Raw genomic sequence first — 126,809 nt, 5'->3', positions numbered from 1 at the left:
CCTTACTTGGAGTTACTCGATTCTGGGACAAGCAACGTAAGTCTGCACCATGGGCTGCGGTTGAGAGTGCCTGCCATCCTGTAAGGCATCGCTGCTGTCCTCCCAGTGTGCTAAACGAAGCAGTTCAGATAGACACAAACCCTGAAGCAAGCGTATTGACAAACAAAACCTTCACAGGCAGGCAGCCAGGAACTGAGGACCAGTTAAGACTTTTTCTTTCTGTCTTTTTTTTTTTCCTTTGTTTTTATTAATGTAATGTAAGGCAATTTGATCCCAGTTAGAACACAGCAAAATTAGGAGAAACCAAATACATCAGTGAATTTAAAATAGAAATACATTACATTTGATTTTCTTTTTTAATCAGGATGAAACATTTTATACACAAACAAACAGTGAGTAATACTGTAAGTATTACCAGTGAGTAAACCAGTAATAATACTGCCTCACATCTTAACTGCCACGGTCAATGTACAGGTGAGAAATCAGAGTATAACAATTACATTTTTTTCTTGATTTCAGCTGTATCTTAAATGTTGCTTAAAAATCTGTTGTAATGGACTGTTAAGTTTTTAGGAACAAAAATTTCTTTCTTTTCCTTTTGTAACTGTCAAGACTTTGTTGGTCCATTTTAGAACTTCATTTGGCACACAGTTGGCAGGAAAAAAATATGTCACTAATAGCAGTATGTTTCCCATTATCACTGTGGGGTGTTCTGTAGGAATTATTCTTGTTAGAATTCAGGGCTTGTCACAGTAGTTGTAATTAAGCAGATTACATGTTTAGCAAAATAACATAGCATTGTGTTTTACAAAAAGAAAGAAGTCCAGTTGCAACCAGACCTTAAACCTCACTAAACCAGAGCAAGCCCAAAGAGTTCTCCTGTTCTGAGTAACACTGTAGCGGACAAGCATCATTGTGAGCTGGTGGCCATGGCTGAAACACCACATTTTGGTGCTGGTGGAATCTGAAGGCCGCTGAAGCTTTGGAAAACTATGCCGAGAGAGAGAGGTATGATTGAAACAGGGGAGGACTGATACTGAGGTGAAATACTACCCTGCCGTCTACACATTATTGATTTCAGTCCACAACTCAATTAGCAAAAAACTCTGTATTCTAAAGGTTAACAGTGATGGACAAAACCAGAATTGCACTAACTTACAGGGCAGAAACCGTGTTGCTTAGAGGACCAGCTGGTTTTAGGTCCCCAAGCCTGAAAAGTTTTACCAAAGAATGACTTAGATTGATTCAAAAGTAACGGGGTGATTGATTGATTGATTGATTTCTTTATCAGTGGAAACCTCACCAGGTTATATATATCTATCTGGCAAGAGACAATAGAGGGTAACAAATGTGAATTTGAGAGCTCCCCAGATTTCATCATTACGTGATGTGCAAGTGCATAGCATGTAAGTCATAACAGAGGAAGAATCCAGCATTGACACCTTTCTATTTCCACCAAAGTCTTATTTTTTTGGAGTAGACTTAAGGGCAGATCTCACCCGGTTCCAGGGAGAGTAAGGGGATGGCCAGCTCCATGGTGGTTCTGCTTGCAGTACAGCCCGGAGACTGCTCCACATGTCCTGCTCTGCCCACCAGCTGTACGATGTACAGCAGTGGGTTTCCTAAGCATCCCTTTTCACTTCTCAGTCCGCAAGGTCTCCATCCAGGAAACGTGTCAGAAAGGACAAAACCTTGTGCATCAAGGCCTCCTAGTCTCAAAAGGAAGGGAGAGGGTTTGTACCGCTGTAGTCCTTGGCAATGCCAAGCTGCATAGGAGCCTAAGGATGAATTGAAAACTTCTTGTCCCCGCAGAGAACTGAGACCACCCCTCTTCAGACTGAGCGTGTGCAGTAGCTGGTTCTTGTCAGTTTTCTAAGCATTCAAAGGGGGAAAGGAGCTAGCATGAAAAAAAAGAAATGTTCAGCAATATAAGCCTACGGTTTCCGTTTTTTAGGAAACTCCACAGAGGTACCTGGAGGCGAATGGTGTTCTTAGTGTTAGCTCCCTGCTTCAGACAATGCCAGTGCTGTAAATTTATGTGGTAGTCAAAATTGGGGCAGTAAGGAAAGGTCTGACTGGAACTTTGCTGATGGGGCAGCTTGAATGAATGGTAGCTGCTGGGCGTCCAGCTTCCTTGCATTCCCCTGCAATGCCGGAGCATCTGCAAGACGCACATGCCCCCTGCAGAGATGGAGAGGTTTGCAGGACCTCCTGGGAGCCACTTGGCACTTCTGAGGAGCAAGCACAGCACTCTCCAGCTGTGTTGTAGCCCCCTGAGATAGATCTGGAGCCCTTGGCCAATTGTTACATTACTATGTATGCTTAAAGGCTTGGATCTATTCCATCTTGTACAGAAAAATGCCTTTTCTTTTTCAGGTGACAGTAGGTCCAAGGCCTTTGAATGTTTAATTTTCCACTAATGTGTGTTGTTAATTATGTGGATTACTTGAGCTAAAATCATGAGGTCCTAGCTTTTTGCCTCAGGGACTGGGTCCTGAGTAGTTTTCCCTAGAATTGGTGTTGATGGGGGATTACACAGTGGCTGACTATTACAGGGAAGATGCTTTAGTCTCCTTTATAAAGGAGAAAAATGAAGACAAAATTATAGCTTTGCAATGAATTTCATTTTCTTAGCCTTAACCATCCCTCATCATTTTGAACTGGTGCCCTAAACATGCACAAACATTCCATAAATAAGCAAAAATATTTATATATATTTATATGTACAAAATGTCTGAATTTTGGCTCTCAAAGCCAACGAGCAAAAGCCACCAAAGCATAGTCCATATCCACAGATGACTCTTCAACCTCATCTTTTCCATTTATTGACTAGGAGTGGATAGGGTTGGGGAAAGTTAAGATTTCTCCTTGTTGAAAAAGCATCTTGCACTTTCTTTATGTTACTGCAAACGAGGCAAAGTAATTAAGGAAGAAACTGAATCATTTTTAAAAGGCAAAACTTTGTTAACTGCAGCTCAGCTTCTGTAGCGTTTCCTTTACTGCAAACTGGCTTACTCAGATTTGGTTCCCCACCTGCTTGTAACATTAAAGCTTCTCCCTATTTAAAGGAACAAAAAGGGGTTAGTCTCAAAGTAGTGCAGGGATGCTAGCTATAGTGTGTGCATCTGTGTTAATTGTGCAATGGCTTGTAAAATGGTAGCAAGTTTGGGTTGTTGTGGTTTTTGGTTTTGGTTTGTTGGGTTTTTTTTTTTGTAGCCTTGAGACAATCTGGGTAAGAGATCTTAAAGCTCAGCAGTAGTTAAAATGCAGTGGAAAGGCCAACCAGGCCTCTCAATCTTTTCCAGGGGAAAAAAAAAAAAAGTTTGAAGCTAGAGCAGACAAGGGAGCAGGAAGGCTCATTTATCTCCTGCTGAATTGAATTTTCATTCATATATACTTCTGAAAACTGAAAATGACTTACTTATGGTATGCAAACTTTTGTTTCAAAGAACTGAGACCATCAGCAAGACACACTGACCGCCTTCTATGCACAGTACTTCTTTCAAGAAATGTCTGTCCTGCCACGATCCATTCTTGGAAAACATCTCTTTTCCCAGTGTGTAGTGTAACACTCACTAGAGCTTAGAAGCCACTGTGAAATGGTTTCCACTGCTGTTGTCTCAGCTGAAAAAAATGTTTCAAGGGCTTGCAGAAACTCTGCCACTTTTTACTTCAGCCCATTTGTGCACTTGACACTAGGGCACAATTTAAGGAAAGCTCATCTCTCTTTTCCATTCCTATTCTCTAGCCCCAGCCCTCCTGCATTTACAAGTTAGTCCAAGAATCCCAATTTGTAGATGTTTCAGTGTCCCGAATGGGAACAACTTTGTTTTCTTCAGACACTTCCTAGAGAAAAGTGAATTTAGCTGTTTCCAGACTGACATTAAGGACAGCATTCCCATTCTTTACCTTCAGCTACACTTATGTGGCTTTTTTTTTTGGCTGAAGAGGTTTTTTATTTCTAACATGTATTTAGTAGTCTGTCTTGAGCTGGTGAGTAGTGAAAGAAGCCTCCAGTATTTCAGTCTTACATGTCTTAGTCCCCTAGTCCTGGAGCTGATTTAGAGATGCGTGGGGGATTATGCTGCACTGATAATTCTGCACATCTGTGCTACTTTCCATGCAAAGATTGCAAAGTGCTTTAACAACCTCAGCACTCATGAGACATCATTAGCTCCTCAACCAGGAGCTTCCCCTTCCCTAATCAGACACGGAGGCAAAGCACAGGTATAAGGGGGTGATGAAACTGTAAAGTGGAGTTTGCATTCCTGCTGATTAAGTCCATGTTCTGCCTTTTCAGTGACTTGGTTCTGGTTCAAATGCACTTTTCCAAACTAGAAATGAAAGCATGCTGAACATCGTCCCACCTTGAAGTAAGGGCTGCGGGACTTTGTCAGCACAGATTCCTTACTCCATAGAGGCCGGTATGAGTCAAAACCAAGTTGCGCTGAAGGTAAGAGAAAACTGGATAAAACATAGCAGCCCAGCCTGCCTAGAGGAGATAAACAGAGAATCTGAAGCTCTGCTATAGTCCAGTAATCAATGTGAAATTCAGAAAAATAATTACTAAGACTGACTTGAGAGAAGTCACTGAGGCTTAGATGGAATATGAAGTCTTCCATCCATCTCTGCTGTGGAGTTTGCCATGGCACTTTCTTGTTGCTAGGGCTGATGTAAGAAAGATTAGTTGTTTGTAAAACAAGAGCTCATCTCGATCTGGTTGAGAAAAACATTCAAGTGTTAAAGGGCTGTTAGCAATGTTTCACAAAGGCAAGGAACTCTAAGCTCAAAACATGGATATATTTGGCCTGTCATTAACTAGGATATTTTGCACAGGCAAATCACGTCATCATCTGCTCAAATGCAAGCCTATCACCAGTGCTACTTGGTATATAGTCCTCCTTGTAACAGTTCTTCCCAAACCTACCTTTGTTTCCAGAAGCATTATGAACTGGAAAAGCCCCTGTATCATCGTCTCGCTGTTGGGGAGCAGTTGAGCATATCTGTGCTTTGTACAACAAGGGTCTCTTCCTCTTCTTTTCAGACAGCTCTGTGTCTTCAGAAGTCTAGCCCTGGAGAAATTTCCTGCCCGACGCTTTCCTTTGCTTCCCTGATTCCATGGATTTAGAGCACATCCAAATCATCCTGCAGGTTCTTGGTCAGTCTGGAAGAGGTGACAACACAGAGTTGGCCTTTCAGTTTACTTTTATAGTATTACTTTGCTGATTCTTTCTGCTATTCTGCAAATCTCAGATGAAACAGGGTATTGTTTCTGAAGCCTATACTAATTGCAATCACTGTGAAGGTGTTGCCTGCTTTGCCCCCTTAGTGCTGCCCCGTGAGGTTCATATGGACCTAAAACAGGTATATCGGCATCACCACACCCACTGCTCCCATTGGAATGGCTGTAATATTCCTCAGCTCTGGATTGCTGTCAAAGAGGGGCCTTTGACATGGTCTGGGGGGTTTTTTGGTGTTTTGGTTTTTTTAAAACCCTTTAACTCTGATGGGTCTGGTGAACAGCTGTTAGGTATCACAAAAAGGCCTTAAGTGGTAAATCCCTTTTGTATCACTCTTCTGAAGTCATAACTGCTTGTATTAGGCGTCGGGGTGGTCCACACGATGTGTAGTGCAAAAATCTTATCCATGAAAACATCGCTCTGCAAAAGCGCTCATTTGATGCAACTGCAACAAGCCTTGAACGCGTGGGGGACCTGGATGAAGAACCTAGTGGGAAGGGGCCTGCGGGGCCACGATCCGCAGGATAAACAAAGCGGGGAGAGATGAGTGCAATTGGGAATCCAAGCTCCTTGGACAAGCAGACTTCCCAGTCAAGCTGGTCTCATACCTGGCCATGACAGGGACTCTGGAGGGCACCAAATTAAGTTTTGCTAGGGAAGGGAAGATGCCAGGCCCGTACAGTTTGCTCCCAGCCCTGGCAACTCTGTTTCTAAAATGAAGACGCTGTCAAATGCTTTCACGCTTCAAGTATTTACAGCATGCTCTGGATTTCAAACAGAGGAGTTTGTCCTGTTTTCGCTAGTTATCAAAAGCCTAGAAACTGAAAAGCAAAGCCCAGGACACTAGGTTCATCTGTCCAGAGCCCCAACCCACGTGGTGTCAAAGTAACTTTGTGGTCTTGTTCTGCAATTAACCTGTGTCAAGGTGTGTGCAAAAGGTGACTGCTGAACAATTCGCACCTCTCTGTGAAACGGAGTTACTCATTTGATGGAAAACAAATTGCAGGTCTCTTGGACTTCTGCAACCTGGATTTTTCTTCTAGTTATAAGCCAAATCTTTGCCTGGCATTTCAGTACTGAAATTAAAAATAACTTGACCCCATGATCCAGGGTGAGATTAGAGATAGCAAAACTCAGATTTATGCCAGAGATTAATCTGAACCTATACAGGTGAGGCTAATCAGCACAGGCTGATACAAGGAGAAGTTTAAGGGGAACAGCGGGTTTGAGGAGGCAGAGGAAAATTCAGAGGCTGGGCATGCAGAGGGAGAGGAGCCAGGTGATCCCTTCTAACTCTTTCCAGCATGTGTACCCCCCTCCCTGCTGCCTTTGAGTGAAAAAGAAAAGGCTGATGTTTAACACAACCAGTCTGCACAGCTGCTTTAGCAACATCAACCCTGCTTTAGCTGCATCGCTGGCCTCACTCCATGCCTTTCTGTATGCTATACATGTTCAGTAGTCATCGACCTCGGAGTTAAAGCACTGCTGCATGTCAGCACAGCATGGAAGCGCCAGGCTGAGGAAGTGCCACTGTAGAAACAGGAGCAATGGGGATTCTGGAAAAGAAATTCTCCCCCTCTACGTTTTGTTTTCATTTATTTTCAGTATGTGCAACTTACTTACTCACATTCCATCAAATGCAGTGAGGGTACCGAACGCAAAGACGGGCCTTAGCTGGCCGCGTGCTTTCAAGAGGACTCCACCGGGCTGTGCTCACAACATCAGCAACTGCAGTTCTGTTGCAAAAAGTTCCACATTCTTTATAATTCTAAAGGTTTATGTTGAAAATGTAAATTCCAGAGGTAAAGCATACGCTGCAATTGCTTTTTTTTTCTTTTTTTTAAAAACTTCTCAGAGCAATTTTGTAACAGCCAAGTCTTTCAGGAAATGCAGGTGTGTGACCTCTTCCCAGTAAGAGATTCACAACTGTGTTTCTGCATGGGACAGGGAACTACTTTTTTGACACTGGTTTTGTTCTACACAAAGGCACGCTTGCAATAAATTTTTACAAGTTTTGTACACCATGAGCTGAATTCTGAGTTCCAAAAATGTGAAGTGTGGCAACAATAACAAAATGGATTTATAGTATCACTCTGATATCTTGTCATGTGATTTTATTTCTTCAACAAAGTTTGTTTACAATCAACAACTTTGAAATACAGTCAGATATATTACTGGGTGCTTTTCTGTCTCGTTCTTTTCTGGAATACGTTTGGTAATCCTCTGGGTGTGTAGGTGACAGGACACGGAGAAAATACTGCTCGATAAATTACAGGTTCTCACTCTAAGACCATTAGAGGCCTGAGATCTTTATCCAGCCATTGAGTACAAAGGCATTTTCTTTAGAAAGAACTGAGTTTAAAAAGCTCAGGAGAGGGGACTGCTGCCCGCCCACGCCCTCCCGATATCCCCCAGCGATGCTTCCCGGCCGCCCCCGGGCAGGGAGGGGCGGACACAAGGACGTGGCGGCCGTCCCAGCTCTCGGATCTCTCTGCTGAACCGTACCAGCCCTTTGTTGGTACCGCTCTGACTCCTCCTTGCAAGGCTTGTCTGTACCACCGCTGGCACCCACCGAAACCATGGCCTGCACGCCAAGTATGTGGCATTTGCAGGCAAAACACACATCACGTGCGGATGACCTCTGTTCACAGCTCCAAGTCTACAAGTTACTACAACCTAGTTTAAACCTTTATCCACAAAGGGAGCAGGAACCTTGCAGGAGAACACGTAAGTGGGTTACAGTAGGTCTTTGCCAGCCACCACAATAAAGATTTCCCCCAGGCCTGGGGCCTGCGTTCCTCGCAGAGCCCCGCGCCAGGGACCGGGCTGCAGAGCATCCCCCAGGGGTGTGCTGGTGTGGCTCAACACTGACCTCTTGCTGTGATGTGCCAGGTGTCTGCCGTGTCTTAACTTGCTCGGGGTATTTCCTCATAGTAACTTCTGTTTTCCACAGGAAGAAATGTAGTTTGCATCTAAGTTGTCCAAAGAAAAATCTGTATTTTGAGGGAATGCTTTATTAAACATTAGCAGAAGCGACCAGCAGCAAGCCCCTTGGCCTTAGCTATTTAATAATGGACCCACTCTCTAGTAGGTGAGTATTTTTCTGAAGTTGCTCAGCTATCAAAAAAGGGGAGGGGAAGAGATCCAGGCATGTTCAACACCTCTGAGATCTCAGAAATCTTGTCAACGTATAGGTAGCTGAATTGACAACCCTTAATGTGCTGGTCTGAAAGACATTTTAGTGTGATCTAAAAGACCGTCTGGACCCTTCACACAATCAGCTCCTCCAAGAAACAGGTTCCTTTTCTCCTATGCCTTGTATTCTTTACGACACAACGGTCACTGCTGAGTAGCTGGGGAGGAACCCACAGGTTTCTACCTCGAGACATCACATCCAAGATGCAGAAGCTACCAAACCACAGCCTGCCGCACACAGTGGAGGCTGGCTCATCCCAAACGAGCTCTGGAAACGTGTAGGTGCACCGTCGGGGTGATGGCTTGACACGAGCACACCGCGGCTGGTGGCAGGGCTCCCTGAGACGCGACCAGCCGCGCACAGCGCCCGCACCCGCGGGTGACTCCGGACATCGCTCCGTAGGCACCCAGGGGCGGGAGGGACCCAAGGAGTGGATTACGAGCCCCTGCCGCGGGACCAGCCACGCACCGGTCGAGATGCTCAGCTGTGTCATGAACCAAATGAGAATTTCTCCGCGTCCCCTGTCGCGGTTGGAGAGCCACCCCCAGCAGCTCAGCGCTTTGCTCCCTGGTCCCTGGATGCGCCGCCACCAGAGCTAACGCTGCGTGTAATCAGGCTACATGGTCAGAGCTGCGAGAAGCAACGTGAATCATCTTTAACACATTAATTGAATAAACCAAGGAATTTAATTTGTGAAATTATGAATTCCAGGATCTGATTAATACCGAGGCGCACACACACGCATAACCTCAGCGCTGTCATTTAAAACGGTTCCATCCATTCAGATCAGGGCAGGGCCTGCAGTAACTCAATCTCCCGTGAAATTATTCTCAAGAGAGTTTGCAATTAATAATTCCAGCAACGTAGTCTTCCTTAATTAAGCCCGACTTAACGTTCCATTTTGCAGTGTTCCACTTGCGCCTTCATCCCCCGAGAGGAGCAGAGAGAAAACAGTGCCAAGTCAGAGGCGCTGCAGAGAAGTATACCCCCAGCCACCGCTCAGTCAAAGCACAGGCGCTCTTAAAGCACCTTCATCTGAGACTTGAAAAAGCACTTCGCATGCAGTAATGAGCTGCATCTCATCAGACCCCTGCAAAGCAAAGCCATCTCACCTCTCTTCAGAGACCGTCTCCGTGCTCTGGTTTCCTTAGATTACAGCGCAGGTCGGATGCACAGCCAGCCACAGTTTCGTCTTTGGGAAAGAGAGTTTAAGAAAACAAAAGGCAAAAGGTGATGAGAATTGAGGAGCCAGAGACCTCTCTCCCTCTTCTGCTGCTGCTGCTTCCCCAGGTGAGGGCTTGGACAGGATTCCCCAGGAACGCCTGCTGGATACTGGCATGGGACTTGGGTATTTTACCAGCTTTAGCCTTTCTTTGCGGAATTTGTTTCCTCTTAAAGGTTTTGCCTGGGAACCCGCAATCCTTCCTTCAGCCAAGAAGCCAGACCACCAGCAAAGCAAGTCCTCAGGCTCACAGGGAATGAATCGGTGGCCCACAAACCTGGGAAAGAATAACCCCCCCCCCGAGCAGACGGGCTCGCCCGCCGCAGCGCAGCCCTCGCCCCGCGCTGGCCTGCAGGCAGCTGGTACCAGCTGCCACGTGAACGCGCCGAGGTGCAACAAGCCAAAATATGCTCCTTTTCCTACTTTCATGACTTGGGGCTGGGTTTTAACCTTAAAAGAAGGGTAGATGTTCCTTTTGCCAGATTTGGACTGCCCGAGAACAGCAAGGCAGGATTTAAAATCGGCACTGCCTCATACCCTTTGGGGAAACAAAGCAAAAGCAAACCACTTTCATCTGTTCTGGACAGACACAAAATTTTAAAAAAAGGAGAATCTTGTCAAGCTTCCAGCAGCCAGGTACAATGATGCCAAATAATAACCTACAAAAATGGGAAGTTGTGAGGGAAAGGGGAGGAGGGGAGAGACGTTTCTTTACTTTGCTGTGAATAGGGTTAACATCTGCAGCCAGCCACACCGGAATAAATTCCAATACGCTCTCAGGAACTGGAAGGGTTCATTGCCTACAGTCTAGCTGTATCCCAAAGCCTTTTAACACCAAAACTGTTGGAGATAAAGACAAATACATGAATTGAAGTACATATATATCTCGAACATTTGAACTGAAAAAGCTGGTCTCCAAACATAAGCAACTGTATCTCTACCCAGCCACAGAAGAAAGTCCCCATCCAACATTCGCGACGATAAATGTGATTCTGTACCCGTCAGCTTTCCTCCAGTTTGTACACACTGTTCCTCTTCTCACTGTCTCTCCAATTCATCTTTTTTCAGTCCCCTCCATTACTGTGCCCAACGACCCACTACCACCTGGTACAGAGCTACTTCTGAGACTGGGTGGAAGAGGCAGCCCAACAACTAGCTTAGCGTAACATTTTCGTGTTCCAATAATCACCTTTTTTTATTCCTACCCCATGATTAATATAGAGCAGATGATAGAGCACTGCTCTGCTCAGAAAAGCAATTTCAAAAGTGCCACTGCAGAGCTCCACAGTTTCTGTCTTCTCAGACACCAGATAATATGTCGAGTATTTACTAAATTGAGCAGGGATGATCACCCACAGTCTGCAGCCAGACTGAGCAATCAGTGCTATTAAATACTGAAAGTCGGGTTTAACAAACTTATCAAAATGAGACATACTAGCAGTTTTAATCAAGAAAATTTGTTACTGCAGCCAGGAGCTTGGTGCGTGTGACCCTGGACTAGAGAAGCTCTGATGTATCTGAAAGGTACTTCAGCTGGACCCAGACGAGCTGCTAAACATCTGTATTCCTTACAGGGGTCTTGGCCGATGCAGTAAACAGACATTAGATAGCTTAAACAAACCATCCATATTCAGCAGCATCGCCTCTCTTACCTGGGGTGACAGCAGCCAATTTCAAGGCATTGTGCACTACGGTGATTTTAGAAGCTGTTTTCACATTGCATAAAATATACCTGCCTTCCCCCTGGCCTGGGGCAGGTTTGCACACGCCAAGCGCAGACACTCGAGCGGGCTCAGTGGGTGCCAGCAACAACTTTCTGTTGCTTGTGCAATAAGCGAAAGAGGTTCCTGAACTTTTGTTCCCACAGGCTACCGTCAACAACCTGTTTCTCCTGACTTGTCTAGCAACATCACCACCAAGTTTCAATGGAAACATCTCTAGAGGCAGGGTGGTTCAGCAAACCAACTGTAAACCGTGCATCACAAGCAGCTTGCAAGGCACTGGGATGACCATTGCTCTGATTACGTCCCAGCAGAGCAGCCTGCAGGCGCGATGACCAAGCACCCCCTGAGCAAGGAAGACCAGGAGCCTGGCAAAACTGGGCTGCAAGGGAGCTTCCCTGCTACGGCCCGAACTTCGGCGGTGCTGGAAATCCTGTCCTGCGCAGATCTTCATAGGTGGGGACCCAACCTCCTGCCTGCGCACAGGGTTATGTGGCACCAGATATGCCAGACCAGCCAGACTCTCCTCTCCTCTCCATGCGCTTGCCCAACTTGTTGTCTCCTTGGTTTTATGGCTGCTGGTCCTAACCGGCTCTGCTTTCATGCTGCAAATAACCAAATCGCTTTGACACTACCCAAAAGGGAGAAAACTAGAACAGAAAGAGAGAAAGAATTTCCTCTTACTGTTTCTTTTCGAACAACAAGGAGTTATTTATAACATCGTTGGGTTCATTGTTGCGAGACAGCAGTGCCCTTTCCCAGCTGAGAGAGCCTCCAGCAATGACAGCCTCGCAGCAGCCTGCAGGATTTTATCGCCTGAGGTAGCTTAACCCAGTTTCTCACATGGTTAGTGAAAATCAGCAGTGGATGAGATTTGCTGTTGCTGCTGTTCTTCAGGGCTGAAGCACCCAGGAACGCATGAGCAGCTCTGTCTCCTTAAGACAGATTTACTTAAAAACGGGTGGTTGCAAAGTCATCTTCCCTCATCGAAAACAAAGAATAACATCTTACCTGGAGTCTAGGGGATTTACAGTCTGGCCCAGAAGTTGCCCTTCCCTCCTGCCGGCGCCTCACAGGCTGCGTGACCGAGGCACTCAGCGGAGGGCACACCGCTCCCTAGGCAGGCGACCTAAATCCTGCTTCGCCCATCGATGCTGCAGGGCACTGAAGGGGTTTGTGTGCTGCCTTTCCTCCCCTCCCACCAGTTAGATGATGCTCTGGGATGCTTTCACCCCAGCAGACACCACGGGACAACCCAGGGGCATCCACTCAGTTTGCAGCAACGCAACCGCTCCACAGTCGCCAGGGCTGAGGAGGAGTCACCCCCCAAGAGGGACAGCCTTCAGGGGCACCAGGAACGGGGCCGGCGTCACGCACGCCAGGCCCATATCCCCACGGGCGCGGGTCGGCACAGCACGGCCGGCAGGCCCAGCTCGGCCCTTCCCGGCTCCCCCAGCGGTGCTCTGCCGGCGCTTGCTTCTGCGCAGCGAGAGCCTCTCTGGCCAAAGAGCGCACGAGCGTCCCAAACAAGTAGCAAGAGCAGCAGCAGATTTGTAGGCGTCTCAGAGCCGCTCAAAGCAGCGGGGAGAAGATGGTGCAGGAGTTTTTTAGGAAAGGATGTTAAAGGGTCACTGTTGTGGAACATTTTGGACCTTTGGCACCTTCACACAGGCCTTGAGTTTCACGGGATGATCCCTGGACGGACGCAAACCTCCCAAGTTGAGCTCTGGCCAAAAAGCTTCGCTGTAACTTCACAGCAGCAGTTGGAAAAAGGTGCAGGACTTGTGTTTGGCATGGCTGCCAAAAGTTAATTAAAACAACAGAAACAAACTAAAGAGAGGGCTGTGCATATGACAGGGTTCATCAGTTGAATCAGGTAGAGCTTGTGCTTATTACATGCGGCAGACCAAACTCCCCGCAGCAAGCTTGCTCTACCTTTCCACCTCCTCAGGGCTAATTTAAGAGATGTTCTTTGCAGCCCATAATAATCGTGAGAAAAAAAAAAATCAAATTCTGTTCTGCCAAAAGGAGGACACTGGGACAAGGGAACCGGCAGGAAACTTGTCTTGCTGCCGTCTCTGGCTTTCCTAAGGAAACGTGTGGCCCAGGGCACCCAGTCAAAGGGAAGGGAGCTGCCAGCGGGACGCGTGGCTCCAGCCCTCCCCGCGAGGGAAGCCGGGCGAGAGGGCTGGTCTGCCGGGAAAGGGAAGGCCACTTCCCACGGATAAAAAAGCAGTGGGCTGGTATGTATAGGTGAACACAGAAATAACCGTACTGTGCAGAGACCCAGAGAGAGGAGCATTTTCTCTGTGGATACCTTACGCTCAGCCAGCCTCTTTTGTACATACAACCCCCCCAAATCTTTCCTGCGAGGGGCAAGAGTGGTGACCTCCCCTGCCCTGAAAGGCAGCCCCTGACACAACACAAGCATCAGCTCACTCACAGAGCTCTTCGCACGTTACAGCCCCAGCCCAACAAAACGCTTAACGCGCATTTGTGGCTACTCTTGCTCCAGCCTTTGCAGATGCAGGGAGCGAGGCCAGCATCAATGCCACCTCCAACGCAAATATTCAGGCAAAGCCAGAACAGAGTGAGCAGGCTAAAAGGTCGTGCTCAACTCACATGGATTTGGGCCCACCCTTCGTGTCCCCCATGAAATGACCTTTCATCTGGCCAGGTCTACATAAGGTATTTCTTTTCCTCTCAATGTTAAAGTGAATGCTTTTGGGTTGGTTTTTTTTTTTTCATCTTTCCAGAAAGTCACTCCATGGTCCTTGCTTCAAGGGCATTGCTCACTCCCGCCAGACTCAGTTCTGCTCCACACAGGCTGGGCATGTCTTCGGCTTCATTGCCAGAAATTGTTTTCATCCGTACGAAATGTATCACAAAAGCACGGTACTGGCACTAACAAAAACGGCGGGGCTGGTTCCCACCAGCCCCACAGTGCAGGAGTTCCCAGGCTGCAACAGCCGCTGCCCCTTTTGGTCATCATTTCTCTGGCAAGGGAGCCCAGGGTGCCCCTTCTTGAACCAGGACCCCCCTCGTGCCAGGTGAGGACGTTGAGAAGCTCATACAAGCCTTTCTCCAAGCACTGCTAATACAGGTCTAAATTCAGATGCGGCACAAAGATGATCGCTTTCAGGCTAATGGAAAGTTCCATGGCACGTTTTCAGAAGTCCATAAAAACCTGTTTTCTTCAGAAGTCCGTGTGAGCTCTCAAAGACTGTCCTTAGGGCCTGCACAACGAAGAGACACCAGAACGTCAAAGATGCCGTCTTCTACCTGAGAGGCTGCTGAGAATGCTGATTCTTATGGGCTTGTACCGTAGCAGTTTTGGATAGGAAGGACATTCTTAAAACGGCCTGTGGAATTTGATCCCTGAAGGCACTGGATTTCTGCTATTCACAATAAAACACAAAATTAATCTCCTGACCTTTTTTAGGCTCATTTTTTCATGTTTCATCTTTCTAGGTAAAAGTCTGAAATTTAAAAACTTTCTGCAGCCATTTACCAATAGAGTATCATAACCAACCAAAAACCTTTTCACATTTTATGCAAGAGGTTAAGGAGACCACTTCGTAAGTAAGCTGTAGCAAAGAAAGGTAATTTGAAAGGAGAGCTGGAGATGGGATTCTCCCCAAAGCATCACGTCCCTTCCAAGTAGGAAAGCCCCCATCAAACATTAGCTTGATGTTGAACCGAGACCTTGATGCAACTTAAGAATGTTCTTTCTCTCTCTCGCTCTTCCTCCTCTCTTGCCGCTACCAGTGCCGCTGGCTTAAGACTCAGCTATCGGCAATAAGACAGTTTTGGTATAAATAATTATTGTTATTATTAAAGGCGTCTCAACTAGGAAGCAAAACAGAACAACCCTCGGCTCAGGCTCTCTTGTGAAAACAAGAAGTTTGATTTTATGGTCTAGTTAAGCCAAGCTCGAATGGCTTTGAGCTACTGAAAGTAACAACACTCTTTCCGTGGGTTTGTTTTTTTTTTTGCCAGCCTTCCTTGTAGCCCCCACCGGCTCACCATGAGGCATTCCTAACGCTCCTTTTCACTGCTGCTAGCTCACAGATCAGCGCGGGGCAGTGACCAAACCGCACCCGAAGTCTCACAGCGATGAGCAGGGAGGAGCAACAGCTGAAGCAGACGCTGGGCCCCGCTGCTCCAGGATGGGCGAGCTGCTTTTGTGCGTCCCGGGTGCTGGAGGAGGGAGAGGGGGGCAGGAGCTCAACATCTTCCCCCCTCGCCTGCTTCTGGCTATGAAACCCTGCCATTTTGTGGCAACTCCAGCTCTCCAGACCCTTCAAGAGGCCAACTCTACTCTTAAAGATAGACAGAAAAAAAGAAAGTGAATCTTGTCCTGCTGCTTTATTGACTTAATTGTCTTACAGCATGGGCACCAACGCGAGAAGGGAGGAGAGGCAGGGGCAGCACCCCTCTCTCCCGCAGCAGCAGCAGCGAGGCTGGCCCAGCCGAGCACGGAGCGGCCGCCTAGGAATCCACCTCACGCCCGCTTGAAAGACGACTTGCTGGGCAGGAAGAAAGGCGCAGGAAAGTGAAGAGAAAAGCATTTTGCAGAAGTGGTGCTCGCCACGCAGCCAGAGCACAACAGACTCTCGGTGGTCATTTTCTAACCCTCTATTTGCCACAATACCCAGATTACCAAAGGGGAGATTTAATTAATACAGGTATGACAGAAAACAGAGTTATTTGCTACTTCCAGATCCTTTTTAATAAAAAACAAAACCAAAACAAAAAAAAAACCCCACACAACAAAAATCCTTGGATTAAAAGCATCTGCTGGGTAGAAACAGGGACTTGAAATCAAACAGGTCCCTCTTTCTGCATACAGAGCAACAACACACTGCTCTGCTGCAAGAAATCAAATCAAATCAAACGGGCATTTTGCACCCATTCAGACAACCTCTTGGAGGGCTGTACAGAGAGAACATCTGTGGACTGACTTTATTCCCAATTTTTAAGCTTGATTACTAGCAGATCTTAAAATAGCTACTGGATGTTAAACTGTAAATAAAATGTGCAGTCTAACAAAAGATGCAACCCTGACATTTGTGCTCATTCTGTAATCATGGCTTATTATCCCAGACTATTTTTTTCAGTGGTTTCTATTCATTTGAAATCATTCTGTACAGGAACAAGCCTCTTGCTAGAGCGTTCTATAACAAGTTATTGCTATGAAAGCATCTGTATTTCAGGCTGGATGAGGACTCAGGTGATGCATGCATGCAACTCAGGACCACATAAGTTTTATCTACATTTAATATCCATCTAAGGCAAAGTAGATGTCGGTATTCGTATATAAAAATATAACATTTTCAAATAACTAAGGTTATGGCAGGAACACCCCAGGCAGGAGTGGGACAATGCTCTATAGGACCCACCTTAAACAAGACAACAGCCTGTACCTCAAGCAGATTACAGCGTTTTAATCTCTCCCAATATTCAGCTTCCTTTCCAAATGCATCCAGGCATCTTCTTGAAAATTCAGGATTTAAAATACGTTTTTGTTAATCCACAAAGATTAAACATCCTCTTATAAAAGGGGTATATCTGGTTTTCTGCACAGTGACAGGCAAGCAGAGTAAACCCATGCATAGAAACCGGCTAAAAAGCATGACCTGAAATTCCAGGAGATGAATTACACTGAATGGGAAACTTTTTTCATATATATATATATATATATATACACTTGGGTATAAGGCAAAGGAAGCAATGGAGCTCTGGTCAGAAGTAATGCAAAACTTGCTGGAGTGTTCATTCAGTCCAGATACTTACACTAAGAAGCTTACTGAGAGCAGTACGCACAGAAAACGTGTAAGACTGTAGGCAGAGACACACGTTTGCATTTAACATTAGATGAAGGGCTTCTCCTGCTAGAAGCCCATTATGATTATCTTCTAGTATGAGCTGTCAGCTCGCAGGTGTCAAAGGGCATTTCAGACGGAGAATCCTCATTCGAGTTCTCAGATATCATCTTGCATCCAAATGCAAGGTTGTTTCTTTTGTTTACTGCAGCGTGGCAGGGCCTTTTAATTTTTGCCAACCATAAATATTAAAGATCTATTTGCTTGATTTAATTTAGACTTTCTGAAAGGTGCCAGCTAGTCACTGACTTCTGGCACACAGGGGGAGTAAGTCTGCAGCCAAGAACCCTCCTTTCCTACAGCCTGATAGGTAAAAACCTTCCTGTCAGTACAATCAGAAGAGTAGAAGTGTTCAAATCTTTCCTATAAATGCTTCTGCAGGCTCTGCTAGCTGAACGTGTCCTTGGGGCTAACTGTAAAGCTAAGTTTCCCAGGCCAGGAGCAAAGATCCTAGTCCCGTAAGCCAGAGTGGAAAAGAAGGATGTCCCCTGAGAACAGACTTGAGGCGCCTCTGAAGCTGGACAAAACGTCACAGATGAGATGATTATTTTTTCACCTCATTCATTCTCCTGCTTCCCGCTTACCCTCCCAGAGAGCATCGTACCGTCCCCGACCTGCCTGGCTTGCAGCCGGCCTCTGCCAAGGTGATGCTGTAATGGAGCACCACGCTTACTCTGACAGCGGCAGGAGGATCTCACCCTCACAGCTGTCCATCAAATCAGGGTTTGCTCCCTCCCCAGCTGTACCAGTGCAAGTTCTTTTGCAAGCCCTCTAAACAAGACCTGTGAAGTGTTTGCCCCCCAAAATACCTTTCTTTAAAGGGGGAAGTCGTCTTTTTGTTTTGTTTTGTTTTAAATATGGAGTATTTAAGATCTAGCTTCAAGTGCACCACAGACATCAGAATTACCACCCTGCACAAGTGAGAGCAGATGAGGAGGGGCACCCCAACCCACGAGGAGAGCTGCTGCTGCGGCCACGCCGCAGGCGGCCGGCGGCCCTGCCACGCTGGGCACAGCGGCCTCGGGCAGCAGAGTGAGGGACAGCAGAAGTCTCAGGAGATCAGGCCTGGGGGGGCAGGGGGGGCCCTACCTTCAGGTGACTACGGTCAGCCTTAACTTACTCCTCCACGTGAAGCAGCTTCTAAAATAAGACCATTTCCTCAAAGTCATCATATTAATTTAAATACAAATTCTCTTTTCATAAATGCAAATACACACCCACATATACACACTTTTAGAACAGGAACTTCATCAAACAACCAAGTGAGCTGAAGCATTTGAAAACTACGTCCATCTACAAGCTCCAGGCAGACTTCTTAGTTTTACTCAGTTGTATTAACCACCACACCTTTATCTATAAAGCATTCTTCTTTATTTAAGTTAAACAATTTTTCAAGGATGGTTTCCATCTATAAAATGAACAAAGTACAAGCTCTGTACAGCAGACTTTTCAAACCAACTGAAAAAACAGTTTCCAAACTATGTTTTGAAAATCTGCAAAACAAACAGTATCACCATTCTTGCTCTGAAGACGGTAAGAAACGTTCTCAGGAGACTCCATCGCAATTTGCTTCAAGGGCTCTTAATTTATCTTTCGAATGGGTGAATTTCTTCAACATTAAAAACCCCTAAAATCACAGTAAGTAACTTTGGCACGCTGTCATGTAAACATAACAAAAGGATACCATTTCTTGTCTGTTCTCTCAAAGAAAAGCAATGCTGTCTTTAACGTACAGCTCCTATATTAAAACCCCTGTGCACAGCATCCTTGGGGAGTTAGAGAAAAACTCCTACTTTATATGATAGCAGTTGACATTAAAGACTTAAGAGGCGGAATATGGATTTTTTTTTTTTTTTTTTTACTAGCAATTCTGATTCAGAGTTAAAAGGCAGGTCAATATTCAGAGTTGCAACTGCTGATTTCAGTTAGTACTGCCCTTCCTGTGGTCAACGTTGCAAATGGAAATACCTCCATGGTAGAAGCTGAGTGGTTGGGGTTTTTGTTTTTCTTTCAAATTCCATTTTTTTCAAAACTTCAAACAATTGACTTGCTGCTGAGCCCATATTTCAGCATTTATTTTCCAGAATATGAAGAAATCTACTGCTATGTTTATGATCACGTTCTTCAAGTTCTCAACTAGGTTAAAAGGCTACAGGTAGGGAGAGACTAAAAGCTGAAAAATAGTTTATCCACTGTATGGCCTCTAAAACAGTCAAGTTTTGGAGAAAGCAGATTGTGAAGAAGCAAAAGAAAAAAGTATTAATTATTCATAAAAAACGTCAGATGATGGATGGGAGAAACTGGATTTAATGCCCCCATCCAGAAGCTACGCAGGTACTTGCAAGTCCTAACTTCAGACACGCAAGGTATTTAGGGGCACATTGACTGGCGCAGTTAAAGCCATTTTGCCCAGAAGAGTACCACCTCTATACCTAATGTATAGATGCAGCCAAAGGAAACTAAAAAAAAAGGAAAAAAAAAAAAAAAAAATCGGGAACTACTCTACTTCCAGGAACAAAGAAAGAGGGGAACTGTACCAGCATCCTGCAGTATAGCAGATGTTTTTTCATCTCCTTATGATCAACCCTTGTGTTTTTCGAGATCCATCATCTTAGCAAAACCACTGCATGTCTGCAGAATTTTTGTCAATGCTGTCTCACTTATTAGTACTTATTTACCTTTCTTTTTCACTTTAAAAGCTCATTGAAGCATTTGCTTTTAATAAAAAAAGTATATAGTCTATGCAAACATAAGAAAGGACAGGTCAAAGTTTGGGTTAACTTTGACAGTATTATTTTAATATAAAAATTACATCAGCTGGACTGAAGCTGCAAAATGCACGGGTTCTATGGTTAAAAACATATAGGATCTGCTGGTATCCAGGCTGATTCCCAGAGCCAAGCCTGAATCCATTCAAAAGCTCCATTTAAAGAAATAAAACGGAAGAAAATTCCCCAGTAGTAGGTCTATAAATTAAGCAAGTGCAATTCAGAGATATTACATAGCTGCTCATCCTTGCAAATTAAAATTCCGATCTTGTGCTGTCGACAGTGACGTTACTATTCTATCTTATTTCTACAACTCAAAAGGGGAGTTTGAGACAAAGAAATTTTTCTCATTAGGGCCCAGAATGAAACTGTGCTGAACCCACATGGCTGCATGAAAGATCTGCACTGTTTATATAATTTTGTAACAAAGGAAGAAGTATTTTAAAGACAAAGTACGACAGAAATGATCAACACAAATATCAAGTACAAGTTTAACGTTATCCAGAGCACGTGTAATGAATTTCCAAGTTGGAATAAACAATCCGAGCAATCACCTGTGCAGATACATTGGCTTGTTCTGCTATTTTCTTTCTCCTCCTGAGTTTCACGATCTCCAGTGAGGGTGAAGTGTTAAGAAGTAGATCCAGTTTGCAAAGCAAAAGCATCCAGTGTTAGCACGGACATCATACTCAGCAGCACAAAATCCGCACCTTCATAAAGTTTCACTCTCCTAGCATTCCCATCCAATTTCTGGTTATACATACGTCAATCACTTCGTTGATAATTATAGGATGATGAAAACTGATATAAATCATTGGGAGCTGACAATATATATACTTTTATATATTTATATTTAGAGTCCATCATAGAAAAGTTCATATTCAAATTACCAAGTACACACAGGAGGAAAAAAACCTTCAAAATGACACTTCTGTTTCTGGAAACGACAAACCATGATTTCTATGCAAATGGAGATTTCAAATTTTTCCCACCCTCCCCTCCCACACCCTGTTCCCCACAGGTGTTTCTTCAGATCCTTTTTTTTTTATCATACATCAGTTGTTCCTAGAGTTAATTATCTGCTGTGCAAGTACGTAACTGAAGACAGAAAGGAACCGTTGAAGTCTTCGCACCAAGAAGGAATCGTGCTGCAGTCATATTCAGTGACATCTTTGCAGTGCTCCAAGTCCCCTGGATCCCTGGTGTCTGCTTCAGCACTCTCCTACTTTCAGATAAAGGTGGAATACTGAGGTATATAAGTTCCGTGGAAAGTTTTAAGAAATACATGAGTAATTCATTCAAAACTTTGCCCAAGGTCTATGAATCGAAACAGCATTTTGCTTGTAAGTCCTTCTACTGCTGCAGATTAAGTGTGAATTTCCACTGTTGTGACAAAGAAGGACTGCAGATCTCAACGGTGAGGCCGCCATTTTTGGCATTTCGGCTGTCTAGACAGAGGTTGCTGCCAACGTGCCTCAGTTTGGAATTGCTTTCAATTTGTTCCCATTTCTGCAAGAGAAAATACAGTTATTGAGCTGGAAAAGGATGAGTTCTACATCTTGTCCTTTGAAGCCTTCATAAGCTTCCCTGGCTCGTGCTTGGGAAAGCTGTGAAAAGTGCAATAATAGTGCACAGTTTAAACGATCCTTGAATATGAGTATATAAATTATGGCATGCCTTGCCAGAACAACTGTTCATTCAGCTAACACACTGCAATAGATACAGAATACACCAAATCATTTTCCTCTACTTCAGCACTTCTCAAATATGCTGTCACGCCACGTTGCCTGTGTGAAACCTCCAGTCTGAAGAAACAAAAGTCACAAAATCCATCCACATATCGCTACAATTCTGAACACAGAGAAGCAAGAAGCACGATCACTAAAGACAATTTTACATCAATCCAGAAATCTGTCAGACCCCTTTCAATTATACAGAAGACAACGAGTTAATCTGTGCTGTCAGAAGCTCTTTGCCCAAGGTGATGCCAAGGATAGAGTCAATCCCAAATACAGGATGTTAAAAAAAAAGGTTTTTTTCTGTTGTATTTCTAACAAATTGTGCCTTTAAACCTTATCAAGAAAATCTTGCTTCCCTTTTCTGAAAAGCAGTAAGAATATTCTTCCTTCATAAGGAATAGCATTTCAGTTATCTGTCTGCAAATACTGAGATACTGAAGCAAGGAAGCTGGCAGACGATCAGAACTGATGACTTAGCAGAAAGAGATGAATTGTTATACAACTAGATCAAAAAGATGGTGTGACTCTGCAAATGTGATTTTCCTCAGGCATGGGAAACAGATGAAGTTACAATGCTGCATTAATAAAAACACCCTGAAGGAGTCTAGTGCTGTTATAAACAGGTCACAGCTGAAAAGAAGAAAGGAAAGCCAAACCACACTCTTCTGAGACACAGACTACGTAATCTTCAAACTTCAGTGAAGAAGGCCTTTCAAAAATCCATTGTGGAATATATATTCTATTTCAGAAAACAGACATAGCAGTTGAAGACTGCTATCAATGCTATCTGAGTTGAAGACTGCTATCAACATCAATGCTGTTGGGTGAAACCTTTATATAAGGCCAGTGTTGGGATAACACCTCTGTATGTTCACAGAACATTGTCACTGACCTACGAAAAGCAAAGCTCGGTGTACAAGCTTGTTCCTGCTGCTCTGCCCAGATGTCATGCGTCCTAGCTTTACACACACAAACAACAGCGAGACAGAGTGAAGAGCAGAGCGGACGGCAGATACGATTACCACTGCACGTTCTTGCATTCTCACTCACGACCCTTGTTTTCCCACTGTTTGCAGAGCGCATTCGCGACATACTAACCTGCCTGCTGTCGTTTTCCCTACAGCCCTGAAGTTTTATTAGTGAACCAGGTGCTCTGTCCACAACAGTAAGGCACAAATCCATATGTTTCACCGACTTGTCCTTTGTTAAGGCCCATTCCTAGAAAAATGGAAGAAAAAAGGTACAAAATTTTGTATACTAACACATGCACAAGCTACACACGCTATCTCTGCATATATAGCACAGGTTAAATTCCTGTAAATAGCTACGTATGAGCATTCACACAGTTCATTGCTTCCCATACAGCAGGAGAGGAAAAAAGGTCTTTTTCAAACACAGTAATTCCAATTGCTTCCGAATCCGCAGGTCAGCTCAGGGCTGGGCTGGCTGTTTGCTCCCTCTGCTGGCTTTACACAAGTACAACGGGCAGTCACACAGGCTCTCAGGTTTAAAATATTTGTCCAAATATTCGTCCAGTTATATTTTTACCTATCTATATACATATGTTTGTGTGTGTGTACTACACACCCCTCATATCTTCTATGTAAGAGATTTATATAAATGTAAAAAATATATATAATTTACATATAAAAACCCTAAAAGCTTGGGCTGCAGCATCACTGGCCACCATACCCACACACTAAACAAAGCATAGGTACCAGAGAGTAGTTCTTAATGTGATAGAGGCCACCAGAAAGCAACACACAAGTGGGCCAAACTCAAGGGTAGAGGGAGAATGTTACTTCCTATCCAAGGGGTGATGTACAACAGAATTTCTTTTAAATGCATTTAAATATGCAACTTCTTAAATAAAGAGCAAAGAAAAGCTGTTCTGTATGTACTGTTGCCCGGCTTGTTTGATCTCAGCATCCTTCTACGCAGGGCCTGATCTTGCGCTGATGTTCAGATTCTCTCCATGCCTTTCTCCCCAAAGTTTGGTCTCCAGGATCCAGACTGGTCTTCATTTGTCTAATTATCCTTTGAGGAAGGAAGCTGATCTATCAACTAAAGCCACGCTAATTATCCAAATCATGCTCGTCACTACTTAAAAAGGCACAATTAGCAAAGGCACAATTAGCTTTTCTCCAGCAAGTAAAGAGGATTCAGAGTTGTGTAATACAAAACCCTAGATACACAGGGCCAAGCCTGGCTACATTTAAATGTTATTTTGCAAGCAATGAGTGTTTCAGAAAGAAATTAAATTACTAATCCCATCCCATTTTTTTACTTATTTTCTGATACCATAACTGAATTTTTGGCTTGCATAATCACTTTTAAACTAAGCAGATTTAACAATGATTAAATTCCTTTGAGAACAGATGCTCAGGAAATGATCAGAACCTCTATCCCACACAATTACAAGTAATCGCCATCGTACAGGTAACAAGCCATTAGATGGGTACCATATTATGCAAGTACTAGAATAATAACAACTATGCAAAACAAAGCAAAGGCAGGAAAACTCTGTGTATCCCTTTACTTGTTTCCCAAACCCATAAGCTGAAAAATTTTCCTTTCACTCGCAATATGTAAAATATTTTCCACTATGTTGATCTCAGATGACAGCAAAATTACTTGCCTTCTCAGTTCTGTCCAGTTTGTAAGAGGTGAAAAAGAATCATTAATGACGACTTCTAACAGCTTAAGGAATTAAGTTATTTTCAGAGCTTATCAGGAATCGCAAGTGCCCCTGAAGAAGATGGCCCCCTTATAAGATTTATACTGAACAGTCAGTTGACAATACTACCAGGGAAGTGGTAAAACTTGTGTTTGAGAACCTTGCAGTCAGAGAAAGTTAAAGCCTTGAAAATATGGCTTTATACATCTTCACCCTTCCATCAGAAGGCTGGAAGAGCCCCAGGCACAACAGCAATCACACAAGAAATTAACACATTTAAAAGCCAAAGAGTACTGCTTCACAAAAGGTCCAAGCTCTGCTGCTGGAGATATCTACGTGATGGCCCTTCACGGTACGAAACAGAGAGTATAGATGCTTTCCTCCAGTGACCAGGAACTATGACTAGCTATAATGGAGATAAGATTAAGCAAGTTCCACTACACCAGAAGGGAAGAAAAATTGCAAGCAGTGTACGCGCTCAGGGCACAGGCTGCAAATAGGACAGCTCTGTGTAACAATTTGAAAATCAGGACATCTGAAAAAACCTGTGTCATAACTCAGAAATATAAAGTCAGTAGAACACCACTAACCTGAAACCTTCCCCTTGCACCTAAGTGCATTTGGCTTTACCTTTAGGCCCCTTATCATAACCCTATATACTCATACGTAATTGTCAAATACGCCACAGTTTCTTCAGCTCTTTAGAGATGCACATCTACCTTTTTAATCACAGAATTCCACCAACCTGGGGGAAGGTGGGGTGGGGGAGTGGAAATCCCATTTTGACTTAAATTTTGCATTTTAAGTTGTGTTGAGCATAAGCTGGGTACAAATTATAGGAGAAGGTCTCCACAGCCACTCCACAGTCTGAATGCCACCCCCCCCCCAAACCCTCTTGATAAGAATAGGTACAAAACACATAGTACAGATTTAAAGACTCTGGTTTGTTCCCTATCCCTATTCTCCCATGCTGAGCTCACTCTGTTCATTTCCTCCAGTCCAATATGAGTTCTGCTTGGACATAAAACCTGGCTTTGACCCATCCTGCCTCTTAATCTGTCCAAACATCCTCTCACAGGGACCTGTTCAGAGCAAGTGTATATTAGTTTGTCAAGGTCAGCTTCACAGAAGAAACTACACAGAAAAGAGGGTCAGATTTGGGGGGGGCAGATTGAAAGAGGAAGCTAACTTTATGTAGCTATAGAGAACACACAATATCACCAGAAACATCCAAGATTTCTGCACCAAGGCAATTCTGACACGTCCACCCGTTCTCCTAAAAAACACTGTGGCATTCTGAAAGATGAGTGTACTTTCATAAAGGTAACAGAAAAAGCCTCCCCAGATATATTCTCTTTAATGATAGGGGAGAGAGGCGTATCTCGGATGTACGATGGCAATGTGTTCAAATCAACATGATACATCTTCCAGGAAATAACTTCTTTATTTTAGGCTTCATCTGATTTTAGGGTTTTCCTCTTCTAATTTAAATCAGAGAGAGCAAAATTCTGATACTCATTCAACACTGGATTTGTAACTGGTCAGCCTCCTATTTTAACAGATGTACTTGAAGTATTAATCTTACATTTGATTTATAGTCAGGTTGATTCTGAAAAGAATTTAGTGACAAAGCAGCACACAAAACAGTGAGCACGTATGCATATATTTTGTGAACGATAACCAAGTCACAACTGCATAAACAGATTCTTTGAAGCAACTAATGCTCTCATTTACAGATTTGACACATTTGCAATTAGTTTAAAATTAGGATTGGAAAGGATGTATTGAAACACTCCCTTTACTGTGAGTGAATAGGATATGACATTTAGGCACCTCTGTTTTCTACAAGAGCCAAACAGGGATTTAAGACAGATTTTTTTATACCCTGCTACTGCAAATCAGAAATGACTAATAGGGCATCACAGTAAAGCATTCTTCTATTTTGCTGACCTTAGGCCATATGCTTAATACAACCCAAATCTCTTCTTAAGTAAAAATCCCCCCCAAAAAATCTAACACACCAATTCATTGAAAAAAAGCTTTCTATACAAGTATAACACACTCCCGGGAAGGAAGTTACTGGCCTCTAGTGTAAAAGCAAATATTAACAGAGACAAAGGAAGGCGATGATCTGATGCACACTGAATGAATCTCTGGGCTCAGATTCTAATCCTGAAAACGCAAAATTATATTTGAGGGAGAAGTTATTTAGCCAAGCTGTTGTAACAACTAATCTAGTGATTTGGGTTCATCTTCCTGTCACCAGTACACAGTACCTGCTTGAGTTAAAAATTTTTTTTTTTTTTTTTAGTATCACATACTGTAGAAAAAAGTTAATGGCATACAGACCTGGTTTCCCCCGGCATTATGACATTCATAAACTCCAACAACACCATCTGCAAAATGGCCCAAAGTGTCAAGGCAGTTGGTACCCTGCTGCAAAGCCCCAAAAGCTATATCTTGATGATCAGGTACCCTAAAATAAAACCAGAAATATCTGCTTAATTAAGGTGGGGTTTTGTTTGTTTGTGTTTGTTGTCAGTTTTGTTTTGGTTTTTTTTTTTAAAGTCCTTGTCTTTACTTGGAGTATTTTTAAGATGACAGATTAAAGATGAGTGATGACTACTATCTGGAAATCTCAATCAACTTCTGAAGAAGGAAGGCAATTATCTGATCATGAACTGATAAAACACAAGTAAACTTGCAAGCTTAGGACAGAATACAACAATACTTGTACCAGAGAATGACGATGAACATACAAACTCAGCACAAAAAGCAAATTAAAGATGACTTAACATCATCATTTAAGGTTGCTCAAGCTTAATGCTATCAGTTAAGGTCATCAAGCCCTCTTGTTTTTTACAGCCAAGTCAGCTTGTGACAGAAATATGACATTCTACATTTTTCCCAGACTGTTTTTACTGAAGTGTTAGAAAAGGGGTTAGAAATTAAAAAAAAAAAAAAAAAAAATCAATGTTTTGCTGCTATCTATTTTCTAATGGTTGCACATAAAGTGCACTCCTATAGTATGGAAATACCAAGGCAAACCCATTTAACAAAGTACAGTTGTGGGGTAGAGACAATGAGTTCATGTCAAACAGTAAAGCAAGGGCACATTAGCTCCTTTTACAACTTCAGACTATAATGTGAGTATAATAATTCAAGCCAGCAGAATGAGCATATGAGAGATGACACAGAGTAAGACAACATTACACTTAAGCAATGCTTATTGTAGCACATTTTCCAGGAGAGCTTGCAAGATGTATTTTTTCTGACAAATTAAACAAAAATAAATATCCTCCGGCACTTTTAAGAGAAAATAAAGAATAACAAACTTCCTCAGCATCATCCTGGTTTATGAGACTCTTTAGTATGTGTGGTTCTGTACATGTTTCACTAGGGCTGTAATGGTGCTTTTGCATTCCAAGCCTGTATGCCCCTAGCAGTTACCTGACTCTACTGACATGAAGTGCCCTCAGGAAAAAACCAAGTATTCTTATAAGCCATACACAGTATCTTACCATTACACTACCAATATTAGGTTGACAGCAGACAAACTAGTTTGTAGACTTGGATCTGACAGACATACTTATTAACAGGTTATTGAACAAAAACCTTTTTATCCTTTCAAAAAGCGTTTCTCTTTGAGGATTTTTCATTAGTTCGGATGCATTCATGTTGCAGAAACTGTTAGCAATGTTACCCCTCTTTTCCCTCTTACCACCCTCCCCCAAAAAGTTAGAGACAATGCAGTGACAGAACAAGACACAGAAAGAGCACAAGACTCAGCTTCTTAGGGTCTTAAGCATCTACCCTTGCCTGCCAAATATACAAGGCTCTCTTGTCAGCTGGCTCCCATTACTTGTACTGTACAGAGATGCAGTCTCCTCACTCAGCTAGGCATGTGCTTAGGCAAAGGCCAAAGCTTTAATGGGATGACAACAGGGTACAGAACAGTGCACTTTGGAGCAAATGGCTTGTGTAGTAGACTAACTTCAGGCTCAGATAAGTTGAGTTCTTTGGACTTTGTTCTCTAAAATACCTGCTACTGCAGCTGTAGTTGAGGTAGGTGGAAAAAGAAAAAGCAGCTTCCTAGGGAAAAATGGCTGTTTAGGAACAGAACTAATAAAACACAAAAGCAAATAAGCCCACATGAGACATTGCCTTCACAAATAAATTAAAAAACATCCTTTACATTCAAGAAAGGAGAAAAAGAAACTGATGATTTCTGGGGAGAACAAAAAAAGAAAAAGAAAACCCCAACTCCTCCATACTATCTCTGATTCAGCCAAAACTCACCGTAACTCAGGATAAACATTTTCAAGATACCACTTGAAGGGTTTGCAGCTAAGTCTCTTTCTGAGTTCCATTCGGCTTTGAATACTAGAGGGGGAAAAAAAGGAGCAGTTTTCAAAGTCAGGCTGCTGTCTTCATATATGTTAAGGAATACACAGAAAACTCAAGAATAGTAGAACTGTAGAACTGTATCTTAAAGACGTAACACGAGAGCTAGCACTGCTTTTACCTCAGAAGGTGCTGTCTCGAAGAATAAGTGAATAGGGCAAAGAAGCACTTGTGACTTACTTGCCATAAGGTACATTCCTGGCTGAAGGCACTGCTGCGTAATAGAAATTTTTATACTCATCCATCCAGACTTCCGCTGCCCTGCGTGTATTTCTAGGGACAATCATATGAAACACATAGGTTATATTTTCTCTACCTGCAATTAAACCATGTAATTTATCCTTGGGTTTATTTTAATCCTTCCTAGTATCACATAGTCAGCTGCCTCAAGCCAGCAGAAGATTCCCTATTAAAGATCCAAGTAATAGAAAACCATGAGAGAGTAACGTAATTGAAATCGATGCATTAAAAATGAAGTTTGTGTCTTTTCCACACTCATTGCTACTTCAGGTTTTCAGCCAGAATTTAATACAAATCTTGGAGTTCCTTCTGCAGACTTCATGGGAGTTGTTAGGTGGTTTTTGGTTTTGGTTTTTTTTTTGTGTGTGTGGTTTTTTTTGTTTGTTTGTTTGTTTTTTACAAAAAGTAACTTGACAGAAGCCAAATTCAGTGAGTGTTCACCTGGATAAGCAAGCTAGTTGGAAACATAAAAATCTCAACAATTGGTAATATTTAATAATGTCTTTTGCCTTCCTGAAAACAGACATGCTAACTTAGGCAAGACACATTTTCAGTCTTCACCCTATTCCTACCAACAGAGCACTCAAAGTTCCAAAAAGACATAAGCTGTCATTACATTTAAGGCTATGAACCAACTAAGTCTGCTATAGCTGAGGTAACAAAGGAGAACGAGTAATTAGAAAATATTTTTAATGCTTTAAAATTCAAGAGACATTAATTATTGAAATAAATGTGAAAAACACTAACCCAAATTCTTTACTTCTAATCAAACACATCTCTAAAATTCCTGTATTTACGTAACTGGTGTCTTTAAATCTCCTTTTGGACTGCAAGAGGGTACTGTCTTTTTCCATCCCCTGGCTTCCATGTAAAACTCATTTACTTCTATTGTTTGTAATTTTATGCTTAGAAAATTAAGTCTTATTTCACTTGCAACTGCCATGCTCTGAAGCTTATTTTACATTTGGCAGCAAGTTCATCTAAAGCAACTGGAGTAAACTCAGTCAGCCAGTAACTGCTTTAATATGATTTTTCCAATTCAAAAGACAAAAAATAGTCAGGATAGTGAGTTCTTCTTGCAGGTCCCTGAGAAGGAAGGACGTGAGGAAGAAAAAAAAGTCACAAGACAGACCTCAGTCATTTTTTGCTTGAGGACTGATTTTTCCTTGCAAAGATTCCTGTAAACTTCTTGTAAGCAAAACCCCATTCACTCCAGATTAGAGAGCTATTTCAGCTTATCCTCACCTGCAGTCTCTAAGGCCTGTGTGAGTGTCAGCCAGCCACTCAGCACCTGCCCCTGCTGCTTGCTCAGCGATCAGCTTGGCTGCCCGCAGGCCAGATTTTGGTGGTGGGAGAAGAATTTGGTTTGCCGGGGTTTAGTTACTCCAAAGGCACTTTCAAGGCCAGAACGCATGCCTGCATCACACTTCCCCGTGCTCAGGGATGAACAGTTCAGGCTTAGCGCGACACAAATACGGAAACGGTGTAGATGCTGAGAATTGCCTCAGCTAACAAGACCCCCAAAGAAGGCAGGGTACTGAGAAACACAGCGTCGGGTGCACCCCGCACTTAACGCGGAGCCACAGTTAATGAAACCTAGCCCTGAGTGATCAGAGGCAGCCTTCCATGGAGCAGACGGGCGTCTGCAAGGTTTATTAGCTCATCTGAAGCGGTGTATTAAGGCAGCACATACTGGTCTGACTAATCCTACCAGACGCAAGCTGTATCGGCCCACACCACACAGCCAGGATGTGGTCTCCCCTCTCATGAAATAGGATGCCCAGTCTCTCATCCAGAATCCCCAATTTGTTTTGGCTGCCAAAAGGCAGCGCATACTGACGAGTCAGCTAAAACCAGGACTTTTACCCAGAGCACTCCAGAACAAATGGCATGCAGTCAAGGGACAGATGATGGTATAAGCTAACAAGTCCCAGCTGCAACACCAGCACAGATTCCATGTACCAAGTTTCTTGGCGCCATGGTCCTACACATAATACCTGTATTACAAAGGTATCCCGTTACCTTAGGTTTCTCATTCTCTCATTGCTGAAATTGATTTTAAGGCATTGTTATAGCAGTTTGACACACAAGAAAGCTGACTGAGGAGGAAACCTTCAAATGTATAGCAGCTTGTCAACCCTGCTTTTAAAGTGATATGTAACTTTTCTAGGTCAATTCAAAAATAATTCCAATGAAACAAAGAATTTTAAGGACATTTCAGAACTTGGGACAGCTGGACGGCTAAGGACAAAGGTAACATACCACTTGCAGAGAAAGGTAGATCTGGAAAGGGATGTAAGTACCCAAGATGCTAGTTTGCAGGCTTCATCTGTCCTCACCATTCAACTACACGAGATCTCTTTTCAAAGTTATTTTGAACACAAATGACTGGAAAACACAATATGACTTTAAAAAAAGCCCTGTCATAGTAATTGTCAGGACATTTGAGTGATCGAATCACAATGATGATTTGACTTCACAACAAATTCCAAAAGCTTCAATCCCAGTACAAACACAGAATCTTCAACCCCCGCTAATATGGTGCATTTCTGATGTCTGCTGTATCCTTCCATGCGTACAGCCACACCCTTTTCCTACTTTTTAGTTGAGCTGTGTTTAAGTACCTATTTAACATCACAAGGAGAGCAGCATCTTGGCAACAGCCCACAGATAGAAAAGCTGCAGAGGAGTGGAAAAACTGCACAATTTATATATTTATTTTTATTAACCCTACTCCTTGTTATGACATTGTCATTTTAAAACCTACCATCAAACTAAAGCAGTTGCATCCTAAGCCTACATAATACAGTTTAATTGGTAGATCCTTCTACCCTCCTGATGCACACTATAAATACTGAATAGAGGTGTGATGTATTAAGAGAGGATATTTCATTACTAGCTTTTGTTTTCCCTTAAGTACTATTATTCATTTTTCACTGTAGAATAAAATTAAGATCTCAAAGAACAGAGGACCAGAAAAATCCCTGCTATAACTACTGGAAGAAACAGGACAGCGACTTCATTTTAGCAGACTATTAAATTCATTAGAGTCATCTTGGTGGCATAACCAGCATGGAAGAGAAGAATTAAACCCCTAAGGAGGTTCCTCAATCTAAGGTGAAACACAAGTCGAAATATATCAGCAGCTTAGAACATTCTTACGAATATAAGCCCATCTGTGCTCTGTGTTGCTTCATGTTAAACAGTTTGGGCTCCATATCCCTTCAAGGATAAATAAACAATTTTATTTGCAGCACTTAACTCACAGAACTTTTAGCTGAGACCTGCTTCTTCAGCCCCCCAAGCATCAAGCCCAGTTCTCTAAACCAAAAACCTAGTGATTCTTCAGCTACAACTGATAGAGCCTTGGTCAAAACATCTGCCACACACTCATGCAATACTTTCATCCACATTCCTTAAAAAACACTATGCACCTGAATCAGAATTGCTATTCTCATTCTACAGAGGAGAAACTGAGGAAATAGCTCAGTATTTCAGCTACCACCGTATATTGAATCAACAGCAAAATTAACAGGCATATTAATCTAAGCCTTAATACTGCAGTTTCTTAGGTCTATAGAAAAAACATTTTTAAACATAGCATGGGAAAGGCAAATATGATACAGAATGAAGTTGCCAACAGACTGGCACAAATGCCAGAATCAGTCTACATAATCACTTGTATATCACATACCAATCACGTATTAACAAAAAGCAAGCAAAGCATATTTATAACGTAAGTGTATTCTGGCTCTTAGTGAATGATGAAACTGTTTCTATAAAATGAAGATTTATGAGATAGTTCAGAAAATAAAGCCTTCTTTAAAACCGAATAAACACAAAGTTCTTAAAATTGATAGAATGCCAGGCTAAGCATTTCCTTCTTTTCCAGATTCTCAGGCTGTGTCTACTACAAGTTTTCCTTTTTAAGCTCTCAGGTTCTTCTCTCAATCTGTGTAGTTGCCTCAAAGTCATTAATTTCCTTTTAATTAATATTTTTCCATGCTAGATAATATTGCAAATATTTCTAAAGGAAGGATCCTTAAAATGAAGTTACTGCCACCCGCTGATCATCTGAAGAAATCCAAAACATTGCTATTTAGCTGAAGGCTTGACTTAGCAGTTACCTTGCAAACACGGTACCACTCCCACCAGGAAACGTGTAAGGATGCTGTTTGCGGAATACGTGACCCACTCTGCTGCAAGGGATGATTTCTAGGCTCCCACCGCATTGCCAAACTCGGAATGAGATCTCTGAAATAAAAACATGAAAGACCAACATCACAAAATACTGTAATTTTGTAGTATACTATTTACAGAGAAGGCTTTTATTGACTATTGCTGAGAAGGTCAATAAGATAGTTTTCTGAGAAATGCCAAGATAAACAAAGGCATATCTGAGCATTTAGTATTCTCCAAGCTCAAGAGAAATAATCATATTAACTTGGAAGCAAAACTGTATGTCTTCTCTTATCTGAGGTTACCAGCATTCCCCAAATGCATAAACCATGCTGCAATTTGCCAGAATAAGTTAGGCCTATATGTTCTGTTACTATGCTTTACCTAAAGGGTAAGCAACAGTCAATACACTTAACAGATAAATTAATGATCTAGCTTATAATAAATTTTTTTCAGCTAAAGATGGAGTAACACAATGGATAAAATCAAGTCATGATAAAACAATCAGCAGATTCAAGCTGCTAGCTTACTATAGCAGATAACCAAACGCTCCCAAACACTGGCCAAGGAAGGAGTTATACCAAGTCAATCTTTATTTGAAAGACAGACTGAATAAAGATGCAACTTCTGTAAACTGAAGGTTATGGACAGTACACTTCTAAGCCAATCTAGTGAGCTGACCCAGCTAGTGAGGACAAGAAGGTCTAGAAATATTTATACACCTTTCTCAACCTAGACCTTTGACAGCAGAAGTCACCTAGTGCTGGCAGAGAACTTTTCCTCATTCATTCCAAATAAGTGCAGTAAGAAGGGTGCTTCCAGTAGCACTGTTTCAATTTTGATGATTCCTCGTTTAGTCCAGCAGCTGCTACCAGTTATTGAGTGCTACCCTCAGTTTCAAGCCTCTTCATAATCATTCAGTACCTTTCCACAGATTTAAAAAAAAAGGCAACTCTAATTTAAAGTCAGTCTACCTTTCAACTTACACTAAGTGCCATTCCTTCCCCCAGAAGCCTTCCTCCCACATACACAAAATAAGTCCTAAAAATAGCATTACTTCAAAAATTAAATTTGGAAAAAAAAAAAACAAAACACCACAACCCAAAAAAACCCACAAACCCCAAAGGGTAGAGAGCATGTCATCTTGATGGTCTGTCCAGAGAAAAAGGAAAGAAAAAAAAAAGAAAAAAAGAGGTGCTGTGATTCCAACTGTTGACAGTGCAAGTTAACTGCCTTTTTTCTGAATGGTCTTTGCTTTTACCAGGATCATTTCCTATTTGTTTTACTTCAGTGATAAATTCTGTTGTATCGGGGCCAATTAGGCATATTCATGAATCCTAGACAGTCCACATAGCCCAATCTATAGACAGATCATCCTCCACAAATATTAATGACCATATTGTCTTTGCCAGTAGCTTACAGTCTTTATTTTCCAGTTGAATTAACGTGGGACAATAGGCAAAAGTAATTCTTAAAGCAACTGACATTCTCTCCGTACATTTTTCACAGCACTTACTTCAGTTTTACACCTCTTTTTTTTTTTTATTCAAAGCTCAAGAGAATCACAGTAAATGACTGGTCACTGCTTCTATTAAACAAATTAGTAATAAAAGCACTTCTATGTTTCTACCAGAATAAATTACACATAGACAGAAGGCTTTCCCATATCTAGCTCAAATTATGAAAGCAAAGGAGTAACAGTTTTCTTGTACCACTTTGAAGCACTATTTATGGAGTTTTGCTAGAAAGTTCATACAGTTATTAGCCCAACATGAGGGGATGCTGCACTCAGTGAGAACAGCCTAGTGAAAGAAGACAGGGAGATCTGATCAAAGATAAAGGCTTTTGCATTAGACAAGCAAGTGCAGACTAAATGCTCAAAATCTAATACTAGACTTATTTAAGCATTAGGAAATACACACCTCTGAAATGAGGTAAAGTGAGACTCTGGTTAAAAATAAAGTTCAATGCAGTGGGTGTTTTTTTTTTTCGTTTGTTTGTTTTGTTTGGGTTTTTTTTTGGTTTTTTTGTTTTGGTTTTTTTTTTTTTTTAATTATTCATTTGAGGGTTTAATCCAAAAAGTCAGTCATCTATTGAATGTATGTAGGCACTGAAAAAAGTATTTTTGTTTTAGAAGAAGTAATTTAGAAATATCTTGTGTCAATTTTTCATTATTCATAGCTTCCTCTACTGTGTACACTAATTTGATTAATTCTCCCTCCATAAATTCCCAGAAATGTGAACCTACATGTACACTTTCCAGCACCTTAGATTCTGAAGAATCTCAAAAAAAGTGAAAATGATGAAAAATAGCTCTATGGGAAAGACAGCAAAGGACTAGTAAATAGGGAGACACAAACTAATCCTTATTTGCACCTACATAGCTTCTAAAGCCTGCATGGATTTTTTTAAAGACAAAGGAATGTACAGCAACTAAAACTTAAAAAAAAAAAAACATAAACTCCCTTAAGACATCTTTTTTGCCATACTCAAATAGTGGGAGAAGAAATTTTACTCTTGTAACAATTTCAGTGGACGCAGTTTTTCATTAAAAAGGCATAAACAGCATGTCAAACATTCTTCAATTGCATAAGATTACGTTACACCTCTCAATAACAGATTTGCTCTTTTTATTGTAGTGTGTCATCGATATAAAAGACAAGGAATGTCTTACTCACTCCCTGATTTTAGCAAAATTAGTAAGAAAAGCCTAGGTTGTCAAATTAGACCCAAATCTTCTAATGGTCCATCCAGTTCTCCAGTGTACTCCAATCCTCCTATGCTTATCAAAAAGCATTGTAAAGATTCTGAGAATTAGAGTTTACAAATTCAAGACAAGACTGAACAAACTTTGATCCACATTTTGTAGAGCAAGCACGTGTTATCAGTCATATAAAGCAACAATCTGAAAATGTACCATATCTTCATGATAGGTGCTCTCTCTTAGCTAATGTAGGGAAAATATTGCAGGCCCATCTTGAAATTTGTAAAGTTGAGACTATACTAATATGTGAACAAAATCTCATATAACAGCTGCTCTGTACATGCTCGAAGGAAAAATGCTAAGTTTTATAAAGCATAAATATAATGTATACAATTATTTTGCAAGTCCATCTAGCAGGTTATTTGCATGTAACATCAAGCTGCTGATCCAGAGATATGCTCGAGAGTAGCGGGGCCTGATGAGTGTGCATGTTGAATTTTAAACTGCACATCACAGATTTCCAGTATCTGGTGCATGTATCATTTATTGCCAATTAAACCATAAGCCACGTGATTTTTGCTCATCTTCAGTTAATCTGGCAGCTATGAACAAATCATGAGCTGTCTGCTGTAGTGACTGACTTTGCCTTTTCAGGGAGCAGAGCAAAAGCACCCCAAAGTCTCCATCTCCTCCATCCCACAGAGAAGCAAGAACAGAATGCAGCAGGAGCAACATAAACAGCTTTTTGCATGCAGTCTTCTCACCTTGAGTAAGGAGCTGTTACTTGTGCCCTTTCCTGCTATCAAAGCCTCAATTATCAAAGCATAAAAGCAGCTGCTAAATTTTCAGAAAAAACTCGGTCGCTCAAGTACATGCTTGCAGCTAATCAAATATTTAAGTGCTCTAGTGGCAAGAGAGGTTTTCAGAGTGAATGCGAGTATTGCCGTAGTAAGTTTATCCAATGACTTTCCAGGACATTTAAAAAATGAAAAATTATGATATTCATATTAATACAATGTAGCAATATACAGCCAAAATAGTAAGAAAACGGAAACACAGAAAGTAATTGTTCAAAGCACATAAGACATTTCTTCAAGTATTGCATAGGAAGGTCAGAGACTGGACTGAAAGGATGCCTCTTCCAGCATCTTAAGTTCCTTACAAGAGTGTTAAGCATTTGGTTACCATGTCTCCATACTTAGTGTGCTGTATACAGCAGACATTTCCTTGTAGGCCAAGCATATGCTCAACGCATATGCATATTTCAGTAACTCAAAATACCCATGGGTTTTTACAAGTTCAAGGTATTTTAGGATTTTGCAGCTAGCACGTGCAGTAGAGAAGAAGTTTCTATCCTTAGAACTGGTCCTAACACACACAACATCGCCACAAAGGATGAGGAGAAGGCTGAGGTGCTTAATGCCTTCTTTGCCTCAGTCTTTAATAGTCAGACTGGTCATCCTTGGGGTTTTCAGGCCCCTGAGCTGGGAGATGGAGATAGGATGCAGAATGAAGCCCCAGTTGCCAAAGAGGTAACAGTCACCAACCTGCTCCTCCACCTGGATGCTCACAAGTCTACAGGGCCAGACGGAATCCACCCGAGGATACTGAGGGAGCTGGCAGAGGAGCTTGCCAAGCCACTCTCCATCATTTATCAGCAGTCCTGGTCAACCAGGGAGGTCCCAGACGACTGGAAGTTAGCAAATGTGACACCCCTCTACAAGAAGGGTCGGAAGGAGAATCCGGGGAACTACAGGCCTGTCAGCCTGACCTCGGTGCCAGGGAAGGTCATGAAGCAGATCATCTTGAGTGCCATTACGCGGCACATGTGGGACAACCGGAGGATCAGGCCCAGCCAGCATGGGTTTATGAAAGGGAGGTCCTGCTTCACTAACCTGGTCTCCTTCTGTGACAAGGTGACCTGCTTAGTGGATGAGGGGAAGGCTGTGGATGTTGTCTACTTGGACTTAGTAAGGCCTTTGACACTGTCTCCCACAGCATTCTCCTGGAGAAGCTGGCTGCTCATGGCTTGGATGGGTGCACTCTGTGCTGGGTTAAAAACTGGCTGGACAGCCAAGCCCAGAGAGTGGTGGTGAACGGAGTCAAATCCAGTTGGTGGCCAGTCACAAGTGGTGTTCCCCAGGGCTCAGTGTTGGGGCCGGTCCTGTTCAGTATCTTCACTGATGATCTGGATGAGGGGATCGAGTGCACCCTCAGTAAGTCTGCAGAGGACACCAAGTTGGGTGGAAGTGTCGATCTGCTGGAGGGTAGGAAGGCCCTACAGAGGGACCTGGACAGGCTGGATCGATGGGCCAAGGCGACCTGTATAAGGTTCAACAAGCCTCAGTGCCAGGTCCTGCACTTCAGTCACAACAACCCCATGTAATGCTACAGGCTGGGGGAGGAGTGGTTGGAGAGCTGCCTGGCGGAAAAGGACCTGGGGGTGTTGGTCGACTGCTGGCTGAATATGAGCCAGCAGTGTGCCCAGGTGGCCGAGAGGGCCAATGGCATCCTGGCTTGTATCAGGAATAGTGTGGCCAGCAGGACCAGGGAGGTGATAGTGCCCCTGTACTCGGCCCTGGTGAGGCCGCACCTCGAGTACTGCGTTCAGTTTTGGGCCCCTCACTACAAGAAGGACATCGAGGTGCTGGAGCGTGTCCAAAGAAGGGCAACGAAGCTGGTGAAGGGTCTGGAGCACAAGTCTTATGAGGAGCGGCTGAGGGAGCTGGGGTTGTTTAGCCTGGAGAAGAGGAGGCTGAGGGGAGACCTTATTGCTCTCTACAACTACCTGAAAGGAGGTTGTAGCGAGGTGGGGGTCGGTCTCTCCTCCCTAGTAACAAGCGATGGGACGAGAGGAAACGGCCCCAAGCTGCGCCAGGGGAAGTTTAGGTTGGACATTAGGAAAAACTTCTTCACCGAAAGGGCAGTCAGGCACTGGGACAGGCTGCCCAGGGAAGTGGTTGAGTCTCCGTCCCTGGAGGTATTTAAAAGACGGGTAGACGTGGTGCTTAGGGACATGGTTTAGTGGTGGACTTGGCAGTGCTAGGTTAACGGTTGGACCTTATGATCTTAAGGGTCTTTTCCAACCTTAACGATTCTATGATTCTATGACAGAATGTCTGAGATGCATCTCTACCCTAAAAAACTAAATTGATGACAGAATGGAAATCTTGAGAAGTTGTAGAGTTCTGCTCCTCCCAAATCTTTTTGGTTTACTACAAGTACACAGGTCTTAACTGGATAAAAAACTTTGTACAATATTGTAAAGCAAAGAGAAATTACAGAAAAAATGCCTTCTCAACCACAATTATCTCATAGTACTAAAGTAGGGGTATAAAAATTGAAAAACTCACTAAATTTAGATCCCAGGCAGTATAATATTATTAATGTTAAGAAATGGATTATTCTTCAGTCAGCTAAGTTTTAATTGATTTCTTAAGATGTACGTAAGAACGTTAAACTCGAACTGTCATGTTCTACTTTTCACTATTAAATTTCAGCAACATCTTAAAATATGCCTTAAATTGCCAGCATTTAAACATTATTGTATTTTAATCAATAACTTTAGATGAGGATGTGACTTTCAAACAAGATAGCATTTTTGAAAGTAATTTCCTGTCTACATCCTGTAATTTTTTTATTTTATCAGCCAACTTCTATTACAAAAAAATTTCACTGTTTAGTGACCAAATACTTTTATTCTCTCATATTTAACATATAATTCCTACCTTGTTTTAATTCTTTCAATGAAATAAGCCTTTCGGATTTTGCCAATAATGCATGTGAAGTTTTAACTCTGGTTTTAATCCTTTGCACAAAATCAGGAAAACCGTGACTCCATTGCAGTAAAGGCAATGATGAAACCTGCTTTCTTTCAAGACTGATCTGAAGGTAAGTAATATACATACCTAAGTTTTCTCCACCCCAAACATCCATCATCATGTCATACTTCCCTAGTTCTTCAAAATAGGATTTGTCCATCACAAATAACCCACCAGCTATCATGGGTGTCCTAAATAGACAAGAAAAAAATAAGTTAAATACTTACAGAACCATGAACTTGGAGGTAACTATTATTTTCACCGCAAGGTTAATCCCTCCTTGAAAAAACCTGCAATGCTTTTGAATGCAACTAATTTTGCAACTATCACTTCAAATGTTGTCTGTACACATTTCTATGGCATATATAGTGCTATGACCACCTTCTGAGACAGTTTCCAAATCTCCATTTGGCTCACAACTTCCTTATTTAAAGGGTGGCAATTTGTGCCAGCGATAAAACATTAAAACTGATGCTGTAGTTTTAGCCCTCAAAACATACCAAGTTTAAACAAAGTGACATCTACTTTTTGTTAAGGGTAAATAATCCTCCAGTGTACTTCAAAGTATTTTTAAAATACAATTTATTTCTGAGAATCTCATAATGCGACATAAATATGAGTGAAGTTTCAATATTAATGAAAGCCATAGTAAAGATCCCCTTTCAGACTCAGAGAAGATGATTTCTAATTTTTTGTAGTTGCAAACTACAATCTATTAGAGGGAGAAGTGGTGGTACAGACATACTTTATGGGAGCAACTGGATTTCCTTGCCGTGCTCTTCTTTGCTCTGGTGTCATGTAATCCCACTTGAACACCAGGTTCCAATCAAAGCCTTCGAGAAGAAAATATTAGAGAGTAGGATGTTAGAAAGACTGTGATCATCATTCAACTTGTAGTAACATAATGTTGACTGAAAACACTGGGAACTGTAATTTAAATTAAAAATTTAAACTTGTACAAACTTCTGGGTAGAAAACAAACAAGTAGGAGTCCAGATGAAAGGTAAAGAAGTTAAGAGGACAGTAAAAAAAGTAATCTCAAATACAAAATAACTTTGATTTCTCTTGTTGCCATCTATTACACAAAGTAAGAAACCCAGTCAACAAGTGACAAAGCAAAAGCCTTCTATATGAATCTAACGTCTCATATCCTTACATCAAAGAGAACATCATACGAAGATCTTCCAGCCATTACAAATGCTCCCAACAGTCTTAACCGCACAATTGCCTTTCGACTCTTATCAAACGATCACGTTTACATACAAGTCACAACAGGTTATGTAGCTCCCGCTTACTAACATTCATTTAACTTCCTCCTTTCCTACCGCATGCTTCTAAGTGCATCACTTTTTAAACCCGAGGCAAGTGCTAGAGTGCCAAAATCTTACTTCCCGTATGTATGTATGTATATGTGCGTACACACAGCAACAGCTGGTCTGGTCCCTTCGTGATTTAAGCACAGAAGCACATAAGCATCACTAGAACAGACAAGACCAATAGGTCACCTACAGCAGCTTTCTGCCTGACAACTGTTTGAACTACCACCTTTAGGCAATGATGATACACAGCTGGTGAAAGAAAAACGTCCTACAGGAAACACTTTCGTAACAGTTTTTTGAGCTGCGTTATGCCCATAAGCATGAACATCTATTAAAAAACGACACAAGGTTCATAGCCCTCTCCCAGTACACCTAGCAAATCAGCCTCAAACAGACTGCCTGCTGCCAAACGCATTTAGACCCTATGAGGTCATGTAATGAATGATTTCCAGATTTCTGGTGCACAGATGTCAATAGTTCTCTTTCTCCAGCGTAAAGATAAAGCAATTACTTTGTGGGGAAGTGGGGAAAAAAGCTACAGTAAACAGACAACTATTACAGTCCTACAAACTGTCTGTCTGCATCCATAAGTGTGCACAGTAATGATGGATGTGGAGAGCTGAAAACTAAACAGTTTTCATTTTACCTCACAAGATATTTATCACACACACAATACAGAAATTATCCTGAACAGTCTTTACAGCATGCATGCCAACTCCTTCTCTCCACGCATTTCATTGCATTGCACTGTAAAAATGAAAGACCGTCTAACTACTCCAAAACTCCAAGTAGCAAACCAGTAAAATGACTGCGATCTATAGCACTGCAAAGCCTCCAGCATAAAAAGTAAAATGAGCTCCAATATTTCCACACAGTTAAAAAGTCGCATTTCATCATAGGTACCTAGCAAAATTAGTTGCATCTGGGAGAAATTGAAAAAACCTACTGTTCTCCGGCAGAAGCGGTAGAGATAGAGTTACATATACTCCAGTGAACACAAGGGGTCTCTTTTGGAACACAGCACTCTGTTACAAACTCAGAACAAGTGTATAAATTGTCTACCCATAAAAACTGGTTTTACGTCTCCATTTTCACTGACTCTGGGAAAAATCTGCACTCAATGAGATAATATCAGTAATTCTGTAAAAGGAGTATTTATAAGCACAAGTGCATATCCAGTATGAAATTCTATCCAGTGTAAACTGCATTATAGGCATACTCTAAATTATTAGATCTCAGTTAACTACAGTTTATTCCAGTAATTAAAGTGTTTCTCAGGGTGGCATAAACACTTTGGCAAATCCCCTCTCAAAAAAAAATTTGTAACATGAAGTGCATGGATTTAGGAGTGGCTAGACTTGGGAATTATTTCGGCCCTGTCTGCTTTAAAAAGTTCGTAGCATTTGCTAAGTTGCTTGTCTTGGGTGATTAAGTCCTTTCAAAACAGGCCAGGCACAAATGCTGTCCCAGCTGTCTCAACTCTCCATGCTTCAGCCGCACAGATACTGTATCTACGGTTGAAAGCATAGTTTGGTTTCCATCTTTAGACTTGGCCCCAGTGAAAGTGTCCTGTGATGCCAAATGCTGTAGTGCCTCTAACATGGTAATCTGTCCTCTGGGAAGTGAAAGGAAATACATTATTCATGTTTCAACAGACCCCCAAATAGCTTTAAACACTGATATGTGCAAAATTTCTATTGTTAACGTTAAAAATGACAGCTCCTCACTCCTTAGTCCAGAAGTACAGAAACTCCACGCACTTTAAAGAACCTATTTCTTTTGTGTATAGGGAGAGAAAATAAGCACTAAAAAAAAAAAATGGGAAACAAAGATGAAGAATGAAAAGCAGTAGCAAGTGAAATGATCTCTCAATCTTCTCCCACTTCACTTGGGAAGAATTAAAGAGCATGAACCCTGCAGGAACCAATCGAAGGTTTCAATGAAAGAATTCCTCCTCCTACTGCAGACAACAATAAAAGCCACATAATGGTATAGAGATTTCCATACTCGAGGCACAATGAGTAGATTGGGTAAAAGCCTTCAGGTTTTAATAAAGCTGACACACAGATAATAGCACACAGCTATACATTAGCATACCGTGAATATATGCACTGTAGGTGTTATTTCAGAACACTAATTAAAAGGACATAGAACCTCTCACCTCCAGATCACTCACTGGAAATTGAAGCATATGTGACATTTTGCAAATATTGCTTTTATTTTAGTTTACTGGAACAACACTTGGTGGCCAGTCAGAGACTAGTAACTGACAGAACGGGCTCGAAATTGGTTTTTCCTTCCTCAGTCAAGAAAATCCATTCACAAAATGCTGAAACACTGTGGGAACAGCACTGCGTAATTTCTACATTGTGGCTCATCTTTTATCTTTGTGCAGACAGTTCAGTTTCCAGGGTTGTGGGAACATTTAAAAAAAAAAAAGAAGGGAGGGGGAAAGAGGGAGGGGCAGAGAACAGCTATTTTAAATGCTAGATTCTTGCTTACAGTGAAAAAAGTTTTCAAAACTTGTAATGAGTAAGGAATTTAGTGTGTGGTTGCCCTCCCCACTTTGGAAAATGAGAGGGAAGGATTTTTTTTTTTTTTTTTTCTTGAGGGCTTCACAAGTCTTTTTACTATTTGCTGTCAACAGTTTACACTGGCTAGACATAGTGAACCTGTAGTACTTCTAAACTCAATTCAACAGGAAATTTCGTAACTGTAAAGGTATAAACACTACAAATTTTCAAGGTCACGTTACTCTCTTCACAATCATAGATCATGGCTAACAGAAACATTTATTTTTTAAACACATTCCAAAGCTTTCTGCTTATTCAGAAGAGTTTAATTTTTTAAGCAAACCAGCATCTTGAAAAAAAAAACTCATAGGCACTGCATTGCTGATGGGCTTCTAAGCTAGAGAGCAATTAAAGCCTGTCTTATCTAAAAAGAGAATCATAAGCTCTGGCCATAAGCTGCTTCTGACACATTCATACAATCCTACAAACATTGGAGTGAGTACTGCACATTGCAGCGTAAACTTATAGGAATTAGTATAATAAAGATGAACTGTTTTAGAGCAGTAGACAAGGCCAATTAAAATCCAAGCCTAGAAACAACTGACCTATAGAACTTAAACTAGATGTATGAAAGGGAAGAACAGTATGTTAACTGCCCATTCTACAACTGCAGTGATTATGAGCTTTGATTCTCGATGCTTTTTTTTTTTTTCAATTTGTATTCCAGTACAGGTACATACCGCCTTTTAAATCAGCTGACGCCCCCACGTACTGGAAGTTGTCCATATTAATTACATCAATAATAGGAGACACAACTCTGGTCTTGTCCTAAAATAAATATTAGAAAGTAATATTGAAATAATGAAATCAATATATAAAGATTCAGGCATCATGAGATGTTGAACAGTTCAGCAGGATTTCATTAGCACGTCTCCCCCAGCTTTCCCCTTATTTCAACTTATGGCTCTGAATAGCCAGTGCTGTGAATAGCATTGCTCAGCACTGCTTCAGAAAGCAGAAAACACACTATGTAGCTGGGAATCCTTTTTCTATTCTAGGCTACTTATATTCAAGTAATCCCTCTCTTCTGACTTGCTCTTGAAGAAGGCAGCAAACTTGTAGTTCTAAAGGCAGTCAAGCAAACAGGACTTCCATTCTTACTTTTAGAACGAGCTCAAAGCAAAGAAGCATCCAGGCAATTCATATTTTCCACAGCAAATTTCTAGCCACGCAGTGTACTACAGTCTTATCTTTAAGGAACACTTAGGCCTTCCTGCAATCAGGAAAGTCTTAGGCTAATGCTAACCCATTTCACACTAGAAGAATCACACTTCACAATCAGATACTTAGATAGGAAAGAAAACCTAAAAACACCTCAGACTAATGAATGCTATTAATCTCCAGCAGCCAAGATTCCAGTGCTACAGATACCACGTTCCTCTGTCCGACCATGGGCTCATATACTACTCTGAGTAACGTTAATAACCTTAGCTGATGTGTTTGTCAAAATAGTTTTTAAGAAAAAACAAAAATCTTTCCAACAACTCCACATACATCATCCAATAGGATCACAAGACATCAGTACTCTAAAAAAAGACTCATCTAATATTAGAAACACAGTATCATAGTTAAGCCAGTTTGTCTCCATGAAGTAAGTACTTCTTGGGGAAGGAAAAAACAAAACAAAACAAAAAACACCACCACACACACAAAAAACCCAAACAAAAAACAAACAAAAAAACCAACTCAAGAAACAACCCGGTTACATTTACACACTGAAGCATAACTTCTACAGCAGTTTGATTGAACGCTGTGCTTGAGTTCAAGATAGAACTTTGAGCTCCACAATTTAGCATCGTTCAGAGAGCACAGATAACTTCAGAAGAGTGTATCACCAAATCTGTTTAATATAGAAAGTGTTTTGAATAAACAGGAGATATTTTGGTAACTGTTATAGAGAAATGGTTCTCATGGTTAAAAAGAAAACCAACCTAAACATCTCCATTTTAAGAATTTATTTCATAAGTATGTCTTCAAACAACAATACATATATTCTAAAGAGCAGTTCAGCCATGCATCCCCCCTTGCTAATCAGTATTATACAGAACAGATCAGAACCAAACTAGTATGAAAATAGTTTGAGCTCATAATAAAAGACTTAAAAGCAACTCTAAGTCAAATGCTTTGCTCGGTCCAATAAGGGCATTAAACACCTGTTTTCATTTATTGAATCTTAACTATTCAATCTGTGCTGGTTTTAACAAGCCCAAATTACATAGTTGGCATTTACTAGGTCATTCTGCCTGAGTGAGGAAAAGGTCACTTTAACTTCTGTATCAGCTAAAAGGAGAACCCAAGTTGTGTCTTCAGCTAAAAGCTGAAGGCTCATTACCGATTTCTACATTCCTTTTAAGTATCACTGCAGCTATACCACCTGGGCCAAATATCTGCCTTTATGAGGGATGTAATGTAATACCTAATCAGGTCTGCTACTATTAGTTAGCGTAGTCTAAAGCAAACTAGAAACAGACAAAAAAGACCAACCTGTCCTGTTCCCCCATCAACCACATCTTTAGCTCCTATTTGTGTTAGCTGTAGCCCCAAGTCCATGTTTGTAATAGCAAGCTTAGTTTTGCTAACGGTGTTGTACTTGGGAGGCAATTATGATTTACTGCACCTTAACTGCAAAATACTACTTGTGTTTGTGTGCTCTGCTACACCACTAAAGCACTTCAGGTGCACCCATTACTTTATTTTAGGCATTCTATATACTGTGATAGAATCAGAGAACTCCTTTATTTAAAGGCTGATGAGACAGAAGATGTCACGCCTATCAAGTTCTTCACTATACACTCATCAGCATGAAACGCAAAAATGAAACCACCCTTCCTTTCTTTCTCCTTCTTAGCTGAAACTGAGACAGCTTATAGAATAGAATCATGGAGATTAGAAAAGACCTTTAAAGATCATCAAGTCCAACTGTTAACCTAGCACTGCCAAATCAACCACCAAACCATGTCCCTAAGCACCACGTCTACCCGTCTTTTAAATACCTCCAGGGGTGGTGACTCAACCACTTCCCTGGGCAGCCTGCTCCAATGCTTAACCCCCCTTACAGTGAAGAAATTTTTCCTAATACCCAATCTAACCCTCCCCTGGCCATTTCCTCTTGTCTTATCACTTGTTACTTGGGAAAAGAGACCAACATCTATGCCCATCTCTAAAAACCTTTTCTGACAAAAATTTGCATTTTCTCAAATGGTTCTACTGGGCTCGGTGGAACCTGGTGGTAAAAGTTGCTCAAGCTATCAGGTGTCACATTAGGTAGAGCTTCAGTTTGGCTTCAAATTATCTCCACTCCACCATGCTGAATAAGCAGGCAGCATGTTGTCTGCACGCATTTGGGATTTCCTCAGGCTTTTACTGCTGGTCTGATTAGTTCTATCAATATCAGTGCAACACCACAGTAACACTACTTGCTACACCTAACATATTATTTAAACAACTTGCAGTTGTCTCTCCAACAGACAAATACCCAGGTTGTGACCATTCAGTTCAATGTACAACCCCTACTTTGTTGGTGTGGAAACATGCTGTTCCTTCCATGATTTGAAATTACAGATTTGCTCAGCAGCAAAACAGAATAAGATTTGCATATTCTTAAGGTGATGTTTTGCAGGGCACTACAAAGTTGTTAATGCAGAGACTGCTAAAAAGACCTTGTGGGTCTCCAAAGTACAGGGAGTTCATGCACTTAAAACACTAAAAAGCAGCTGCTCCCTTTAAATTATCCTAGAGCAAGATACTTATTTAGCCGTAGTGTGATTAAAATAGATATGATATGTATTTTAGAAACAAAAACACAAGCAAAAAGGAACTCTTCTTTTTGTAATCTCCTGTTTCATTCTGAAGGATTGACACCATAGCTGATAATGGAACACAAAATTGGAAAGCTATGTGCTTCTTGGTGAGCGTAATGGAAAGAAATAGCCTGTGAATACTGCAAGTCTCTAGTGCCTGGAAATTTGTAGCAGACTATTTCATTTTAATATTTCATAAGGAGGTTATGTATGCTCTAGAGAGTTAGGCGATTATATATTATTCTCATAAACCATTAGAAATTATCCTTAAGATTCTGCACACATTGCCTCCCCCCCTCTAAAAACCTCAAGACACTTCAAAGATTAAGCTTCACAACACTCTTAAGAGGAAATATAAATATTTTCCTTTCAGCATTGTGCCAGTTAAAAGTTGACTCATTCAAGGTCACAAAAATCTGAGACAGATATGAAAAAGGAATCCACGTCTCATTTCTCAATCTTAGTTTTTTCTTCCTTTCAAGATCTTTGTTTAAAAATACCTTCCTAAAAGTGATATAGGATTTACAGATATGCTATGAAAACAGATTAGTTCAGTTCCGCACCAGAATCTTTGAATTTTTATTGTTCCCATATAACTGATGTATTATAAGAATAGAACATCAACGTGATTAGAAACTGGAAGTGGAAAAAGCCAAGTAGACAAATGTTCATGAAATAGACAGTAGTTACCATTGTGTATAGTTATTACTATGTTGACATTTTGGGGGAATCAAAGGGTTAACCTCCACTGTCTCCTCATTTAATCTCCCCTAATGCACACACAAAAAAGAAATCTAGAGGGCGTAAAAGGTAGCCTTAGGGAAACGGGCCAAAAACCATTCTCCAGGAGGGAGCATAGAGGGAGAAGACACACCAGCTCCAGGTTACACAGGCATCTGCTTGTTCTGAACTCTAAAATATTCACCTTGTACGTACGTTGCTTCTGCTTTAAGCCTTTGCTCAAATTGCTGAAGAAAAATCCCTAGCAGTGTCGGACTCTAGGAATGCTAAGCAAGCCTGGTCAGTAGACAAAAATACTCTAACCAGGAAACCATCTCGAAAAATAAAACTGAGATGGTTCAGCCTTCAATTGAAGGGGAGAGCTTGATGCCTTAGGTGCTGCTAACGCAAGCAAGAGGTCAAAAGACACAGCTTTCTAAAGTGGTTACAGCACATCAGATAGAGCATTGTAGAACTGATTCAATTCAGACTGTGTCTTGGAAGCTATAAATTTTTATATTGTAACGCAGACAACTAATCCCCCAAAACTCCAACAGAATTAAATGCCAAGTGGGCAATTCTGGACCAAAAGGAAAAAAGAAAAAGTCCATGCTTTCCACCACATATAGAATAGATGCAGCAGCACATCAGAAAATGCTGTATTAATGCACAGTAGCTCTAACCTGAAAAAAGTTACCTCTGGGGCCAGAGCAGGAATGAGTTCATATCTACTCAGCTTCTTGTCACTAAGACGATCAAGAAAATGCTGCCAGTTAACACCAAGTAACATACCATCCGTACTGTGAGCAAAATCAATCCATTTCAAATAACAAAGAACTACGATATACTATACATAAACACTATCCATGCCTTAATTATTTGAACAAGCAGAAAGCTTAGATGCTACTTTATCAATCCCCATACTTGGTTGGGAATCTTCGCTCATGAAAGTAAACTGGAATTCAACATCAACTATTTATTTAACAGTACGTCAAGCTTTTAAGAATGGAAAACTGTATTCATACAGCTGAAAACTATTCAATGGCACACATGATTAGTGTGTATCACAATGACAATTGTGACGAGTAAGTTTTGAAGGATCTAATAATACATGTGCTGCTAAAAAGTGGCTGCTGCACAAAGCAAAATATGCACCAGTTTCCCCCACCAAGTACACCACGTGTAATGCTGGATATTCACAAAACTGTCAGCAATTTAGTAAGAGGTTTTACATTCTGTTATGATGAAAAGGTTAACACTTTTTCATATCCCCTATCAGTTTCAGAAAGCTAAATGAGTATGCCCTGAAAAAAGTCATAAAGAAAAAGGGTAAATGGCAAAATAGCTGTCTTATTAAAAGCAGGGTCTTGTTGACCAACACTACCATTTTTCTTTTGATTTCTTGAACAGGTAGATGCTTTAAACCATTTAAACAAAAAGGCTTGAAAACAGTTCCCACATCCTAGAATCCATTAGTGCTTTAGCTGCAAGCACTCTCCACTTCCTTCCGAGATATATTTAATGCCTTCAAGTTTATTTTCCCAGTTAATTATTATAGAGAAATTCCCCCAACTCTTCTGAGGCTGCAACACTTTACATGACCACAAAAATAGAAGGAAGTACTATGCTACTCACGCTCAAGGGCTTTGTAAGCTCTAGGTACTTTAATAGTGTCCAGGTTTGAGCTGATTAAAGTTATTTCTATTCCAAAATAGGATTTTAACTGCTGATATGGCTTAGGTAACTTAGAGTATTTCTGGAATACACAGTAAAGCATCATAGAACCAAACAGAATAAGGAAAACCAGTCATCAGTCGATAGCTTCTCCAATGGCATATTGAGTATATGGGTTTTACTCTCTCCCTCGCCCCCCCATCTTTTTGATGGGAAATGCAAAGGGAGGTGTAGGGAGGATAAGCGAAGAACTGGGCATTAACAAAACAGTAGCTTAGTAAAACCGTTTTGACCAGGACCATTATGAAAGAAAGCCTTTCCAGGAAGGGGAGTTTACCAGAAAGGGAATTCAATTAAGAATGAAGGAAAACCCTGTTGTCTTGAGTGTTCCCCAGTGCTTTTTGGGATCACACTTGATTCACTTTCCACTTCAACCGAGTTCCTCCAGAGCAAGTTAACAAGTATAACCAACCCCCAGAGAAAACAGTATACTTTCACTCTCAATCCTCTCAATTGCTTTTCCAGGACACAGACTAAGCATCATTTTCATAGAAACTGAGAGCCCGCAGTCCCTGCTCATTTCCACGAGAATTTTGGTTTCACAGCTCAATGTCTCTCCTATTATCACACTGAATCTTAATGAGGCATAAATACTCAGGTAAACTGAATTAGACTGAGATGATATTGGTTGAGGAGAACTATACTTTGGTCTAAAGATTTTCAGCACTTACTGAGGAGGTCCCTAAAGAACCAAAGCAGCATATATTTGAATTGCTTCTAAAGATAATAATAAATATTCACATTTTATGTTCCTGTGTTCACAGATTAAATGAACAAAAAGTGGGTTTTAATCACAGAACACTCCGATCATCTCCATCTCACTTCAGGAGAAAAAGCTTCCTTAGAAAAATGCATAAAATTAATGTCATATAAACCAGATGGCTTTAAAATTTAAAAGCTACCTCTTCAGGAAATTACTTTAGAAGAACTCTTTACTAACCTCAGCTACTCTTTCCAAAAGCGGTTCCAGCCAGTGTTCATTGCATTCACAGTGACTATCCAGGAAGGTCAGAACTTTTGCTTGTGCTGCATCTGCCCCTCTGACACGGGAGCGCATCAAGCCTGAGAAGTAAAGATTAAAAGTTTAAAGTAAAACAATCAACAGCAGTGAGAAACTATTGCATTCCAAGTTAAGTAATGAATTAAATTACTCTAACTCAGACAGGACAAACACACAAGTTCCATTATCAAAATGAGATGCTAGTTAACAATTCAGTGAAATGACTTCATAACACACAGCCTGTAAGCCTCCAACCTACCGCACCCTGGTCTACAGGTTTCAATCTGATTTAAATACAAGAATTAAAGTACCTTTTCAAAAAAGGTGATACACAAGTACGGCTGGGTCTGCATTACAGTAAATAGTATTTATACCAATAAATGTCACTCAAGATAGGTCCTGAAAACAAACACCTTTCTAACAGTTCTACGATAAAACTGAGGAAAGCACCATCATTAACTTACCTTCCCCACCTTTTTGCTGCCCTCCATCTTAGTTCTCACTGGTCCATCCATTCTTTTATCAACTTCTTCCAGAAATACCCATGCTTCATTAATTCATGTCTGAGAGCTTTCCTTCCACCCCTTTCAACTGTCTTTCCCCTGCATTTCTTGCAATTCCCTTGTTTTGTAGTTTGATTGTTTTGGTTTGGTTTTGGTGGTTTGTGGGGTTGTTTTTGTTTTGTTTTTGTTTTGTTTTTGGTTTTGTTTTCTTTTTGTTTTTGTTTTTGTTTTAATTAAATCTTATCTTGAAAAGATTTCTTTAGTAAGAAACTTCTGGTAAAGTCAAAAGTTTCTTCTCTTCTCTACACCTCAATTACACAGATCCCCTCACTGATTTACCCTGTTCCTTTCCTTCCTTCTCTTTTAATATTTGTTCATTGGATGACCTCACCATTATTTAAAGTCCCTTGCTATATATATACATATATATATACACACACACACACACACACCCCAGAACATTGCACCATGTACTTCAATACAGAAAAATAGCAACCTTCCTCTCATTCTTTTGCAAATTTCCTCCCTACTTTTCTCTATTACTATTCAAAATTTATTGATTTCATTGTCACTCAAGACCAAAGCCAAGTAACTACTTTTTTTTTTTCTTTTTCCTTCTACATTGTTCCCCATCAAACCTGTTCTGCTTTCCTAGCCCCCCAACTGAAATATTGTAGAAGAGTCACCCCACTTCTTTCCATCCTCTTTACAAAATAAACCTGCAAAATACGACTCTGCCAAACAGAACACAAGGTGCTTAAGAGGAAAAGCTTGTTTGCTCCGTCCAGCATTCAGCAGTAGCCTCATCAAGATCCTTGTACTACCTCTTACCACAAATGTGACTACTCCACTGTTGTAGCTACATGCTGTGCTGATGCTCTCCGACAGTAGTTTTACACCTTATCTGTTGCACATTGGCAGCTAACTGTACCTCGTTGCTTTTTATGCCATCTCCCTAATTCCAACCTTTGAACCTGTTCTGTTCATTTTTTCCACATCAAACCATTCCTCAAGCACTCTGGCTATGTTTCTTTTACTTTTGCAGTTCCTCCTTCTGGAGCTTATTATTTCTAAATTAAATTCCTATAGAACCTACTGTCTTGCCGTACTTCCATAGAAAACGCACAACAGCGTTTCCAATTTCAGATTTAGGGCCCAAAAAACAGAGGTAACCACTTGGGTCATTGAGTCCTCTACAATCACATTCAGCCTTACAACAGAAAGAGTCAAGAAGGTTCCCCTGAACATTTATTCTGTAGACTACCACCCACTCCACAACACACATGTTCCCCATAACAAACTCTGGTCTTACAGATGAGACTAAAAGCTACTATCACACATTTCCAAAAGCAAGGCAGTCAATGTCATCCCCTCCACAGACACCATCCCTTTATTTTAATTTTTGTTTTATAACACACTGCTTTTCTGTGTTGTTCATACAGAACTCTTAGCATCCTACACACTGGTTGATTCTACTGATTCTCTTAAATCTTAATTTTTATGTGTCTGAGATATCAGTATCAGCCTACACTTGAAAATGAAAAGCAAAGTGAGTATCAAACTCAAGCATAGCAAGCCAGCAATCAAATAAAATCTTACAGTATTTTAATTTAAAAGATTATCACCTGGTTGCACATATGGATGCCTAGGCAAAACTTTATGAACAGTGTAGTAGGTCCCATCGGTAATAATTTAATCTCAATCTCACGAAAATATCAAGTAAACTAGTGCTGCGCCTTCAATCTGCAAATAGTTGTTCTTTTCTGACATAGTAAAAGATTTGTCAAATTGTTATTTCATTTTCAGATATACTGATGCATACTTTTAAGTATGAATCTATATCTGCAGTACAAAGTTAATGTTTATAATTACTAAAAAATAAAAATCAAAAGTGTTACTTAATTCAGTTTTTTCCCATTACTATTATTTGCATTTTTAAGTGCTGTACTGATCAGAAAAATGACATTGATTTACTCAGAACCCTGCAACCATGGCAAGTCATAGAAGGCCTGCATTCCTAACAAGCCTTTGTTCACAAGTATATCCCAAACAAAGAATTTAAACACTAAGAACCCACAAACTTGCAATAACTTTAATTATGGGACAACACAGGTTTTGCGCATGTAATCTCCAGTTTCCAACAACCTAATATTTCTAGCTGCAGCCCCGGCCAGGCTGGCAGCCTAGAAGATACAGTGCTTATAGAAATAAACGAGCACGTATCTGCTAACTCAGTCAGCTATTTCAACTGTCAACTCTCAGTTATTATTTCAGACAGCTGTAGAATAACAGTTGCCTATATCTAATACTTTAAGCTCCATAGCCAGGAAGCTGCTGACTGAAGGGCTCAGTGATATGAGACCATAATTTACAAAGCAACACAGAAGAAAACAAAAAAGTAAGACAAGTTTGTTACATGGCACTCTGGCTTCAGCAAAACCGGCATACATGGCCCTGGCCCTCCTGGCTGCTCAAACCCTCTCAAGTCTGCTAAACTGTTTGCCAGGCCGTCCATCAACTGGATCCTTAAAATGATCTCTAGTAAGGGAAGCAGCAAAAAAACGGGCTATTTTTAAGCTGGATCATTTCAAACATTCATGCAGTTTACAGTGAGACCCTACATACAATGGAAGCAGCTTAACTGAGGATTCAGTACAGTAAGAGAAAGGAGAGGTTGAGGGTGAAAGGCAATTTCTCAAGTCAGCTTTCACTGTGAAAGCCAACAATGGCCAATTGCGCACAATATGGAATTAATCTGAATTACTGTTTTTACTTGCACAAATGCATTTGTTTTTATTCCTTCCACTAGTAAGCTGATTTATAAAGTTAAAATCCCCCCTTCAATATTGAATGTATAGCAGAATGTTCCTTTAAAAGACTTGATGAAGATGAACAGATAAGGCAGCACAGTGAAATTTGTGTCTTCCTTCCTGCAGATTAAGCCTACCTTCTCGGCGATCATTTCGAAGAACTCGCACTTTTTCAATTTTTCCCAAGAGAGCACCATCCTCAGCTTTAAAAAATAAAATAATTTAAAAAAAAAAAAAAATCAAGTTATGAGAACCAGTCTGATATCCAACACTGTATAGTATAAGAGTGGCTGTCTTCAAAGAAAAACGAAAGCTTTGTAGTGGAGAGTGTTTATGGTCATAAATCATTAAATATAAGATAGATGCTTTAAAAAAAGCCTACTTGTCTCACTAAAAGAAAACTTACCAGGCTAAGAAATTACTACCCTCATTACATTATTTAAAGCTAATTTAATTTCACACTCTTGAAATACTTTTATTTAATTATATTCTCTTTGCTTACTTTAGACAGTTTCTACATTGCATAAGGAAAAAAAAGCTTTTATAGGATTAAGCTATTTTCCAGAATTAACTGTTTTCTTTGCATGTAAGAAAGCTCACTTTTAAACCAACATAAAGGCTTAAACCTATCCTAAACTAGCTATAAACTACCAAGTGTAGACATCAACTTCCTTTAAGAAATGTTACTCAGAGGTCCATTTCAATTGTTCAAGTTTGTATTGCAATACCCTGGTACTTATAAAACCTTGACTTATTTTAGATTCAGTAAGAATTTTTCCAACAGACTGATGGAGACCAGCATTCATTTAAAGCAGTGCTACAGAAATATTTGGTGCAAGCATCATGGGTTTTATTTTTACATCAGATAACATGCTATGTAAAGGCTGTTTTCAACTATACACTCTGCTCCTTCAGCTAGCAGGAAATAATAAGTATTTATCAGAACTCTTCACATTTCCACAATGAGAGATACGAAAGAATTAAGACCTGGTTTTGGATCAGTCTCTGCAAACTCCTATTCATGTGACCTATTCTCAAGCAAGTCACCTACTACCCTCCACAGAAAGTCTTGCCAGAATAAACAAAATAAAATTAGGACCCTGTAAAAGTACTTACGATCGTTACTGTAGTCATCCACCAGTATAATTTCCTTAATAAGATGTGATGGGCTTTTTTTAAGGACACTGAAACAGACAAAAAAGCATTCAATACTAAGCAGTCTTAATTTTCCATAATAATGTCATAAAAGCCATTACTTTGTTAAGCCACAATGATGCTATGTTCAACAACAGCTATTGGCTTATTCTTTTGGAAAGTGTTTGTGAAGAGAGGCACATGTACAATCATTCTCCCACAAAATTTGAGCCTCCAGAACGCAGTGCATTAGACAATTTGTAACATGGAAGTTTTGCAGATATCTTTAGGTCAAATATCTTCTGAGAATCCACATTCCCTGATTTTTTTTTCTTGAAACTAGTTATACAGCCAGCCTCCACACATCATCTGGTAATTGGTTCCACGCTTTCATGCATTTGTAGTTAAGGGAAGCAATTTTGTTTAACATCACTATTTCAGAATGTAAGAACTGGAGGCATCAATGAAATTAAGGCTCATCTTCCCCTCTGCAAATGGTTCAGAAACACGTAACGGATTGTTTCTTCCCTTCCTTATCATAAGCCATTATCTCACACGAATGAATGGCCTTTAGGGAAAAAATCAAGGTCTCTCTTAGGTATACCTGACAACAGTTCGAAGCAAAGCAGATCTTGCCTCATTATGAAAGGTGATCACCACACTAGTGGCTGGCAAATCTATCCGCCATTGTTTCCGTTGACACCTGAAAGACATAATACCCTGTCATTTGAACATAATATTTGCATCCCAGGCTTAGCAGACAGCCTTCATTGTGAAGCAGTTATCTACTAACCTCATGTACACACCACCTCTACCTAGCAAGAATGAAATTTCTTGTTTTCAGGTGAGGTTATAATCAACTCCTCTTCTGCCACTTTTGGTAGTTGTCTTAGTACACAACAGACTAAGAAGTCAGTGTCGGATATAGGCAGGTTCAGAAAAGTCACCGGACTATCATCACTGCACTATGTTGTAAATACCTTTCATGCAACTGAGTATGAAACCAGAGCACTTATTTTACTTTAAAAGCATTCAATAAATCTAAGCAAATGAGCATTTTTTTCAATGAAAATGCACAGGTTCACAGGCTACCATATACCTTTTCTTTAGAAGGGGACATGTCCACTTCTCCCTTTATTTTTAAAGTTACTGTAGCATCCTGGTCTTGCTCATAGATAAAACTTCTCATTAGAACAGAAAACTGTTTTTAAGGATTGTGACATTCAGAATTTGAAAAACAAAGCTAGCTGTGACAACGTTGAGCCAACTAAACACAGAACCACATCCTTCCAAACCATAAAGAGAATGAAATATTCCATCTATATCAACTCATTTTTCATCACCTCTAGTAGCCTGAAATTAATATAATAAGGAAAAGAAGCAAATCCCAAAATACTTCCTGTAGGACTACATATAGTTAAGCTGTTTAAATCCACTGACAATAAACCTAAAAAAATCACTACTCTCATTGTATTAGACACTAACAGTACTAGAAAACACTGTTTATCGAGTTTATGCTGAAAGCATTGCAGTCTGACAGGTCACCATGCTGATCCCCATTCACGCAGTAGCATACGTATTTCTTCACATATCCTTTATTTAATATTACAACAGGCCTAGCTGTCTTCAGGAGATAAACCCAGCTAGCATACACCTGTAGCAAATTCAGCAAGTAATTCTGTACTCTGTGCAGTATTAATCAAACTAGCTTTTACGGGAAGAGAGGTAAGTTACATTGCTACCTAAACTTCTAAATCTAGGCCTCTGCCTGTATAAAAGGCCTCCCCACACCTGATTAAACATCTGTGATATGCATCATAAGCCACGCAACCTTCAGCTTCGTGGAATCAGCGAGCAAGCAGCCATGCGCTTCGTGCCCTTGCCCAGCTTACAAAATCCCAAGGACCTGCAGTGTTTTCAGTACTACCCACCCATAATGTCACACACATTAGTGCTTGCTGTGAAACAAAACACTATTGTGCCATGGTGACCTCACTCACTCTGAAGAAAAACAAAGCCCATGCCAACTCTACAATTGCTACGTCAGATTAGCAAGGCCTTATCTAGCTTTGTTTCTCAAATGGTGGGCGTACAAGATGGCTTCCTCACTAGCGCCCAGCGTTGAAGCAATAAATCACAAACTTGTATGCATTTCTGGAAAGTAAAGAATTAAGACCTTCTCTACTGTGAGCTTCTGCCAATTCATCTAGACAGCTACAAGACATCCAGCTATTACACACCAAAGCCTATGGTGCCAAAAAAGATATTCTTTTTTCTGCTAATTTTCAAATTGCCCACAGAGGACAAGCCTACTGTGCATCCAGTTATCGCATGAAGCACTTACATTAGAATAATTTTAAAAGTCACATTAAACTGACACTGATCTCTTTGCAGAAGAGAGCATTTGAGCCAGAGCACATCTTAGGGTGGAATTACTCAAGGCAATGAAGCCTCTCTATTTCAAGAAAACTCAAGAGAAGAGCACTACTGTGTAATTCTGAGGGAGAAATTAAGATTTTTAGACTTCCAGATAAAACTGGAGGAATGTTTCACTGAGTATTTCTGCTCTCAGCTCATCAAAAATCCCTGCTTTAACTGACTCAGTAGCAGTCCTCCTCCTATTCTGCTGTGTCAATAGTGTCACAGTTAAAACTCAAACCACAGAAACAATGGCATTACTTTTGGCATGGAGATTAGACTGTCTTTCCTCAAGTTACAGCACTTAATTTTACATGCAGAATGAGAAAATACATTTGAATAAAACAGAACTTAAACTGAAAACTTCAATCTAGACCTTCAATGCTTAGCATAGGTCATTAAAATCAGTTAAAACATGAAAAGTACATTCTTTACCCCAGAAATTTGAGTTTCTGGGCTAGTTCGTATCATCAACAAATTTTCTGAAACCTCTGCGGTTTGTTGAAACCATTTTTTGACAGCAATATCCACTTTAACCAGTGCAAGGAGAACATTCACCTCAGCAGATATCTGAGTACCAAAGAGACAGGAAAATTTGTTTCTTCTCTACTGAAGAATAAAACTTGAGTGTCAGATCAGAAGCTTCTAATAGTTGCCAAATGAGAAAGAAAACGCAGTTTAGTCCAGCTAAAGTACTTACCAGTAATTCTCAAGGATCATGCCAACACATCAGGTAAGAGACATGATCAGAAACCACTGATCCAAAGTAAGGTGGTGGACATTGGTCCACAAAAACCATGAAGTAGTTCATCCTTCATACCACCTGGGAGAATATTTTACACTGACAGGAGGACAGCTCTGGAAGTTTCCTATTACAACTGTGACGCTCACTTTCTGGATCTCCAGAATCTACCGTGACAGGGATAGCTCTCAGTTACACGTCGTAAACAGACTGCAACAGAAGGAAACCCAGCGGTTTCTCACAGCTGTTGGAAGTGGCAGTTGTGAGCATCAGCTGGAGTGAGAATCTGCAGTCCTGCTCAGGCCTCCTCTCTCTGCTTCCTTTCTTATGTTGTATCTGCCTGTTTCTCACTTCTCCCTTTTGCTTAAAATAAGGGCAAGCACAGCTTAAACAGGCGAACCAAAGTGCTTTCTAGTACTGCTGATAGGCTTTCACAAAAAGCAGGTAGGAAACTTTGGTCTTAACCTGATGCTAGTAAAAGTCTGTCCAATGCAGAAAAGACTAAGCAATGTCGCATAAAAAGAGATGCATAATTACACACACATTTACATATCTTATGTAGAAACCTAATAAACTAAGCAGCCTAGACAATTTCAGCAATTAAATAGTATTATTAGATAGTTATTTGAGAGTCAAACAGCCTCTTAGACATGTCAATACAATTAATTAAAAGTTGCTTAAGTAGAAACAAGTATTTCCTCATCCAGGTTTCTTTTCTTAAAGAAAGAGATTGTAGCAGCTCCATAGGAGATCTTAATCTTAACCCAGTTACCTCCAATTTTATTGAAAATAACATGCTTCCAAGTGTCACGTACTCAGATCTGTAACATGCTCTTCTTCCTATGGCTATTGCTCTTGCTCTTTCCATTGGACAGTTCCCAAACAAATATTTCATGTGACTTTTTCAGCTTCTGCAGTGAATGTCCTTGCCAAAATAGAAGGAAAATTAATTGCAACGTGGCAGGGAAAGCATCATGGACTATTTGCAGGAATGATTGCTGCAGTTTGGGGTTTGGGTTTTTTGTTTGGTCATTTGGTTGGTCTTTTTTCTTTAAAACAATGACTATTTACAGACTGATGGGCACTTAAATCTGCTCCATGGCAAAGCCTAAGCAATAATCACAGCACAGATACAGTCCTTCCCCAGAAACATCTCTCTCTCTCTCTCTCTCCATTGCAGGGTTCTTTTCCAGCTCCATTAAGTGAAAAAACCCAGGCAGGTCAGCATATAATCACAACCCTGACAGTTAAAACAAACATAGCCACTGTAATGTAATTTGTCTCTTGTCATCTCTCATTTAAGTTCTTCTCAAAGGAGAGCATTTGTCTGTTAGACCCCCCTCAGACGTCATTAAGTATCTAAAAAAATTCCAAATTCAGCATATCTGAATCATAGAAGCTTCTAGAAGTTGGTGGCTGAGCTTTGCTCTTGGGGGAAAAAATACCTGGTCTAAAAAGTTAGAATGCATTTCTTGTGGGGGGGAAAAAAAAAAAAAGTATGTGTGATGAAGAAAATTCAAAAGTTATTTTAAACTCCTCAGTATACCATGGGCATCATGGCTTTTCACTGCTTTCATGGCAACAAGTGAAACACCAGATTCCTTCTACTTTCCTGTTCAATTAATTAATGGCAAATTATACAAGACTTGCTTTACACTATCTACAAGTCATCTGCTTAAAGGAACCCAAAACCATGCTATTATACAAGGGATTTAAAAATGACACAGAAAGGGTCTGAGTTTCTACACAAATCTCCTTTGCTATGCCACTCCTGATTAAAGAGCTTTATGGAGAAAAAACAGGCACCTTCCTTTTCTCTCTCCTTCTGGTGTCTCCTCCAGCTTCTTCTACCTCCAAAGCTGTGAATGTACATTCAACTTAACTGCAGCATTAGTGAGGCAAATTATCTATACACGGTTGGCTAATTTTATGCTTTCAGCCTATACCTGCCTAGTTTTTTTAAAAAAAAAAAGTTCAACCTGCTTTTGTTATTTTTCTTTAAGTTACTGAAGTCCTAGTAATCAACTGTTGTTTTAATATTAATCAATTCTGCTTAAACAAGATTAGTGCAAGTCACCCAAACCCTTTTTCAAATTAAAAGTCTTCTCTACCCACAAGAAAATAATATTTTTCCTTACTCTGAAGTGTACTATTTCCTGAATCTGCACAAGCAGCCTGACATAGCAAAAGTTTTTGAGCATCTGAAGTGTAATTCTGTCCTGTGTTCACCGAGGTGTGCATAAATGGATTCCTTTAGGTCTGGAGTTGGCAATTGTCACATACGTAGAAAAACGGAATCACAGAGCGACTGAGATCGGGAGGGGCCCCTGAAAAATCTTAGTCCAAACTCCCTGCTCAAAGCACGGCCAGCTACAGGAGGCTGTGCATTGGGCTTTGAATATCCCTAAGCCAGGGGACGTCACCCCCTCTCTGGGCAACCTGCCTCACTGTTTGATCATCCTCACAGTGAAAGAGACTTTGAAATCTAGAAACCAAGAAAAGCCATCAGATAAACAGGAACAAAAAGAGACTGAAATGCAGCACCAGTCTGGATATAGAATACACACTGATGGAAGTCATGGAAACAGAAAAACTTGATTAAGATTCATTGTTCTTTAACCCACTGTTTAAGGATCGCACCGCAGTTCACTGTTCCTGTTATTTTAAAAGCTGGAGAGCTCCTGCTTTAGAAAAAACCACCTGCTGCTCAAAAGCCGTAAATACAAAAAAGTTAATCCAAGTCAAACATGGCTCAGTTTGGCACTTACTGATCATGCCTGGTGTCAGGAATGCTTCGGTCCATTCGCAGTTTGTCACTTTCTACCTGATTGAACTTATTGCGGGCATATGGATCCTGACCAGACCGCACTATGGTAGCGCCAACATAAGCATCTTGATCAAAGTCTTGCCACCGAACTTTTCCTACAATAGAAAAACAGAAAAATATCCAATTTAATCTTCACAATTTAAAGAACAGCATTCAGCAATCCAAACATAACTGATGAAATAGCTTGTTTTTATAATTTTGCAACAAAGTAATCAAACCTCAACAGTATTGTTAACAGTGTAACACCAACAGTCACTTTTGCAGATTAAATTCTTCTAGAACACCCTGCAAATTAACATAAAGTTGAACAATTTTACAGATCTCAGTTTATACAAGTAGTCACCAGACCATGCTTCATCTTGTCCTTTTTGTCTGTTGGGTTTTTTTTAACCCCAGCTACCACAATTTCCATTTTTAAAAAAAACCCTCCACATATCAACAGGCATTAATATGGCAGATGATCTGGCTATAAAGTTATCCAAGTAACATTTATTTTTTAAGATCCAGTCTAGACTTCAAAGACATTATAATTTAATTTACTGTCTCATTACATAAGTAAAAACATAGTCAGTTATAATCAAACCATTCCAGGAACGGGCCTTTTAGAAGTACAAGGCAGCATTATTCTCAAAAAACTGCCTTTCATGTAGGCAGAGCACTAGATCACCCTCCTACATGGCATAACTTTAACCTCCTCAACAATCAGAGCTGATTCATAGATTAATCCCTCTTTAACAAGGACCGTGTTATTATGTGACTGGTTGTGGCACTAACATGGAAAGGCAGATTAGCATCCAGTCACCAGGAATTAAATTTCAGGACTTTCACCATGTTCAGGTGTAAAACAACGGTATGATATTTACCAAATGTCTTAAAGCTATCAGTTCTTACCTCTGGTTGAACATTTACTTTTTTGCCTATTAACAGCCAGACCTGTGCTACCTACAGCAAATTTATACCACCTTTAACTCAAAATCAGAGCTCAAGTTCTAATGCAATACAGACATTCTTGTTTTATCATGGATGCGTATGAGAATATCCTGCAAGCATGTTGTGGTGAACACAGAATGCTGTTGGCATATAAAAATAGATACAAAGCAAAAGCTGTATTTTGGGGTCACTGTTTATTACAGATGAGAGGAGTTAATGTTCATTATTTTCATAATTAACATACAAAGTTTTTGAGGTACTTCCAGCTGTGTTCAGTAAGTAGCAGGTTGCAGAGATGTCACTCCATTCAAGCTCAGCTTTTAGACAAATATTGTAGCTCAGGGATATCCTAAACTAAACTGATATGAATAGAGGGAATACTACTCTAACAGCTGTTTACAAGAGTCAGAGGTTGCTCAGATGTTTCAAGGTTTGCCTTTGCTGGGTCTCTCAACCTGCACAGCATGAAAATTAAGGCAGGCCTCATTTACAGCTTCCTACCCATAAGCCATGTCCCAACTATGGTGCATTAACTCCTGCTAGAAGATTCTGATATGGAAAGAACACTTTCCATCATTAAACAAAATAATTGTCTGTTGTTTAACCAGACAAATACCACCAACTGGATTAAAAATTCTCTCTAATCTCAGGATCATCTGAGGAGGTCATCTACAAAAGCAACTTGGACCCAAGGTGTGATTTGGTTATCAGATGGTAGCGGAGGTTATAAGGCAAAAATATCAAGGTTGGGGGGGGAGGTGGTTTTGGCCTCGTTGGTTTGTTTTCAAGAAACTTCCAACATCCAAGTAGTCAGAGTAAGACAAAAGTGCCCATACTTTTGGATTACTGGTTTAAGAGCTAGCCAGTTAACACTAAGCAACTATTTTTACATCTGAATTACCATCCTGAAGAAGTTAAAACATGCACACACACACAGAGAAGCCAGAACTAGAGAGTTAAACAAAAACAGACTGCAGAACATTTAATAGACACTTGGTGAAGCAGCCCAGAGGGGAAACTATAGGAAAATAACTGAAGGAAAAAACCCACAAATTTTCAAATTCCAGTTACTGAAAAAAACCCAACCCTAAAAAATAAGCTTTCCAGCTATCGTTGGTAGCCCACACACTGCCAAGAGTTTTTCTTAGCCTTTCAAGTTTTCTTCAAAATATTTCCAGGAACTTACTCTGAAAACAAGTTTACACTTCAGCCAGCTACCACACTACAAATAACCCAATACAGAATTGTTTACAAAAATTACACCAAACCTCACTTGCAACAAAACTATACAAAATGCAGAGTGGCTTGACTCGGGAAACTGGGAGAAACAGCAGAGATCACAAGATCACCTCCCCGTATAACTCTCCTTTACATTTCCCAATGCTTTTGTAACCTCCTCGGTAACTAAACTATATTATCACTCTTGCTTCTGATTTATAATACAGCTTCAATCTGGAACATATGTTGAATATTTTCTGAAATATTTGAATATTTTTTGAAATACAGGACATGTCATGTCGCTGCTTTTCCAGTCTAAAAATAAAGATTTTAGTGTATTTTACAAAATATAATCTCCACTTAAAATGCATTTATATAGGACTTGCAACTTTCAAACACTCCAGCTTCCAATGAATTTTAATGCTATGCCTGCTTCAGGACTGTCAGCCCCATCCACTCCTCTAGGTGCCTTCCATCCACTAGAAGGAGTAGCTAACACACAAGAGGTGGTGAGGGCATCACATCAGTGGTACCGGTGATGCAGTCATAAGCATTCTTCTTAAACAGGTGGTGTTCTTTGTGAACTGCAACATGGGCTGCCCACATGGTTACAAGTGCTAACAGCTCGAGCCACCTGCTGGAAAATGAAAGGCTAATCCAAAGCTAAGGGTCCTGAACTTGGGTCACAACAACCCCGTGCAATGCTACAGGCTTGGGGAAGAGTGTCTGGAGAGCTGCTCAGAGGAAAAGGACCTGGGGGTGTTGGCTGAGAGCCAGCTGAATATGAGCCAGCAGTACGCCCAGGTGGGCAAGAAGTCCAATAGCATCCCAGCTTGTATCAGGAATAGTGTGGCCAGCAGGACCAGGGAGGTGACAGTGCCCCTGTACTCGGCACTGGTGAGGCCGCACTTCAAATACTGTGTTCAGTTTTGGGCCCCTCACTACAAGAAGGACATCGAGGTGCTGTAGCGCATCTAAAGAAGGGCAACAAAGCCGGTGAAGGGTCTGGAGCACAAGTCTTAGGAGGAGCGGCTGAGGGAGCTGGGGTTGTTTAGTCTGGAGAAGAGGAAGCTGAGGGGAGACCTTATTGCTCTCTACAACTACCTGAAAGGAGGCTGTAGCGAGGTGGGGGTCGGTCTCTTCTCCCAAGTAACAAGTGACAGGATGAGAGGAACCTCCCCTGGCGCAGCTTGAGGCTGTTTTAGGTTGGAGGAAAAATGTCTTCACTGAAAGGGTTATCAAGCCCTGGCACAGGCTGCCCAGGGAAGTGGTTGAGTCTCCATCCCTGGAGGTATTTAAAAGACATGTAGACGTGGTGCTTAGGGACATGGTTTAGTTGTGGACTTGGTAGTGTTAGGTTAACAGTTGGACTTTATGATCTTAAGAGTCTTTTCCAATCTCCATGATCTTATGATTCTAAGTATACTGTCCAGCCTTACTTTTGCCAAAAGGCTTGCCTTTCTGACAATTTATCAACCAAATTTTGAAGTTAGAAGTGGTTTAACAAAACTTTTTCCAATAATAGGTATTTTTTCTGTTGTATGCTTTTCTGGGGTACACAAACAGAAGCATGTTTGATTTAATTTCTTCTGGGGAGTCAGCTGGCTCTGTAGTTTCCTGAGTTTCAATGACATTTCCAGGTGGAATGAGTATCAGAAAATGCAACTACATTATTTCAACCTTAAATTAAGCAACTCCGTAACTTCAAATTCAAGCAAATATGTGTTTACATGTACTGAGATCTAACATGACAATAAATTAATCTTTTATCTTTTAAACTCAACAGTAAATGAACTGCAGAGTTTGCTATCAGAGTCAAATAGAGACAAAAAAAAAAAAAAAAAAAATCACTGAACTGGCTAAGAACCCGGAACCAGGGTATGCTGCAGTGCTAGACTTGGTTTTGACAAGAAGTGCTTATTTTACAGGCTGTTCTGAGCCTGAGAAGCTGAGCAGAAACAAGAAAAAGGTGAAATCCAGTGAAGCTGCTTCTTTTTGTCCCAGATATTTCCCAACTCTTAAGTCTTGAAGAAGGCAATCAACAAAAATTGTGCAATTCAGTGCTATTATTTTTAATAATAAGCTCATTGATTTTAAATAGGAAGCATATTTTGATTTTTTTGTTCTGTAATAAGTAGCCATATTTAAAAAATAGTGCTAGTTTGGTACATTTTATTCCATTCCAGTTTCCATCCAAGTAGAGCTTGATATAAATAATTTAAAATGTATCATTTACCATTTTCCAAGACTTGAAAACCAGCAAATGCAACACTAGTCCAGAAAACAGAGTAAATTTGAGAAGAAAAAAAAGAGACCACTTCATAGGGCTAAATTTACTGAAAAGCAGTGACAGCCCACAGAATATAAGAACAAGTGAGTTTGGCTTCAGGAGCCAGGAAGGAGGCAAAGCCTGGCACTGGCTCCAGCAGAAGGCCCTGTCAATATGAATCAGATCTATTAGGGAAAAGTCAGATAACAGTAAGAGCAGCTTGAAGCGAGATCGAAGAGAAAAAAAGCATAGCAGATAAATCTGCAGGCAACCAAGCGGCAGGCAACAAAGAGCAGGAATAGATGGATACAAAATCCCCTAAAGAGCTTGCACTCCCTCTTACTGACTCAATACAGCTTAAAGGCAGTAGTATACTCAATATAAATATGATTGTTTTGACTTACAAGCATTAAGAAATTCCAGATCTTCATTATCTAACAAAGAGGTGTCTGAGTACCTGCTGAAACTCCTACCATTACAGAGCACCGGTTATACAGTTTTGCTTAGTTATCCATGCAGACAGTTCAGGGTCAGTCTTTCTAACTACAAGAGCTAACATTACTATTTTACAAAAGAAGAAACAGACTTTTGCAGCATATAAAAAAAGTCATCAAATGACAAAGGATAGATACACCCTGATGTACAGAAGGTAAAAAAAACCTAACAGTTTAATCTTTATATAAAGCTATTTAAAAAAAAAAGATAATAAACAATTCCTTAATTCCGAGAAGTCCTGAAAGACAGCATACTGCATAATGCTGAAACCTGAACGACAGGTCTCCTAACCTCAGAGGAAAAGCAAGAAAGTTTTGAACCAAAGCCCTCCTAAAATTTGATCACTTTGCTTTAAAACAGTGCAGAAAAAATCTGCAGAAATATGAATTCCATGCTTCATTGCCACAAGGATTCAAAAGTTTGCCTACACAAATTGAGATAATCAAAATAGTGATTTAAGAGTGCATAATTCTGTCTGTGTAGCATTTGATGTTTGACTCAAAACTCTCATACTACTTTGCAGTAACGATTCTCCTGCCTGTTAAATCAAGCTGTAAGAGATTACTAATCAACAGATGAAATGAAAAAAAGCCCTAATCTGCTCTACTTTACACTTAATTTTACTTCTAGCTTCAACCCTTCTGGCTTCTGATGTCTCTCCCTTTCAATCAGTGACACTTCCCACTTGTTTTAATACTCAGATGGCTACTTAGTGCCACTGAGAAAGGAAGGTCTTAGAGGAAATGTATAGGGTTTGGCCCAGAATAAACATTCAAAAAGGGGAAATAAGAATAGTAGCTGGAAGGTACAAAATTGACTGACCTATAATCCCAGTAACAATATTTGCAGAGAGTTCTGTTAAGGGAAAAAATACTTGGAAAGATCTGCCAGAAACCAAGTTAAATAAGCCAGACTGTTCAACTTTTTAGGATTTATTTCCCAATTCATACACAAAGTAAAAGTTTTGCCAAAAAAGTATACATATATAACCAGAATCTTGTTTCTCCTTTCCAGAAAGCAGCTAAGACAAGGTAGGCCAAATGCTACAGAAAAAAGCCATAAATGTCAAACAGCTTATACCGTACCGGAGTCCAAGACTGTAAAACAAAAATCATACCTCACACATTATTGGGGATGGAAGTTTCCAGCTGCTTAAAGGAAAGTTTACCTTAGTTAGTTCTTTCTTCAAGACCTCATAGCATTTCAAATGTTCGACTAAGACAAATTTGTAAGCCAAACATTAGGATTAATCAAATAAGAGTAAAACGTGTTGTGAAGCTATCTGGTCGGACGTTGTCCTCCTTGTATGGTAAACTTTTTGAATACAGTGTAAAATACTCAAATCCTTTTTACTCTTTCTGAATTCCTTTGCACATCAATTCTAGCTATATATTAAATCTCATTAAGCAGCAAAAGAAGTTTTATGGAAGCAGTCACATGAAATGAAGGTTCCTTCACACTTAATTTTCCTAGCTCATCCTCAAGGCACAAGACCATTTCATTAAATAAAACAAAATTCATGTTGCACTTTTTATTTGCCAGCATGTGACAAATGCTGAGCAAGTATGAGAAAAATAAGGTACACCATCAGCACACTCAGGAAAAACTGCCACATCAAAAGCCAGACAAAACTAAAAAAGTATGAACCTTGGCTGAATCTTCAGTCAGAAGCACAGTCCCAAGGCAACTTGTCTGTTCTCTGCCAGCACTATCCATCGAGAGAAATGGACTACTTTTGTACAAGAGGCTTTTACAGCAGCGCAAACCTATTGCAGGACAATACAAACGTACTAGCAAAGAGTCACATTTGCTATGGTTTTAAACCCAAAGGAGCAGTGAAGCAGGTAAGATTTAAGGAAGCTGAAGTTTTAAGAATAGAGAAGTACATATTGCTAAAATAATCCTAGCACTTCCAAACTACAAAGAATGAATCAGAACAACTGCTATGCTTTATGGCTTTCAAGGATAAATGTTTTATGGCTATGGATCTTTCATAACAAATGTTACTGCAATACCTGGAGGTAGAGTCTCCACACTTTGTGCTTTGTCCTCCCCATCATTGCCACGCACGTCTTTCCTTTTGGGGTCGACATCATTTGGGTCCTCCTGAAAAAAGTACATAATCTTTAAAATAATCTCCTCAATTGATTTAAATTTTGTGTCTTCAAAGCAAACAGTAGTAACTAAGCTTTGTGGATTTTAAACTTGTGAAGTGGTCCAAGAGAGTTAACTTTGGATTTTAAGAGAAAGGATGATTATTTCCTTCATTACGTGAAAAATATAATAAACAGAACAAAAATTTAAGACAGGCTTTTCCATTTAATTTATGCAGCAATTCTTACTTGGAAAAAATGTAATTGTTTAGGAAGGAAATGTATTAGGAAAAATGAAATAATACATTTATTATTAAAAAAAAATCAGTAGTACTCAAGTGAGCAGGGCAGGCAAAAAGATTAAACAACACCTGAAAAAAGCCCTGCTCTAGCAAGGAATAGGCCAAATAGGAGAGTCATCTGAAAAAGAGAAGTCGCATTATCTAGCAGTTATATCCACAGCGGCAGCTTCCAAAATACTTGCAAGTTGTTATTTTCACGTGCTCATTTCAGTGGAGCTTATTCTGGGTTTCACAAGCAACTCTGCTAGATTTGCGAAGCCAGTAATATTGACAATACCCATGGGGGGGCGGGGGGGGGGGGGGAGGAGTATTAATAAGTTTCATCTCCCCCCGCCAATTTCTAACATTGACTCTAAATCTGTAAATCTTATTTTCCTTTCAACAGAGAAAAACACTCTTGTATGCTCATTACCAAAAAACATACAAGATGTCAAGCTTGAATTGGGTCTTTATCACATTGTGCTTTTGGAAAAAGTGGAGAAGAGGGTAACTCTTTAACAAAAAAAAAAAAATATATATGTATTATTAGCAACTGTATGCTGATTTGTACATTACATTTAGCCAACGGAGTTAAGTGCCACCAGCTTCTGTTATTCTCACACACGTGCCAAAGGAAATTCTGTTGCCTTTTCTAAGTCTACACTGAAGAAGTCCCAGTTATAACATTGGTTTTATTTGCACAACCCCACTAAAGGCAACACCTGTAGTACCTCATGTAAGAAGATGCAATACTATGCCCATACTAATAAATCAAGTGCACCTAGAAACATTATCAGTCACCAAAGCCAAGCAGGGCAGAATGGTTCATAACTCTTCTAGGAATCTGCCCGAGCCTCCAGAACAGGGTGATGGTGTACAAAGTGCATACTGTAAACTGTCTCTGCCACCCCAGCTCCTAAGCCACATCTGGGAATTCTTTGGGTAGAATAGCAAGTAGTTGGAACAGGCCAAATTCGTGCTGGGGAATATTTCAACCACAAATGATATCATTTCAGTATGTCCCCAGGCATGTCTGAATTTTCCAATGTAAATTCAGTGCCTACCTAATGTAGACACTTAAGCTAATAGCTGAAAAAAGGCTTTCTTAAATACTGAAATGCAAAACTGAATACTGATGCTTTTTTGTAATTCTTAATCATTTTCAGAGAAGAATAGCCATATAGACACTAACTCAATTAAGAATTAAATGCTACAAATGCATGTTTTTCATAGAATTGTGTATCGAGAATGCCAGAGAGAGAGAATTTGTCAAGGTTCTTTTACTAAATTCATCATATGGTCCATGCTTTGGGTTACTGGGCCTTGTGCTTTGCTTAAATGAAGATTAAAGCAATAAAAATAAATAAGTAAAAAAAAACAAACAAAAACCCTACTATCGCATTTCAAGAAAAACATCAAGGCTGGTGAGGGAAAGTATCTTTCACTGTGCACTGAGTCCCACCAGCACACTGAAACAGAAACTTTCTATGGTTCTGTAAAGTTGTATTTCACTGGTTATTTGGCTTTGTGCACCATGCTAAAAGATAGCAATGCTATGGAAACACTTAAGTGCAAGTATCAACTGTAGCTGGAAGAAAAATCTTCCCAGTAAGAATGTCAAGTTTTGCAAAAATTCCACCAAGCTCATCACTGTCCCAAATTACTGTAGTAAGTCTAAAAATATACCTAGGTAAGTTGAAAAACAAATGTAAAACATCAGTTAAGCAAGCAAAAAGAAATTGCAGGGATTTCTCCTGTCGTTAAACAAAAACTACCAAGTGCTTCCTCATTCCCTTTCCCTCCCCTCCCCTTTAAGTCTTTAGGGGAAAACTCTGTCCTCCCATTAATACCACCAGCTGAGGAGCATGTGCCATCAAGCATGATTATTTATCAAGTTCTTCCACTTCAGTGGTGGTGGTGTGTTTTGGTTTTTTGGGGTTTTTTTTAATTAACACAAACTACCAAAGGCAAAGGTTAGATTTAGAGATTTAATAGCTAAATGCCATTTTAAATTCTTATAAATTTGAGGCTTCTAGGAAACTACTTGGGTACAGCCTTCAGAAGTTCTGAGGGGAGCCAAGCTGCTAGGATGAAAGTTCCCACCGCAGATTGCTGGATGTTCAACTTGCCTCCTAGGACTCCCTATAAAACAGTGTAGTGCTAGGAGAGTATGGGACATGAACCTCTGTGCCCCAGATTAGGACTCTCTAGTATTTTTCTTCTCCAAAAAAGTCTATTTTAATGATTTTTAAAGTAGACTACTCAGCTAAAACTGATGTTCTGTTGTAAGCACTAAACTTTCACCCAATAAAACATTTGGAAAGTACATGTGGGCATCCCATGTCTTTTAGGGGCAAACAATATGTTATATCCTTCAGAGAGAATTCGAGTGCACAAAAGGAGAAGAAAGCAGACATTAAAACCATAGACGTAAATACAACCAGTTTCTTTACAACTCTGACTGTAAATAGCTTCAGCATGTTAATTTGGTGCAATACATGAATGAACCATATGGTCAAATGACTTTCCTATGTTGTCATCATCACAGGACAGAGTTGATTTTTCAGCTTGCTTGGAGTGAAACAAACCCCCAACTTCTAGTGTGATCTTAAAAAGCCACTTGCATTTGATGAGTAATCTTCTTGGCAGAAGATAACAATGCTTGCACCGACAAAAGTCATTCATACAAAAAGCTAAGCTTAAGGCAAGATTGAAAGCAACTGAAACGGTTTAAGAGGAGGCACAGCTCTTTAATCATGAGAGAATAAGAGAGATTTAATGAATAAAAATTAAAAAGAAAAGACTAATACCTTTTCTGTATTAAAATACTATTAGTATTTAATACTTTAAAATACTATTTTCCTGACATACTAGAAAAGCTGACAATATCAGGCTACAACCTAAACATGTAAATGCTGTAAATACCCCTGGACAAGTATTTTGAGCTTATTAAAAAATGAAAAGATAGCTGGCCAACTAGCATAGACACTAACCAAACATTAGATGCACATGGAACGCCGCTAAAGTAATACATTCGTGGTCCTTTTTCATGCAGTTATTTTCTCAGGCCAGGACACACATAGCAACATCAAAATAAGCGGACGCCAGCTATCACGCACATGTTGCAGGGATTTGGCGTGCATGAATTTTTACACATCATGTCGCTGTTTCCCATTAATTCCTGATTCAGTACCAGATGACATGCAAAGAAACAAAATTGCAACCTTTTGACTCCATTCAGTGGGAAATCTTACAACAGTATTGTAGTAATATTTTAGATGTACCAACTAAACTGAAATTAAACGTAATTTTTAAATTAAATTACCTAAATACCTTTGCTACTCCAAAAGTTCAGAAGTTAAGGTGGTGTCCACTTACTTACCAATTTCTTAAGACACTCCTTGCAAACCATAACCACAATTCATTATGGTTAAATTGAATAAGTTTTGATGGGTTTTAGGGGTTTTTAAGCTGATTAATCACTGAAGTGCAGCAACTTTTTCTTTCAGGATACTGTAAACTCTCTCTATGCCTCAAGAAAGCCTACATCACTTTACAAACCTTGCTATTACCACTTTTCTTTTCCTGTTCAACTCACACACTCCATTAAGACTACCCGCTAGATTGAATTCAAGATATGACAAAGATGCAGTATGAAACTCCAGTTTTGAGAATCAGACTTGAAAAAATTGTTTCATGAAATGATTAGTTACACATTTGCAGCTGCTCTGACTGGTGGGAGGAAAGGGAGGATGAGGTAGTACAAATGCAAAGCAAGATTCAAACACATTTTTACAGCATTTCTACACATCTACAACAAGACACAATCATATTCAACAAGAAATTTAAGACTAGTGCCATTTAATTTAGAAAGTTGTAATTATACACAGATGTACATTAGTGGATAATTTCATTACCATTACTTAGATCTTCCAGACCACTTACCCTTCTGGTTTTGGTATATTTACAATCATAGAATCGTTAAGGTTGGAAAAGACTCTTAAGATCATAAGGTCCAACCGTTAACCTAACACTGCCAAGTCCACCACTAAACCATGTCCCTAAGCACCACGTCTACCTGTCTTTTAAATACCTCCAGGGATGGAGACTCAACCACTTCCCTGGGCAGCCTGTGCCAGTGCCTGACTACCCTTTCAGTGAAGAAGTTTTTCCTAATATCCAACCTAAACCTCCCCTGGCACAGCTTGAGGCCGTTTCCTCTCGTCCTATCACTTGTTACTAGGGAGGAGAGACTGACCGCCACCTTGCTACAACCTCCTTTCAGGTAGTTGTAGAGAGCAATAAGGTCTCCCCTCAGCCTCCTCTTCTCCAGGCTAAACAACCCCAGCTCCCTCAGCCACTCCTCATAAGACTTGTGCTCCAGACCCTTCACCAGCTTCGTTGCCCTTCTTCGTTGCTGGACACGCTCCAGCACCTCGATGTCCTTCTTGTAGTGAGGGGCCCAAAACTGAATGCAGTACTCGAGGTGTGGCCTCACCAGTGCCAAGTATTGAACCCTATATTCCTTACAAGCATTGCAGAGCAATTAGCATTTTGTCAATTGTTATTTCACTTGGCACAAAAAAAGAGATATTAAAACTGATCCAAGTCCCTAGGTATTGCTCCTATATAAAAAACGCTTAAAACCACTACTGTTTTTCCTATTTCTGTCTTCCAATACTTTTTTTTTTCCTTTTAATTAGTTTCAAGTATCACGGATTTGACATTTAACTGCTATGTATTAGAACTCATTATAGCAGAGATTTCTGTCCTACACTGGCTTCCTATCAACAAGAGAACAACTTACCAACATGTAACATCACTAGATATATTAAGATATCACACGCCTTACAAGTGGCGAGTCAACACAGACTTCAGCAAAGCTCTTGTGGTTGAAAATATCTTAAGTGGCAGCTGAGTGTGCCTCCAGTACCAGCCATTCCTCTCACAGACAGAGCCAGATGCTGAGCAACAGGCAACATTCCGGTGGAGATGGTTGGGAGCTACAACTGCACCCCGTGCTACCTGGACAGCACCATGTGTCTCTTCCATGGAAATGGCAGCAAGGCAGATGACAACCTCTCACAGGCTAACACACAGCACTACCCAAGGGCTAAAGCCATCCAGCTATCCTAGACACACGTCAAAGCAACTGCTTTGCTCATGACCGTGTACCAGCACAACTTTTCAAAGAAGTTCATGCAGAATACAAAGCGGGGAATTACACAGAATAAAACAAAGTTCTGCTTACCTTGGTAGCATACACTCAGATAGAATAATTGAGAAATGTGACTTCATGGGACAAAATACATGCGAAGCCTTAATATCTGTTTCGGTACTTCCTTTTAAGATGTTGGCCAAGGGCCAACTGCAGACAGATTTTCTTCTACTAATGATTTTCTAAGAGGAAACTGAATGCTGGCAGCATCTTCAAAGAGCATCGTTTGATCCAGCTGGCCTAATACAAGGCTTCACTGCATCATGCAGTACAGATCAGTCAAGTCAGTTGATGATTTTGGAAGGGGTACTCTCGCTGCAGCAGACACTCCTCTCAGCACTTCATATACTTCTGTTCTGGGGCCAGATACACAGAAGTACTTTGATGTTATGTAGAGCAGCACTTGGCATTGCAACAGTTTAATGCCTGCTACGATTCAGATCCCTAAGCCAAGCATGAAGGCTCCTTACAGAGCTTAGTTACCTAAGAAAAGAAAACTCAAAGCCGAGCAGAGTCAGACAGCTGCCTAAGCCACAGACACAGCCAAAACCCAATCTTTGCTACTGCTGGCACTTAATATCTGCCTCTTGTTTTCCCCCCAATTCAGTTTACAATCTTTTAATTAGATATCACATTAGATGCTTATAGAATAGCTAAGCAGGCTCTGAAGCCCCAGTTCCTCCTAACCCAGGAGAGCCTCCAGCAGAGGCCAGTCCAGCATGCCGGCTGGCTTTCTGACCCAACGCTCGCTCCCTGCCTTCCAAGAGGTCTTCAGAAACATGACTCCAAGTCTCTCTTGCTGTAGTAAATGAATCCAGCTTTCCTATGTGCCAGCCCAGCATTCTAGCAATTTAATGTAATTACATTACAGGGGCACTCATGCCTTCCCTTGTCAGCAAAAATGTTTTGTACGAAACTGAGATAAAGCGTCCTCTGAAAATGCCTGGAACGCTGATTCTTACAGGCAGGATGAGCAGGAAATATCCCGTAAACAAATGCTGACTTCCTTTGGTTGCCAACTTGCTTACCATTAGTAAAACAGACACTTCTAAGTACACCACTAAGCAAAATACAAGTAACCAGAAAAACAATGAAAAAATATATATATACACACACACTTTACAATATTTGATTACCACTGTTAGACATAATGTCTGAAGTTATTACCGCAAAGATGATTTAATTTTTATTCTTATTCCTTTACTCAGTTTAAGTAAATTGCTGCCAGAGGTACATTCCTTTCATACGTTTGAATATTCAAAACAAAAATAGAAGCTTCCAACAGCAGGAAACAAACACTACACATGCATAAAAGGCGGCAATTTTAAGTTCTCAAAGAAGGGGGGAAAAGTAATCAAGATTATACTTTGATAGCTCCATATATAGGAAAGATGTTCAGATATACTCTCAGTAAAGACACTCAAAACATTTTGAAAATGCCAATTACTATAAGGTGTAGCCTTCAGACAAAATTAAGTGTCTTAGTGCCCTACCTTCTCTGTAAATTTTACCTTTACTTAGGGCAAAAGTACATATTTTAGAGCTTACAGGCACTATTTGAAGTACCGAAACAACCATAAAACCTGACGTTTTATAAACCCAGAATGGATTAGGCAAAAATAATGCTTTATCTGAAGTTTCTGGTATACACATACACATATTCTCTGAGGAAGGTCTGATCCAACTTTGCAGCAGAAGACTTATTTGTACAGCAAATGGGATCAACTGGAAGTTCTGGTTCAACTTCATTTAAGATTTCTGGGCACAATAAATTTACTCAACTGATAAGAGCCAATGAGCAACAGAAACCCCCAGGTAGGGCAGGTAGGGCTATTCAGACAGTAGGCTTTTACGTATAGGTAAGCTGTTAAATACAAAGATTTGCTTTTCAGTATATTTTAGGGAACTAAAATTTGAACATAACCTAAAAGTAACAGCATGACTTATCACCCAAATGCCAACATTGGTTTAACATACACTGAGTTAATTGATTAGCCCGCAAATGCTATGTGGTTTTGGACTGTATTGCACTATTTTACAACAAACAATAAATTCTTCTGTAAGCATCTGACATCATATAATGTGATCGTAAAGGAATAAAAAACCCACAACATTCTGACAGTTCCATGAGAATTCAGGTATCCAGCTCCAGTTGACCTCTAATAAACCATTTTCCCTTTTGCCTGGAGATTTCATCCACTCTAGTAATAAGTGTCTAAATTAAGTGGTCAACCTTATCACCTACCAAGAAAGCAGAAAACTAAACGCTACTTGCCTTCCAAAACCGGCAAGCTAGTATACCACCAGAAAGAGGAAATAAAAAACCCCACAAAACAAGCCACAAACCCAAAAAACTACAACACATCCTTCATTTGCATCAGCTGTACAGTAAAAAAAAAAAAAGCAAAACTGTTGGAGATGAAGCGGTCCTCAGACCAAGGGGACAATCAAGACAGTGCAGTAACACACCCCCCCCACACACACACACAGATAAAGCGTGAGTGGATAAGAACGCATCTTCTTGCCAGAGGCTACTTCTAACAACATCCGCTAACCCAAGTCTACCATGCCTAAAGAAGCCCAATCAACCAAGCAAAAATCTCCACAGAGGCTACCAGTGGCAGAAGCAGGACTAGCACCCACTGTGAAGTGCCCAAGGACCAGAAAGCAAAACAGAATCTGGCTCTGACTTGTGGGAGAGATGGTCACCTCTCCACAGAAACAGCAGAAGCAACGGGAAAGGTTCATGCACCAGAAAGCACACGAATGCAACAGAAACACTGCAGAGAAGCCATTAAAAGGCTTTGCTGTTTTTTCCTAAGACTATTAAATCCTCATGATTCATGAAGCTGCGTAAACGTACAAGGGTGGGTGGCGGGAAGGAGGATAAACATTTAAGGGTACTGGGACTGATGGAAGGGTCAACTCTCAAGTGCACCAGTAACTTTGAAAGCAAGGAACAACCATCTCTAAGGATGGCAGCAGGTAGTCAGAAACAGTATCTAGTATTTCCTGCTAAATGTATTGTGTCTCGAAAAAAATCTCACTTGTCTGCACTACCTGCCACAGACTATGGAAATAAAATATCACAAAACATTTGCAATGATTCTTTAATTTAAAGATAACATCCAAGCCTATTATCACTCAGTTTTAATTCCCCAAAGAAAAGATTGATGGAGACAAAAATAAGGCATTTCTTTCAATAGTTAATTCATGTTGTTTTAAACTAATGTTTAAAACAGCCTTCTATTCTGAAGTTATTGTCAGTGCAGACATAGTTTCACGATTTACACAGTAAGTGCACACTCAGCAGCAATGGTGTTTACGCTGCTCTTTTAGTTGCATTAGATTGAGGAAAAAATCCAAGAATAATTTAATCATAAATCATCATCAGTCAAAAGGAGTTAAGTGATCTGATCTGTTATAAATAGGCTTGGAAAAAAACTTCAACAGCAAAAAAGAAGAATCAGGAAGACGCCACAAAACTTTGCCATTTGCAACTTGTTAAAAGCATCTTGGTATGTCCTGTGTCCACCTCCAGGGAGTGTTTTGTCACCATGTCTCGTATGGGTTGTGTTTTGAGGTACACACTCAGGTAGCAGCATTGTGTTTTGAGGTACACACTCAGGTAGCAGCATTGATTTTAGCATGCCTGTCTCATACCTACTGCTTTTCCCACACTTTGTAACATCTGCAAAGAATATTTTAAGTTTTTTTGTTTGATTGTTTTAACTGATCAGTTTCTGGAATGGGACAAGGTAGAAAAAGTGGTGACAGGTCCCAAATATGTAGGGCATGGCTTGATGTACAAACAGTATCTGCCCACCATGCTTCTTTCAAAGTCCATGACTCTTGTTTGAGAATTACTGCGTGTATTCATTTTCTCTCTTGAGCGCTTTCCAAGATGTGAAATTTGAACATTCAAGTAGCTTAATACAAGTACACAGACTCCAATTCAGATCCAAGAGATACAGTGGGCACGTTAGTCAATCAAAAAATTAACAAGATTAGACTAACCCCATTTAACAATCCCAATTGATTTCCCTTACAGCAGATGAAAGATCCCAGAGAACAACTAGTCCGTCAAGGGGAAGAAACCAGAGGACAATACAATCTTGAACTGCTGAAATGCTTTGCAAAGCCAGCAGGTAGCTGGTGCCGCTTACCCTGAGAAGTCAGCTGCTTTAAGGGCTGCTGAAAGGGACTGTTGGCACTTCACCACCATCTCCATCCTGAGCTGCTGGACTGTCCCCACTTCTCCCCTTATAGGCACTATAGGTGTGGCAGATCAGGGGATCCGATTCATTCAACTGACTTGACAGCTGGGCAGGGGAGTCTGGATGTATGGATGTATTATTTCACCGGTTGTTGGGTTTTTTTTAAGCCATGAGATCAACCACTAAATTATCTGAGGTATTTGAGGCAAGGGAAGCAGCAGTCAGGGTAGCAGGGAAAAGAGTGCTGAAAGGGGTGTTCCCATTACAAGTAAAGGATTACAAGTTTAGTTACAACATTAAACCACCCATCACTCAAAACCACTACATATTTTTCTGCTTGAAAGGCAATTACTCCAACAAATGCTCAGGCATGATTTAATGCCATCTCTTGTTAATTCTACAGTATCAGAAGTGTCTGATGAATTAGCCTGCATTTTGAAGTCCTGTCCCTAATCCTCTTTGAATGCAACTCATCACTGCTTGCTTAGCTCTCTAAAGGGAAAAAGAGAGGGGGGGGGGAACCAAAAAAAAAAAAAAAAAAAAGCTTTTCCACAGGGGGGTGGGGAGGGGTGGGGAAAGCACAGAAAGCAAAGGGTGTCGTGCTTTCTTTTAATATTTACGCACACAAGAAAGTCTTATATTTTCTGGAAGTCCAGGAAACTGGAGTTAAATAATTGAAAGAAAAGCGAAGGATTGAATAAATAAGGAGAACTCAACTTAAAATGTATGCATCCAACAACTTAAGTATACTGAAGTATTCTAATAACCCAGGTATTTCCAATTCCCCATCTTCTGCAGGAAGCAGTAGGCAATCCCTCAGCTGCAACACAAGAACCAGCTGGGGCAGAAGGGAAGAATGGAAGAAGAAAACTCCCATGCCTTTACACACATCTTGAAGCACAGAGAGCAGAAAGGGAAAGCAATTAGAACTAAATCCTTTTCAGCTTAATTTTGTTTTATAAATATTTAAACCTGCCAATGTAAATGTATATCCTCTTGATCTCAGTTATCAGAAATGCAAGTATACGAAGGCAAAACTGCTGTGGCAGTCACATCTGCAGTTTGTTAGTAAAGGGAACAAGGTGACTATTATAACAAAACAACATAGAAACAGGATCCAAGAGAGCTATCTTGAATGAGGGGAAAAAAAAAAGAAAAAAGAAAAATGAGATGCGGTTAACAGGTTGAGTGTTTTACTGGATCAGATCTGCAGGGTTATGACGCAATGAAGCAACACATTACACCACATTTTCTCAGCCCTAACAGAAGGTTATCGCAGGCATATAAGGAAACTGAAGATAGGTTGAGACAAGGGAATTAAAGTTGCTGTCTTGGATCTTTTCTGTAGCATGCAAAAGGGTTGCTTTGTTCTTGAAGAAAACAATAGGAAAACACAAAGCAAGACTGACTTAAAATCTTAACCTTTTTAAAAAGGGTTAATCTTCAGATTCAGAAACTAAGCCACTGAAGCTATTTCCTTCTACCTTTTTCAAGGAAGACATCTTTGAACATAAACAGATGGAATAAGTCCCAGAAGTCTGAAAAATTACTTAGTAACTCCTCTAATTAAATAACCTTACGACAAGTTGCATTTGACAGATTACTTCTGCCTTCAATAACTCTCTGCGTATTTTCCCTTCCATCCCAGCATTAGGATTTACAGACAAGTCTCTGCAGCTCTGGGCACATGACACAGTACACGTAGTATCACTATTTAGCATCAGTATTTAACTGCAGATTCTTATTAAAAAAAAATCAAAATGAAAAATATTGTCCACAGCAAGTATGAAGTTTTAGTACAGTCCAAAAATTCTGACAGTAAATGATATCTACCAATGTATTCAAACATTAAAGGCTCCATAGTATGAAATTCACACAAATAATTACCAATAACGTCTTTCAGTTTTGCCAGACCTAGACAGCATCGTTTATCTGAAATACTCTGGGCTACTAAATCAAAGGTCAATCCCATAATGAAATAAATGCCTATCACAAACCAGAGAAGAAGTGTGAAAGGCAGACCCCTGCATCAGGAGGAAGAAATACTAATCACTACAGAGATAAGGGACATCTATACTTCCTTCAAATTCTTTCTGCCAAATTTTAGTACTAAGATTTGTATCTGAAACAGGCAATGCAGATCTTTGTATCTCTGCTCAACACAGAACAAAACTATACAACATTGTGCCTTTGAAAGACACCATTCTGCAATAAGGCACCAACTGGGAAAATAAGCTTGCTTTTTTTGTCTACTAAGGTTAACACCCAAACCAATGCTAGTACAGGAAACCAATGGCAGAGCACTCTATTAGTAAAATTTCGACCACGCACAGACCCACAGCTTCAAGGCAGGAAATCGGGCATCGCGCCTTGCTGCTACACATTCTGCTCCTAGCACACAGCGCTGCTTTTCCGCCGAACTGCGCTTCATTAGTTTGTCTGTACTTTCTGAAAAAGTACATTCCTTCAAGTTGGGATGCCATTTGTTCAGTCCTGAGCAAAGGCAGAGTGACGCACAGAGGGAAGCAGCAGCTTTATGCAGCTAAATTTTATACTAAGTGTATAAATGGAGCCCTTTAGATATGATTTAGGTCCTGTGCTCAAAACCTTCAAGATTTCCACTGTGTATCAGATATATCTATGAGGCCTGGGAGAACATACCCTGCAGCTGTGAGACAAAGCTAACAATACACAAAGCTGTTTGTAGGAAAATAAGTTTTTCAGGACTAAGGGGAAGATATTCAGAAAGGACTGGGCAATTTACTGAAGCATCCCAGGAATTCTGCACACGTGCAAGTAGCAAGCCGGAAGGCCATTTCACACTATACAGGCACACTGGAGTTAGTTAATCTCATTCTAAAAAGAGGTGGGAAACCTCCTCCTAGATGTTAAGGCCTAGCAAGAAGAGGATGGGGGCTAAAGCCTGCTCAAGTCATGGCCTATTCATCTGCAGTCCCTCAGAGGAGAGGTCGCCAACTGTGCGCCCTTCGCGGAGATCTCACACAACCTCCACAAAAGGCCCTTATCACAGAAACTGACCTAAGAGGGGGAAAGCCAGAACTAAAGGCTGATCCAAGCATGACGGCTAAACCAGGTGCAATGCAGAAAGCTTTTGTGCTGCTCTCAAACCTACCAATAAGGAAAAGTCTTGGAATTCAATAACTCAAAAGACTCCAACAGGAAAGATGACTCCAACTCAGATTCCACTTTAAGGCTGCCTAACTCCAACTATGAGAAACTTCTCAAAGTCGAAATTTAAACCCTTCTGCAGCATTTTATGAGCTACCATTTTCTAGAATACATTAGCTCAAACAAGGGTTTTTACTACCAACTTGGAAATGAAATATTAGCCTTAACGTTGGAAAATGCCAAAAGATGAGGTAAAAGCTATCATCTGTTTTGGAAGTCATGAATGGTATAAAAGATAAGAGCAAAACGTCACTCCTATCATCTACTGTTTCCACAATATGTTCTACCCCACTATTTGCAACAGTGAGCGCTCTGCCTCCTCTAGATATGCCCATATACTGAGATTTAAGTCAGGAGTCATCCCAAAGTGAGAAAATAAAAGGATTTGCGCAGAAAGACTCCTTATATTCATGTGCATGCATGCATATATACATATATATGCACACACAAAAATATATACACACATGCATACACACAGAGAGAAGTAACCTTTCACATTAGCAGCCAGAAGTGAATGCAAATCACAGATTTACTTTGTGGTAGAAAAATAGGGCCAGGCACAGGGTGGGACACCCAAGTGCACTTTCAACAGCTCAACAGAAATCCTAATAAGTAATTTGAACTACCACTAGAAGAGAGGGAAAAAAATTTAATTGCTCTCTGGCAAGGGAGAAGAGAGTTGAAATCCTGATCACAGCACAATAGCAAATAATAAAACTAAGAGATACATTACCTCAAAGAAGAAAAAAAAACTAAGGAGAAGCAACAAGATTTCACAAAAGCTAAGGAAAAAAAATAGTCATATCAACTGTCTTGAACCCAAGCCACAGCAGCATTCTCAAATTTAGCTGGTAGAACAAAAGGGTGTGTTCGGCTTCCTGAAAAATACATTGTCACATGGATTAGAAAAGTCCTTAAAGATGAGACAGTAAGGACTACATGATATTCAGGAAAAACAATGTATGTCTATACCATAGAAGGCAGCTCCAAATCACAAATAAGCTCCAGTACAAATATGGTTACCAGTTTGATGCTTGTACTGACCAGCAGGCTTCATATTGAGAAAGATCACTGCACTGCTGTGAATGTTTTAATTACTCTATGTGAACGTACTAACTCATTCATACGTTGGTGGTCAATCAAGCAAGACACAGTCAGGTAATGCAGTAAGTATCTAACACTACAAATAATTTAAAAAAAAAATAAATGTGCGATTTTCATGATCATAAAGAGTTTGTTTCATATTTTTATATTGCTTCTTATTTCTCATCATTTTTCATTTCATTTTCTGTAACAGTCAAAACAGTAACAGAACTGACAGAATGAAATAGCTGATGTGGTGGGAAAGGAGAGAGGATTATTTTAGTATTGGCTAGTCCATAAAATACTTAGGAAAAAAATATATGATTTGAGACAGCGACATTTTCTTTCCATGCATCGGTCTGAAAACATGGGTTTTATTTATGCACTCGCATACACTGCAGATGTGATCCTCAGTTTTGCACAGCAGTAATACCACTTCACACCTGAAATCTGACTCATCTACTCTTTTCCAACTGTTATCTGACTAGATCATCTCCTCTACAGGATAGCAACCTTCTTTCTGGGTAAAAGGGTGATCGCTGTCTTTAAATCAGTCTCACACTCCATTATGAAGTGCCACTGTGTTGACTAAATTTATCAGAGACATCTCATCACACACACACAAAAAAATAATTTTCAACACTCGGCTGTGCAATCAGATTGCTATGGCTGTGTTGTCCACTTTTACTGATTGTAGAGACTGTTTAATCTCTCTTTTGTACAGAATCTCATTTTACATAGAACTTTAAGCAGGCTCATCCTTTACAAACACATAAAACAGCTGTCCAGCCCCAACAGTTCAGACAACAGGGGGATGAAGGGAGCAAGCAGTAACGTGAGATACTACATGTAGACATCAAGACAGTTGCATCATTGGCTTTTTAAACTACTTCCTTCATTGTTGTTCTTTAAAATAATCTATAATTCCTCATTACAATGAGGCATTACGAGTGTCAAGTTTCATCAGCCAGTCCTTTCACTTCAAGGCTGAATGACAACATTTCCGAGAGCAACAAGGTTATAAGCCGTAGACATCCAGGATCTCAAGTCTGAAAGCTAGATCCTCTAAGGCAAAACAAAAAACACACACCCAAATGAAAACAACTTTCCTGGGTATTTCTTAAGTCCTAGAACAGTTTGTTTCACCTAAAAGATCTAGAGGATCAAACTTGGAGGGATTCAAACTACATGAGTCAGAAGTTTTCAGATACTGTACTCTTATTTTCCTAGTGACTTGTTTTGAAAAGTGTGGATAAATAAACCAGGTATAGTCAACTAGCTTCGATTTTTAGACCAGTCACGCTATCCAAAAGTTAGAGCCACCAGATTTTAAAAAACCCACACATTGCTCTAATTTCTTACCCCATTTTGTTTGTATTTTGGAAAAAAAAAAACACACAAAAATATTGAGTCACAGCATACAAGTGAAACTGAGCATCAGAGAGGTAGTACTTAGCATAGCCATACTTCTCACTTACACAGACTAATAATTCAAAAGCTATTTCTAGACTAACAAGTAAATATGATCTGTCAAATTCCTTAAATTCTGACTCACATAGCCAGATTAATAATTGAGTTGCAGCCTAAATGCAGCTTTACTATCATTTTTAAAACTTCAGTAAGACTAGAATAGATAACAGAATGATGCAAGCAGCAGCATTTATAAGCTAAGGCCATGAGAAATTAGGCTTTGTAATCTTAACCCACAAGGAGTTACATATATTTGAATTCACAATACAGCTGTTCCTTCAGGAACATCATAATCTGATCTGTCCTTATCTACTACATTGTCTAGTTTCAAAGAACTTGACAAAGATGAAATATTGAAGTTTATTTTGAATTGAACAACAGATTCAAAAGGTGGAGGAAGAAGAACAAGAAAAGGAAAGAAACGGGACAGTCCATCAAGAGAGTTTTCTGGGACAGGAGGAAGGCTAAAGAATACTGACACACACAGATGCAAAAAAAAAACTCCTAGAGAAAAATGAAGGAAAACTTCAGAACCACCAAGCAACAATTCAAAGCAAGTATTTCTTTGGCATTTAATTCTCACTACTGCATGCATGTGTTTCAGATAACAGCAACTTTAAAAGGCTTATTATTAAAAACATAGACTGCTTGAAAACTCATTTATTTTACACTTGCAGGAAAACACAGATAAAGACAGATGTAGATTAGGTCACCTGCTCTTAAAGCGTGCGCTGTTCTGTTGATGGATAGTATTCACATGTTGAGATTAAAGTTGAGAAAACGAAGTGCTAAAGAAAATTCTGAAAGATAAAATGCCCTAAATTTACACAAGCACTAAAAGCAACATTCACCAATAATTTAAAAGGGGAAAGGAGAGGGAGACACAGGTTAACTTCTCTAGCTACTGAACTACTGAATGCTACTTTCCAAAAGCCAAGTATCTGCTAATTTTTGCCAGGCCCAAGCGATATCGCCTGGTGACTCCAACCTATTCCACCTTTTTCTTTTCACTCACACTTCTTTCCTCTATGAGGATAAGCCAGCCTTTAAAACCAGAGTTGAATTCTTTGATGCTCAAACTGATCAGGTGCCACTGAATCAAGCTGCAAAACGAACAGGAGCAAGTTACAGCAGTGGTTTCCTACATCGCTTTTGAAAGCCGCCAGCTCTGCTTCTTCAACCTAACATCAAAACCTGTTCTGATCCTGCATTTCACAAGGCTGTCCGTTTCTCTTTCTCTGCTGTTTTTGACTGCTGGCATTATAAAAAGGAGTTGCTTACTGTCAGCATTAGCTGCACCTGAAAAACCTATGTATTATAATTTGGGATGGCCATACTTTGTTCTAAAACAGTGCTAAACACTGTTTACATATTTTCTGCTACCGCTTCAAAGCCATGCACCCAGCAACCACCATTTTTACAGTTTCTTGTGCTTGTGACTCCTTTACCATCAGCACTTAAGGCAAAACACTCAAAAACCCATTGTCAGCTCCATACCCAATGCTAACCCTTTGTTGCAATGGCACATATTTAGAAGTAATGCCGAGATTTATATAAAAGTAGTCTCTAAACTTTCTTATACGGGGAGAAATGCAACTGGGCAAGGGTTTCCCTTCATAAGCACAACAATATAATAAATTGGTTTGGAATATTTGTTGCACAAAATTATTATTAGGTTTATTCCTCTATCAGCTCCTTTCATTACTACCAAAGGAATTCTTTTTTTTGGCTGGAGTTACTGAAAACAACTGGCCCATTGCTAAAGAAGAGAGAGAGAGAATTGTCAGACATAAGAGGGAACTTAGAATTTTAAAATCATAGTAGTGTAGGTAAAAACCAAGAGAATATTAAATATTTGTTAAAATTCATGACCTACAATGGGAGCAATAGGTTTTCTGTTAAGGAACACCTTTATAAATAAATTGTTTTTTAATCAGGCTATTAGTTTAAATGCTTTTCAGATACAATAATAAGAATGTCTTAAACGCATGACTACAAACAACAACTTTGAGAGTAACCTTGGTTCATTGCTTGGTTACAGTAAGCCTGAAGCAGTGCACACAGACAGGTTTATTGACTAGTTCTGGACACAAAGATCTTGCATTTATGAAATCTACGTACTTGAGTCAAAGAAACTTACACAGAAACTCCTACACCACAGTTTACACTTCACTTTAATAGAAGGTATTGATTCTGTCTTAAGCATCAGTTTATTCCACTGACTACAAACCACTGCTGCCAGCATCACTGAAGAGAAACAAGGCAATTCAATTTTTAGATTTTTCAAATATCCTTTTGTGCTGTTTTTCAGAAGTGTTTTAATTAATGGTAAAATTGTATTTACGGCATAATGAGATACTCTTGACACCACTGCAAGTAAAAAGCAGAGTACATTTTTTTAAGCCTAAGGTACAAAGTCCTATGACAGTTATTCAGGACTTGTCTAGTGAATTTAGTATTCAGAAATAGTTCACTGGCAATGACACCTTAAGCCTTGTGAATAGTAAGCAGCACCTTCTATTTCTTAGTGTCCCTTTACACAGGGATGAACCTATGCCTGTATCTTCTCACATTAAACACTTTCAAGTTGAAGCTGTACATTTTTCCACTCCTGTTTAATTTAGATTTCTTAGCCCAGTTTTCCTCATGTTAATGGACTTTTTTACTACCATCTTGCACTCTGCTAGGTTTCTGGATTAAAGAGGTTTTTTCATTTTTTTTTTTTTTTTAAATCCACTTTTTTATTTGGAGTGATTTAAAATAAAAGAAACTGCCCCCATAATAGTTTTTATTTCATATGCTTATTCTTCCTTGCCCTCCTCCCCAAAGAAAAATACACAGTATCTCAAACAGTTTACATACCTGATGGCAATTCTCAGGGATAATTTTGGGAAACACCTACCACCAACACCAAAACCAACCACCTCATATTGAAGGTCTTGACCATATCACAGAAAGTGAGCATATGGGGCAGGGGAAATCGATGCAAAAGGTGATCTGGAGAACATAGCCTATCAGCCCTCAGATGTGATATCAAGAGGGCTCTCTTCTGAACAAAAGATAATGCTTCGCACTTTTTAACGAGGTTAGTCCTTTGTATCTACCTGGATCTGTCCAGGTTAAATGCCAGGAAACTCTGTAGTGAGAGCAGAAATAAAGGAATTTGAGGAAAAATGCAGAACCTGCAGCACTGACAGAAGCAGAGTCACGAGATTTCTCAGAAGAAAGGGGCTTGTCTGGAACTCTCTAGAGGGGGGAAAAGGGGAAAAAAAAAGAGGAGAATATAAGACACTGTTTACTCATAAAACCTGAATGCAGACATCTAAGGACAAAAAAAAAAAGAAGCTGCGTGCTCAGGTTTAATCATGGAAAAGAAAAGTATCTTGGGATTATTTCATAAACTCTTGGAAGGCAGCAGAGATCATAAGGTATGGTTCTCCAAGATGAAAAGAAACCTAGAGCTCTGCACCAGCAGGATCAAGAAAAAACAAACCTGCTCTGAAGTCCAAAATGAATCTTAATCATGAGTATCTACAAGCTATATAATGGTATGAATAATACATACTCCAGATGAGAAAAAGTAAATATTTGTTCTCTTAATGAAATCATTCCTTTGGAGATGAAATAAAATACTGGTTATTTTTACTTAACTTTGAATTCTCACATTTTCATCCCCTTAAAAGGAGAACTGCATCCCTGATGATGATAAGATTTTCTTGGAGAAGATCAGTATGAGCTGCAGGGCTCTGAACTTTCTAGAAAGTACACTGAAATCTTGCAACCTTTTGAAGAAAATAATGTCTTTATTGCCAGTCAAACTGAAAGCATGAATTTCTGTAACTAGGGTAAAAAATACAGTATAGGAAGCAGGAAATACACCAAGTGTCAGGGAACCCAAATGAGAGCACTACTGGAAGAACAGTACCACCTTCCTCCTCCATACTACTGATAAACTGGACATGCCTGGCTTTCAATGAAGGACTAGATTAAAATTAGTTTTCCCTGCTCTTGCACCCGACTTTTCGCAGTTTGCATTCTTAATTTGCTTTCTATGTTGGTTCAGCACACAGAAGGACGTGCTACACGTGCACATTGGCGATATGTTTAGTTACAAGCTGAAAAACAGTTCAAAACCCCTAAAGCTTATTTCCAATGAGCTTTGGATATCCAGATTTTGTACACGTACAAAAGCCAACCTGGTTTTGTCACAATACCACCAAAAGATTAGCCCATTCAAATAGCGACTGACTCAACTAGCAAGAGCTAAGGACATACATGAGATAAAGGCAAAGGAGCAGAGCCAGCAGACACAGAACAGCGTGTCTGTCCAGGAGCTCTTCATCAGGGCTCTGCAGAAAGAGAACAAAGGAGAGCTCTGCTATGACAGATAGAGCTCTTCTAGTAGTGACTCAAAACCATTTGAGACTATTTTCAAGCAGGGTTTCTCTTGCCTTCCATCTAGATATTTATTAATCTCTTACCGAGTGCCAACAGAGCACCACTTTTCAGCTTTCAGTTTCATTTTCCACCAAAGGTGGGCTCAGGCATCTCCAAGTGACCGTTATGTTACACTTTGGAGTCCAAGCTGCGCAGCTACATTAGCTACGACCCAGGTAAAAGTTGTGAAGCTCAAGAGCGTGCAAGTACTGACACGTGAACCCAGACACTCAGCAAAAGTCTGTCCTGCTAGATCAATTGCAGCAGTCCTCTTCACGTGGCAGAGCTAGCACACCTGAGCACACACCACAGCACAAGTGTTATAGCGCATATGGATAGTGCATTGGGAGGACGTGGTCCAGCCAAGGTAGCAGGCTTGAATCACCAAAAGGAGAATCTGATCATGAGGCCAGCCCTCTTGACTGCTCAGAAAGCTTAGAAGTAAAGGAGTTTGTGCCCCGTGAAGTTTTGCTCTCTTTCTCTGCAGCCATTGGAAGAACTACCAAATCTCATCTATTAGGCTGACCCAGAATACAGATGCACAAGACATTTTTAAAAGTACATAAGTAAATTCAATTTTCTGGTTCCAAATCCACTTTTGTTTTAGTGATGCCCACTGAACCTAAAGAAGTGATGTATTTTCTCAACAGAAGGTTATCCCCTACAGAAAAATTGTCCCTGACTATTTTTTTTAAAAAACCTTTCATGCACACAGTAACAATGGAAACTGAAGGGGTGGGCAAAACCAAACCACAGTACGTATTTAACACTTATAAAAGGTACAGAACTTTGAAATATGTCATTTGTGCTATTCATTTTCCAGGTGCCCACCACTTACAGATAAAGTTTCAAACAGGTCTTCCTTGTAGGAGCAGTAAGTACTGAACTTTTGTAACAAAACAAGAACCTGCTGGAAACAAACTAGATTTCCATCATAAGATTTCTGCTTAAAATTAAAAACAGGTTCCATCTCAGAAGTCCACCTTTCCAGAAGCTAACACAGGCTATGAGAAATCATTCTTAATTCTTCTACAGCACCTTACACAGCAACATTGACTAATATGACAAAAAGATATTTCTCCTTTTCCATTGGTCCGTCATGGTACTTTAATAAAGCCAAATACCACAGCAGATGCATAAAAAGTCCCTGGCCAACACAAAAATTATTAGATGAACAGCTTTTTTGTTGCACAACCAGCAAACTGTATGGAAACATATTCCTTCCATAGGAAAAAAGAGTTACAAGGGAGAGAACAGAAAATGAAATAGCTGTTCTGGCAGTCAATACTTCTCTTATCCTAGAAAAACATATCTCATGTCATCCATCGTGAGAAATGTATTAATAAAGAAATGAAAAGTCTGGAATCCTCAGGCTGCCAAGTTTCATTGCAGTACAAGAAAACCAAGTTTGGCTTCCTCTTAACTCCTACTCGTGATCTTATCAAGTTCTTGTATTAGTCTTCCAATGACTCACATCCAAACAAACAAATCTTCATCTTTTAAATGCTTTTTAATTAAATTACTACTGATAAGATTTATATAGATGCAAACAAGAAGCTTTATCAAAATAAGATAGGGAAAATGCAAGAAACATACTAACCCTAAAGTTTGTGTGAATGCTTATCTGTGGGTTGACAACGTTCCTGTTCTGAATAACACTGTTTAAATTAAGATTTATTAGAAGTACACTAGGTATACCTCTTGGTCTACCAATTAAGGCATTGCTTGCTAAGACAATTCTGTTTTACAGATGATTGAAGAATAACTTGGCAAAACTGTCAGAGTTGTCTAATTTACTACATAAAAATATAACCTAGTAACATTCCTTTCTATCTTGAGAAGGTGACTGTAAAGAAAAGGATTTTCAGCTTTTGTTTTTAAGCCCTTGGAGGAATGCGTACTGTAGACATTACTCCAACTATCTAAAAGATAAAGCTAATAGAATATTAGAAAATTGTCAAATGTACAGCAACATCTAGCTTTTCCGTGCAGTTAATACATTCTAGCCCATCCACTTTCTCAGCACTGCATCAAGGATCTAAGCATTTATTTATAAAGTGTTCCCAACATTGAAGTCTCTACACACACATTTTAATATGACATTTAGAGTTTTCCCTGAATTTTTTTTAACAACAAACAGATACTCCTGACATTAATTTTTTGCAAGAGAATTTTAAGACTTCAGAATGAAGGCACGACAGCCACGTACTGCAACATGATGCGTATCTTTCCTAGGCATATAACTGACAAGCAAGTGCTGAATTAAACTGTTAGGCCAATCTGCCAGCACAAACAAGATCTTGAATAAATGGTAGTTTTTCTCTTAATTCACAAGGCTGCGTTTTGGGCAGAATTCACTTCAGTGCCTCCACAATGACCCACAGAAGAACTATCCCCAGAGTTCACAGCTCACTGCTTGGCCACGGGCCATCCCCTGCCCCACGCAGAAGCTGGCAATACACGCCTGCTCAGCGCTGCCAGCTCAACCGCGCGCTCTGCCAGGAAGCCATTACTCTGTGGACTCATACAAGCCTATGGGAGAGAGCAACTGATAACCAATTATTTCTTAAAAATATCTTTAAATGCAACAAGCACTTGCTCTTCTCCAGCCATATTTTCCAGCATTAATTTACTACAGTTGGGAGGAGCAACAGCTTTTGCTCCACTGCTACACTTAGGCTGCTCAAATCAATTATGTGCCATTTTGATGACATTTAACTGTTTCAACACAGAAGTGCCCAGACATGTCTGCCCCCCTTACGTCTGCTGTGCACCTAGTCCCCCTCTTGCGAGGCTATTCACGACTAATGCAACTTCAGCCTGATCTCCGATCAGCTGATCAGCCACATCAGCAATAAATCATAGAATCATAGAAAAATGATTTTTTTTTTTAACTCCTTGGTTGCAGTCAATGCAACTGAATAAACTTGCCTCAAAACCAGGCAACCCTTCCCTTCCCTAGTGATGGCCTACAAGGCATGGCCTACAGACTCAACCGTTGACAGAGAGAAGTTAAAAATATCTAACTAAATAGCATAAAAAGCAAAAGACAGACCAACAGCCAGTTTCACAATCCATCTTGCACTGCACGTTCTTGCACAGGGCTATGGTCTTACATCAAATAAGCAGTGAAATATAAAAAGATTTTTCTTAACTTGTATTGCTATAGAGTCTAAGTGACAGATACAGACGTAATTGGGCCCTAAGCTCTATTGAATACTTAAATACAGAGTTACTTTGCTAGTTTTCCGGTTAGATTCACAGGCAGCCTTATTCTCATTTTTAAAGGGGAAACTATCCCAGAATAAGTGTGTGATAACAAAGGCAAGCCCATTTGTCAAACATCCCAAATGATTATTTTGGAAACAAACAGACATGTGCAATTTAATTTGATTTCACTTAGCAAGTGCTAAAAGCCAAACAATGGGATACTAATTAGTTCATGTTGACAACAAAAGTAAATTCCCAATTACTCTAAGGATTACTTTTCTGAAGCCAACCTTTCCTAATAAAGGCAAAACTGCTGTACTTATGCAGAAATACTTGATCAACAGATTGAAACTAGAGAAAGGTACAGCACTTTTAGAAGACAAAAGTCACTGTTTCATGTGACTATTAGTTCCCTGCAATAATTAATGATCTGGGGAGGTGGGATGGGTTAGGCTCATTTTCAGATATCTTGATTACAAGAAATGCAGTAGCATTAAAAGACGGAGCGCTATGCTACAAATATATATGCAATACTTCCAAGGAAAGGAAGAACTCAGATAAGACAGCAGGCAGGTCCCCAGATAAGAGAAAGACAAAAGTAAAAAGTCAGTTAAGAACCTCTTCAATATTACACAGATGGAGACAAAAAAGCTAACCAGAAGTCAATCAAGACAGCTCCTTCTCATCTTAAAGAAGCAATCCTCCATAAACCCCTACCTTCCTTCCCACCCCACCAACAGTTTATCTGTACAAAACTAAGAGTCCTAATCAAACTTTTTTTGACTGAGATTCAGTAAGAAGTTTGAAGCTTGAAAAGAGGAACTATTTGGCTTACTGTAGCATACAAAACACATATCAAGTTAGATGGAATTTAATAAAAAAGCCTAAGGAATAAAGCTTTAGGGATTTGCTACAGCCGGGCTCTTGATGAAGAGAAGTCATTCATGAAGGATGCTGAAGTAAAGGCAGAGCTATAACAATTATTGAACTTTAAAACTATGAGCTAATACTGAGAATAATTTGGGGGAGGGTAAAGCAATCAAAGCAACTCTGGTATATAGTTACCTAAATACACACGCACACAAAAATATCAGTGAATGATCTTCATCAGTGCCATAAAAAGATAAGATACTCAAACCTTCATAGTTAGAGGAAGAAAAAAAAATATGTATATATACCTATATCTCAAGTACCCCATATATTATGCCTATTTGGTATAAGTTTAAGATAAACCTTTTATATAAGAGGCATTCCAAACCCTACTCTGCAAGAAGACTGTAAGTAATTTATCATGTAAAAGCAGGTCCTTCACATAGAACTCCTTTCAGAGATGCATGTGGGGCTTAAAGGGTTCAAGATAACAACAGATTTGATTGGAACGTGGAAGATCAAGTTTATAGCTGTTATTGCTGTTTAGCTATTAATTGACAGGCTCCTATGCTTGCCATGGGGCTTGCTTGCCTTACTGTATATTAGAGTCTAGTGCTCATTAGTGGCTGCTTTTTGCTTTTGCTGCTTACTGTACTGCTGTACTGCTTATCGTCTTACTCTGCTGTTCCTGGGAACATTTTGATAACAGAAACGGCGCTGCTGTTTCTGTGCTGCTGTACTGGACAGGCTGGAACTCCAGCGCGAACTCAAGTCGAAGGGACTGTGACCTGTGGATGAGTCCACATGGAAGCAGGGCACCCCAAAGCATTTGTGGCCGTGGATAAACCCATGCCAGAGCAAGTACATCTCACAGCATCTGTGGACATGATTATGTCTGTGCCACAGCAGATATACTTCTGAAGGGATTGTGGCCCAAGGATAAGTCCACACTGGAGAAGGTACACCTCAAAGTATCTGTGTCTGTGGATAAGTCCATGCTGCAGCAGGTACACCTTGAAGCATCAGTGGCTGTGCATGAGGTCATGCTGTAGCACCTCAAAGCATGTGGCCACAGATAAGCCCACAACAGAGCAGGTACGCCCCTGGAGGGACTGCAGCCATGAGTAAGGCCATGTTGGAGCAGGTTTACTTCTGAAGGGACTGTGGCTGTGGGTAAGGCCATGCTAGAGCAGGTACATCTTTGAAGGCATTGTGGCCCATGAAGAAGGCCACACTGGAACAGGTGCGCCTCAAAGCGACTATGGCTGTGGATAAGTCTATGCCACAGCAGGTATACCCCTGGAGAGACCGTGGCTCATAGATAAGGTTCCACTTAGAGCAGGTACACCCCTAAGGGACTGCAGGCTGTGGATAAGTCCCAGCCAGAGCAGGGGCAAGGGGAGGAGTTCATTGCAATGTTAAATCCAATGGTCTGGCCCAAAAGGACCAGGGGCAGAGACTGCAGTGGAAATAGCTTTAAATTGTTCTAACCTGGGATTTGAGTTGCATGTTATGGGAATTACTATAGCAGGAACCACCTGAACCAATGGAGGACAAGCCTTACAAGAAACACTGCAAGTGCAGCAGTGACCCGACCTGACCTGGCTTTGGTGCCCAATAACTACGCAACACACCACCTCTCCTATCATGAGTGACCACCATAAGAGATGGAGCCCAAAGTCATGGACTAAATGAACTCAATAGCCATTTTGTGGACATTTTATGGACATTTTACAAGGGTGGTCCATAGACTAAGGGAATGATATCTGCATATTATATCAAAGGATGGGAAAGGGGTGGGGGGTGGTTAATGAGGATGTATTAGATAGCGTGGGACCTGAGCATGACATAAATGGTATGGAATAAGGGGGGGAGGGTGTGCTGGTTTTTGCTGGGATAGAGTTAATTTTCTTCTTAGTAGCTAGTATGGGGCTACATTTTGGATTCGTGCTGAAAACAGTGTTGATAATACAGGCATGTTTTAGTTATTGCTGAGCAGTGCTTACAGAGTCAAGGCCTTTTCTGCTTCTCACACCACCTCACCAGTGAGCAGGCTGGGGGTGCACAAGAACTTGGGAGGGGACACAGCTGGGACAGCTGACCCCAGCTGACCAAAGCGATATCCCATACCATATGACATCATGCTCAGCATATAAAGCTGTGGGAAGAAGAAGGAAATGGGGGACATTTGAAGTGATGGCGTTTGTCTTCCCAAGTAACCATTACATGTGATGAAGCCCTGCTTTCCTGGAGATGGCTGAACACCTGCCTGCTGACAGGAAGCTGTGAATGAATTCCTTGTTTTGCTTGCTCGCATGCTTTTGCTTTACCTATTAAACTGTCTTTATCTCAACCCAGGAGCTTTCTCACTCCTCTGATTCCCTCCCCCATCCCACCAGGGGCGGGGGCAGTGAGCAAGCAGCTGTGTGGTGCTTAGTTGCTGGCTGGGGTTAAATGACAACAATGTTGTTAAAAGTCTGTCATCATTAATTGGTAAAGGCATTTTGAGCACTTAAGATCTACCTAATTGCCGAAGCAGTATTGAAGATTAGTACTATGACATTTCTACTAACTTTCAGTTCTGCAGAGTTGCTTTGGGGAAAACCTGATCCCTGCAGTGCCTTCAGAGTAATTCAAAATCATCATGACTATGAGGAACAGAAGAAAAATCAGACAATACCATGGATCCTTAGAACGTATGGTCTCAGTATAAATACTTTGCAAATTAACCATGGAGATTTATAAGCATGCATGTAAGTTAGACGTAAGCTTCCAGTCCAGAAATGCTGAGCAGCAGTTTCATGAACTGTTTTAACTCCAGGAATATGTTTAAAGCATCCAGCACCTACAAAGGTACAAAATACCTTAAATGAATAATTATCATGCTTCTACAAAGGAGCTCTTGAGAGCCACTGGAATATTACAATCCTTGCCATAGGTTTCAGTACAGATCAAAAATAAACTCCTGAGATACAGCTTTTCTTCTGCAGGCACAAGTGAGGAAAGTTGCAAGTGAAAGGGTATTTCCTTCTCTACATGCATTTCTTCGCAAGAAGCTAACTAGAATTCCCAGAGAGACATTTTACACCAGCTAACCTAGCCCCCCGAGTCTTCAAAAGTAACCACACTCCTTTCCTGTTTAAGCTAAGGAAGGAAGCAAGCAAGCTTTGTCTTAACTTATCAGTCATGCTCTGAACAAATATTTTCATAACCAGGAATCCAAACCACTGCAGATTTCACAGCTTCAAAACGAAACAAACTTCAAAGATATCTTTAACAGTATTCCCAACAACTTTCAATAAAAGAACACCAAGAAGTGAAATATAGTCATTTTTCCAAGTGAAGTCTTGCTCAATAGAACATCTTAAAAGTTTCCCCCCCAAAAAAGGTTTGTTTGCAAAATGGCTCTCTGCCCTAGAAGTTTTCCTTAAGTTTTTAAAATGAGAGAACAAAGGGTAAAACATCAAGTTCTGGTGATCTCAGATTTGTCAAAGGACACAGACTATGAATTGCCACACCTTAGTAGAAGGCACAGGTGAAGTAAAGAACAAAACTCTTAAAAATAGTGCACCTTCACATTAAGGAGCAGAAAACACTTTTCTTCACTGAACTGTAAAGGAAGAAGTCATTCCTTCCCTCACTGAACTGATAGACTGTGTGCATCTTTTCTCCTAATTATCTGATAACCTGAACTGTCAAGCTTTGCGTTAAATAGAGGGTCTGCTTAGCCTGGAGCACTATTTACACAGACACAGTAGAATATGCTCATGTTTCTCACACGTTTAATTTGTGAAAGTTTCTTCCCATCCAAAAAATCTGACAATCGTTAGAAGTCACATCTTTCATTATTCAGCTCGCCTAAATTCACTCTCAAAAACATTGTTTTGCAGCTGACAGTCTTAAAAACATAACTTCCCTAGAGGATCATGGAAATGGCATCCACATTAGTTCAAAAACAAGTATATTCATACAAAGTTGTGATCAGGAAGACCTGCCTATAATTTGTGGAAAATAAAGTATGAAAGGGTAACAACATAAGGAACTAACACAAGAAATATTAAGCACTACGGCATTTGCATTTCGATGTTTAATAATCTTTGGCAGGTATATCATTTCTCTGGCAGTTTTCAAGTACAAATTAAGACAAATTAAGGACAGAAAAAAGATGATGTAATAAATGAATTTTTAACCAAAGCAAGAATCACATATAAGGAGATATTTCAATTTCTGCTTATTTTTTCATATTAATTTGCACTGATGACCGTTTTCCTCCTCCTATTATTATCAAAGAACTTCAAATAGCTCTAGAAATTAACTTCCTATGGACCTTATTCTTCAAAGAAATCTGGGAGGTACAGAACAAGCCTTTAGCAACAAGCATTTAAACAGGTAAGCACATCTCTATGTTAGAGTCATTTTCAGCTAGGGTTACTGTCTAGATAATACAGTATTTCCTCTGAACTTCTTTCTAAAATAGCAGGAGACCACTAGCAAGAGGAGTATCACCTCAAATGAAGGCAAACAGTCTCAGGGCATCTCTCAACTTCCTTTATGAGGGTCAGACATTAGATTTGTCCTTTACTAAAAGATAATCTCACAGGAGTTAAGAGAAAGCAAATTTACAGTGAAGCATCCCTGTTCAAATCCCAATATTCTTGCTCAAAACTTTCCTAAATCACTACAGAAATATGAATTTACTTATCCAAAAGATGTTATTAGTCATGTGGGAAACTATGGAACCTACAAAAACCTGGCCACTAGCTATAGCTGCAACAGTTATAAAAACCGACTACAGAGTTATAAATTAGAGACCTTTTTCCAGTACTCTTGAGAAAACCCACTCACTTCCACTGTTCAGATGGAGCAGCAGCTCAGATGGATGCTACACCTGCTACTAGAGCCTAGAGAAACAGGGGTGTCTGGGCAGCCCTCTGGAGCCCCAGCAGGCAGGAGGTGACAGTAAAACCCATTTCTTCCCAGAACAACAGTCCGGGATCAGAACCACTAAACCTTTGCTTAGTACTCTGATTACTAATGGAGTCTTCAGAAACATTAAGGTCTGAAAGATTCACTGGAGTTGGCAGGTGCAGTATCAGGAAACTGATTGCACACAGATGCTTTTACAGCCAATATGCTAAGCAACAAAATCTGTCAATCAAGGGAAAAGCTGACTATATGCATCTACCAGGCTTCTTTCCTGCAGTAAAAGGACGGAGAGGAAGGGATGAAGTGACTAAGGAGAAAAGTTAAGATACCATGGAAAACAAGAAAGCAGAACAGAAGTGGTTGGCATATTAATGGAAAGACAAATTGCAGTACACTGCATCAACTGTAACCTTCCAGTTAAAAATCACCAAGTTCAGAGGTCCCAACCAAAACCAACCAAAAAGGCTCAGCTGCATTTCCACCCAGACTATCAGGCCCTAACGCTTGTTGTTAGCTGACAGTAAAGTTTTCAAAGCTCATCACTCAAGGGAGATTAGTGCAGAGGGGAAAACACAGCATTTGACTTCAGCAACAGAAATCAAATTTTAATTGTCAAAACCATTTTGAGAAAATGGCAGATCTGTGTATGACTGGCTGTACTGTTTGTTAGCTGAAGACAAAGTGCAGTTCTGAAACTGCAGAAACAAGATACAACTTCTCATGCAAAACTAATCTGCCTAGTACATTAGACAAAGAAAATGTTATTGACACAATTTTACAAGCAAGCCATTAAGGAATATGGAAGCATTCATACTCACAGCAAGAAGCTTTCTATGTCTAATAGAGGGCCATTAAAAGTTGCTTCAGAAATTACCACTCACAAGGTGCAGGGAGTGGGGAGCTGTATCCAACCTTCAGAGGGCCTGCTAGCGCTGCCCATCTCCTGGGCAACACGCACACACAGCAATGCCAAGAACACAGTCAGGAGGCTGTTTATAATACAAACACTAAAAAAAAAACCATTGAGAACAGACCCACAGTTTTTATAGAGTCATCATGGAGGCATGCAGCAAGCTGCATCTCGAAATCAATTTCAAGAACAATCAATACTCCTCTAACACACCAGGTGGGTTAGGTAAGCAAAGTTTTGTTTTCACAATTTCTTGTGAGTGTGCCTTATAGCAAAACAACAACAAAGCCAAAATCAAAATCTGCTTTAGTACTAAGAATATTTTTTCTGTGGTCACTCTGCCATGAAACCACTGCAATTTTCTGAGTCAACTGAAGAAATATTATCACAAGAAGTGCCAAGAATATTTTGTCTTATCTAAAATTATAACCCTATATAGTCATAGTAAGTGAACAAGCGTTTTAAACCTGTAAGACTATACGTGATACTTTTTTAGAAATTGTTACAGAAATACTATGGGATATAGAGTTTGCACTTCTTAAAAAAAAAAAGGACATTCTAGTATGGTAACTCACTATATTGCGCATAAGATACTGATGACTGAATTTCCATAAAACCTTCTTTTAGTTTAAGAGCACTAAAGGTCCATCTTAAGCGGTTTATATCTTAACTCTCGAAAACGTGTGCCAAGTTAACAACAGAACATCACAGAAGTGCACTGACAAAAGCAGTATCAACTTTTATCCTCTATTCCTCTAGAAACTTACTTCAGGTATAAGAGTTAGTTAAGCCAGCTGGCATACCAAAAAGCAAGTCTTAGATTCTAAAATGCTGAGGAGCATCACCATAACTTCATCTTCTTCTCTATTTCTGAAAGATGTCCTCAAACACTAATCAGTTTCCTGCAGTTTCCATAGGTAGCTGCTTTCCACAATAAAGTGCAATGTTACCTTGCTAACTCCCAACTAGATATCGCATTTATGGCTGCTCCGTATTCCAGCTTTGTGCAGCACAAATTTGTATGCCGTTTTGTGAAACGTAACTGAACTTTCCATCGCTTGAATTCAGTTAGTCAGTAAGTCCACTGCAGAAAATACTGATCTGTAGCAGAAAAAAAAGTATATCTAGAATTTCAAGAGTGGCAGAAGGAGAGGTAGGAAAGGTTTGCCCAGTATTTTGGGATGACAGGGGGCAGAGAATAACATTGTTGAGCTTCTGGAAGGAAACACCCTTATGTACCCACCCAGTTCTCTACTAAGACTATGCTCTAGATCCCACTGATGGAAATTAAAATCCACTTGCTCTGCCCAACCCTTTGCTACCCTGGACTTCAGCAAGAGACGCGTAGAAGTGACTGACAGGTATAAAAAGAACCACTGTACAGAAAGATGTGCCCAATAAGTACCACCATTTCAGGGCAGCTAATTCTACAGTTTATTGTAGTTCAGGACAGCCAATTACACTGCGATTCAGATTGCTTTCATTTTTGCTCAGACAATCTCCAAGTGATATTTTTATGTGTTAAAGTATAGGCTGGAAGAAGACAGCTATAACTAGAACAGGAATTTGCAATTTCTAAAGCAGGTTTTTGTCAGCAAAAATCTAAAGCACTATAATTAGTCAATATTTAATTACCCCGATATGCAAGAGATGAAGATGTAATCAAGAATAATTAGAAAAAATTGCAACTTTAGGTTGTGTAGCTTAATGCTAGCAGTACCTTATAGAAATCTCAGAGTTCTAATTTCATAGAAATTAGCACAACAATTTAGTGCTAGGATTTTCTGAAGACTCAAACAAACATCAAATAAAAAAGCAATACTTGCTTCTTCACGTAAATTTGTAAGGCTTATACTCATGTATACCCTGATGGCTAATAAAAGAACATACACATGCAGAAAAACCACCACAGACAACATGCAAGGCCTAGATTCATGGAATTTGTTAGTCACCGAGTTTGTGTTTTAATTTCTTTCCGATTTAACCCCGGAAGCATTTTTCTTTTTAATAAAATGGAACAGTTTAGAGTTACTGAACATACATGGGTTCAGACCAGACTCACATTCTCAGCTATGCCCTTTAATCCTGGCCAGGAACCAAATAAAACACATTCTCTGGAACTTGAATAAATTTGTGTGATGCAATTTCCTTTCTAAGACAACACCAAGTAACATGATTTTGGGAGATGCAATGTCGTAATAAATGCAGACACATTTCCAGCATGGTCAATATTAAGCACTGGACTTGAATGCCTATATTGCCATAGCACAGAAGCAACTATTAAGCCTAACTGGCAACACGAACTTTTTGCTGACAAAGAATTCTGTGGCAGATCCTAGCTACCTGGATGCCATTTAAACTTTGAAAGGAGACATGCCACATCTGACCCTGTCAAGTATGAATTTGCATCACAACAGTTTCTGAACTTCTGAAGTGCTCCCTGTCCTCCTGCTTTACTTATCTGGGACAAATTAAGCATTCAGTAAGCAGATTACAGCTGGTTGAAAACATTAACAGTGAAGTAATAGATGTGGCTCACACCAGCTGCATCTACAATAGTGATTTAGCATACCAAATGAGTACTCCTTGGTGCAAGTTTGCATTGTGTCTGTATCTGGAGTTTTGCAGCATTTATTAAGGCACAGACCAAGCATGCTCAAAGCATCCCCACTCCTGGTGAAACCAAAGCTGAAGTCCTACCCCAGGCCTCTACCTGTAGCTCCCTACTTTTAACAAAGATACGAGATCCTCCAACAGTTAGTTCTCTACGCAAGCACAGTGCACTCCAAGGACTGACAGCTCATGTAAACTTTCCTGAAACGAGAAATGCAGAGTGGATATGAAGTCCTAGAACCACAATGGAACACAGCAAACAGCCTCTCATCACTATGCAGATCAACAACAGAAATGCACCCAACCAACTTCTTATATCAGTACTACATACATACCAATACCAAAATTGGTTAATTGATTCCTAAGTTAGCTAACTCCTAAACTTGTGCTATATTAAAGTAGGTTGTCACGGTTGGGGGAATGTTTTTGCAAAAACCTCGTTTTTCCTCAAAGTTCCCCATCTGTGTACAGAGCAAACACACCAGCAAATATTTTAGAAGTAAGCTGAGGTGAAGTTTTAGAAGTGAATTAACATTTAGGCTTATTTACATTTCCTAAAAAGCGATGATAAAGAACAGGTGTTAGGTCTACCCACTGTCACTTTAAAGGCACGAGATCAAAAATAATATACTTAAATTCATTCTATGATCTATCCTCTTTTCGCTAAGACCCATCTGCTCCTTCAGCTCTACAGTGCCCACTCGCTGTGCTCTGCCAACTCTTTTCTCCTAAAGCAGAGCAACTATTCCTACTGTGCTGTGTTGATGATACCCCTTCGGTATACATCCTTTCACATTTTCTTCTGCCCTTCTTCAATCCTAATTGGGTTTTTTAAGCCTCTTTCTTGCCCCCTTCCTGAACTCTGCTTTCTTCCCTCTTTGCTTTAAGGGTTGCAGAACAGCTGGGTCTAGCAAAGTTTCCTTTACTAGCACAGTAGTACTGCCCACTAAATTATCTGTTCTTGTGTAAGTAGGTATTGATACACAGTAACTGAGATCAGATAAACTTATTAATGTTAATAAGCTGACAGAGGAGGGTTCCTGCAAAAGCCCAGAACAGTCAGCTCACACCTGAGCTAGACTGCTTTTAGTAGACTGACAAGGTAAACAGAAAATTGGTTCCTCATCACTACTGCTTTGCTTCCAAACGATGCATTGCCTTACCAGAATTTGTAGACAAAGATAAAGGGCAGTGGCTCAAAACTCTTGGAAAACCACCTAAGTGTTAGTGACACACACTGTAAAGCAACCAAACTTTAAGAGCATGGCAAGGTAGAGACGTGGCCACTTACACATTCTCTTGCAGTTGTCTAACAACCCGATTATTAGATGGCGGGCCTCACACACATGCTTACTGGACCTCTAGCAAGACTAGTAACTATTTTATTTCAATGGTGCTATCCTGTGCACTTTTGTTTCCTCAAAATACAAGAGTGAACATATCTGTTTAGATTTTACACACGTACACTTACTGCTCCAATTACCACTGCTGTTTCATTCAGCAGTCTACATCTTTTAACACATGTGCCGATACCATCTGCAATAAAAATGTACAAAGTTGTCAGAGATCCATGGTCACGCTATGAATGATACAGAAGTCCTTTATCCCCAGTCATGGTTCCTGTGTTCAAGACAAGCTTGCACATTTTACTACACTGTAAATGTGCACCAGAATTGTTGACTAGTCTCTTGCCTTACTACCTTTCCACACTTTTAAGTTATGTCATGAGTTTCTACTTACTTAAGAGATGGACAAGCAGAAAATTAAAAAACAACTGAGTTTTACAGTACTCTTATGTGACAAAAGGAAGGGAGGAGGTAGAAGAGTCAGGAGGGAAGTTGAGCCCGAGAAGAAGGGAGGGGTGGGGGAAAGTGGTTTTAGTTTTTCTTCTGATTTCTCACTATCCGACTCCGTTATTAACTGGCAATAAATTAATTTCCTTAAATTCAGTCTGTTTTGCCAATGACAGTAATTGTTGAGTGATCTTCCTGTCCTTATCTCAACCCACGAGCTTTTCATCATATTTTCTCCCTCATCACCTTGAGAAGGGGGAGTGATAGAGCAGCTTGGTAGGCACCTCGTGGCCAGCCAAGGTTAACCCACCACACTGAGCACAGCTGAATGAAGAGCTATAGTCATTTGGTTGACCTGAAAATTAATAGCTCTCAAACATCCTTGCTGCTTCCAGAATCTCCCTTGCACCCTGTGCTGCTAAGTATTTTTTCTACAATATTCTCATGCAAATACAGTCTTTTATCATGGACTAGAGAGTCAAATCTTCCTGACAGTGTAAGCCACATCCCAAACACCTTACTGTCATCCACCCTACTGTGGTTGAGAACAGCAAAACACATCCCACTCATCTCAGAGAGCCAAGGCTGACAGTACTCAGTCATTCATAAGCAGGAAGAGCAGGTCTAATCTCCATCGCAATACAGACGTGCTGTTGGGTTTCCACGGTGCTAGCTACGGCTGCTGCAGCAGTTCTGTGGGCTTGCACTCTCCTGTAGTCGTGGATTCACCCCACAGTCCTTTTGACAATAAAATCTCACAGAAAGCACAGCCAAACTTGTAAGCAACAGCAATTATTTTGACTTATTTCCATCTACAACAGCCTTTCTCAATGGCACTCATTAGGGCATTTGCAGTTATGAGGAAGAGGGTGTTCACAGTCTATCCATATCCCAGCATAGATAGGAGAATGGAAAATTATCACATTACTAGGAAAAATATCTTCACAGCAAGTAGGAGCTAAGAAAATGACAGAATGCTTTTTATAGGCTATGCTTATTACTGTACAACACTGCAAAACCAAAGAAGAAAGCCTCACAACCAGGCATACAAATGCCCTTTCTTCTTCACTACTTGCCTTTTTAGATTCAAAGCAAAAGAGCTTGCAACATAATACAAATTCACAGGGCTTGTGAAGCTGTTCATAGGCTTGCTCTTTGGAGTCTAACCAGACAGACGAAAACATAAGGTACAAGATGCTACCGATCACAGTGCATCCCCCCAAATGAAATGGAAATCTAGATAGCCCAGGAGGAAAGCCATTGTACTTTTAGAGGTACTGAAATACCTTCGGTATTAATTGACAGACTCAGCCCTTGAATTTTGAAATTCACTACTTGGATTTAAAAAAATAATACTACTACTGTGCTAATAAGAATATCTGCAACCATGCAGTGTCTCCCACCCCACAAAGAAGAGGACTTCATAGCTGCTTGCAAAAACATGCTCTGTCATGCACAGTTGTCTGCACAAGACACACTGGGAAAATTATCTAGAGTCCAACACCAGACTTCCCTTTGAATGCAGTAACACCCTTCGTCAGACTCTTTCTTCTCCTTATGTTCTCCCTCCTCCACAGGAAAAGCCACAAAGATTTATAGCTAAAAATCTGTTAAAAAGAAATCAATTCAATCCACCTCAAATAAGAGAGGAAGGAGGTGTGGGGGAATAACAATACTGGGAGCTGGATATGGGCACTCAAAAGAAAAACTTCATTCAGACATATCTTGTGCTGACAAACAGCTGTTCTTACCCCCCTAAAGGACAATATTGAGCAAAGAGTAATTTAAATAGTAAAAATTCTCAGTCTCATAACAGTTGTGAACAATTAATGAGCTCTTCCAAGCACATTCTTCAAACATAACAACAGTTAAAGCTATCAAAAAACATTAGTTTATTAAACACAGGAGCGCCAATACTGTGTTCAACATAAGAATTCCACTCCCCCCAGTACACGCGTTTCCTGAGAAATTATATTCTGAAATAGGGCAAGGAAAACCTGCTTTTTTTCTTTATAAAACGCTCCCATGAAATTTCATGCAGAATTAGAAAGCTTTGGCGTTAGAAACATTTTTTCCAGAATGATTGCCTTTGGAATCTGTGGCAGCTTGACAATTAGTGTCCCATTTCCCAAAACTTCAAGATGAGGACCATTCCACCAGTGGTTTGAGGCTACCGGATGCACCTTCCGCACAAGCGGCCAATTACTGAACTAGTCTATCAGTAATTACAATGAATTGGACACATTTAAAATCTGGCTCTTAACAAAATAATTATGTCAGTTTATTTGCTTTCTGCACAAATTAAAACCACTTATTCCCCCATTTAACAGATAAGTACCCATGCAGTACTTCATAAGACTTGCTTTCTGATCAGAAAACAAGGTACTCAAGAGTATGGCAATACTACTATTACAGCAATGGGAAAGAAAGATTGCTGGAAAAATTTGACCTTTCCACTGGGAAAACCACACTAGATTGACAAAAAAAAAAGCATAAAAGCAGTCACATGGATAGAGGGAGCAATGGCAGGCAAGAATTCCTGTATGCTGCTGTTCAAAAAAAAGCCACTGAACTGACTGCTTTTTTCTTACATCAGACAAATGCTTGTACTGGCTTCACTGAACAGAAGTACAACAAAAGTATAGCTTACTGTCAAAGATGTTAAAATAAGATTTTAAAATCCAGAAGCCACTCTCACTCAACTGCTTACAATAACCAAGTAATGTTTCAACTTCTGAATCTAGCTGTTGACGTACAGCTTCAGCATCAGAGGCTAAATTTGAGGGGGTTTCTACATTGTGGTAATTTCTACCCATATGTCTGTGTTGATATTCTGCACCAACAGAGCATATTTCTCTGCAGTTCTCATGCTGCATTCTCGTCATCACTACCCGCTATGGACAAATCTCAGATGTGAAAAGCAGAAGTGTTAAGTTTTATATCCCTCTCAGTAAATACAAACTCTTGGGCTTGAAAACCAGCTCTTCAAGTCAAGCAACTGAAAATGTCACAAAAGCAAGGGAAGCTTCATGGAAAAATACTGAGGGTTATATCTATTTTATGGAATGAATATATTAGAATGAGCAGAACAAAGATGGTTGATTTTGTATGCAACTAGAATAAAGAAATAGCTACATCACCACTCTTCAAAAACAAATTCCCAAGCCTTTGGACATATGCCATGCCATACAAACACAGACTCCAAGACTGCTACTAGAGCAGATTTCTTTGGAAAAGAGAAAGCCCACAATGACAACAAATTCAGCTCTGGCAGAAACTGTTTTTGAAAATGTCCTTGTGAAGCCATCTTTAAGTTAACCTTCACTGAAAATCTTTGATATAAATTCATACCTAAGTTCAGTCTGAAACATCAAATTGCCTGACATAGTAAACTGAAGCTTTGCCATCCACCCTCCCACCACCCAACACACACACTCTCACTCTGAAGAACTGCTTTTTTTGTAAGATCATTATATTCTTCGGGATCTGGTTACCATCAGCACAGCATTGTGTCACACTTTCCCTCCAGCAGGAAAATAACCGTGTTGTTTTTCCTTGTTTCTGAACTTCCCCCTTTGACTCTAATTTGAGGATTCTCTAAGCAAGAGGGGAAAAAATTATTCTTGTTTTATGACAATGTTTTACATTACTTCCTCCCCAAAGGGTACTGGTCTGCACTGGTAGCCAAAAAACCTCAACAGGCAAGAACTCTATTTTCTTTTAAGTCAGTGCCTACATTATGGCTTGCATCAGAAAAAGCACTACTGTAAAATAGATAACCCAGTGTAATCCTACTGGCAGCCAAATTCTTTAAAACCTGGAACAACAAAATAGCATAACGTTGTATGAAGATACTCAGAAAAACTATCTGTGAGGACAGGAACTACATGGCTACTTATTTGCAGCAGTCAAGTATCAGCTGGAAGGGAGAAAACAGAGGAAAATCAGAGGGACAACACACAGTTAGCAGATGCAAAGAAAGCCAGTCAGCACAGGAGAACCTACTCAGTGATCTTTATAAACTGAATCAAAGCTCCCTTCCTAGAGCAGAGCTGACTATGCTCCTTGGTAGAACAATGAACTAACCCTCTGAACACGGAACTGATTTTTTTTTTTTTTTTAACTATAATCTTGAAAATTAACATTAATTTTAACTTGTAAGTTTGGTAGCCTCTGTACTAGTCCTATATAGTGATTCAAAGAAAGCCTACTAAACCTTACTTGAATTTCAAGCATTGGCTATGCACCAAGATTTTTTTATTATAACGACTGTATGCAGAAGATGCTGTTCAGGCTCTGCAGAAGAAAGACTTTGCTATAAAGAACACCATGCTTCTTCAAGGACTCCCAGGAGCTACTTGGTCTCCCAAACGTTATCACTTTCTGTAACTCTCAAGGAGGAAAATAATTGTGCATATTAAGATTTCATTCCTATTAGTTAACACTACACAATGAGGAGAGCAAGGGCGGGAGGGATGGGGAAGAAAGGACTGTCAAATTTTTATTAAGTATACTTAATGCATTAATCATGACCATATGGTCATAGTATCATGCCAGGAGATAGTTCAGTTAACAGTGCATTTCCTCCTATAGACAAGAATAAAGTACAAGTGACCTGTCTACATGGATTTTACTCTACTTTGTCAGCCCTTTATTGAGGAAATTATTACAATGTCCTTATCTCTGTGACGTTTCAGGTCAACATTTCTCTGGTTTGGAAAACATGTTCAACTACAACTGTCTAGTAACTTGACATCTAGAAAATAAGGTGTTGGTCTGCAGCCTTCTGTAGAAAACTGAAGACTCTGACGCCCCTGTTGCTTCAAACCATAGCACTGAGTAAATGGTGATGTGAAAGAGGGAATCAGACACATTTTGCCATCTCAGAAACAAACAAGCTCCAACATATTTAAGAAGTCTTAAAGACTGTAAACAGTACAATGATAAAAATATCACAAGCAGATTAAATTAGCTTTTATTTATAAGACATAATACTTTCCACTTGTAGACAGTTTATAAAGTAAGATAGTATGCTTACATCAAATGGTAAAAATATTTTGGAAAAATGGTCCTTGTTATTTCTTGTTGCAATAATAGAAATCTCCATTCCAATTTCTTTTACAGCAATGTGACAAGACAGGTTTTGTTTTAAGTAACAAAGGTGGATGGAGAGGGATGCTGAACATACAACACATTCAGAATTAGTGCGTCTAAGACGGCAGCTGCAAAACAGAGCCTTGGCAAATGAACATTGTTGTGAAATACACAGCTTCTCTCAATGAGCAGCCCAAGCCTACCATTGAAGTAGAGTTTGAAAACCACATTGTAAAATAGCAAACAAGTTAAAATTTGTAGATACCCAACCACAGGAAAAAAATTAAGTTGGCAATTTCACCTCCCTTTCATAATTGCAGATCTCCTCTCAAAACACCTTCTGATCAATTTTGAAATAAGCTGAAGTCATGCAACATTAAGATAGGCAGCGATGTTTCTAGCACCAGTGCCACTTACTAGCAGGAGCGATGACCCAAGAGGAAAGGAAGAGCGAAAAACAAGTTTGACACCAACCGTTTTGTACCGCAGAGAGGCACTGAATGCGGTGGGAGCCATGGGCCTCCCATGCTCACCAGAACCTAATTCACTACCTGCCAAAAGTTACTGTCAATTCCCAAATAGCCATCAATGGAAAAAAGCAGCTTCATTTTAGCTTTCAGACATGTATTCTACCTTTAAAGATAACCTAAACCCTAAACCTATTTTAATGGTTGGAGTCACAGTGGTGGTTACAGAGCAAACTGACCCTTCTCTTAGAAGATTTTCAGTACCTTAGTTTTGCCACAGTTCAAGCTGTAACTTCGCTTGCAAGTTCTCCCACCCAGCTAAATCTTTCCAGCAACTTTTGAAGTGTGGTTTGTGGCTACACAAAATTCAGATTTTTATAGATTACTGTGACTTGAAAGTCTTTTTTGAAATGTACCCACCAAAAGTGGGTACGATCCAAATTACCTGGCATCCTAGGATGATGTACCATGACTGCATCATAGCTTTTTTCTTAGTTTTGTACACCCCTACACCACATATTTAATTTCTCTCTATATACACCATACTTTATAGCTGCCAAAAAAGACACTGTACTAACACGACGGATGTGGTTTCCGTTTCTAGAAGCCTCCTTCTCCGTTAATGCAAATCTGAAGGCAGCTGACCAAGTCTACAAACAAAACGAATTGTCATCATTAAAATCCAAACATGACTAAAAAAGAAATAAATCAGTCAAGTTCTCAAGAAGCAACTGGTCAAGTTAGAGGGATACAACAGTCCAAACAACAAAACATAAACATGAAGAGAACAGCTTTCCACTCATATTTGCTCTTAATAGGAAATAATTGGTTTTATCTACAAGTGAACTTGGCAAACGGGTATACTGAACAGCTCAGTCTATAACTCCATTGTTATTCTTAGCACAGAGACTATTTACTGTTTTATAAACCTCAAAGCTAAGTGAATTTAATAGGATAACTAAAATTATACATTGTTGCCATTAGTACAAATGAACATCATCTAAAAAAACCATCTGCAGCATGGTATTCTCCCCAGACTCCCTTCAGTTCAACCAGATTTGACTTTCATGCAGAGACCAGGTAACACAGGCAGCGTTTTATACTAACAGTAAGATTAGTAAAAAACACATTTGTTCTCTTAGGGCTTGTGATGATTTTCTGAGATAGAGAAAAGGGAAGTAAAAGGCTACGCTTCTTAGTATACCTTTCTTCACTTTTTGACCTCCAGCTTATCTTCACCCTGTTTCTTCCTTTTTTGACACAGGATGCTTTGTTGGTGACTAATGAAAGTTATGTACAACAGATACTATGCCTTTTAAAACAAAGTAGCAGCCTATATCATTACCTTTCCCTTTTCTGTTGCAGAACACAAGTAAAGTGTGTGTTGGTGTGTGCCAGATACTATTAAAATTATTAGATTCTTGCAGCCCTTCCTCCTCCACGGAAACACTGGGTTTGGGCATCAGAAAAGGAAGCAGCCAGTTCCTAGTTTAAATTACTTACTGCAACAGAAATATTGAGCTCTTTTTTTTGTATTCTACCAGTATGCAATTATTTAATGCTTAAATCTAGGACCATAAAAGTTCTAGTTAATGGAAAATAATCAAGTGGCCATGTAACTCTCTCTTTATAAGCTCCTGGTTAGATAGCAGATTTCCCAAGAAGTATTCACCACACATTCTTTATTCCATGGGAGGAATACTGTCATATCAATATCAGTAGCTTTTCGTACTTGCAGGGAAAAGAGAACATGTGATTTATTTACACAATACTTTTTTTTTTTTTCAACTAAGATGTAAAGGGTACAGCCACTAGAGATTCAAATACAAACCCACGAGCACAGCACAGAAACTGGGCAAATAGAACTAATACAACTTCTGCTGCACATCCTCAATCCTCAAAGGAGTAAGAGGGCAGTGTATGTTACAAGTCACCTCTATTATCGGAATGGGTGTATGAGCTAGAACTGTGCTTCCAGAAAAAACAGGCAGAATCTAGTTAACAATTCAAAAACTACATGGTGCTACATGTGAGATAGATTATACTAGGATAAGTAAACATAAAAACTGTGATTACTAATATCATGGCAGGGACTAATTACTCCCACTATAAAATGCTAAAAGGCATCTGCATTTTTACTAGACATGAGCCAGTAATTACCATTTTCTTCAACAGCAAGCAAGAATACCCGTGGCTAAAGCATTTAGGGGATTAATCTTAAAGTCAACGTGGACAAATTATGACCACATACTTAGTGCATGCTAGCACTCAAAGGAACAGTAGAAATACAGCCCGTACCATGTTATCCACCTATTCCAACAGTACAATTGGGACAATTCCCATCTCAACAGTAGTTCTACCTGTGCTAACATCATTGCATCACCTGGCAAGCACTCTGTTTACTGGCAGAGCTGGGGAAAGCTTTGTTTTCCTGGGAAAATCCAGAATTCAGAAAGAGGGAAGAAGAGAATTGACTGCTTGATCATTGAACTATGGGCAAAACATAGCTTTCAGACATGCAATAACCACTGTAACTTCCAAAACCAGAAGGGAAGCCAGTACTAGTACTTCCTATCATTCCATTGCCATTTTCTTCACTATTCATATAATGGCAAAAGGCCATTCAAATACAGGAAAAAGAAAAACTACTACAAAATGGTCTTTAACTGATAAGCCTGAAAAAAGAAGACTAAACCATGTCACAAGAAAGCAAACATGCTGACATCCCAGCTGCTGCAACCTACTGCCAGTAAGAGCATGAGAACAGTCTAAATGAAAACATCGTGCAGTTGCCAGAAGAACAGTTACACTGACATACTTCTAAAAAAACCTCTCCCATTGGAGACTTCTTCCTTCAGCTGACAAAAGAGCCAGCTAAACAAATTCAGAGCTAGAAAACTGATATCTGCAAGCACTAGCTGGTTATAAAAAGCTAGAAAAAAATTATTTTTAATTACTCTGATAAGATGCTTATGTGAAAGTACTTTTTCCGGACTGATCATTTAACACTCCCTCTCTATCACCTCCCTCCAGGAAAACGAGCACATTACTTTAAGCTACAGAAGACGAAAGCAGACAAAGCCTTCAATTCACTTGAAACTGCAGATAGCAAGCTGCGTCACTGCAAAAGTTCACACTTCGAGGCAAAGAGAAGACATTCAGACTTGTACAAATATTGTATGAGAAACAGTAGCAAACAAAGCACCACTATCTACATAGAGGCCACTGTCTTTAGTTAAAAAAAAAAAACAAACCAACAAAAACCAAAACCAAAAATCACACATACACTTTGCCAAAACTAGTTTTACATCTGTCCTCACTTGTATAATAAAATAGAATCTCTACCGAAAAATCTGGCTTACCTAAGAAATTATGTTTAAAAAAAAATATCCACCATGTGGTATGATGTTCTGACAAAGTATTATGACAGTACAAGAGGAAAGTGACACAGTCATATAGCTAAGGGGAATTAGGGATAAATTCAAAATAAGATGGTATAATGCTCAAACAGAGAAGTATTAATAATTGAAGCAAACTGCAGACACTCGGTTGTTTTGCATACATAAACGAGTGCTTAAAGTCTTGAAGAAGTGCCATAATTTCAGTGCTTCTACGGATTATTTTAATAGAAATTGCCATCTTAAGTGCAGGGTTTCTCCTTAAGTTGTACTAGTCACGTCTTAAAAAAACAAAAGAGATAACATCTTGGAAGACTATCAAGTACATACACCCACTAACATCCAACACCTTGCTTATTCATCATTACGAACTGGCTTTCATCACAAATGGGGGGCACTAAAACCAATGTTTCTTAACATAGTTTTAGAAGTCTTCACAAGACTTTACCAAATCACTCTGCCAGCAGTTCCCTTAAAAAAAAAAAATCTTCAAAGCAATTTACAATTGAAAAGCAATCAGTTCAGGCATTGTAAAGTACTCAAAGGAAGTAACATCCAAAGTACTCCTATATCTCAAGACTCATCGCACAACACCCCTAAACTGCCTTTTTATTTTTAATACACCTTTTGGAACAGCAAAGACATTTCTGTAAGTTTAAAAAAAAAAAAAAAACAGGATACATAACACTCAGCAAGTAGAAGAAAGAGTTTTTACATCAATTTTCTTGTATACTTGTCCAGATCTGTAACTGGAAACTTTTCTCAGTAACTGGGATACCAACATTGTGAGATGACAGCCACAATAACAGTTAATCAGAACAAATGCCATGATATTTCCAAACTGTTGCCTGCATCTGAGCTGTAGCTGCTCTTGAAAATAAACATTAGAATATCACAGTTTCTAAACAAAACTGAACATGCATGAACTGGAGGCTTCAGAAGTGGTCAACATCAACCACACCAAGATTACACACTAGATGCGTTTCACTGCATAGCTTGACTACCGTATCAGATCCAGACCCACATTGTAGTAAACTTAGCAGCATGAGGTCCTATCACACTTCAATGCTGAAGACTAAAACGCTTGAGCTATCTTTTCCATATGATGCATAACTTGGGACAGTATCATGTCTTAAAGTCCATTCAATTACTGAGTTTTAATCCATAAAAGCCAATCATCTAGCACAGCTTGTTGACATAAATGTAGACAAAAAGGTTTGGTTTTGAGTGAAAGGCCACATCAAGAGATGACCACAGGAGAATTTCTACTGTAAGACCACAGCTAACATTCACACACAGGTATCTAAATACTACTAGGAAGAAGCCCTTTTCTAAGTTCATGGTGTAGAAATAACCTGTTGAGACCATTCAATCTTTTGCACAATAGAACCAGGACTCTAGACAGTGCTATGATGCAAACAGACAGAAGTGTCCTGAACAAGCGATGGTATCTTTTCACCACTTTCCAATACTGTCAGACAGCATTAACAACAGCCAAATTTATCAAGAAAAGGATTACTTATACACAGACAACCTAGCAACTGTACTACTTGAAATTGTCAAAAATATTTTCTACATGCTTAACTTAAAAAAAGACCACAACACAAACACACACACAACTACTTTGGCATATCACTAAACAAACACACAATCATGGCCAAATTTGAAACATTTGCAACCATTAAGGAATAATAATGACAGATCAAAAAAAAAAAGTGAAGAAGTCACACTCCGAGACCATCCATGTGTATAAAACCAGGTTTTGCCTAAGTTTCTGGCTCTTGGGATTGCATCACACATGAGAGAGAACATTAAATGATTTCAGACTGATTTTATCATCTTGATTTTCTAGCTATTGTTCCCAGGATACAAGAAGTATTTTTCCTAGAACACCACTATGATTCGCATTAGTTATCTCAGTAGGTAACTGAAATGGATTTTTAAGCAAATAGCTTTTGCTGTGTATAAAGCCAGGTACTTTAGGTCTAGGCTAAAGTGAACATCAAGATCAATCTCTTGCTTATTTTTGCTAGAGAATATTCAGGAAGTATTGGGAATAACTGAACAATTGCACCTTAATGAGGCATACTGCATCCTTACCAAGTCTCTCACAAACCTGACAGTCACTGAGGACAAGTCCTTCAAAAATTTTTTCTCCTCTGATCAGCATAAGCTTTGTCCTAACGCATTTTTAACTATTGTGATACCTCAGTGGTGGTATCAACAGTCTTCCACTCAGTTCAATCTTTCCACTAAGAATCTACCAGGCTAAACAACACTTGCACTTATGTTTCTGTAAAGAAAAAGAAAAGTTTCCTCAAAAAATGTTCAGGGACACTTTGTGTTGTACAAAGAAGCCATGTCTCTCCCCCTTCACTTTTTGCACATTAAGCATGAAACCTAAGGATGCAAAGAAGTGCTGCTGTTTGCTAGGCCCCTGCCCCCTGCTTTTAGTTTAAATGCTTCTTTCAGACTCCAAATGCCTTTTTATTTACCTGTTAAGACCTGCAAGTTCTTAAGATGTGCTTATTAACAGAAAGGACACAGCTTAGTAAATGGGGTGGGGGCATTGTCTTTGATAGGCATCTATCGGTTTAAGAGTTATTAAGAACGGTTCTTAAAAGTGCACCAAGCTCCAGCTCTCTCATGGGGTCCTTACAGCACTTGCTACAACTACTGTTCACCATCAGCACCTACAGAGAACACCAAAAGAAAGCTAGATGCTGTGTCAGTGGAACGAAAAGGAACGTTTCCTTAATTAAAACTTTAAAAAGTACTCACTAACGTAGTGTATATGGGTAATAACTATTCCACATGGTAGAACAGTCGGTTTACCATTTGTTGAGGCTAAATGACATAGCACATCTTCATGTCAGTGGCTGTTGGCAAAGCAACACTTTGTGTTGTGAGAGCACAAATCAGAGGACTAAAGAACACCCCCTATTTGCTCCAAATAGATAACGCAGGAGAAAATGAGCAAGGTTGCTGTAGATGGATGGCCTGCTACGGTAAGCAGGAGGACTGGTGCATTCCACTATAGCAGGAGACACGCCACCACCCATAACAAGAACTTATTGCAGTGTCTGGACAACATACACAAACGTAATTTTGCAAAACGCTCCAGCAGATATGTACTGTAATTCAATCACCTCCGCATTTTTGGTAGGTCTGCCTACCACAGTAGTGGTTTTGCGATAGGGACGTTTCCCAATGGTTGAACAACGACCTGTAAGTATACAGGCTGGCCCACCATCAGTCGGTAGCAGTTAGCTACCAAATGAACTAATCAATGAGAAGGAAATTTTCCTTTTGCTTACCAAGGTCTTAAAAGAACCTAAGCGTACTTGAGTGAACAGACTTTTCCATTTCACTTAAGAGAAGCAAGAAAAAGAAAAGCCAAGCTATCTAAAAACCGTAACATTTCATGTCACTAAAGCATATATTCATATATACACTCATATATTTGTTGACCACCCTTAAACCAACAGGCCAACTAGAGCAAATTTATTTTAGTAACTGAAACTAATTTCAGCCACACTGATTATTTCCAGGGTGGCTAAACATTCGGAACTTCATACAAGGAGAAAACATTTTCTCCTCATCAAGTCATAGCTCGTTGAGAATTTGTACACAATAGCGTTAGCTCGGTGCCAATTCTTTGTATAATCTTTCCTTGGCAAAAGTCTTTTTGTTTCAAGCAGATCTGTTACACAGTACAGACAGTCTATTGCACCTTGCTAATACCTGAACTCAGCGGAATCTCTAGTTATTCTTTGCTTTCCTTAAAAAAAGCGCCCAGGTTTTATGACAATTTTACAACTTCAGAAAAGTTATTTAACTGAACCTGCAACCTTTTCAATAGGCTCTTTTTTTCCATAAGAAACCATAGCTATAAAGAAGACAAATCCAAATTATTGCCTTTGATGTGCATTACATAGCAGTTTTCGAGGATATATGGAATGCTCTAAAATTCAGACTTTGTTCCTTTACTGTCTCATTCCTTTCCCATTTGAATTTCATAAGTGGAGCTCAAAACTAACATCTGCCTGGATAGTCCCTTTACACAGATGTGCTCTGTCAGGTGGTGGAGCTATTTGAACTAACATATTTTAACTCGTTTAAATGACAATAAAGGTACCCTGGGCAATTAACAAAACCAGTGTATAAAAAAGGGATAGTGGGGAAAATCAACAGTTTAGACAGATGAGAAGGCAACTGGAAAAAAAAAGTGTTGATAGTAACTTGCACAGGCTACATTGGAAGGCTATCATAAGAACAAGTTACTTTGGTTTCTCAGAAGAAAAACAACTTTAACATGCAAGTTGATATACACCACGAAGGAAAAAAGAAAAACCCACAACAAAAAAAGGCCTACCTTAAAGCCACAATGGAAGTTTAAACTACGCTGTATTCCAACAGGGGATGTATCAGTCACAGTTTATAGAAAGAAGACAGATGATGATTTTTTCTACTTTCTTGATCATTAACTACTGTCACAGGACACAATAAATAGTCCAGGACTGCTTCATTCATGGAAAGATTACTTGGCAAATGAACACCTAGAGAATGATGGGTAAGCATGTACTCAGTACGCATCAGTAATACAGGTTTCATAAAATAATTCATTCTCCAAATAAAAGAGAAAAAACCACAACATTTAAATATCTTCACTTCCACTTAACGGGAGAGGTCTACCACATGAAGCTTTCTGTGCAAGAACCTTACAGACCCAGAGGGAACATAAAATGGTTCCGTTTCTAGTGTTATCTAGACTACCTTATGCTATGCCTTTAAATTCCCAAACACATAAACCAAATCTTTTTATGTGGACATTTAACTTTTTTTTCCGCCCCCAATCTTCCCTCCTCAATCCATCCCTTATTCCTTTGAAAGCTTACATGAAAGGGAAAAGCAGAAGCGAAGACGAGCAACTACTAATTTCAAAACAAACAGCATGAAAGAATGCACCCAGGTTTTAAAAATCTGTATAGCTTAAGATACCACCACTTTGCATTACATGATGCCAACAAAACAACCTGCATAGTGTTTCCTTCTGTAATGCCCATGCTGATACTCTGTTTCCACACTATCCCAATATATTCAGGCAATGACATTCAGCCCCATGTTCCTGCAAGGAGGGAAAAAAAAAAAAAAAAAAAAGGCCACACTGCTTCCTGCAGATTCATTATTAGAATTCAAATGTATTGCCAACGCATGACATTGCCAACATATTAGCAACACACAGCTTCTCCACTAAGCCCTAATAAAATCACAGATAGTAACAAGTTATCAATGACGAGAGAGTTGAAAAACTGTACAACACCTGGCTATACATTCATTTGTACCGCTATAGCTAAACTACTATGTAGCCTACTAAGAGTAGGTTATTTAAGAAAAGATTTAAGTGGACCAAATCAACTTAAACAAAAATACAAGTTTATATTTATCATTTGCATTGACTTCATCTGAGCAGCTTACATTCATCACCTGTGTTTCACAGGATCAGCTGTCTCCTAATGTTTTCCTTTCAAACAGATTTAACTTAACCAAAAGTACTATATATAAAATTATTTATAAATTTATGTAGTTACCAAAAAACCAACCAAAAACGTTTTCTAGGCTGTCTGCTGGAATTGTTATTTTTAAACAGTTTCTAGGCATGCAATAAGGTTTACTCTCTTGCGACAACAGTACCAATACAAAGGTGTGTCTTCTGTTCTGTAATACAGCATCGTTGTGAGCGGCTTTCCAGCAGACAAGACCGCATCTCTCATCTGACCTACCATCATCTTAACAAAACAGTACTAGTTATACACAAGCACTTGGATATCACACAATATTGTAAACCAAAGAGAAAAGGACCAGAAGAACAGACAAGACAAAAGAGGAAAAAAAAAAATCAGGATTTCTAAGGAAAAAATGTGGAATTATCATGTCATTTTGAAGACTGAGATCGAAGTTCTCTAACATGTGTTTAAATGGTTTATATTTTGTTTTTCTAAGTTGGTCTAAAGACCAAGTGATGACAATTTCATTTTGGTAATCACCACTGAGGTGGATCTTTAATATTCTTTTACTTCATATGAAGTAATATTGTGCCTTTTCTAAATTAGAAAAAAGTGCTGTTATATCACTTTTCATGTTGTATTTTTGGAAGGATCTAGAACACATGGAAAGAATGACTGGCATTTATTTGCAATACACCTCAAAACACAAGACAGAACAAGGAAGGTACATGGCACACTTCATTAGTGCACTACGTAATTTTTAAACTATATCTGTCAAAGGACATCACTACAACTTATGAACTTTGTACACTGAGATCACAGTAAGCAGCAAACCACAGCAAGCAGCAAACCACAGCAGCAACAGAATAACACGGAGAAGCACAGCAAACTACTACAATACCCACATGAAAGGGAAAAACTAGGGGAAAAGCTGGTTAACTACCCTGTTTCATATGAAAGTACTGAAGAAGTCATTCTTGTTTCCCCGACCCCTTCTGCCATCACTACAGCCCTGCTCTACTTCTCCATTTATGAAACAAAATAGCTATCAGTAATCCAAAAGCAATAGCACCTGTACCAAAGCCAGAGTCATCAGTTTCTAATCTGGCAGGTTGCGGGGGACTACATAACAGTCTTCGAGCTAAGAATTAATTTCTCACTATCCGTCTATATCAACAGGAGAAATGCCCCACTGAAGCATTTGAAATAGCAGGGGAGAAAAAGGGAAGAGCCCAATAAGACCACAGACCTAAATATACTGCACAAAATTTGCATTTGACTGTCTTTTCATCGCACTCAAAGTTAAATTTTATGAAATAATCCACAAAAATAAGTGACTGAATTGCCAAGACAGTCATTTTGTCAACAGACATATGTTAGATTAAGAAAACATACATGTACAACAAATTTCAGAGACTCATTTTTACATTCTAGGGAGAGAATGACAGCTTTATTATTGAAGTGCCTGGGCATTTAGTTTCTTTCCCATTTATTATAGAATTGTATGGATCAAAAAGATCTATTAGCAGAAACTGTTACCTGTTACACAGAGGAACATCCTTTTCTGTCTTCTTGCACCTTCTAGCAAGTGAATGCCACAGAAAGGACACATGATAATTTGACTTTTTTAACCTTTGATATCTTCACTTGTCTAAAGATCAAGATATCAAAAAAATCACACCCAATGTCACATCATGTAAGGGACTGAAGTTACATTTAAAAATGATGCAGCAAACTAAACTTAGTATTTAGCAATTAAAACAGGCAATGCTTTCCTCAGATGAAAGAAAAACAACAGAATTGCAGAGGTTACTTTTAATGCCCTTCCAAAAAGAAGCTCTCCTGCCTTCACACATCTTGAGAGAAACAGTGAAAAGAAATGACACCCCGCAGTTTCATTCTCTGACAAAAACAGGTTAATGCACCTCAAGTTAAAACACATTTCCTTTTTCCTCCTACTTAAATCTTCAAAAAGAAACTTAGGTACACTAAATCTGTAATATATGTGGCACTCTTGCTCTCCTATGTACATCATTGTGTATAATGGCAACAAGAGCCTCGTTTAACAGTAACTGAAATAGTTCAGGGGTTCCAAAAAAGGAGAAAAGAAAGAGGAAAAGAAAGCCTTGCGTATGCTGAAAGGAGTTATTCTGAAGTTTTACCCTTGTAGAACAAGGACTTAAAAAGCTTGCTTCTTTTTTTCCCCTGCTTTCCCCAAAGTGATCAAGTCACTTTCAATCAGTCACATTCTCAAGGCAAAGCATCACCTTTTACCTTTGGATTTATTTCATCTCAGCTAGCTCCATGGTACAGCCACCTATCAAAAGCCTGCTCCAAAATTAAAAACAAACAAACAAACACACACAACCAAAACCACCACACAAAACCAGAATATGGAAAGGAAAAATAGCACTATGTACAGGGTAATAATGAGTTCTACAGGAGAAGCCTGCCTCCTTGTGGCTCAACTAACCATAAATTACATTCTCTAATTCATTCCATTATACCCAGTAAATCTGGTGAGCCAAGAGAGTAATGAGCTTCTAGTTCAAGGTGGTTTGGGGGTTTGGTTTTGTTGGTGTTTGGGTTTTTTTGTTTGGTTTGGGTTTTTTTTTTTGGGGGGGGGGGGGGGCGGGCAAAGGGGAAGAAGAAAGATTTCTAATTTTAAGAATCACTGGCAAAATTCATCCATCTCATTACTGAAAGATTGCTTTTAGCCTCCTCCTCTGGATAGAAAAGATGAGGTGGGGTGGGAGGGGACACAGGTCCAACTTAAAAACAACTGACATTCTTTACATGGCAACAAAAGCAAAAGCTCGTTGGCACCCTGGCACCTAAATCCAGAAGACTCCAACCTTGGCTCAGCTGCGGCTTAACCTAGCAGGCCTCTCTTGATGCCTTAGCTTTCAACAGTATATCTCCTTTCTGCCTACAGGTCTCCTTCAGGGTACGCCTAGGAGGATTTCACTCTTGGCAGCGGTGAAGCGTTTGGTGCTTTCAACAAGATGCAGACATTCCTCTGTCCGGCCTGAAGGGCTCAGTTACACGGGGCTACTTTCTTAATGCCTAGAAGAGTAAGTTCTTTAGAAAACAGCTGGGGGCGTTCGGCTGGTTTGGGGTTTTGGGGGGGGGGGGGGGGGTTGCTAGTTTTTTCTTTCAGTCCAGTCACTCGATTGTGCAAGAGCTTAGTTAAAGAACTCAAAACCTGTGTGACAAATCCACAAATTCAAATTCACAACAGTCTTAAGAGGGGATCACATCATTAGGATGACTTTGGCTTGGGAGGGTATGAATAGCTTTCTAACCACCTTGCAGAAGCTGCTCCATTTCGTGCAAGTCTGAGGCACAGAGCATAAACTGTTTTTGCTACGGGTTAGGAAATTCATCCACGAAAAGAAGGGAAGTTCCAGCCTCCACTCCAAAGGCTTTTTAATATAAAACACATTAAGTGAACACAAAAGTAGCCCACATATTTCACAGTCTCACAACTGTTGGGCTTGCAACTTGCTTTCTTCTGTGTCACAGCCTCTGTTTCGGGAACTGTTTCTCCAGCCTTTAAACAAGCGAATCAGACTCACTCTTTCCAATCTACAACCCAGTGATCTGGCTGGAAAAGGAGTGAACTGAAGCCAGGGCACTCTCATGCTTACAATCATCTTAATTGGAGATTCACTGGAGGGGAGAAGGAAAAAAACAAACAAACAAAACAAAAAAAACATTTCTGCCCCCTGCAAGCACTTTTTGAAGTAAAGGCTTCTTCTTTTCAAGAAAAAAAAAAAAAAAAGGTTGTCACACCCTGTATTCCAGATGTGGAAGACATCATTTCTTTCTACTACAGTTTTTATGCCTAGGTCCAGAATAAGAAGCATTGCACCTTCCTATTTTTTTTTGTTATTATTTACACATTTACCAATGAGACAGCTTCTACTTTGTGTGCTTTAGACCCTTTCATGCCTGCTCAGCTCCTACCAGGCCAGAGCACTGCACACAGGGCTGTGGATTCCACCACTGTTGCCAGGGGCCAAAAACTTAGGCAAGGCTGTACTGCCTTGCTGTACCACTGCAACACCCAAATAGCTTCATAGATCTCATTAGAAAGGTTGTAAATGGAGAACCGCAATAAGTACAAGCTTACATTAACTCTGGCAATACTCTAATAAGAAAAGCAAAGGAAAAAAAAAAAAAATCACTCTTTTCTCTTACTCAGCTGCAATCCTGGCAAAGGGCAAACACCTTCAACTCTACTGAAGAGAAAGGGAATTGGTGGTGTTCATCACATCATGGGACTGGCTGCCATACCAAACAAGTCTAGTATGTTTGGATAACAGACTAGGTCTGTGTATGGAAAAAAGTCATCCTTATGGAAAAAAGCATTCTGTTTGTATAACCAGATCTGTAATTAACATGCAAATTACTTACTTACTCACACAAATGAAGAACTATCCCCTCCCGGCTTTTGTAATTTTATAGACTGAACACGGCAGAGACTTCAATTTATTAAAAGCGATGTTCTTCTGTAAGCAACCCTGTTTCCATTATATTGAAATAGTGGGCAAGTAATAAGGGCTACATGAAGTCATACACACCAAGAAATTTACTACAGCAGGGTTTCTGTTCATAAGTTTAAGACAGTTTGTGTTTTTGCTTTATACCAGGGTCTGACACTAAGTTAATAAGCCTTTTATTGAGACTCAAAAGCTATTACATTACACACATCTTCCTCTACTTACATTTGCTAACCTATGCTGAGGCCCAGGATTAAATTTTACGCTTCACTGACAGAAAATAGAATCCTAAATCACCAATCCACACATAATTGTTAATTTCCCCACTTGTTTCTTGTGGTCACGGTACCTACTTTCTTCCTTACTAGGGCCTTACTTTAAACTTTCACATTTTTAAACCTAGCACTGAGCTTCAGCTCAGGCCTATGAAATGTCTTATTTTCTTTAAATTATCTTCACTAAACTCTCTCAATTACCCAGACCAGTAAGGTTCACTAAAATTTGCACAGAATGATTTCAAATTATACTACCAAAGCAAGTATCAGGATCACAGATCTCTTAAAACCATAATAAAAACTCCTACTAATATCAATAACAAACAGCAGCAGGTTCTAGTAGATTAAGTACCAGACTCGTACTCAGACAAACTGGTTTCTTTTCTATTTTATTCTCACCTAGTCTTCTAGGTGACCTTGGGCAAATCACTATCCCCACACTGCAGCTTCCCCAGCAGCAAAAATGAATTGAATAGAGCTGCAAATCTGTCTGGAAACTCCAAATGAAACACACCATAAGAGGTAAAAATATATTTCCCTATCTGCAGATATATTTGCCTTGATGGGTTTGCTTTATCCCATTATACATCATCAGCAGCGGAGGATTGCTTTTACTTTCTAAATACACTCTGGTGGTTCTTCAAGAAAGGCTTTAGGCTACTGCCTTACTTTTTATCACACGCTTGATCTATTTCTGCTACTGTATCTACTTTGAAGGACCAAGAGCTTGTATTTAGCAATACACACTTAACAGTTTAATATATTGCATCAAAAATTGCTGTTGAACACATCCCTAAGCTATGGGGAGAAAATAAAACAGGACACATCAGAACAGAGAGCCAATTATCAGTGAGCAGCAACTCACTCTCTCGACCCTTTCTCACATAAGTAATCTTGTAAGTAATCATGCAAGTATTTGCTTCCGCGACCTGCCACGGGAACCAGTTATCAGCAGATTTTTACTGGGAACACATGCATTGATGAACCAAACTACATCAAAGCAACATAAAAAGATTCCTCCTCTTAGACACTGCTAGACTTAAGAAACTCTACTTTTCATTTAACAGGAGACTGCCATTTATTAGCAAATAACACTGCTTAACTGCGGTGCACTTCGCTCACCTGCCCTCTTCCCATTTCTGGGTTTGTTTGGGTTTTATTGAAAAACGACGCAATTATGAGATGCTTTTTCACCTTTCCTATTCCAAAATGTAAGGCTTCAATAAGAGTTTCTAAAAGCTCTTTGCTTTGCTAGTCTTTGGGGTGGGAGGAGGGCACCAAAAAAGAAAAAAGGCACTTATTCATAATTAATTTTTCAAACAGAGTTAGTAGATAAAGTTGCTGCTTCCCACATCATGCCACAAAAACCTGGTTTTGATTGACACAAACGGGAACTACGATGTACTTAACTTCCAGCTATTTTCCTGCTCAATGAATTACTACAACACATTGAAAAATTTACTTAATAAGTTGATGGACAGAATAATGAAAAACTACTCCTGTACTGCCAACAGACAAGTTCTTGCACATTAGTAACTGAGCCTTTAAAAGAGGGAGGAGACGGACCTTCCACACCACAGACGTTAAATGTGACAAATCCAGCTATTGCCCGAAATCTTGCAAAACCCAGCAGAAAGCGGTATCTCTCGGGCGCAGCGCTAAGGAGAACGGGAACCGCCGTGCCTCCGGGAGGGAAACGGACGGGGAAAAGGCACCGGCAGCCCGGATCCGCGCGTCCTCTCCCGGTGGGAGCGCCAGCCCCGGCGAGCCCGCTGCCGGCGGGGGAAGGCGGGCAGGGGCAGCCCGCGTCTGCCGGGAGGGGAGGGGAGGGGAGGGGAGCGGGGCCCCCCCGCCCCGGAGCGGAGCGCAGCCCCGGCCCCGCCGCCCGCCCCGCTCTCCCCTCCCACACCGACTTCCCCCGGCCCGGGACGTGGCCGGCCGCAGTTGGATGGGGAGCGACGTGACGAGGCTGAAACCGGTCTGAAGTCCACAAAGAAGCCGCCTGCCTGCGGGAAACGGGCTGGGGAAGGGCGGCCGGGCGGAAGGGCGGGCGGGGAGGGGAAGCAGCCCGGGGCAGCTTCGCCCCGCCTGACAGCGAGCGGCCCCCGGCCCCGCGGGGGTGCGGAGAGCCCCCCGCCGCCCCCGCCCCGAGGACCGGGCAGCGCCGCCCCCCGCCCGGCCCGGCCCGAGCCGCCCGGCCGCCGGGGCACGGAGCGGGCGCACCTTCCCCGCCCGCCCCGCGCAGGGCTCCGGGCTGGGCTCTCACCTTCCTCCTGCCGCCGCCGCCGGCCAGCGCGGCGCTGCCGCCCGAGTACATGTAGTAGGCGATGCCCAGCACCCAGAGGAAGGCGAAGCAGAGCAGCAGCCGCGACCTGCGCCGCATCCTCCCTCCCGCGCCGCCGCCAGGCCACCAGGAAACGGCCAGCAGCAGCCGCCGCCTCCGCGCCTGCCGCCGCCGCCGCCGCCGCGCAGGGTCAGGGGGCAGAGGGCGAGCGCCCGCCCCCCGACCAATCCCGCGCCGCCCGGCCCCGCGGGGGGCGGGGCGGGACTACCGGCGTCGCCATGGTTGCAGCACGCCGGGCCGCCGGCCGGGCCGCCGCCCCCTCCCTCGCGGCGGGCTCCCCGGCGGCCGCGCGCGCCCCGCGGGGTCCGTGGGGCGGGAGCCGCGCGCCGCGCCTCGCGGCCGACGGGCGGGCGGCGGGAGGCGACGGCCGCCCCTCCCTGAGGCGGCGGGGCCGCCCCCGCGGCTGCGGCTGCCCCGGGCGGGCGGGGAGGGCGGCCGGCCCCTGCCCGCAGCGGCGGCCGGCGGGTGCGGCGCCGCGGCCTGGCTTCGGAGCCGCTCTGGGGGCCGCCCCGCGGGCGCGGGGCGCTCTGGGCCCCGGCCCGCCGCCCCCCGCCCCCGCCTGGTCGGTCCGCGGGCTCCCCGCGGAGCTGGGGCACGGGCGGCCCCGGCAGCGGGACCTCCGACGTGAGGGGCGGTCCCGGCTCGCAGGGTCTGCCGGTGGCCGCAGCCCCGCTCCCTGCAGTCCCCGCGCCCCCGGCACACCGCGGGAGTGCCGGGCGCTCCTCTTTTGGGTCGTCCCCCTCCCACCCGCGTCGGCTGATTGTGCAGGGACTCCCGGGTCCGCAGAAACTCCGGTCGTGTCCCTGCCTCCCTCTGTTCCCAGGAACAGCAGGGAACGGAGAACGAGCTTTATGAAGGCGTTGTCCTTGAAGTCACTCGAGGCAGGCACTGAGGCCGGTCTTCATCCAGCCTCAAAGGTGAGAAAGTGAAGGCATGTTGGCGGATGCCCAGTGCCCTCCGCGTGGCAGGTATCTGCATCTCATTTGATAACTCTCAGCCTTTCTCGCGTTATTCAAGAGATTCTCCCGTGGCCCTACGGGAGACGGCAAGGTCCTGACAACCCCGCCATACCACTGAGGTTATGCACCCACTCCCCTTGCACTTCTGGGGTCACTGCATTGCTCAGGTAGCAGTGCCCGCTCTGGAATCGTGGTCACCCCTATGCAGGGCTAAAGGGGCCTCCGGGCGACTCCGCTTGATTCTTCCCAGGAGGTTGACCCAAGTGGGGCTCCACTCTTAGAGGCCGATCTGTTGATATGGGGTCATTGCTTGGTAAAATTACCTTTCTTTCTGCTTACCCAGTTCCACCCTTAAACACCTCAGGACAGACGCTACACTGCTGCTAGCTCTCACTGCGGCTCACTGGCTTGTGTGTGCACAGCTCATGCTGCTGTTTTTCCACGCCGCTGAGTTTCCTGTTGTTTGGCATTTGCAGCTTTCTCATCCCACTGTGAGACATCAAGAAATGAGAACGCAAAACTAAGAAGGGAAGAGACGCATTCCCTAACAATTAAAAAGCACCTCTACTTCGGAGCCACGATATCCACTCAAGGCAGAACATTCCTGGTTTTTAAAGGTTTTCTCTGTCGTCTCACCTCTTTTTTTCAACGCGCTGTTTTACTGCTGCCCATTCTGGCTGTACCACACATTTCTGTCCTCCTTCTGTCCATACCAATGTCAGACCTCTGCCAGTTCAGCTGCACTGGTGGCTACAGAGCCTCTGCAGAAGACTGCTCACCAAGCCGTGCCAGGATGTGGCAGGGGTCTGGCAGAAATTCTGTTGCATGAGCAGGAAAAGATCCAGCGGCCATAAGAAATGGCACCAAAAGCTCACCTGCTCACCGGCACAGTCACTCTGCTGACAGTCTCGTCAGGGAGGTGATTTGTGTCAGTGTCGGCACTGCCTGGGCAGAAGTTGTCTGGCATGGAAAGATTTCAGTGAACAACTGCATACCTTCCCACTTGCCAGAGCCCTGATGGAGAGATAAGGTGGGAGAAAAGACAAAGGAAGAAATCCCAAATAAGTATTCTTTCAGGGAGTGTAACATAAAGAGACCTCTTTCTTCAGAGCAAATGACTCTTTCCAAAAAAACTCAGCACTACGATTCTTGGTTTTGGAGGGAGTTGGAGAAAGACACCCAATTTGTGCAAAATACAAGTTTTGGAATCAAATAACTGGCATCCATTGAAGTGAGGTACAATGGAGAGCATGGGCCGCCTGGAGACACGCAGATCTTCTGGATGAGAGTTTTTGATCTATCCAAAGTCCGTTTGATGCAAGTGAGAGCAGTTCCTGCAAAAGCAGGATTGTGCCTGCGCCTAAAAAGACACACACACACCACCCCAAAGGCTAAATTTTAATTAGCAAGATTTTCTATATAATTCAGAGCAGTCTCAGCAGCCCAAGATTGGGAACGTGCTGATAAACTCCTGCCACTTAAGCTCTACCATCAGCTAGAAGTGAGATGAAGCAGCAGCTTCCCTGCTGCTGGGGGATTCCTTCATGGCGCAGATCTGCTGGGGGAGAGGGTGCTGTGCATGACATCCTTCCCCACAGAAAACATCATATGCTTACATATGTAAAGTGCCCAATTCTGGAGCCATAATCCCATTTAACCTTA

At 40.5% G+C, this 126,809-nt stretch overlaps 1 protein-coding gene across 1 annotated transcript; it reads right to left on the bottom strand.

Moving 5' to 3' along the window:
- Nucleotides 1-21,063: 21,063 nt before the first annotated feature.
- GALNT2 (polypeptide N-acetylgalactosaminyltransferase 2) lies at nucleotides 21,064-124,227 on the bottom strand (the record flags this gene model as incomplete). The annotated part of the gene is made up of 16 exons (XM_082308022.1): nucleotides 21,064-21,541; nucleotides 22,870-22,989; nucleotides 26,798-26,924; nucleotides 28,748-28,831; nucleotides 29,033-29,125; nucleotides 33,220-33,346; nucleotides 39,884-39,987; nucleotides 40,542-40,629; nucleotides 44,369-44,456; nucleotides 50,883-51,004; nucleotides 54,393-54,458; nucleotides 55,372-55,439; nucleotides 55,994-56,092; nucleotides 61,318-61,471; nucleotides 68,304-68,394; nucleotides 124,111-124,227. The coding sequence occupies 16 exons, from the start codon at nucleotides 124,225-124,227 to the stop codon at nucleotides 21,386-21,388; spliced, it is 1,704 nt and encodes a 567-aa protein (XP_082164148.1). The 3' UTR covers nucleotides 21,064-21,385.
- Between the last annotated feature and the right edge of the window lie 2,582 nt (nucleotides 124,228-126,809).

Source organism: Platalea leucorodia, assembly GCF_965183815.1.
Source record: "Platalea leucorodia genome assembly, chromosome: 3".
Taxonomy (NCBI): Eukaryota; Metazoa; Chordata; class Aves; order Pelecaniformes; family Threskiornithidae; genus Platalea; species Platalea leucorodia.
Note: the sequence above shows the minus strand (reverse complement) of the source record. Positions and strands in the feature narration are given on the sequence as shown.